General features: G+C 40.6%; 2 protein-coding genes across 8 annotated transcripts; one reads left to right on the top strand and one right to left on the bottom strand.

Moving 5' to 3' along the window:
• Positions 1 to 42,094: 42,094 nt before the first annotated feature.
• NECAB1 (N-terminal EF-hand calcium binding protein 1) lies at positions 42,095 to 104,690 on the top strand. 3 transcript variants are annotated; one of them, XM_068933072.1, is made up of 14 exons: positions 42,110 to 42,178; positions 46,888 to 46,912; positions 47,397 to 47,507; positions 58,129 to 58,237; positions 71,217 to 71,242; positions 74,379 to 74,476; positions 87,234 to 87,370; positions 88,656 to 88,768; positions 91,973 to 92,049; positions 96,195 to 96,248; positions 97,865 to 97,977; positions 100,141 to 100,218; positions 101,282 to 101,373; positions 104,365 to 104,690. In XM_068933072.1, exons 1-14 carry the CDS (start codon positions 42,137 to 42,139, stop codon positions 104,391 to 104,393), a joined length of 1,104 nt encoding a protein of 367 aa, XP_068789173.1. In that variant the 5' UTR covers positions 42,110 to 42,136; the 3' UTR covers positions 104,394 to 104,690. The 3 variants fall into 3 exon arrangements, with proteins under 3 accessions (XP_068789175.1, XP_068789174.1, XP_068789173.1); XM_068933074.1 differs by lacking the exon at positions 47,397 to 47,507 and having other exon boundaries at positions 42,095 to 42,178; XM_068933073.1 differs by lacking the exons at positions 47,397 to 47,507; positions 104,365 to 104,690 and having other exon boundaries at positions 42,095 to 42,178; positions 101,282 to 103,203.
• Positions 104,691 to 107,596: 2,906 nt separating this feature from the next.
• On the bottom strand, positions 107,597 to 124,769 carry C2H8orf88 (chromosome 2 C8orf88 homolog). Of its 5 annotated transcripts, none has more exons than XM_068933076.1 (9): positions 124,719 to 124,764; positions 122,993 to 123,118; positions 121,830 to 121,922; positions 120,901 to 120,977; positions 113,271 to 113,355; positions 112,211 to 112,283; positions 111,275 to 111,307; positions 110,455 to 110,561; positions 107,597 to 107,869 (listed from the first exon to the last, which is right to left on the bottom strand). In XM_068933076.1, exons 3-8 carry the CDS (start codon positions 121,906 to 121,908, stop codon positions 110,480 to 110,482), a joined length of 429 nt encoding a protein of 142 aa, XP_068789177.1. In that variant the 5' UTR covers positions 121,909 to 121,922; positions 122,993 to 123,118; positions 124,719 to 124,764; the 3' UTR covers positions 107,597 to 107,869; positions 110,455 to 110,479. The 5 variants fall into 5 exon arrangements, with proteins under 5 accessions (XP_068789177.1, XP_068789178.1, XP_068789179.1 ...); XM_068933077.1 differs by having other exon boundaries at positions 111,275 to 111,304; XM_068933078.1 differs by lacking the exon at positions 111,275 to 111,307 and having other exon boundaries at positions 124,719 to 124,769.
• Positions 124,770 to 128,526: the final 3,757 nt, after the last annotated feature.

The raw sequence follows: 128,526 nt of genomic DNA, 5'->3' as shown, positions 1-128,526 counted from the left end.
CGCCGCCCGGCAGCGGCGTTAGGCGGCGGCGCCGCGCCGGCTGTCCCGGCAGTGGCAGCAGCGGCCCTGGCGGAGCGCGAGTCCCGGGGGGCGGCGGCGGCGGCAGAAGCAGCAGCAGCAGCAACCGCGGCAGCGGGGCTCCATGTCCCGGCGCGCTGGGCTCGGGCTCCGGCTGCGGCGCGGCGGGGGCGCTCCGCTCCGCTCCGCTCCGGGCAGCGCCTCTCGGGGCGGCGCGGCGGTGCCGATGTGGCAGCCCGGGCGCCGCTCGCAGCGCAGGGGGAGGAGGCTCGGCTCGGGCGGCGGCAGCGCCCTGCTCCCCGGCGGCGGCGGCGGTAGCGGCGGCGGCACGGCCCGCCCCGGCCCGGCCCCTCCTCGGCCCGGCCCGGCCCGGCCCCGCGCGGGGTTTCCCGCCGCCGCTGCCCGCTCGCAGCTGCGTCAGGCGGCCCCTGCCGGTGCCGGCGCCGGGCGGGGCGGGCGGCGGCGTTGCCGCGCTGCCTGCCTTGAAGCGAGGGTGCCGTTTTCCACCCGTTTCTTCATCCCTGGAAGCGCCTTCAGTGTAGGGCTTCAAACGTTACCGCCTTTAAAATTCAGCTGTTCCTGCCAGAGAAGGGTGTAGGCGCGGCATCTCCGATTAGGCAGTGACCATCAGGCTTCTCTGGCCTTTAAGCCACGTTTCGTGCCTTATGTGAACCCTTTGCTCTACAAAACCATCTGGTTTTCGCTTCCTCACAAGGGAGCTAAAACTCGGCTCGCCCAGACGCCCGGCCGGGCTGCGCTGGCGGCGACAGGCCTGGGCTTCGGCGGACCCCGGCCGTGGCGCCGGGCGACCCGCTGCGCCCCAGCCCCTCGCGCCCCTCCGCCAGGCCGCCTGCCGCGTCCGAAAATCGGGACCGCTCGGCTCCTCGGTGTGCCTGCCCGCTTGGGCACGCTGTGTGCTACTTCGTGCTTGATTTTTGCGCCATTGCTCTGAAGACTAAAAACCTGAATAAGGGGTGAGGGCCTGTTTTAGCGGGGCGTTGCTCAGAAGCCGTGGCTCCGCTCGCGGCCTCCCTAAGGCGCTCTTGATGCGGCGTTGCTCATGACAGCCGCGGGGGAAGACACAGGGGTCTGTTTTCTTTACGTCGCGTAGGAGCGCGGCGCGCGACAGCCGCGTTACGTGCTTCTGCGGGGGAATTTGCAAGTGTATATAAAGCGAGAATGCGTGTGGGAGTTGTAAAGGTTAAAGGATGATTAAGAAAAAAAACCCAAGTCTCCAAGTGAGGAACGTCTCTAGCAAAATGTACCACAAATATGTTCCCTTGCAAAATATACCATTAGAAGTCATATAACCAGGGTGATCCAAGAAAATGACAGATGTCTTTGAGCAAAGCAGTAGAATGAAGCAATCCGGGCAGACTCTACCACAGGAAAGCTGTAAATAGCTTCCACATAATCTGCTTTTTTGCTGTTATCTGTGTCTGAATGTGATCATTTGATTTGGTGTGTGCTCTTTACTTATGATGCAAACAGGCAGGGCGTATATACAGAATAACAATGGCGAGAAAGCCCTGCGATACTGCTTATAAAGGATGATGGGCATACTTACACGTTCAGTAAGGCATTTCAGCAAACTGGGAAGAGGTTTAAGATAAGTTCAGTAGAAAAGAACCAAGACAAAATATTAACTTAATTTCTATATTTGTAGTAAAAGCATATGTGGCTTTCGTGTGGATTCAGCTTGTGGGTTTTTTTGTTGTGTGGTTACTTTCACAGAATATGAAAAAGCTTGAGCTGAAGTGCCCATCAGAGCAGCCTCCTCTATGCTGTCTCTACATTTCTTCATTCACAGTGCATTACTTTGTTCTCCTTAAAACTGTAGAGCTGGAATGAATCTCCTACTGCCACTTTTAAATGTTACAGGGGTCTATACTCACAGAAAACAGAACTGAAAAGGGACCATGAAAGGGTATGAGGAACATAATGGTCTGTGTAAATGACAGCCCTGACATTAGACTCCAACCTATGAAAATAATTTATCTAGTTTATAAGTGGAGCGGCTTCTATCCCTGCCTGTACATGACCCCAGCTGCGTGCATATAGTCCCTGGGAATAAAAAGGCTGGAAGTCCTTCATCTCATCCATGACCTGTCGCCCCTAAAGTGGCTAATCCTGTCTTCGTACAGATCTGTGGATCAAGGAAGAACAGACACACAAGGAAGCAAAGACAACATACAGTCAGATTCTGAGTGACACAGAGCGTGATCTTGGGATAGGAGCTGCAGCATCTTCGGATAAGTGCCCTGGAGCGGCAGCAGGTCCTCCGGAATTCAGCAGGAATCCGGCAGAGCTGGGAGCCTCTCCCTCGCACAAGCCAGATCCTACACATAGCTGAGAGGCAGCGTCAGCTGCTTCCAACAAGCTTTCTCCAGCATGCTTACCCTCTTATCTGGAGGGGGGAAAAAACAACCTCACGTACCCTTGAAAATTTACCAGCTGCTAGACTAAATGATCTGCCCTGTAGACTATTTCGGTGAATAATATTCCCATACTAAGGATGATGTTGCAGTTGCAGCGGTGTGATGATATAAGCAAGGCAAGATTTGCAGGGTCACGCAATATCTTTTAATAGACCAGTCCTTACCTAGACAAGGACTTGGTGCTCCAAAAGACAGACCATTTTTTTCCAAGCTAGTTAGTTGATTTAGTGAATATTTCCAGTAAATGTTGCCTCTCCTAGTCTTTAAAAAAGTACTTACGGTGTTTGTTTCAGAAGTAGGGATAAAAATACAGGTTTAGTACATATGAGTTTAAATAATTATGTTACATCAACTAAAACTAAAACTGCTCTCATACTTCCTCTGACTGAATTACTTAAATTCGCTTTAAACTCACCTGTCATTTGAGTTAATGTCTTTCTTGTCTCAATATTTTAGTTTGACGCTTGTTAACAAATCAATCTAAAACCTGAGGGGCACAGAGTAACAAACAGCAGACTGCTCTGCTTCAAGAAAAGGTGCTTGTTTCTACAGAAGGATGCTCTCATGATACAGATTGTACCGGATTTTGAAGACTTTTTGCCACAGAGACTGAAAACATCCATCTTTTTCCAGGCCCATGTTGTAGGAAAAAGATATTTCCTTGATCCTGCATGACGAACTGAGGAAGGCTATTTTGAATTTTGGAACTCTGCTTCTCCCGTCTCATTTTTTGTTTCAAGTAATATTCGTATGCAAACACACCCAACTAAGCATGTGAGTCATCTTATTGACATGAAAGACATGACTCATTTAGTCCCACGCTTCTGTTCCATGCTGAAGGGGGTCTTGAAGCCAGAAATAGTAGTATACTTTAAGGCACAAATCAAGAACCAAAATAATTCTGAGTTGCCAGCTCCTGAAAGCTTGCCATAGTTATGTCTGAATTGCTCTTTGGGAGTGAGAAGCAGAACTTCTTTGAGGGCGTCGTATTAAGGACCTAACTCCAGTTTACTTCTAAATGCCTATGCTATTTAACTCTGTGGACAGTAATCTGAATGCCCTTTTGAGGGAACTGCAACCGAATGCTTTATGTCAGGAATGCCCATTCTTTTGGCAGCAGCAGGCCCATTCTGTCACCAGAAGAGCCTCCGTCTATATGGAATGTTCCTTGTCATTCCTTAATGTCCCTATGAAGGAAAGTGCGTACACTTTGCTCATGCAGGCAATACACCAACAGGGGATGAGCTGCAAGGATTTGGGGGAAGAGATTAGCCAGGAGCAAGCCATGACCAGAGGAGTTATTCTGTTAGACCAAATTAGGTCTACAGACTATAGATTAAGCACCACATATTTAGGCTGTTATATACATATGGATTCACAGATTTTTGTTAGAGAATGACGTGATCCTGTGCAACCTCCTCTAGGTGACCCTGCTTGAGCAGAGGGATTGGATTAGATGATCTCCAGAGGTCCCTTCCAACCTCAGCCATTCTGTGATTCTGTGATTCTGTAATGAGAAGTTTACTAAAGGAAAAAGAGCCATCATGTAGCTTTATATGAGATTTGTTAGCTTTCAAATGACATGTGAAAGTTGTGATGTCGCTCCATCAGGAGCAGGAAGTGCAAGAAGAGGAACGGCCCTGTTGCCAGCAAAAGCAGTAAATCAGCCAGCAGGTCACACGAGTTATGATCAATGTTTTCATTTTGGGGGCAAAAATTGATCGAGATGTAACAAAGCCCATATCCGTTTTATCTGAGTTATCTAGATCAGAAAATGTTTTTTTAAATAGACACATTTTTCCAAAGGGGAAAAACAATATCCATAAACTCAGGAAATGTATCTGTAAAGACTACTTTTTTTTATATTTAGGGTGAGAATCCGGTCTATGTTATTTTGCAGTTGGATTGATTAGATGCCTGCATATGAGACTAAAAACTTTATTAATAGTTCCAGCCTCCCTGCTAAGTACACTAACATCATGTTAAAACTTTTTTTTATACTTAGGGTGAGAATCCGGTCTATGTTGTTTTGCAGTTGGATTGATTAGATGCCTGCATATGGGACTAAAAATTTTATAAGCAGTTCCAGCCTCCCTGCTAAGTACACTAACATCATGTTAAAACTTTCAATAATTTGATATCATACATTCTGTAATTCTGAAAATGAAATGTTTATCTTCATACATGTTATATAGAAAATATATATGACAATTTTACAAGAAACATTTCAAACAGTTTTTTTAGAACTGTATATTTTAAGGTACCTAAAACCATTATGTAAGGCATGTAAGAAAATCAAATACATAAAGCAAAGTGCTGAAATATTTAAATTCAAGGGAAGATATTGAGAGATCACTCTGGTATTAGATCGGTAGTGACACACCTTAAAAAAGTCCATTTCACTAGAACTATGGGAATTTCACAGAATCACAGAGTCATTTAGGTTGGAAGGGACCTCTGGAGATCATCTAGTCCAACCTCCCTGCTCAAGCAGGGTCCTCTAGAGCATATTGCCCAGGATCACATCCAGACGGGTTTTGAATATCTCCAGCGAAGGAGACTCCACCACCTCTCTGGGCAACCTGTTCCAGGGCTCAGTCACCCTCACAGGGAAGAAGTTTTTTCTCAGGTTCAGATGGAACTGCCTGTGCTTCAGTTTCTGCCCGTTACCTCTTGTCCTGTTGCTGGGCACCACGGAGAAGAGACTGGCCTCATCCTCTTGACACTCCCCCTTCAGATACTTGTACACGTTGATGAGATCGCCTCTCAATCTTCTCTTCTCCAGGCTCAACAGGCCCAGCTCTTGCAGTCTTTCTTCATAGGAGAGGTGCTCCAGTCCCCTCATCATCTTTGTAGCCCTCTGCTGGACTCTCTCCAATAGTGCCATGTCTCTCTTGTACTGGGGAGCCCAGAACTGGACCCAGAACTCCAGGTGAGGCCTCCCCAGGGCTGAGGAGAGGGGCAGGATCACCTCCCTCCACCTGCTGGCAACACTCTGCCTCATGCAGCCCCAGGATACCATTGGCCTTCTTGGCCACAAGGGGAAACTGCTGGCTCATGCTTAACTTGTCCAGCAGGACTCCCAGGTCCTTCTCGGCAGAGCTACTTTCCAGCAGGTCAACCCCCAATTTGTGATGAATTGCATCATATTCATTACAGCATCCTAGCCCAGAAAGAGTAAATTTAAGAAGTTAAACATCCTTATATATAAAGCCAAAATGCAACTGTTTCCTCAGTCCATCTGCAACTGCTTTCCATTGTTACAGTAATGGAAAATTTAAGCTTATTCATCTTAAGAAATTCACATGGGTCTTCCTTGCAAAAGGATATTCTTAAGTTAATTCAGAGGAAACTTCTGCCAATTTTTCATTGCGTGACATGACTGAGATTTGCTGTTGCTTTGTTGCCAAAAGACCCCATTAGCCAGGGGCAATTGCTAGCCTACAGTTTGGAAGTTAGAAAGCTGATGCTGGGGACTGGACTAGCATTGGCAGCCCTAGGAAATGGCAGGGTATAGAAGAAAAGCCAGGTTATTATAGCCATACTCTCCTCCAGAACTGCACTGTGCACAAGTTGAATGCACCTCAAAATGTTAGCCATAGAATTACTTCTACAAGCGTCACAAATTTGGAATGTGCCTTTTTATGCAACAGAATAATTGATGAAGTTCTTGAGAGCACTGTTTTGTTTAGGAGTTGTGCTTTCCAAATGAATTTTGGATATTATGAAATAAAGTACACTGAGCAAAGCATATTTAATGAATTTAATTGTCACAGTAAAATAGTGAGATAGCTTACATACAAACTGCTCTCTATTTAAAAATAACTAAAAGAAGAAGCATGTATAAATGTATGCCATGCTCAGGGCACTTTTAATGGGAGGAATTTAGCAAAATAAAAATGTTAACATACCCTTAGTATCACATTTTCATCAGTTCCATATCTCCATGGCTTTCTAGCAGTATAGTTGGTACACCTCAACAAGCTATCGCATTCATTCTGATGCATTTGCAACATTTACAATCCAATCCCGTACATAAAAGAAGTGTATCTATCTCCTTTTAAAGTGTACTAAACTAAAGTTGCAAAGCAAAGAAAAATAGACTATATTTTTACTTACTTCTGTGCTCGCGGTGAGGTCTAGCAGGGTTATAGATTAGAGATCAGTTTCTCCTACTATTTTTGGATCAGTGATTTTTATAAAAATATTTAACTTTAAAAGTTAACTGAAGATCCAAAGATTCTATTTTAACAGCACAGTAATGTTTAACAGAGTTATAATGTTAAGCTTTGTCAAACAGCTTTAAAGTTAGCTTCAACTCACCAGTGAAGTAGAACATTGTATTTGAGTTTGCGAGCTGGATAAACAAACGCATATTAAAAAGTTCGCTGGTATAAAGCAGGCCATTGATCTCAGCTACAGCAATCTAAGATCAGAAAGAAGCTCAAAGCATTTTTTTTTATATGTTATCTTGATTTTTAGTTAGCTTTTTGCTTAGCCAAGTTTGAGGAGCCCTTTCCCATCTTTGCAGTTACTCCTTATCTGAGAAACCCCAATGTGATAAATGCTGGCAGGCTTTGAACATGGTAGGTTTTTATGCCATTGTAGAAAGACCAGGACTGGAAAAATCCCAGCTTCTCAAACCAATGGCAGAACTCTTGTCTAAGTATTATGCTGTATCAGGTACTGTTACTGCAGCAAAGCAAAATTACATCAGGCTACCTGTTTATAATCTTTGTTGTAAGATATATATAGAATTTTTTTTAATAGTTTCCAGCCAGACTAACGGAGGAGTTACAAACCTCCTCTGCAAAAACATTCGTATTTTACATTAAACACCAGCCAAAACATGATTTGAAGCCTAATTTGCTTCCCGTTCAAATTATTATAGCTCCAACTCCATGCAAAAGAGCACCTAAATTAGAAGCCCCGAAAGTCAGAGTTCAGCAGGTAGGCTGATGCTCCCCTACCGTGTAGTTTAAACAGGCGGCAGATTACGGTTAAGTGTGGAAAATGGTTCCCAGTCTCTTCTAAGTGGTCTTACCTATTAAGTACTGATACTGAGGAATGGAAAGTGTGGAAAACTCCACTTTTTCCTTTACTTTTTCTTCGCTCTGGTGGCTGCACCACTACTCCAGCAGCTGAGATCTGGGACACCAGGTAGCTGCAAGAGCAGCAATCCATTAGGCACGCAATAAGGACTTTGCCAAGGGCTTTGAGTGTCCTCTCTTTCTTTTGAAAGAGTTCAATAGTCCTCAGCAAGCTTAGTGAACACTCAGTAACTTCTAAGAGGTGCTTCACATCCAGCAGCTTAGGAGATAAACACAGAACACAAGCAGCCGAGTGATGAGATGAGAGAGGGCTGACAGGACTTAAAGAAAATATGTTGATAGGAAACCACATGAAAGAGAGCTGTGTGTTCTTTTCGGTTTTCTTCCCCCCCTCCATCAAGTCGCAAGAGGTGCTGTAAACATAGAAAAGCCCTTTAGTACTACGTAAATGGAGTTATACAGGAGAGACTACAAGAAACAGGGTAGAGGGACATACATAAAAGAGCCTGATCTCTGTAGCCTCCAGACCACTCCACCCGCGCCAACCTTCAAGAAACCTTTTTTGCATTTGACGGCAGCTTTTCCATGACAAGAAGGAAGAACTTCTAACACTCTAGGAGACAATCTTGCACACATTAAATAAGATTAGTGAGTTTGCTAAATGTTTGCCTATGTTCAGAGCAGATCTATATGGACTATAGCTTACACAAAGAGGATTCCAAGTGCGTGGCAATTTGGACTTTTGAAAACAAACATTCCCAAATAGCACCTTTTACCAGGTTCAACAAAGCCAGACTAACTGTGTTGAAAAAACTTAGGACATGTTGAAATTACTTACTGACTTTGAGACTGATATCAACTGCTCTTTCTTTAATACCCCAAAGCGTATATTTAAACTAAAGTTATTTAGTAAACCTGGTTTAAATTATATTGTTAGATAAAATCAGAAAAGGCTTCCGAAGACCTAACAACATATTGATTTTAGTCTTATCGGGAGGCAATTTGGTCTGCCCTCTTTTAACTGTATCCTGGGCAAAGTTATACTTTCTGCAGCCACTAAAATCCAGAGGACTATTGTAGACAAGAGAATACAGCATTATTAAGCAAGCAGAGGAATCATCCGTGCCTCTAATAGACATGCTCAGGCAAAGACATCCAGAAACCTGAAAGCCGCCAGAGGTCTCCATTTTTATACTTCACAGCTTGTCTCTCCTTTAGCTCGGATGTCTACCTGGTTACAGAGTTTGCATGTGAAGGCTGCCTAGCTCTTTTAAAGCCATCTGTACCATTGCTGCTCAGTCTTTTTTTAACTGTTTCAAAGTTGTGTAGCCTTCACTGGGCTACAACAAATCTTTCAACTGTCTTTCCTAACTTACTAATACAATACTTTGCAACTTCAAAATGCTATATAAGCATTTTGTGTTGGATTTATTGCCTCCGTCTGTCCCTTGAAGCACTTAAAATTGCCTTTATAAAATATGCATATATTAAATCAAACACATTATACACTTGAATGAATCTGCTCCAAAGTGTTTTCCAAGTCATCAGCCAAAACTGGCAGTCTGCACAGCCAGCCATCCCCCTCAGAAAATAAACACGTCTGCAGCATATCAGAGATATCCCAGGAAGATGTTATCAGCCATAAAATATGGTCTTTCCCCAATGTTCCTCCCAAAATAGCACGAATGATTATGTATGTGAACCGCTGTAGCAAGTCCTAACTTAGGTAGAACATTTCATCATCATTGAAAGAGCATCTTAAAAACTTTCCCCAATGCTGAAGTGGCTATATTCATGCAGGAGGAAGTAGGTTGTTTGCTTATTTGTTTAGTACTTAAGATCAGAAATAAAGCAGAGGGTTAAATTAGATGCAGAGGGTTAAATTAGACACAGAGGTAATCAGTACCAAATCTGGGATTTGAAATCAGAAGTTGTTTACTTCTGCTATACAAATTTCAATTTTTGTGAGTTCTCATTCTCTCTTAATAGGTCAGAGAGGATTGTGTTTTTCTTTAAAAGCTATTTTGTGCAACAGGAAAACTTCCCCTAAACGTCTTCATATTTCTTCAGACTCCCCCCAATCTCTTTAAAATATTCTGAAACCACTGCATTCCTTCATAAAATAACATGCTTTATTAATTTACTGACATCTCATACTTTTCCATCTTGAGGAAAATATTAGCTCTCATCATTGTCTATGGTCCTAGTGGTAACACTTATTGTGATCCTTTATTTCCTGCTTCCAGCAGTAGCTGTGGGAAGCTCACCTGTATTTTCCTTCCTCCCGTGTCTCCTTTCTGGCACTCTGCCCATGGCTGTGGGGTGGGAGCCATATAGCTTATTTCTTCAAGCAGCAGTTACTTCAGGCATGCATATCTCCTCAAATGAACTTCTCCATGCCCCTTTGCAGCTGTTGCTGCTTTATCACTTTACTGCCAGATGGGAAGCAGGCACCAGCCTTGGGCCAGGACCAAGGCCATAGATGCCGTTCGCATAGTATAGCAGAGGCGCCGCTAAATTCCCCACTGGAAGCCTGGTGTTTGATTTGGACAGGACATTGTCTCTCATTTGGTCTTCATCCTCACTGAGCTCCATAATTAAAATATTTAGCTCTCCACACGTGCCCTGGTGTAGATAGCTGTGCCAGGAAATTAAGGCGTTGTCACGCGACCGCTGTGTGCTAGAAGCACACGTATGATGCTCTCCCTGTCTCCCCGAGGAGTCTCAGCATGAACATTGTTACTAGTCAACCTGCAGGTGCGAGGGATGTTCAGTGAGCTCAGTTAAAGTGCAGGACAAGGGGAAAAAAAAAGGAGGCTGAAATTAGGATAAAAGGGCTTGTAACCACATGATAAAGAAATGTAAGAATCTCCAGCACCTAGCTTCATGTGGATCATCATTTTCAAAATTTACTAAGCTACTTAAAAAGTAGGCTCTGTTCCAAGATTCCTAAAAGCTCCCTCAAAGAGAGGCAGATGTCTTGATTAAACAGAAAATCTAGGCACTGATTTACTATATGTATATATACCTTGCTTAATCTAACTGACTTCACTAGACTTTCTCTGATTTTACAGGCCTGTAATACTGAAAAATATATTCTTAACTTTTCCCTCTGTTCACATAGCTTTCTACAAAATTAAAACACGTTTTTATAGCACATGATTCTTTGTGCCCCAAGCACCCGTATGAGACATGGGGTTGATCATGCTGGTTCCTGGATTTCTTCACTTAGGCTGTGCATCTCTGTGCCTTATTTAAGATCCAAACGAGCCTTTCGTGGGAAATATGACTATTTAATGGTGTGGAAATGTTTTGTATTTAACATTTACCATTCACTCTGTCTGGCTGTAACAGATAAAGCTGGCATTGCTTAACTGTTTTGCTACCCGGAATCCTCTCTTGCTCCAGACAAACTGACAACCACAATTTCCAATTTCTATACACTGTTTTAACACCTTGCAGGTAGTCCAGCAATAGTGGTATGTCAAACTCCTGAGACCGGTTTTATAATCTTAATCCTTGCTGTACTGTTTCCTGTCTTGCTTGCAGGTAAACTGTAACTGCTTGTCATTTGTTTTGCCAGATATCCGTATGTTTTACTGCCATTATAATGTAAGACAATTTCCTTCTTAGGCGCAAGTTCTGATTTGGTGGAAGCATTTCAGAGCCTGCATATTTTGTTTCTGAAAGCAATTTTTATGAAACATAAACTCTTCACAAGAATATGATCTTGCTTTTTCTTACTGCTGACTCATATCAAAGATTTATCTGATTTCTGAAGTAGGTGTGTAGATTCTAGGCTTTAATTTTTAAATGTCTTTAATCATAATGGGAAGGAAATCTACCTAGGCACAGAAGCAGTGTCAGAAAGTGACAAATCATTCCACTATGCCGCCTCAAGATAAACTTCTATTATAAGATTATTTTTTCACTGAATTTCAGTTCATATCTCTTAGAGGTATACTTACAGCATGTGGTAAGTAGAAAATTAAACATGATAATCCATGAACGGGGTAAAATCAAGTATGGAAATCTCTTATCTCCTACGATTAAAAAATCCATGAACTGAAACCCTAGATCAAGAAACATATTTAATTTTGAGTTTTTCCATGGATATCTTGATATCTCCCTTTATTCAATTTTGATTTAGATAACCTGATCGGCTATATTTTCCATGGAAATACAGTTTTAGGTGTGTTTAGGTGTGTTGTCAGTCTGAAACAAGGCTAATTTTGCACGAAAGCAAGTGCTGAGGTGCTATTGTGTAGACATCTACATACGATTCTTTAATGGGCACTGAATGCATCTCCACACCACTTCAGCAAAGAATTTGCCTCAATATGAAGTATTCCTGAAGTTAGTTCTCTTCTTTATGGCATTAAGGCCTTCTAGATTCATTTTGCATCTAGCAGGTTTTACACAAATATTGAAAATTATTTGCAATGAAATAATTACATTTGAAAACATACAATCTACCTCATCTCCTATAAAATGCACAAAAAATTCCATTAAATAATTATTTGACAGAAAAATTAAGCTGAAAATCACTGGAAGATATTTGGAGTTGGCTTCAAAAGGTAACAACCCGAGCGAACAGTAACAGTGTGTGATACCACAGTTATCCTTTAGTATGAAAAGCAGACCAAGTTAGACAACTAAATCCAATATACATACTCTCATTTTATTCTGAAATATACTATATGATACGAAGGAATTAATAAGCAATTTGCTAATTATGGCTGGAGTAGTTCGGGATGGGTCAGCCCATGGCATGCCCCATTGTGAGTTCTGCATTGCACCGTAACTCACTGCAATGATAAGAGGCTGCTGGGCCTTTTTCATGACTCCAGTTGCAGATTTTTCCTGAAAGGTATACTTTCATCCAAGATGCCAAACAAAAATTGCTAGATCGCTGCAAAAGCCTTACTTCCTCACAAAGCAGATGATGTAAACTATTTCTTCCTCAATCATCTTTGTCAATTGTATTATAGAAGCACGCTTGAGCAATGGCACAACAATCAAATAAATTGCATCTAGTCTGAATTCATGGGCAAACTGTATATTCTGTCCACTATGCTCAGAAGCACTGACGTTATATGTGCAGATAACCCAAACTGTCAATTAAAAACCCAATTAAATAGTGGCAGTATTGTTTATTTTGCTAATTCCAAGGAAATTTACATTACAAATGCAAACTGCTTGTCTGGCTTATGTGTTATTAATTTGCTAATAGAGACTGACAAGTATAGAGGAAGATCATGCATTCCTTATATACATGCACAGCAGTAAAAAAGGACTTTGGACACAAGCTGTTATTATTTTTCTGTTTCTTCATTTTGTTTTTTATGTTTTTTTTTTTTCTTGCACGGCTGTGGAACTGAAGGTGGCATGAAGGAGTTCCTTGGAGAAATCAGGAAACTGGCAGGTAACCTGGATGAGAGGTGTTGAGCTCCTGCTAAGAGCGGAGATCAAGTATCTTGGGTCTGTGCAAGACCTTCATTCTTTTATGATTTCTCCTTCTTGTTTCCCTAGGTGCCCCTTTACATCTCTGATGCACTTTAACCTTTCAAACTTTCATGTGCTTCATGTTATTTTAGCGTTCACTACTTCTCTGCTTGCCCATTTGACTTGCCCGTTTGGCCAAATGTTGCTGGGCAGAAAGCTGACTACGTTTTTTAGGCAATGTCTTTGGAGGTGGCTTCAGAATTATGACAACTAATCATAAAATAAGTGTGTAGTGATAAAATCAGTGCCAATACCTTCCCAGGAGATATAGGGAGCTTTCTGCAAAATTGTCCTTAGCAGACGTGCTAAATACAGGAACAGACCTTTGCACTGACCTTTGGACTCCATGTAAATATAGAGTAAAAAACCTTATATTTCGTAGAATTATAGAATAATTCAGGTGGGAAGGATGGTAGGTCAAGGTAAAAGGCATCCACTGCTCTCCTCTTATCCACAAATCATTTTATCATCAAAGGCAAGCAGGTTGGTCAGGTGAGCTTTACTCTCGGTAAATCCATGCTGACTGCTCCCAATCACCTTCTTCTCCTTCATGTTCCCTGAGGGCTTTATTTGCATTATATACCTTTTACACAAAGTATTTACTCAGAGTAATTTTTTTATTGCTGCTCCACCCTTGTCACCACATATTTTATGATATGGTACATATAATAGAAATATTCAATATCATCAACTCATAACAAACACAAGCAGGGCTAGATCCGACACTGCTCCAGACTTGGGGCTCTGCTGTGCATGAGCCCTCACCCTGCATGAAAATGTGTGTGCCACACTGGGTAAGGCGACTGAGGGATGGACCTGGAGAAGGCAAAGGACGACAGCCACCGTACCTGCCCCCCTCTCTCTGCACCATCCTGCTGCTCCCAGTAGACACTACCTGAGGGTATTGTCTTCTAATTAAAAACTATTTCTGTAAACAGATAACAACATGAAGGAGGGAGAATAATAAAAAGGCTATGCAACAAGTAGTTACATCGCTGAAGATTAGATCTGATTCAGCAGAGCATTACATTTGCTTCAGGACAGTTTAGCTTCCTTGACGTCAGTGGCTTTGCATGAGCAGAAAAGCCAGGAAGTACACAAGCAGTCAGGCTCACCTAGTTTTCAATTTAACAGAAGGCTGCTTCAACAACAGATACGACAAAGAAGTATTTTTAACTCTACTGCGACCAATTATAAAGTTTCTAATTATGAAGAATTATGTAGAACTTCTCCCAAAGGGTTTTTTAAGGAGCGCTGGAGAAGATCATCTCTGAAGACCTCTTCTAACCTGTCACACTTGAAAGCATTCCAGCTTTTCAGATGCATTGCTCAACAGAGCTCCTTTTATTTCATTCATATCCACAAGAGAAAAATAAGCAAAAACCAACTAGTAAATGGGTGTTTTTTCATTATTTAATATTATAGCAATTTGCTGCTGCTAACCTGGTTGGAAAACTGCAGGGAGCTGAAGAAGAGTGGATGAGATGATTCACTGAGGAGGACGATTGATTAATAGTGGGAAAATAATGAGAGGTCCCAAGGAAGCACACAGCTGAGAGAAACTTCAACAAAAGGCAAGTTTTAAAGAGAAGGTTTTGATTTTCCCTCTCCCCCCGTCATAGGACCCAACACCTTCATAATGTACTTTGATCTGCACAGTTTTGACTAGGTCATTTTCAGAGCGTAGAAGGCCCTTCTTTCCCTGTAAAAGTGAAAAGGTTGTACTTACCACCTCTGGAAACAAGTGTGGGGTTCATATTTCACCCAAAATTCCTAAGCAAGTAGTTTCACATATGCAGCCAGTATTTCCATCTATCAACTTAAAAAACAGCTGTTTTAAAGCTGTTAGGAGTAGTCCACTGTAGGTCACCTCTGCTTAAAGTGGATGTGTGCCATATATGACCGGACAATAAACTGCTCCTCCACATGCCAGCATTTTGATCAGTGCAAAACAAGTGTACAAAGCCACAAAATATTTCCCCACCTGTTTCCTGCGCTTTCACAGACTATAATTGTCACTGTGGTTTGGAAACAAAACCAAAGAGGGAAGCTATGATTTCAAAGCAGCGCAACATGAGGGAAACATTCACTGTGATAACAGGGGTCTGTTTTGCCTGCTGTGCTACAGAAGAACGAAAATGTTGCTCTGCCATTGTAAGACACCTGTAGATTCAACATATCTGTGACAAAGCTCACCGCTTTGTGGTCTGGAACAGGATATCTGCTTTATCAAGAGGAGAAAAGAAGGAAAATTTGATCAACGGAAGGGACAAACCATGGGGTGAAGAAGTTCCTGCTTTCTCAGTGCTCAAAAGGACAAACATGTGGCAAGGGGTGATAAAGACACTTGATATCAAGATCTGACAGAGGAGAGGACAAGCACCCTTGAACATTAGAAGATGCACATGCCTGGAAGGAGACTAACCAGCGTGTCTGTAATAGGTTTTTGCTTCCACCTGAACTCAGGAAACAGATCACCTTTCTTGTTCCTGCTCACTGCTGCAGTATATAGATTGCAATAGTACAAATCCCATTGAAGTCCATTTAAAATACAGATTACCACAGAAACATGATTCTTCATCTTCTATGATTTTTTTAATGTTAATGTAAATTTAAATTTAAGTTTACCCATTACTGGTACAACTAGTCTTACTACCGCAGCAGTAGTTGCAGTAGTCTTATTACTGCAACATGCTCTCCTGCATTTCCACAACTGGGAAATTAAAGCTTAGAGAGAAGTGCTCAAACTTATTGTGAATTTTTTAATTCGTGGAGATTAAATCTGAATACATTATTACATGTTGCAGCTCTGCTGCACCTTTAATTCTTTCATGAACCTGATTTTAAGACAAGAACGCCTTCTATACAGGAAGTAATCTCCTCCTCAGTGCAGAGCAGACCAAAATTACTACTATACCAAGGTAATTTAAACTTGCAGTTGACCCTTATGCCTCCTCAAGGGAGAGCCAAACAGAGCTGCTCCTGGAGAGGTTTTCTGAAGCCCTGGATCTTGAATGCCGTAGTTCCTTGGTAAACCCCTGCTGTTAATAAGTACATAGAAAAAATCACCTAATCATATAAACAAAGGTGTCTACTATTGCAGCATGACCTAACACTGAAATATACACCCCAAGATATGAGGATAACTTTTCTTGGGAATTTGGCTGTAGGTTGCAGGCTGCAAGCTGGTTTAGCAGTTGTACAAGACATCCTGCATCGCTTGTACATCTCTAGAAAGGGGTAGCAATTTTAAAGGTCTCACTGCAGACATCACTCTTCAGCCCAAATGAAAATGCAACCAGATGTCAAGAAAACAAGGATTATGTTGTGACATATTAAAACATCAATAAAGTAGTGACACAGATTAAAAATTATTATTTTATTTTCACTTCCTAAGCTATTATTAGCTGGCTAATGCAGGCTAGCTTCCTGCACAAAACACTTCTTTAACAACTGCAGAACAATCAAGATATACATCTGGAGGCCATCTATCTTGTGCTTCTCAAGATACATTCTCTTCCGCATGCGGTAGGAAGCCTTCAAAAAAGTCAGTCTAAAGAAGCCACAGACCTTTTAGGAGACTCTAAGTGAAAGCAATCTGCTAGAGCTGTTGTGTCCCATAGTACTTCTATTCCGGCTCCCCTCATCTAATTCTGAAAATATTAGCATGCCAATTAGATTTTCTCAGAGAGCACATTATTAATCTTTGTCCTTCAAGAAATCTCGGTTTTAGCAGTATTGTATCATGCTAAATGACTATATGAGCCCAGGATCTTATGAAGGACTCTTTGTCCCCCATGGATCACCAACAGCCCAGCAACTTGGTGTCTTCAGAGACTGACAAAATGGTCGTTGGGATTCCTTTTACCATGTAGAAGGGAGGAGAAGGGGAAGTAACAAATAACTGTCCACAGAGAGAAGAGTAGATCACAAACATTGCAGTCCCCTCCTTGTGAAAAACTCTGAGGCAATTTCAGACACGAAATTTGGGTCCAAGCATTGCAGTGGGTGTAGACACACTCTCAGTTCTCTCTGTGGATCTCAGTTTCTCCTGCATGATACCAGGTACACTGGTGCAAAGCATCCAGGAGTTAGCAGCTCACATTCCATCACTGGGAGAGATTTTGGCTGCTGCATGCAGACTGAACTATGAACCAAACCTTGATACAAGCCCTTAGTCCCTTGCCCATCTCTAGACCCTTTTTAGGAAATTTACCCTAGTCACTAACTATAGTTCAGCAGACTTGTAGCTTTCGTGCTGCAGACTGAAGAAAAAGAAAATAGGAACGCTCAAAGGTGGAGTCTGAGAGAAATAGCAGTGCAAATATAGCACAACCATTAAAAGATATATTTATGTTCAATTTAGATTTTTTTTGTCATTTATGTTTAAAGGAATTTCATTAGTTCAGGTTGTTCAGCGCCTGGAAGACTCTCTTTGCTGTTGGCTGAAAATAAATTATTACGCTTTTTTCTTTCTAATAGAGACTGGGAAAGGAAGCCACAGAGAAAAAAATAAGGAAATTAAAAATAGTTATACTCTTACCGAATGCATTTAGCAAAACGTAAGCAACATGCACTCTCCTAATGCCCTGTACTCAGGTAAGGACTGTACCAGCAGTTCTTGGAAGAGGGAGTCATCACTCCACGTTGAGTACCAAAGCTAGAAGCCAACTTGGTGCGGGAGGGTTGAACAAAAAGTTTAGGGACGCCAGTTTATACTGAAGTCCTTTCCTCATTTTTTGCTGAAGAACAACATCTGTTTCCTTAGTAATACCTTTAGTCAGTTTACCTATATGAAGAACTACAAAGGGTATTTTGCCATGGCTCTGTTTTATGATTTATGGAACTGCTCAGCTGAGTGTGACTGGCAGAACAGGTCTCACAGGAAGTGCTGAATGGTCGGGAAGCCTGAATCCTTACAGTCTCCCTAGCAAGTGAGAAAATGGTTAATTTCGTAATTTTGCCACTGATTAAGCATAAAATTCTAAGTGAAACAGACTCTCCTGCTGTTGTTTCCTTGCTCACAGATGTTTCTATGCGTAGCTTTGTTCATATTTACTGCTGTGCCAATGATGTGCATCAAATGCTTTTCCACTGCTGCCTTTTTCTCAGAACCTCTGCCAAACCATACACTATGTTCTTCTTCCAGTGTTTACAGACAGTTTAAGAGTCTAAGAAAATCTAGTTCCTGTAATATGCATACAAAAGCAAAGAGAAGGAGAGGAATAGCGATCTCTTGACTGCTTTGATGGCAAAATTGTTTGTACAACAAGGAAGTATGATTTCTTTTTTTATTTTCGTTTTTTGCTTTTTCATTTCCACAGCTGCCAAACTCATGCGCTCTTTAATTCCTGTATTTCAAAAATGTGATGACTTAACCGCAAGGTTTTGCCATCAATTGGAGTCCTATCTCTCTAGTTCTGGAGCTGGCTTTACATACAAGCTATACAAACAATTCACCTAGTATCTGGGAGTAGGGAATCTTTCAGGCCCTTACATGTAGATGTAATGATCCTTCCCCATATTTTTTTTTCCTTTTGTCATCAGAACCGCTTAAATAAAGATTGAGATACTTATTGCATTAGTATTAATGCAATAGTTACACAAAGGACTTGACAGTGGGACCCTAGGAAGGAAGAGGGAAGGAGGAGGAGGAAGGGGAAAAGGGCGTTTATCTGTGGAAAGTACTTCATTACTCCAAGGACACTTCTCTGGTTGCTATTTCTGGACAAAGAAACCAAAGCAAAGACTTATATTTGGGCTGAAAGCAGTACAGCTGCCAAAAAATTAGACCATGCTGGGAAACCCTTTTACAAAGCAGTACCCTCCATACACAACTCTTTTCTTGTTGGAGTTACTCAGTATGTTCGTCAGAAGGAAATGGGCACTGACTGAAAGAGAGAGAAAAGTAAATACAAGGGAGAAGCAGCAAAATAGCCTTTATTCAAAGGCTACACATTTTTGTAGCCACAAATTATACACATTTTTGCCCAGGTGCAAAAGCCCCTCCTGCTGGAAAGAGAACACAAAACTCATTTGTTTCTTTCCAAAGAGCTATGTTGGTCTAGGTGGATATTAAAAGGAATAACAGCAGCGAAGTTGGGTGGGCAGGGGGTGGGATGCAAAGCCATAGAAACAAAAGCAACTTGAAACTTATGCAGAGAAGAGGAGAGGCCCGCGTTGCCATGAATTTAAATAAGGATGATGAAGTAATGTGATCAAAGCAGTAGAAAAACATCATCCCAACAACTGCAATTCCCACTAACACTAGTAAATGCTATATGATGTATAGAATAGTCACTCTCTGGGAAATTAAAAGGTTATTGTTTAGCCCCATGAGTGTAATATCATTGGAGATGTGCTGACTAGATTTAGATTTCTTTAAGTACCATCAGAGAGTAATCATACCCTTTTCCTGCATGGCTTTACTGGAATTTGCTTTTCCGTGGAAACAAAGCAAAGCTTTAACTTTATTTGTCAGAACTGTAGAGGCAGCAGAACCAGCCAGCATCTCCGCCACTCCGTCTCATGAATTATTAGTAACTTATCAGCGGATTTGTGACCGTGGAAGTTTAACTGGTGATGATCCAAGGGACAGAAGGAGTGCCTGTAGATTGTAAGATTTACAATGAAATAAGAAGCTCTGGTATCTGTCCCAGTGGTGTATTACATTGGCTCTGCTGTATATTTGCCATTTTACACTAGTACCTTTCAGTGAGGTGTTGTGAGGGTCCCCATCCCTAATTTCTTAGTTAGAATTAAGAAAACATAGTCGAGTTCAATCATCACTTACAACAGTACAGAACTTGATTAAAATCAGTATTAAATTTACATCAACAGGAGAATGAGTGGCCAAGAGCATATGGTCTTTCTTAGAAAGTCACTGCCCTTATAGGTGACATTTTGCTGATAAAATGAACATTTTCAAGGTGAAATTTTCCAACAGTGCAATTTTTTTCTGCAAAGTCTTTTTGTTTTTTTTCAGAACATAGCAATATCTTTTCATGAGGTTAATTCATTCCTGAATTTCATGATTTACTAACTTGATAAGTTGGGTCATTGTGCTTCTTGAGCAATGAACAAATTAATTCCGCAAATATATTTCAAATGCCCATATTTCAAATATCTCTCTGAAATATGGGCATCCGCAACTGTTCACATTAATACATTTGCATTCAATGATCAGACCCAGAACAAAAATTCTAAAATTATCCTTCCCACAAGATTTGCCATTGCCAGAAGGAGTGGAAGAATGTGGCACCTAACTTACCAGCCTTAGAATTAATTTCTAAACGTTATCGTCTCCACTGAAACTCTCAAAATAGTTGGTAAATACTTCTGCTGTTGCACCACTCAAATTATTTTCAGTTGCTCACAAATCAGAATTCTTAGGGAAATTTTGACTTTTTGGAAGTTGTTCTGATTCCAAGTAGGGGGAGGGGAAAGAACATTTCAAAGTTCCTTAAAACACAAGATTCTGGAGGAGGTGCTGTTTCAGGAAAATTGAAATGTATTACCCTAAAAGAATTGACTAAGAAAGAGCTTTAAGTTTCAAACTCTCACAATTTATTCTGAAAAGGATAATAATAAGGATAAATTAATCATACTGACATTATTAAAATGCTTTTTCAATTCCTTCATCATTAAATTTCATAAAAATCAATTCCCTTTTTTTTCAGCATGCTGTTTTTAACAAAACCTCATTTCCCAAAGGAAAAAATTTCCTACAGAAAATTTCTGACCTTCTTTAATATTATTCTGTGTTTTCTATACTGTATTCATCTGAAACTCAATTATACAAGTGCTGAACACAGAAGCCTCTACCACCACCACTACCAGTTTTTCTAGGTATGATTCTCTAACTCCATCTGCCAGTACAGTAGTATATTACAGCACAGACATTACAGCTCCATATATGTGGCACTTTTTATATTAAAGATTGTCTAAAGGTTAAAAAATGATATGAAAAGTTACCAGTAAATACTGTAAATCTATTATACACCCTAGCTTTAAATCTAGTTGCGTATCTATGGAAGTGAGTGCTAACTAAATGAGGCCCTTCTGCTGAGATGGTCGGAGAGAAATGGGTAGATTTTGAAAAGAAGCTTAACTGAAAAATTAGGAAGGAGGGCTAGGAGTGGTAAAACAAGCACACGGTATCTTAATTAACAGAAAAAGCTTCCCAAATAATTGAAATGGAATTATTTGGGAATTAGAAAGAAGATGAAATAGTACTAGAGCTGTTGCGTAATTTCACTGTCTTGCTCTTACAAATGAAGTGGGTGGATATTTCTTTTCACTGGACATTCATTTTCCTGAAGACAATGAAAAGAAGCAATGTTCAGATATAGATATATATAGATGCATATGTATATAAATAGCTGTAGATCGACTGGACCCAACAGAGTCAAAGGAAGTCAAAGCAAAAGTTCTGCAGGTAGAAAACTAAGGTCCCCACTGACAAGTATTTTGCAGGCTCTTCTGGACAAGTTCTGTCACAGCATCTGTTGTTCCTGAAGGACAGGAAAAAAATAACAGTGACAGAAACACCAGTACAAGAATCAAGGCTCAGTTGCCAGAGATTACAGGCATTTATTACCAAACACACACACGAAAATCTGCCCTTTGGCACAAAGATGCGATTAAGCAGAGTACACCCACTACAAAGAGCACTGCTTGCCCTGCCGAAGGGTGAGGCTACAGCAAACGCTGGCTGAATGACACCCTGATTATAAAAGGGAGACTAGCGCACATGACACCTGGTAATAAATAGTGTGCGTTGTCCCAGAGCGGAGGAGAAGATGCACGCCGTCTTTGCAGCACCAGCGCTGCGCAGATTCAGCAAGATGGGTAAGATCTGGCCATAGCCAGAGAGCCCAAGCTCTTAATCTCCTGCAGACACATCTTCACCCTTAATTTAGATAGTCCAGAATTAGCAGAGGGAGCAAAGGGCATAAATTTATTTTGAGGCTTCCGCTGAAAGTGGTGATGTTCTTCTGCTAAGAGCTGCTTTAGTAACTTAAAATGATTTAGATATAACTTGCTTCCCTTTCAGTTGCCTGTACATCCCTCCTTGTCAACAGCATACAGCAAGAAAAGACAGTAAATCTACGCTGTTAATTAAAACTGCTCTGCGTATTAAGGACTGTGCCTCAAATGGCCACCCATTTTATTGCTACATGCAAGAACCGAGGAGCACAGCATGGATACTTTTAACGTAAGCTACAAAACCTGAAAAGGTAGCTTACATTACTTGTCTGCCAACGATCCTTAAATTGAGGGTAGATGTTGCTCTGATGTGTGCCACTTTCCAGGCAGACTGCTGTCCTTCGCACACGACGGCTGAGCAGGCAGGCAGCGTGATCAGCACAAGGGTGGCTCCAGCTGTGCTGTGGACTGTGAAGCAAGCAGGTTGGTGGGAAGGAAGCTGGAGCAGGGTGGTGTGCCTGCAGACACAGCTGATAGGAGAGACTCCTCGCGACCAAGGTCCTGGGGCTGTGAGGATTTTACCTGTTATAAACGAAGCAAACATCAGCTCTGGTCCTGCAAATGTAGAAACAAAAAGTAAGCACATATACAGGTGCCTCCACAAACCTCCACAAACTTTCTCACCCATACCACGGCGTTCAGACATTGAATCCCCTCTCAGCCAAGAAACTGGAATTGTCTAAGAATGTTCACACTGGCAAATCAAGTGGTTGCTAAAGATAGATAGGTAAAAGATTAAATCTGGCACTTCCTCACTTTTCTTTGCATTGTATCCATCCTTCACTTTCTTATTACATTCAGCAGAATTAAAGTTCTTAATCTTTCATGATAATTCAATCACCTTCTACCTTGAGAGACAGAATCGGGACCCAACAGCTTCTGAATTATTAAAGATGACCAGGTCAACCACACAGTGTTACTGAAAAGAAAGAAGCATCTAAGAGCACGTGCCAGCTTTTATAAACATCGCACGTGCTTGTCCTCAAACAGCCGGAGCAGAGAGTATTCTTAATGTAAGCTCTTTCCTTACTTTAGTCTGTGGTTTGTATAATGCCGAAGAAATTGTTTGATGGTCCATTAATAGGTATCTTGGGTCACCACCCTGTCCCTTGCTTTGATAGTTTAGTCAAACATACCACAAACACATCTAACCTGCGTTCACTCTAGAGTTCTTATCTGTGAGAAAGGCTTAATGGGGGCAAAGCTTATTGTGCAGATGGAGTTTGTAAATGTATGCATTTTATTTCCTCCCCTCTGATCTAAGCTTTTGATATGCTTCCAGTTGCAGAAATTTAAATGCAAAACGGAGAGAAAGAAAACAAGGATATAAGATGGGAACCAGATGTGACTGGTAAACCACTTTCCATGCACTACAACCTTTTAAAGAGTAAACAAAATTGCTGAACATGTCATGCAGATGGGAATAGGAGACTAGCTTTGCACAGCTTTAAATTTCTTGTTTTAATGACGTGGTAGATATGAATCAGAATTTCTAAAGTGTTCAGTTCCAGACACACGCTGGTAATGAGGAAGTCAATAAAAACAAAGAACAATTATATGGTTCAAACCACCTTCGTGTTACTAAACGATTACAATTCTGAATGATTTTTGTTTAACTGTAGTTATCTCAAAATTAATTAAAATGAATGCAGACTTGTAAGATATAATATAGATTTATAAACTCTGTTTTCTAAAAAAGTGAAATAAAAATCTCGTATCTTACATTTTAAGGGACAGTGGTCTAGAATATTCATCAATGTAATTTTAATTTGTTACAAATGTTGTCAAATGCATTATTCACTAGCATGTTTGATGATATATTAGTGTAGTTCTGAGCAAATGCTTCAATGTCAAGGGCTGGAAAGATTATTTTAACTTTATTACTCCATTCAGCCACCTCTGGTTAAGAGCTGGAAGAGGGCACATTTGCTGAATATATGCTGTTCTAGCACTTTAATTAGGAGAGACTGGAGAAAATTCCCTAAAGCTTTTGGTTAGAAAGTATAAGGCTGTAAAAAATAAAATCTAAATTAAAAGAGGAACACTTTCCATAGAGGATTGGAATTCAGGTGGAATGCCAGAGTGCTCCTGCAGTCTGGATCATTGGCTCCTAGGTTGAAAACAGTTTAATTTTCTGTGTTTTTTTACAGCAAATTTGCAATAGATGAGAAGAGAAAAATAACTGATCTCAGAGTCAGGTCAAAAATAGAATACCCCCCCCCCCAAAAAAAAAGTCAAAATCTGAAAGTCAGCTGATGTTCAGAGATGTGCTAACATGGCCATTAAAGGAACATAGTGTTTGTCTGGGTGGTCAGACGCCAGCCTGTAGACGGGCCCAGCCAGCCCAGCCCAGGTGCAGAGAGCTCTGCCTGCGCGGCACCCTGGGGTGCTCCCGCGGGAGCCCAGGCTGCCCCAGCTCCATGGCCGTTGCTTTGCAAGTGAGGAGGTTCAACACAACACCCACGTAAGCTGCAGTGGGACCCATGACAGCAGGACAGACGTAGCCTGAACCTCAGTAAATGTGTGTGAACAATTTGGTGCGTGGCTGCTGAGAGCAAACTACAAGCAGTCTAGATTCTTAGTGCTACAAACGTTCTGTTCTAGACTCTTTGCATATAATATTTCTGTCTAGACTTTCCTAGCACAGTCTGAGACAGATGAGCACAGCATTAGGAACCTACTATAGCTTGTGCTCTACCTGATCTGCAGATTAATGGAGTTCAGCAGCCCAGCTATTAATTTTCTGCCTTTCAGGAACACTTTTTATAGGTGTATAGGTGTGTGTGTGTGCGTGTGCGCGTGTGTGTGTGTGCGTGTGCGCACGTGTGTGTGCGTGTGCGTGTGCGTGTGTGTGTGTGTGTGTGTGTGTATTTTATGCTTGTCTTTATACTTATGAATGTAAAAGCAAGTGTGACGGGAACAAAAGGAAATCATTGAAATAGAAATAAAAATGAGACTGGCAAGAACTTTGATTCCTAATTAGAAACACTGCACATCTTCTATTACTATTTTAGCTCACAGAGGTTAATAAAAAATGAGATCAAAGGCAGCATGTATTTATCAATGGTGGATCATGCCAGAGTAAGCTGCTTTGATGTGCTAATGGATCTGCACAGGAAATGCAGATGTCATCTATCTGAACTTCAGAAAAACAAGTAACACACTGCCCCATGGGACCATAGCTGTTAGATGAGAAAGGAACTCATAGAAGAACTATAAAAATGAAGAAGGTTTGGCAGAAGGAAAGATAACAATCTGATTCAGTTGAAAGGGAACTGACCATGGTGGAAGGAGGTTACTGGTAGAGATCCTCAAGGATTTGCACTTCCCCAAGCCCACAGGTGCCTGGGTTGCAGTTCGCCAGATACTTCCAGCGGCTGCTCAAGAAACAAATGCGATGCTGCCCTGGATCCCGAGCTGCGTGGCCCCACAAGTGAGAGCTGTGTAGGTGCCTTTGTTGGATTGAAACAGGTAAATATTTGAATGGAGAGGTAGCTTTCATTGGTAAGCATAAAACTTTAGTTTTAATTAAAATTAAAGATGTGACAAAGGAGAAGACCGCAATATCATTCAGGAAGAAGTGGAGGACCTTAGGGCCTGGAGCCACAGCAGTGGGATGAGATTCTACCAAACATACTGTAAGATCATGTCCTTCTGACCTACAAAAAAGCTATGTTACAGGCTGAGGGTTCATCATTTGGGGAGATGATAGACCAGGATGGCTATAAGCTGACAATATGATGCATTTTTCAAAGAAGCAGAGGTACCTAGAAAGTATTATTTGAGACAGTTCTAGCAAAGAGCATGAAATATTTCATGACATTGTCCTGAGCTCTTTTTGGAAGATAACATAAAATACTTATCCCTTGCTTTGAAAAAGATGAGCAAACTGGAACTAGTGCAGAGAAGGCAGGTATTATGAGGGAACAGACAGCTTCTCCTTCGTGAGAAGAAAGCTAAAGAGTTTAGCTTAGTCTTGAAAGATCAACACTGAAAGAGGATGCAATTATTCTTTGCAAAACTATGAAGAGTAAACATGAGGGAGGAAAAAGGACTTTTTAGCTGGCATAGTAATAAATGGGTATAAACTGCCCATGACTATGTTTAGGCTAGCAATTAGGAAAAGATTTCTAACTATCAGGGGAGCAGGGTTGCAAAATGGTCTCCCAGTAGAGGCAAATAAAAGCTTGTGTAGTTTTAGGACACTGTTTGATCAACATATGAAAGGGCCACCTTGAAAGCTGCCATGCTAGGGCAACAAAAAGAAGCATGAAGGCGTTTCTAACTTGCCACTGGAGATACAGAAGCCCAAGTGACACGGAATTGCATGGCAGTTACTAAAACCACCTCTTCTCCTCTCAAGGGCAGAGGCTCCTCTCCGAGCACAGGTCGTTAAGGCTCAGGTTAAAAGGCCAGTCCTAAACCAGAACAAGCATGTTTACTTCTTTGCGCTGGATATACATAGTTTTAAGTGAAACTCTAATCAGATCTTCTATTTAGTCTCTGGAGAGCCATCTACTGCTGATACTGAAAACAAAAGGTGGCCTGAAGAGCAAAGAGCCTGTAATCAAGTAATTTCAACCGTCGTTCGGATCCATAGCCTAAGTTGAACTTTAGTAGCACAGGATTTTCGGGAAATCCTCCATTTCAGAAAAAATGCTGAACCTTGTGAGAAAGCTTATGCCAACCCTTCTCATGAATTATTGAGGATCCAATTCAGAGATATATATGCATTTTGAAGGTGAAAAGACCGCTGGGCATTGTCACAATGACAGTGCTTGCTCTCCCTGCCCATCAAGTCTGAAACCTGCTGACCTGAAATTTTGGTTGGGGCATGAATCTATCTATGAAGGATTCTCTAATTAATAGTTTGTTTGCACTGTTGCTTAGGGATGTATCATTTGATTTTGCATTTTTGGCTGCGGTTGATGACAAGTTGCTACACCTCTGATTACTTTTCAAGCTACGAAATCTTACAAGGTTTGTGTAGACCACAAGATGGCACAGCTGTAGTAGCAATATAGACCCAGAGAGAGCAGCCCAGCATGAACAGATTAAAAAATAAAAATTAACATAGTATTTGGCAGCTATTAGAAATGGGGGGGGGGCAGATTAAAGGAAGAAAGAAAAAATTTCCTGTTCTCATGAAAAATAGATCAATTTCCAATTGAAAGGCAATGTTCCTTCTGCCCATAAACTTCAGAGAATAGCCAATTTGTGAAGAGAGACTGAGGGGGCTGGGACTCTAGCGTGGAGAAGAGAAGGCTGAAGGGGGCATCTTATCAATGTATATAAATATCTGGTGGGAGGATGTAAAGAAGACTAGCTAGACTCTTCTCAGTGGTGCCTAGTGACAGGGCAAGAGGCACCTTGGGCACAAGCTCAAACACAGGAAATTCCGTTTAAACATAAGAAAAAAATATTTTTACTGTTAGGGCAACTGAGCACTGGAACAGGTTATCCAGAGAGGTTATGGAGTCTCCATCCTCAGAGATAGTTCAAACCCAACCGGACAGTGTCCTGGGCAACCTGCTGGAGGTGACCTTACCTGAGCAGGAGTTTGGACGCAGTGATCTCCAGAGGCCCCTCTTCCAACCCCAGCTATTCTGTGAATTCTGAGATCTTTTCAACAGTCCACTGCTTATATATTTACAAAAAATAACATTTTGAAACAGAAGGGACTTCTCAACAAGGAAACCAGTTTTATCCGAGATGTAGTAGAATGCCCCAACATTGGACTATTTTCAGTAGAATGTTACAATGATTACAGAATAACTTTTTACCAATATATTTTTGAGCTGGAAAATTCTTTAAGACCAATACTCTCTATCCCACAGACAGTTCCATTTACAACTATTTCCATTTTTTCATAGCGAAAGAGTTTGAGAGCAATCCCTAATTAGATCTCAGGCCTCAACGAACTTCTGAAAGTAGTCTTTTATAATAAAATTCACAATACAATGAGTACACTTTATGAGACAATAAGATTACTAATATGAATTTATGGGATTCAGATCTGTATGAGTGTATACTGTCCTGCATAGCCCGGGAAATATTACGGAAATGTGACCCAGTCTTTACTCCAGCAGTGTATCACAGGGAATATAGGTTTATTTTCTCTAGGATATATATTTTCATTATCTCCCTAACTACTGAGGCCGTAAGGAGAAGCAGAAGTATATTGAGGACTGTGCAAGGAGGTTGACTTTCATTGTATTTTTGTTATTCTTTTTAACACTTAATCGTGTGTGATTTGTATCATTCACCAGCTAGTTTTGCATTTTTTCCTGAAGCTGTCCAACAGCTAGCATAATAAGGTGATGATATGTGATTAAGCTTTCTAGGAGTGACTGCAATGAAAATATTAACTTGTGATCCATTTATTTAATGCCGTATTTGTCACTAACTGTCACAAATCCTAGTGATTTGGACATGTCCCATTAGGGCAGAATAATCAAAATTTAAATAGAAGCTCATATAAATATAGATATATGTCCATTGGACACATCCATATCTAGTCATCTAATCTATATCCAAAGGGGAAAAACCTTATTAGTCAGGTCCTCCTCTAGAAAATCAGACTTCCTGATTAGCATCCAGATGAAAAACTAACCTTTTTCAAATTTGGTACATTTCAACAAGGCAAACTGTTTTCTGACTTGTAAAGTGAGATGATTCACAAAATGCTGCATTTTTTAAAATTATATATGGAACTCTTAATTAGCAGGTTTTGCATCTGGGTTGTCAGTCTTGTTTAGTCTAACTGGAAAATGACTGTGCCTATGCCTGTAACCTGCTAAGATTAGTAAAATATTTATAAGGAACGTACTAGTAAGTAAAAAGATGTGTTATTTACATTCACGGATAATCATGGACAGGATTTTCAAAACAATCTGAGCGATCTGAACAGATAATGTTCTCCCTCCTGTAAGTCTTCTATCACTTCTGTCATTGTCATCCACTGTAGTATTGTATCTACTTCAGGGCTTAATTCTCTAAAGACAAAATGAAGTTCCCGGAAGTCCATAATGAAATGGGAGTTTGAGTCATCCCATTAAAATCCTTCCCAAGGAAGGAACGCACACTTAGAGCTCTGTAATTGAAAGTAAAAAAAAAAAAAAAGAAGAAGATGAAGAAAAGAAGAAGAGAAGAAATGTTGATTCCAACAATCCTTATGCTAATTCAAATGAAGCAGTCTACTTCCACTAGGTCCTCCACTCATATCAGCAACATTGCTTCAGGGGACTCTCGAGAGCTTAACAGATTGAAACCAAAGAATACAATTATTCTATGCTTAAATTAATGTAACTCAGCACAGAAGCAGATCAAAGAAGTTTGAACTTCTATTCATTTTTTTACTGAAGGTAATAAAGAGCCTTTAAAATTTCACAGAAAGGATAAGTATTCCTTATAGAAAACTCAGTTTGGCAATTCCCTTTAATTTTAATGGAGCTGTACAATCAATCCCCCAATGCTAAAATGTCTCTCTCAGTGAAACACATAAAATATCACTGTTTATTGCATCCTTTAATGATCAGGCTTGTGTATTTTGGCCTCTGCAGAGAATACACATCCTTGCTTAAAGTTCTCTGCTGGTTTCACAGTGAGTGAGCACAACTTTTTGAGATCATTTGCATATCTGTAGAATTTATTTCCCTGCCCCTATCTATCAGTGGATTTCCTATAAAAAGAAAAGATAAAAAGTATAATTTTATTCTGAGTAGTGTAGGAACAGCTGCTGGTTACAGGCAACAGAAGGAGACAGACACTGGGCATGGGATGCTACCACCGTCCTTTGCCATCAATTCTAGCTGGATGCATGTTTGAAAGAACACAATCACAGACTAGCCGAGGCTGGAAAGAACCTCTGGAGATCATCTAGTCCAAATCCCTCTTGTTTAAAGCAGGATCAACTAGAGCAGGTTGCCTAGGGCATTGTCCAGATAGGTTTTGAATACCTCCAAGGATAGAGGCTCCATAATTCCCTTGGGGAGCCTGTTCCAGTGCTCTGTCACCCTCACGGTAAAGAAATTTTTCTTTATGCTTAAAGGAAATTTCTTGTATTTCAGTTTGTGCCCATTGCCTCTTGTCCTGTCACTGGGCACCACTGAGAATAGTCTGGCTCTGCCTTCTTTACTGGCATCAAGTATTCATATAGATTGATAAGATACCCCCTTCACCCTTCTCTCCTCTAGGCTGAGCGCTTCTATCTCTGTCAGCCTCTCCCTATATGTCAGATGATCCAATTCCTTAATCATCTTTGTGGCCCTTCCTTGGACTCACTGCAGTAGGTCCATGTCTTTGTTGTATTGGGGAGCCCAGAATTGGACCTAGCACTCCAGACGTGTCTCACCAGGGCTTAGCAGAGGGGAAGGATCACCTCCCTTGACCTGCTGGCAATGCTCTGTCTTATGCAGAAGTTTGGCCAGGATGCCATTGGCCTTCTTTGCCACAAAGGCACATTACTGGTTCGTGTCCAACTTGCTGTCCACCAGGACACCCAGGTCCCTCTCAGCAAAGCTGCTTTCCAGCCAGTCAGCCCCCAGCCTGTACTGGTGCATGGAGTTATTCCTCCCCAGGTGCAGGACTTTACATTTCCCCTTGTTAAACTTCATGAGGTTCCTGTCAGCCTATTTCTCCACCCTGTTGAGGTCCCTCTGGATGTCAGTACACCCACCTGGTCTATCAAACACTCCTCTCAGTTTTGTATCATCTGCAAACTTGCTGAGGATGCTCTCTGTCCAATCATTTAGACTGTTAATGAAGACATTAAACAGTACTGGAACCCGTATTGACTCCTAGGACACACCACTCCTGACTGGCCTCCAGCTGGATGTCACGCCACTGATCACAACCCTTTGAGTCTAGCAGTTCAGGTCATTTTCAGTACACTTCACTGTCCACTTATCTATCCCCTGCTTCATCAGTTTGTATCAGGTGTATCCCATGGACTTATGTATGACCAGTCTGTCTAAAAGTTCTCTCACCTGATACTTCTCCATTGAGGGTAAGTCTCGATTGCTTGGACTTTCCCACAGGTCTCAGGGTCCTGGAATTCCTGAAGGCCAGTATTACCAATAAAGACTGAGGCAAAGAAGGCACTGAGTGCCCTAGCCTTCGCTATGTCCTTTGTCACCAGATCCCCTGCCCCGTTCAGCAGCAGGCCCACCTATTCCCTGATCTTCCTTTTGCTTCTGATAAACCTGTAAAGCCCTTCCTGTTGCCCTTCACCTTCCTCGCCATATTCAACCGCAGATACTCTCTGGCTTTCCTAACCCCATCCCTGCATGCTCAGAAAGTGTTATATATATTCTTCCCAGGTCACATGACCCTTCTATTCCCTCTTCTACACTTCCTTTTTATGTTTGAGTTTAGTCAGGAGCTCCTTGTTCATCCATTCAGGTCTCCTGCCGCCTTTGCTTGACTTCCTGCATACTGGGATGGACTATTCTTGAGCTTAGAGGAGGCAATCGTTAAAAATCACTCTCTCCTAGACCCTTCTTCTCTCTGGGACCACGTCCCATGGGATTCTTCCAAGCAGATACCTGAAAAGGCCAAGGTCTGCTCTCCTGAAATCCAGGGTTATAATCTTGATTTTTTGCCCCGCTCTCTCCTCTCAGGATCCTGATCTCCACCATCTCAAGGTCACTGCAGCCAAGACTGCCCCCAGCCTTCACATCTCTGACCACTTCTTCCTTTGTTTGTAAATATGAGGTCCAGCAGAGCATCTCCCCTCATTGGTTCCTCGATTGCCTGCATCAGGAAGTTGTCACCAATGCACTCCAGAAATCCCATGGACTGCTTGTGCTCTGCTGTGTTATCCCTCCAGCAGATATTGGGGTGGTTAAAGTCCCTCGTGAGGACCAGGGCCTGCAAATGTGAGGCTTCTTCCAGTTGTCTGAAGAAAGTCTCACCTACTTCTTCTTGATCAGGTGGTCTACAGCAGACACCTACCACAATGTGACCCATGTTGGTCTGTCTGCTTAGCTGACTTATTGTCCATCTCCAGTCAAAGCTCCGTGCATTCCTGCTGCTCTCTCAAGTAAAGGGCAATTCTCCCTCCTCGCCTTCCCCATCTGTCCTTCCGAAAGAGCCTTTATCCATCCACCACAGCGCTTCAGTCATGTGAGCTACCACACCATGTCTCCATCATCCAAACGAGACTGTAGCCCTGCAACTGCACACAAACCTCTATTTCCTCCTGTTTGTTCCCATGCTGTGTGCATTGGTGCACAGCCATCTACCTCAGAGAGGCACCCACTCATGCTGAGTTCCCAGAAAAATAGGAGAGCTTTCTTCAAAACTCTGTTCTTTACGTACTTCCTTATTTATCTGCATATGCTTGAAGTAGGCTCCTTTCAGCCCTGTTTTGTTTATTATGAGGTCAAGCAGAATGGCTATATATTACTAATCTGTAGTTTGAAAAGAAAGACCTTACGTGCAATGGAATAACAAGTTGGTAAGTGCTACTGCACTTGGGTGCTTTAGTTACAACAATTAAATCATCCAGATCCATAGACATTAGAAATGGAACTAGCTGAGACTATAGAGAATAATCAGGTGCTTTGAAAATGCAGCTACTTAAAAGACCACATATGGTATGTTTATCTGTAGCTTCCATTTTATATTTTTAAATTTGGGGCTTTAAGTTTGGTCTTACCAGGTAGCATGGGCAAGGTAAAATATTCTGGGGAAATTATTTAATTTACTTGATCAATTATTTAAGGTGTAGCTAAAGCTAGTGAAAAGTTTTATTTGAGGCAATGGGAAGTATGCATTGAAACTATAACTATATTCTAGAGCTATTGCTCTAAAAAGTGAGAAATCATTCCCCCAAGTTGTGCACAGAAGGAGAGGGTGCATTTAACTCAAGTGTCATAATAAGCACATCTCGCTATCAGTTTACAACTATCAAAACCAATGTAAGAACTAATCTTTCCAAGGCAAGCATAACCGGGAATAGAGGAGAGAACCAATAAAGAACATACACCTGCTAGAGCTGGCTCCTACAAGGCCTCCTAAGCAAAAGATAGAGGCCTGAGCGAATTTTTTAGGTTTTCCAGGAGAGGGAGGCTGGTACTTCCAAATGAGACAAAAAATGTCGCTGTCTGAAGCTTCTGCTACCTCCTGACAGCTCAGCAGGACCCACTAAGCCGAGGAGGGACACAAAAATGCCTGAAAAACACCTTACATGAGACATTCACTGAATAAAAGGCTCCCAGGAGTAAGGAAGTCCACTTTTTCCTGCTTTTCTGCACCCACAGCCAAGGTAAGCAGGGCCTAAGCACTGGCCACAGGAGTCACATCGCTCACGCTTTCCTTTTGCCACCGCTTCTCATGAACTCTCTGTGAGAATGGTCTTCCTCTAAGCCCTGGGAGAGGAATGCAGAGGTAGGTAAGGTCAGCCTTATTCTGACAGAAACCCAGGTTGAACCCTCAGAAAGAGAAGAATGACAAACCTGCATCTCCTTTATCTCCTCTATGCCTGGCTGACTGGTATGAAAGGTGGCAGTGCCATAATCCCAGATTATGGTTTAAGCAAGAGGCCAAACTGCACCGTGTACAGAGCCTGCATTCCTGGTTTGCTCTTACACAGCTTGGAAAACACCCAGCAAACCATAACATTTACTAATAAGGCAGCAGAGCAGTCTGTACGGTACCACTCATGAATACAGTGCACTTTTAGAATAATTCCCTAATAACCGCAGTGCTTTTACAGATCAGTCTTCCACCAGAGCCAATTAAGATACTGAATCACATCCTCATCCCATGACCACATCCTCAGTTTTATACAGTTAAAGTTTGGTACTCAGCTCAGGCCTGACATCTCTCAGCACACAAATACACTATTTGCAGTCTGTTGGTTTTGTTAAAGATCCACCTTCCGAAGACATGAAACCATGTGAAAATTTCGGCCTTCAATAAAAAAATAAAAAAACAGAGAAAAGTACTTCATAACAACCTGGCCATGACCTAAAACCTTTGGAGCTGGAAGACAAATCAGAAGAAAGGACAGTACGAGCAGGCACCAGTACCTGTTGGGATCATGACCTGAGAGCAGACAGAGCTGGAGTGCCCTTCCCAACCTGTGGGCTCCTAGGAACACCCATGCCACTGAACTATTTGCCGAGGTCCATACAGAAAATCTGAAATATGGCCAGGAATTTAATTCCCCTGGGGTTGAGCAAGCATCTTGAACCACTCTTTGCAGGCCTAGCTCTGGGATAATTACAGCATTAGTGAGATGTGCTTCTCCCAGATCACTTATTGCTGTTCTCAATCTCAAATCCCATCTGTAAGTAGAATTTCTCTGGGAATATTTTATGTAGAATTTCTCCAAAGAGGCACAATATTCAGAAGCAGCACAAAACTTTGACTTTAGGCCTTTCAATACTGGAAATTATCTTGATATGTGAACCAGAGTTGTATTTGAATAGAAATTTCTCCTCTCATTGAGTTGTAGGTTTTGGTTCTGTTATTTAGCTGGTGGAACTTATTTTGTTAATAGATACCTAATAATTGTATCAATTATTATTAAAATCAGTAATATAGAAAATCACATCCTAATCCCTCCGGCTCCTTTTTGCATTTTGTTGTGTTACTCTCTTTAGCCTCGAATTTAACATGATAGCCTAGAGTTTAACATGATGACAGCTGGAGAGCAGAGAGTACTTGTCACTGAATGCTCTGGCAATACAAAGTTGCTAGAGATTTTCTGAAGCAAGATGGTCCCATATTCGGTTTTAGTTTGCTTTTCTTTTATTTTCTTTGTTTGGCAAGAATTCAATCCTTGAAAGAGGCTCTCTGAAAGCAAAGCAGAATATCAGCTACAACTGTAACAGTACAATCTCAAACATCAGTCAAAAATACGTTGAAGGTGCCTTGGCTTTCCTTCAAATAAGATCTATCATCAGATGTGCTACCTGGCTGTGAGTGTTGCCCGCCTGGGATAGAAGTAATAGAGGGGGTTGCCAGCAGACTTTTAGCTCTAAGCATGGTTCTCCATGATGAAATCACTGAACTGGAATAAGTCAGGTTCCTGTTTATGGGAGCAGAATTTCAACAACTGCCTGAGTTTTTCAAACTAGAAAGCAAGGAAAAGAGTTGACATAATCCCATCCGGTTCTACTTCACGGAACATGTGTACTTCAGCAGAAGAGGAAGCCTGAGAAAGGCCGAGAGAAAATTCTTCATTTCAGAAAATTATCTGAGTAATGAGATTTTTCTAAAAAGTACTTCCAATTTGCTCAAATCCCTCTGCAGAAATGAAATTGAGATACTCCTCTCAGAGGCATGACCCTTTTATTGGATTCACGTGATTAAAGCGCTGTTGCACATGAAGGATGTTGCACATGAAGGTCTTCATTTATTAAAATATTCAAGCACCTAAAGCAGAACTGAGCTGCCTACACTTTGCCAAAGTCCAAAACCATGATTTAGAAGACCTACTCTGTGCCTCACCTTTTCCATATTTGCTGCATAACACCTATGGTGTCTTTTTACATTAGATTCCCATTGCTACATTGAATCTGCCCCTACGCATGTCTGAAATTGCCCCAGGCCGATCAGTTCTGGCCTTAGCTCATAGGTATGTCCAGAGGCAAATTAATCTTTGCCTGTCTCACACAACAGCGTGGTAATCTCAGAGCACACCAGCTGCAAGCTGACGGGGTGAGAGGTTCAAACATGCACCTCGTAAAACCCTGGCTAAGTTCCTCCTAACCCTAGGGAGACTCACCTCTCATTCACCTCGAAGAAATATGCCCTTTTAGGTTAAATAATACTCTGAACTCAAGGTACCGTTCCTTTGAAAGTGTTCAGCATAAGCAGTAATAAATAAATAAATACAAAATGTACTGGGCCTCAGAGAGCAAGCATACAAACGTGACTCAGTGTCCTAGTGCTTAGACTCTCCCCTAGCGTGAGGAGATTGCTGTATTGCGTATTAAACGGCTTCAATAGAAGGAGTGGACATTTATCATGAGGAGTGTGCAATACTGATCCAGTTGCATGACTCTAATTTTTATCGCTTCCATGCCAAAATTTAAAATCCAAAAAAGGCATGGTTGCCAGTGCTTCTGGTTTTCCGTGTCATCTACTGCCTTACCACTTCTCTGTTTTCTTCCCTGCTCGAAGAAGCCCGGCAGCAGCATATCTCCAATGCCACGGCTGCCAGGACATTGAGCAGAAAGGTTGATGTGGCCAGCTGAGGTCACCTCATACACCAACAGAGCCTGCTGTGCCCTTGTTCTGCAAGGGCTGGACTTAGTTTGTGGATATAGGTCAGTCAGGCACTGTGCCAGGCAGGTTGATGTCTGAGCACTGCTCCAACCCCACACATCCACACAGATGCATCCAGAGTAGTCTCTGGAGGATGGACTCCTCTTTTCTTTGTTGCTCAGTAAGCGACTTGCAAGTCCTCTTTTAAAGATCCTGCTGCTTCAGCCTGGTTGGAGCTTTATAAGCAAGCTCATAATAGCAAATCTTTTTATATTAATGGTCTTGCATAACACTGAAATGAAGACCTAGCTGAACTGCCTGCTCAGACCTCTTTTAGCTACTGTGGTTTACATCTTTGTTTGTATATATGCACTTACTTCTGGACCACTGATGAGACAGAAAGCCTTTGGCATTTTTCTCAGTGGCAATCCTCAAGCTCTTTTCCATTAAAAACTTGTTACTCATACGTCTGGATTGATGGGAGGCTGCATAGGCATGGAGGAAGAGGACAGTTTATACAGCCCAGCAAACCTCAGGCATCTGAATGAATAAGCCAGGGTCCTAAAATTGCCCGTTCAGAGCAGTCTACAGCAGGACCCTCAGGGCTGAGCTTAGCCCTTTGGGGAAGCCTCACACCTTTCTTTAGCTGTATTTGCAAACTGTCCTCCCAGGACACCAATAATTAGTGATTAAAGCTTTGCAGCATAAATAACCCTTTGTCCCCATTCTGACAGAAAGAAGCTAGAGTTTATGGACTGCTCAGGACCATTGCTTATATCTCAGTCTGACTTGTACTGTGAATTAGACCGCTTCAGGTTTGGATTAGATGGATATGGAACTGTTGTCAGCCACAGACTCACAATAGCCATTTCCCTCCACCTTTTTTTCTGGAAATATTGGAAACATAAAGAATGCTTATTCTGTGAAAAGCACTGTTATGCTTCTGTGTCATGTTTTGATCTTTTCCTTTGTTCATTTTCTTATATCTTACAATATCTGACTACGCCATCCAGTCACACAGCAGGCTTTTTCTCAACACGATCCATAATCTCTGTGGGATGCCCTATTACAGTCATTTTTATTATACTGCTTGCTCCCAAAATGCTCCTGCAGGGCGCTCCTGCAGGGTTGGTCATAAACTCAAAGTACGTAGACGAGTCAAGGCGGTAAATTAATTAACATCACACATTTCATGCATTTCAGAAGTATGTCCCTAAAAAGTTGTGCTAAAAACTACTGAGTTACCCAGCTCAACATGAAAGACAGTATAAGAAACATATGTTAAATCTTGCAAGGAGCACCACGTTTTCCATGTACAATGATGTGCATTTAGTTTACTTAGGCACTTTTAATGCACTGCTGTGCATTACTGGCCCAGAAAAATACAGTATTTGCTCTGTTTACCTTTATAATGCTTATTTTCTATCCTAGGAGTATTATGTGGCTCCTGCAGATGGAAAGGAGGGGTAAAGACAGACTAAGGCTCATAGATGCTAATTTAAAGTCTATCTAAGATGCCAGATCTCTCATTTCCTACTGGTTGGCAAAGATCTGTCAAACACATCTAGCTATTAACTTGAAAAACCTATGTAGAAATTAGATTGAATGAATAGCCCTTTAGTCATTTTCCCAAACACGTATAGGAAGACCATGCAAATAAACAGAGAGAAGAAAATAATGTTCTAATGCAAGGGACTTATCTTCCTCCTGCAGAAGCAACACAGAAACCAGCATCTCTCTTTTAATCCTCATGCGCAGTTACGGGTTTACATTACATCTCTTTTTCTTGGTGAATTAGAAAAGAGCTCCAACACACATAGATTGCATCCAGGTTTACCAGCGGATGTAGGTGCTGGACTTACGGTATCCTAGCTGTCTGCACCGGATTGCTGTTGGGGCACACTATAGCTCCTTTCTGCCAAAAAGTGGCTGTGGGAGCTGAGGGGAGGAAGGGTAGGTTGGGGCAGGCTCAGGCTTTGCCTCAAGAGGGGTTAGGATGAGAGTAAAGTGAGCTCCTGGACCTTTGAAGCACTTTTCATCTGGTGAACTAGCCATATACACCCTTTATAGGTGGTTAAGCCAGTCTTTTTCTTGGCATATCATCACGTCTTTCGGATTTTAGCACATCTATCCTTGCTCTCGCTGGCACAGACCCCCCTATGGAAAGAAAATCACTTTTCCATCTTCACCATCCCAGTCACAGAAAACCTGGGGTGACAGAGATATCACCTCGTCAGTCAGGTTGAATCAGCCTGTGCAGAGACACAAGGTCATGGAACAGAAAGGTGGCCGCTGGCATCCTCTTACTGCTGGCATCCTCCCGCTGCTTATAACCAGCCATGGCTGCACACGTACTGCCTCTGCAATTTTTCTGTTATTGTAGCTTACCATCAAGAAAAGTTATGAGGTAACTACTGTGCAAGGCAGCGCTTGAGTAACCCAGCCAACAGCTGTTTCCAGGTGGGCCTACAGGACACCACACCAGACATTCAAACCATGGAGAAACAATATGTTTTGAGAGGTAAAGGGAAACATCATATTATGCAGAGTAACCCAGCTGTTTTGATATGTACCACACCACTTCTGAGGTCGAAAAGGACCATAAAGCAGATCCGTTTCCTTAACCTAGAGCAGGGAATACTATTTCTTACAGACCCAAGGGTACCCTAGCATGCAAGCTCTCCTTCTCTCTGAACGGTTATATTTTGACATAAGCATTGCATAATGTTTTTCTTATCACTTGCAAGCAAGGCACATAGCTAACCATCACGGAGTGATGGAGAACCCTTACCAGAGAACAAGGCAGTTTGCGTTTCCTCAGCAAAAAGGAAGCTTTATTAATCTCCATGCTGATGGCTGTTGTTGCATAGCCCCAAATACGAGGAAGCTGTTGTGGCGGGTTTTCATTTGTTTGCTTTTCCAGACAGAAGGGCAAAATCATTAAATCCTGGCTGGCCGCTTCTTTTTATTTCACGTGACTAAAAACATTGATACAGTAGGCTGGGTTCTAAATGAAGGTTGAATGATGTGACACACGGCAAGAGAAAGAGCAGGCAGTTTCACGTTTTAGCCTCATACACACAATAAACCGCTCTGTTTGCTGGTTACGTTACCAGCTTTGTGACTGTGGAAGCGAGCATATTTTCAGCTGATTTCAACTAACCTCACATAGACGTTTCACAAAATCATTATATCCCTATTAGTGCAGCTAGTGCAATATTTATATTCACCACATGATTGTATTCCCTTTCCCACCGCCCTGATATCGTCTTGTTCAGAAATTATTTCCCTGTTCGTCTGCAGAGTGAAATAATTGAACGCAATGGGAAAGCTGCCTAAAATTTGGAACGTTCATCCTGCCTGTGACATTTAGAAATGTTGGTTCATCAAAATGTTGTTAAAATTGAGATATTAATTCAGAAAATGTTAAAGTGGTAGAAAAATGTATCGTCAGTAAGTTATTGATCTACTTTACTGTATAATCTGTTTGTTCATCTAAACCTTAAAATTAAATATCCTGTAAAAATGATTACTTAAATAATACCGTTGAGTTTTTTATTCATGGGAAGGGGATTTGCAATTAAGGCTTTTAATACTTGAGATCACATTTCCTTAGGTAATAAAGGACCTGGAAGTTATTTTTCTTTCTTATTGTTTTAAATATCTGTTTTTTACCTGCAAATATCAGGATTTCACATGTTTTTCTCATTGATTTTAAGGAAATTTTTTCTCTAAACAGACTTAGGATATTCACACTGATTGTTAAGACTAATAGAAGGGGAAAGATGTTGGTTCTTTAAAAAAGTCTCTTCATTCCAAGATAATAATTAGTCATTAAAGCTAAATAGGTATTATTATCATTATAACAGTTAACACACACAAGCCCCAAATACAATGTAAAGAAGTCTTTCCTTTTCTCTTTTCACCCTCCTGGCTCTTGAAACAACCTTTGTATTTTTTCTTCTTTTCTCTGTCTGGAAAGAAGTACAGTCCTGTATTTCTATTAAAAAAAGCAGATTAAATAAAAGCCTTTCAGTATTATTAAAAACTAAAAATAGCCCAAGATGATTTTCCATTTCTTTCAAGTACTCTTTAGTAAGTGGGTTAATTATTCTTGCCCCATGAAAAGTCTTCTGTTTCTTTTTGGACAATTCTCTCTGTCCTCTCTCATATTTTCTTTTGAAACTTGAAAACAGAAGTGGAAGATGTAGAAACATCCCCACAGAGCAAGCTCCGATGACCCAAAGCCGGCCACGGCAGAGGCTTTCAGCATGGGAAGTTGTTTTAAAATAAAAACTTCCCTTTAGCATTTATTATGAACTCTAATACCATCTACCAGTTGTAATACATTATATGTAATTGCAATACCATCTACCAGGGGTTCATGGTGGGAGGACAAGAGACAAAGGACATAAACTGAAACAAGAGAGGTTCAGACTGGAAAAAGGAAAACTTCTCCCCCAGGGGACAGTCGGGCGGTGGGACGGGTTGTTCAGAGGTTGTGCTGGCTCCATCCTCGGAGGCTTTTGGGACCCGACTGAACAAAGCCCCAAGCAACCTGCTCTGAGTACAGAGAGACCCTGCTTGAGCAGGAGTGTGCACTGGAGCTGTGCAAGCGCTTTTCTTACGGTGCAGCTAATTAAAGCTACAAAGGCCTCGAATCACTTTGGGGAACAGGACTGACATTCACAATGATCTCAAAAAAGTGGAAACATCATCAGAAATGAAGAGGATGACGTTCAAACAACAAGGTAGAAACAACCTGCTGGCGGATGAGGGGATGCGTGCCCTGCCCTGCGTGGGGAAGCAGTGGGCTGCACCGCTCTCAGGTGTATAACCCCCAGGTAACTGGGGAGCAAAGGAGACTTCACAGCACAGCACGTCCGGGTAGCAACAGTGAGGAGTTTCCTGGGGCGCTGCGTTCCCCCTCGCCCCAGCAGCTGCCGCAGCACCTGCCGTTGGGCTCCCGCTGGCTGCCTTTGGGCTTGCAGTGCCTGCTCGTGTCCCTGCTCCCTTGCTTCCCACGCTTGCTCCCCTCCTCGCCTCAGCCCCTGGCACCTTGCAGAAACCCCATCACCTTCCAATGCCTCTCAGCCCTTGACTTCAGCCAGGCCATCCAAAGGGTATATTTTAGTCAAGGACCTTATTTTCAAAAATGAGTGCCTTTACAGAGGTGCAGGTTATCATGATGGCCGTGTCAGACAAATGAAAATACGATTAGTCCCTGTAGCCTATCAGTGCTGCTAAGACTTCAAAGCCTGTTCAGTTTGGGTCGTGCACTTCAAGAAAGATGCCCCCCCAGCTGAAGTGCTCAAAGGGGAAAGCAGCAAAAATGATGAGAAAACGGGAAGGCAACAAAAACGGTCAGAGATCTGGAAACTGTGACCAGGCAGACTGAAAGAACCAGAGGAAGCGAGACTAGCCAGTCTTTAAATATGCAGAAAGGCCGCTGGGGCAGACTGCTCCTGTGCCGGCAATGGTGAGAAGAAGCGAGAGCGGGCTGCGAGCGCAGCGAGGAAAGCCTGGGCAGGCAGAACCTGCTCGCCCTCCCGCCGGAGCGGTGTACGCAGGGGGAGCGCGGCGCTGCTCTCCGAGTGATGGCTTTCAAACCAGGGCGCACCGACAGCTGGCAGGAGGTTACCGGAGCCCTCAAGCTCCAGCCTTTCGTAATTTTTTTTTTTTTTTTAATGATTAATGCGGTGGAGGGAGGACGCTGTGAGCGCGCCGAGCCACCAGCAGGCGCCGGCGGAGGCGCCAGGCGAGGCAAAGCGGCGCCTGCCGCCCGCAGCGCAGCGCAGCGCAGCGCAGCCCTGCCGGGGGCGGCGGTGGCGGCGGCGGCAGCGGGACCGCCCCGGACCCCCCCGACCCCCCCCGACCCCCTCCCCCGGCTCCGGCGCCCCGGGCAGCGGCGGGCGGATGGCGGCGGAGCGCGGCGCGGGGCTGCGCATCTTCCGCGACGTGAGTACGCGGCACCCTACCTCCAGCAATTGCGAGGGGATTTTCTGTTTGTTTTTATTTGGGGGGGGGGCGGTGTTATTTATTTATTTTTTACTATTATCATTTTTTTTAAGGGGCCGTGCCGGGCTGGGGAAGCGGGGAAGCCGCGCGGGGCGCGGGCAGGGCGGGGGTGCGCAGCGAGGCACGGCGCCCGCCGCGGGGCTTGGCGGGCACCTGGAGAAAACTGATCAGCCCTGCCTCTGCCAGGTCTGCCGCCCAGCCCTGGCGGGTTTTATTTATTCCTTCAGTTTTTTGTTATCTTCCGCGATTGTGCTAGGGGCTGAGTCTCTCTCTCTCTCTCTCTCTCTCTCTCTCTCTCTCGCGGCGGACACGCGTGGGGGCAGCGGGCTGCAGCTTGCAGCGGGGTGAAGACGCTGTCACTTTGCAAAACGTGTTGCATGCTGCTTTTTTCATTTCTGGACTTTTAGTCGGGGAGTTTCTCGCCCCTGCCAAAGTAGGGGGTTGCTCCCAAGCTGTGCTTCCCTTTAGGGTCCTGCTGGGGGTGAGGGTGCCCAGGGTGGATGTGCTGAGAGGCCCCAAGCCCCTGCGGCCCCTACGAGGAGCCCCCTCCTACGTTCATCAGCCCTCCGCCAGCTCCCTGCACCCCTCTCTGCCCTCCCTCAGCACTGAGGACCCCGTCGAGGCACCGGAAAAGCACCCAACCCTCCTGCCCCTCAGGGGACCGTGAAGTCCGGTGCTGTCACTGAGGGAGTCTCAGAGATGGAGTTTTGTCTAAACTGGCCTGGCAATAGCAAAGAGCATTTCTTTGTTTCAAGTGTAGAGATAAGTCCTGGAAAAGGGCAAACTCCAGCCCAAAGATATCCAAAGTATCCTGTGTCCTTGATGAGACCTGCAGACCTGCAGACCTACAGACCAACTCTGTTCCCAGCTTTGACTTCAGAGCAACTCATGCCTGAGGCAGTCCACAGTATCAGCTAGAAATGGCATGTTACATAACAGATCTTGTCTTAAGGACTCTCTATCCAGGTGCTTTCTCTAATGTGGCCACATTAAATTCTTCACGCTTTTCCCTGAATTATTTCAAACAGCCTGTCATAAAAGCCGTGCCTGCTCATCTCCTGATCTCTGTACGCTCTATAAGAAGTTGTTTGAACTAGACTCTTAATGGACTTTTATTATTTCTATGTGGATGCATAATGAACGTGCAACTTTTTGGTCTTATAAAAAGCTCTTGTAAAAGAAACAGGAAAATTATAAGCATGCATTGAGAAAACAGAAGAGAAACCCAAGTTTTCAGGAAGGAGGAGGGCCCGGTCACATGGAGCCTACTCCCCAGTTCAACTCAGCACAGAGTCAGGAACCTGCAGATGGCCAGAATCCATGAGAAACTGACAACGTCTCATTACAGCCCAAGTGAAAAATGCCTTTCAGATCGAAGTGATTGTTTAATTTTCAGCAATTTTAAAGCCACTGTCAGGATAATACTTATAGAGAAGCAGATGCAAGTCACGAAACTGGCAAAGAGGAGGGAGAGTGGTTACTGCCACCTATGCGTCCCATACATCTGCTCTTACCTGCAGAGGAGAAGCTTGGATTCAAATCTAGGCTCTGGCTGCTTCAGAGCAGGGTTTCGTACCCGGAGGGCCTTACTGCTGCAGCAGTATACGCTTGTGTCACCGGTATTCTGGGGTGTGTGGCTCTCTTATCAGCCCTCGCTGAAGTGCCTCCATCTCTATGAACACTTGCCTGTGTATTCGAGCGGGCAGCAGGAGATTGCAGAAGAAAGGCAGGACACTGTGGTCCCAGTCGCACTGTGAGCTAGGCAGAGATCTTGTGAGAATGAGGCTTGATTTCTAACACAACCCCCCCTGCTATACGCACGTAGAGGTCCAGATGTGTGTGTTTTGCACCTGCTGCGGAACAGGAATCTTTCTTGAGAGTTAGGCTCTCCTCATTCACACAACCTGGATTAGCCAGTATGGACTGAGCCTTATTTTTTTTGTGTTATTCCCGCATCCAAAGCAATACTCTAGCGGTTCCCTGCGTAACACTTACCCAAGACTTAGCACTGCTCGGACTTCTGGGGCAGTTTAGCAGCTCTCGACCAGCGCAGCCCTGGCTGCAGGTGCCTCTGAGAGTCTCCGGCACGACTGTCTGTCCCTGCGGGGCCCAGGGGCGCAGCGGTGCCTGGCTCCAGGGCACGTAATGTCTCGCTCAGGCTATGAGCTGTGTCACACTGTGTGGCAGTATCACCTGGTGTGGCTCTGCATGCAACTCATGGCACGAGTCACTTGTAATCTGTTACTGCTTGGGCCCATGCTGGGCGTATTTATCTCCTCTCTGAAGCATGACTTGCTTTTTCCCGTGGGACAAGCTTGCATACGCGGCCCCACAGGCAGCTCAGCCCAGGCACCTCTGAGTCAAGGAGCAGGATTTCAGTGCTAGCTCTTTTGTCTGGGGGCACGCACGGCTTCTTTCATCCGGGTGTAACTGTGCAGACCAAAGTCCAGTTCTTTACTTTAGATCTCAGAACATTATTCTTCTCTGCCCTCCCAAAATTTCACAGATTTCTCCACTTCCAGCTGAAAAATGGCAAAATCTTCCTGCTGCCTGCCTGTCTTTGCCATCTGTATTAACTAACAGTCCCCAGTTCCAGACCCGCACGTTGTCCTGCACGCATCACCGTGCCTGGTATCTCGGCAAGCACACGGACGTTTGCTTCAGATGACACGAGAAGCAAGACTGCTTGCCAGTTAGATAGGAAAAAGATCAACAACAGCCCCACAAAATATCCAGCCAAATCTGCCAGGAATGTATTTTACCTGCTAGAGATTGTAAACAGAGATTTTATGTTGTTCTAAAAATGTTTCAGAGACTCTTTCTTTTGCTCTGGATTTGATCTTTTGGCCAAATGGTTTTAGTTAATGTTGGGAGAAAGTCTCTAGTTTAGAGTAAAAATTTCAAACTCTAAACATTCTTGCCCTTATACTGGAAACCGAATTGCAATATATCATTTATTTGGAAAAAAAGGGAGGGCATACGTCCTCTTACTAAGTTTATTGCATACTGCATATACTCTAAGCTTGGCCCATCAAAAAATTCAACTCAGAAGCTGCAAATGAAATCCTGGATCTTGGTCACAATTATGTTATTTTCCCCCCTACTGCTACACAATAGCAAAAGATGATCTGACAAAGCTTGGGGGCACTTGAATTGAAGTTTTTCATGTGGCTTCTGCTCTAACAGCAGACCATACCCCTGCTACTTATCAAACTAGAGAACATTTGCATTGCCTTCAACTCTAAAAAATGTATGGGCCCATTTTGAAACTCTTGCCTGTTACTGATGTTCCTAGCAGTAAAGGAAGTTGCATTCTGAAGGTTTGCTTTCCTCCTTTTTGTGAGCTTGTTTATAGTATTGCCCAGACAACTTTCCGTTGCTGCTCAGGGTGAAATCCCAAGGCTGAAGGAGTGATAGGGACTACAGATGGGAACGTAGCAGTGTCACAGCAGAGTGGCAGTCCTTCATAGCTGAAGTGTCACGTGGTCCCAAAGGGTTAGGTGCCAACACCGGCATGGTGTCTGCAGAATTAGTCTAGAGTCCTGCCAGGGCGGCTCAGACTGCACTGCTCTGGGCCGGATAGCCCTGCTGTGCCTCAGTTTCCCTGTTCCTGCCCTTTTGTCCCAGCTGGGTTGGTGCAGTGTGTCCCCCCTCCTGGTGGCAGGGCTGTTTCTGGTGCTCTGTTACTCTTTCCTCACAGGAAATGCTGATCCTTTTCTCAGGATTTGCACAGGGGCTTAGAGAAAAATTTACATACTTAAACAGCTCCTCAAACATGCACTGTTTACAGTGGGGAGAAAAGACAGACGTACGCGCTCCGTGGATAAGCTCAGATCTCAACATTTCTGTGGCAGAAGAGTTATGGCAAAGCAAGCACCGGGGCAAAACGTTTCCACTTGCTGACAATAAAAGAGATTGTTAGCTTTCTTCTTAGGTTATTTCAGTTGTGTTTCCACTCTTGTCAAGACCACCACAAGCCTTTTTTTCCCCCTGATTTCCCTCTTTATCTAGCTCGTGTTTGCTAACATACTTTCTTATTTCATTTCCCTGGCCTTTCATTCCCTGCTTATATACCTCTGTACTTTCCCCCTCCACTTCCCTCTCTATGTTTTCCACTTGCTTCCAGAGCCATCCTCAGATTTGTTCCCACCCATCTCATCTTGCTGCCTCCCACACCCAGTCTGATCCTGTCGCTTCACCCCGGCTCCTCTCCTGACTTCTCCCTTTATTTCCTTCCCCCACGCAAATCCTGAGTCTTTCTCACCATCTCCAAAGTTTAGAGCATCCTCCCGGCTATCACCCCTGCTCTGCTTCTTTAAACCTCTTCTATCAGCCCTGTAAGCCCTATAGCATCACAGTAGCTATATGCTGTCCGAGTTTTGGGCCTGGCTGCCATCCTTTAAGCCATATACAAACTAGAAAATAAAGCTTATTGTTGTTATGGCCTTGGTTTTATGTGCACACAGCACGGAAGGAGTTAGAACAAGCAATATGAGAGAAGGATGGAGACACATACAACTTTCCAATTGTGTGTAGCCTTGTGAAAATGTGATACAGAGCTCAAATTATAAATGCTCATTAAATACATGGTTTGTGCCATTAACCCCTACAAAAAAGAGTGATTCATTACTTTCTCTCTTTTTATTTAGATATTAAGAAGAGCAGACAAGAATGGTAAGACCCATCACGTCTCTTCCCCCCGTCTTTGCAAAAAAAAATCCGTCACTCTCATACAGCGTTGCCCTGAACATCCTACCATGAAAACCAGCTATTTGTCCTGTCGTTTGATGTTTTGTACAGGTCCAGTGCAATGCATATTGTTGCGCACTGATCCGTCCAACAAGCACTTTGTGCTGTTGCATATGTGTGTTTTCTTAGCAGGATTATATTCACAGGAAGTTTTGAAATACTTAATAGCTCCATCTTACTACTTTTTTAAAAACACGATAGGCTATATCCGTCAAACTTGTTTTTCATCTACATTTTGGAGATATATATTTGTTCTGCGCAGCAATAAGCAGAATGGGACCTTAGATTCGATTTGCATATTTTTAGTACAAAAGCCATGAGATTTTAATGTGTTCCTAATAGAAAGTCTGGTGCTTGTACTACAAACTGATTTTCCTTTCACATATATTTTTCCTTTATTTAAAAACAGAAAGTTGGAACACAATACTGGAAGTCTGCACCCACACACACGCTCCCGTTTCAGCTACAGTAAGGGAACGACCTAACCTTACGGGCCGCAAAGGCAATCACTACCTTGCAGGTACACATAGTCATAGTCTTGAACCTGACTTCAGCTCCTTTTCCCATCTCATAATTACTGGGCAATTTTGGATGAGTTACATTATCTTTTTGTGCCACATACCACCATCAGAAAAATGAAGCCAATATCCCTTTCACCTTACGTCGCAGAACGTGTAGGATTCAGTATGGCCAAGGTTATGAAGAGCTTCTGCAGTGCTGCAATTACCATAATGATATTTACACTTAATTCAGATACCAGAGTTAAATCTTACAGGATGGGAAGGAAATACAAGCTCATGGTTGTTTAGCACTGTGCAAACAAAGTACAGGACAGAGAGACGGGCCAGCCCACCTCTGGCTGTAGATTCCTGCCCCAGCTTGGGGCTGCACCTGACACGAGTCATGGCAGCCTATTCCGGAGAGCTAACTGGGCAGTCACCATGAGGATTTTTTGGTAGTATTTTTTATTACCTCACTCAGTCAGCTCACCAGTGGCTCGCAAGGCCAGCGGTGGTACAAGCAGAGCCCCATGGTCAGGGCAAGGAGGAGGAGGAGAAGGACCTTCCCCCTCAGCAATGCTTTGGCAGCTTAGCTGTACGGAAACCACAGCCAAACTCTGCTGGTGTTCCCCTAGGCGTCCTCGCGATTTTTGGAAAAAATGCTTATGTGTCTACACTGAAGACAGATGCAAGACTGTGTGTGGTGCAGAATGGTAGGGTCCTCATCCCTCCGAGACCCTGAACGTGACTGAACATTAACCAGGCTGCCTGCTCTGTCACAGGTCTCCTGTCTCTCCTCCTTGTCACCATGGTAGCTCTCATCTATGGTCAGACCCCACTGGATGCCACTGAAGTCAAAAAGACTCCCTGCTACTTAATCTTGAGTGCCTGTGTCATGATCTTTGACATCATGCCCTGTCCCAGCCTGGTGGAAACATGGCACTTCTGTGGCCCACAAGACTTTCAGTCTTCCTTCTGGTTACCCCCAAATTTGTTACTTTTACTTTGCTATTAAAGTAGGGAAACCAGTTCGTGCAATCAATGACAAGCCTGCTTCCCTTTCCAGAACAATACGATGCCACATCAGCCCTGGAGACTTTGTTCACTGGAGTTCATATATATGGATGCGGTATAACATATTATCAGGAGAAATGTGGCTAAGATCAACCACTTTAATTCTATTAATTTGAGTCCATAAGCTTGAAATGATTTCAGCTCTTCTGTGCTTAATGTGTTTGCTCAGCCATCAGTTGCCTGTGGGACTTCCACTCTGCTAGTCCAGCACTGCACAGTCTTATACCACATTAATAGGAAGCAAATTTGGTTTCAGGCTGGATACTTTCTCAGAAAGATTACTGGATATTTGAACACATATCTAACATGTTTACACTGTTGTCAACTCAGCTTATTTAACAATTTGTAATGACTAGGATACTTTAAACTTTCAGTGTCACCTTTTCCAAGATACAGGAACCAAGTATCGCTTTGCAGTAACAAATATGTGACATAATCTGTAAAGTTCTTCCATACACTCTTAACAGAGCTCTTTCAAAGTTGCCATATTTTTTCTCTCTGTGAGATTAAATATTCAAAAAAAACAATTTATCATCAAAACCTAATTAGATACTTGCTTGACAGTGAGAAAAAAAGATACATCCAAAAAAAAAGTGGATCAAGCTGGAAAATAGAAGTAGTATAGGAGATAACATTGCAAATAAAAATTCTTTATTCACAGCCAAAGCTCTAGAGCATTCCAGCTGCAGTTAGGAGAGAAAAGTACAGGGAATTCATCTAGGAATTTCTCAAGAGCCACGTGTTTGCATGCCCATGAGCACCTCCTTGCTGTAAGGCCTGCCCTGTCCTGATGCTGGAGAGCACGAAGAAGCAGAGCATCTTCTTTTCCTCCTTTCAGCAAAGCAACAGGAGACACTCTCCTTTAACTCCCACAGGAGTTTTGGAAGGAAGACGGCATGGTTGGTAGCCTGGTCCATGCCCCACATTCACTGCACACTTGGCCTACTGTGCCCTCCTTTGCATGAGCCAACCAGGAGGACACAGTGCTTCTGATCGAAGTAGAAGGGAAGCTTATCTTTTCTTGAAAGAATTACACAATGTCAAACCCCACAGCCCAGACAGATTCAACCATGCTATGTAGTTCCCAGTCATTTCTCAAGGAATGGGTGTTGTGCAGTTTCAATAAAATTTATTCTCAGGTATTTGAAGTCATAACAAATACCACTGAGAATAGTAGGGAGCATAACTTTCAAGGAGGAGCTATTGGGCGATAAGTGGCTACTGCACTGCACTTGCCTGCCTCAAGCCACCCAAGGACAAGGTGGACATGAGGTGGTGCACTGGGCTGCCACTGCTCAACACCCTTTTCCACCCTCACCCTTCCTAGGACAGCTCACCAAAGTCAGGACTGACCTTGGCTCATGTAGTGCACAGATCAAGTCGTGTTTGAATAGGTGCTGAAGTAACCCAGCAGGATTACTATGAATTTCAGGACTGTGGGACTCCAGTTTAGCCCTCCACAACAAGGAAAGACAACTATTCTTGCAAAGATAATGTAAAATAAGAGGTCAAAAGAGCTCAGAAATCCAGCTGAATTGGCATTACTCAGAAATGCTACACATGTTTGTGACACAGCTGACCTGGGTTTAAATGAGAAAGTTTATCAAACAGTCAAACCCCCATTTAAGCCATACAAATTTTATTTCTTTTGCGGCAGTGGTTTCTTTCTTTGCCTGTCCAGATACATATATTATCCTGCTACCATGCCATTTCTGGAAGTATAAGCTATGCCCAGCTTCCACAAGATCAGCTTCATAAGCTCTATCTGTAGCACTTATTTCATGGCTGAACAGCTCCACTCTACATGGATTATATCAGCACTTCTCCAGTAACTGAAAATGTCATGTGAATTACTTAGACCCTAAGGCATAGGCAAGGAATATCGTAGTTCTCAGAAATGTACATAATCTTCACAAAAGCCACAGAAAGCTCTGGGGGCAAAACAGCAGTTTCATAAAGATGAGATGTTGTATATTGACCTTTTTAGAAAGGAAAAGTTTCAGTTTTGCATGTCAAAATGATGCTTTTGTTTAGTTTTACTTTGTAAAACTCCACATATTCAAAGGAAAACAAGGATTTGACACAAAACTAATTTGGCAGAACACCAGCTAGGAAAGGAAAAAACAAAAAGTTGCACTGCTTTTGCTATTTAAAAGAAAATCAAACTCAGTACATTCCTCTCAGAAAGTAAAATCCTGTCCGCAGTTGCCAGGGCAGGTAAGTATAGAAATATAAAAGATTGGAACTGCCAAATGCAGTCTTTCCCAACCCAGAAAGTTCTTTGCCCCCTTGTCCTACAGCCAACAGTGGCTGCCACGTATGTGTGTAATTGCAGCACCTATATGTGCTTATCCTCTCTTACTTGTCTGCATGAGGGGTTTCATTTACCTTCTGATATACTAAGAGAGACATGGGGCACCCCATGAGCCTTGCAGTCATTTGCAATAAAGTGAAATGGTATCAGGCGTTGGGAAAACTCACCGTGGAGCCCCTCCTGACCTTGCAGCTCTGACATGCACCCTGGAGCCCCTCCTGACCTTACAGCTCTGACATGCACCCTGTTAGGAGATTCTCCTACTTGAATTCCCTCCAGTTAGCCCAGGAATGGAAACTCAAATACAGACAGTCTTGCAAAAATCCAATAGCAAACAATCTGACTGTCTTAATACAGAAGGAAAAAGGTAATAATCTGTCAAGAGTACAACTCTTGACCTTACAAGAGTAACAGTCTTCCTTCATATGGAACGTGCTTTGATGCCGACCGGAGTCACCGAGTACCGCAAAATAATGACAGAGCACTGCCCTTTCCTGCACCGTGAGGGGTTTCATTTCCCTCCCTCACCGAGCAGGGCAGGAGAAGAGGCACTTCTTCCCTTTTTGTGGAGTCTTTCAACTTTATCATTTGTAGCTTTTTCTTGAGGAGAGCCTGGCTTCTTCTCATATATTCTCTTATGAAGGGAACCTGGGCTTGCCAAGTGTACCCTGGGCTTTAAAACCTCCCGCAGCACTCTTTGGTGTGGAAATAGCCATCCAGTCTAGTTTGGAGGGAGGAGAGAGCTCCCCCCAGGCACATCCTCCAAAAAGACAGTCATTTTGCTGTCTCTCTCCTCCACAGGAGGAGATTTTCAAGCTGATATTTCGTTGTGTTTTTGTTCCAGACTCACAGCTCCCATCCCCAAACCCTTAGATCAGCTCCAACCAGAGGTTAGTTGAAAAGGGCAGTTCTAATATGACAGATTTAGGAAAGATGGCTTTTGTATAGATGTTGTCATTGATTTGGAAGTAGGATCTGCCATTGTGGAAAAGCACTGAATAAAAGTTGTATTTCAGACCTTCTTAAAGTTCCAAAAAGGAAGATACTTGAAAACACCAGAGGTCAGATCTGCTATAGAAGAAGAAACTTTACAAAAAAAAGCCATAACTGTAAGGAGCACAGCAAACAGTACGCTGCGGGCAGTCAAGAATGACTGAAACCAAATGATGGAAAATGAAAAAATAAACAGACCAAGACTAAGGCTCCAGAGACAGTGCAACCAGAATATCAAACAGCCAGCACAGATCAGCCACGAACTCTTCTCCTGCTGAGACTAACATGCTTATGTTTGGTTTCATTTACTCTCTGACATTTCAAACAAATGCACACTGAAAGCTTTTGTTCCCTAAAAATATATATTTTTTAATCATTTCACTAGACTATATTCTTTTAAATAAAAAGTACAGTTAGATGAGGCTAATCTTCTCACTCTATGAGATGTCTGCATTCAGCATGCCCTAATGTCCATGATACAGAACAGAGGAAAAAAACCCTTAAATGTAGAATTCTGCAACTATATAAAATAGCATGGTAGTGTCACCTGGCTTTAGCATATGAAATTATAGATGGAATGTCTCCTGTGCCCACTATAAAACACATAGCACTCCAGCAGTAGCCAAATTCCTGGCTGCAGTGGTTTGAGGATTTCATCTCAGCTCTAAAACCATTCAGACATTAGCCTAACAGGAGACTGTAGGCATTAAATAAAAGAGTTCTTTCAAATAAGGCAGCAGTGTTCAGCAGTAGCATCCTAAGGCTTCCAGTGATGCCAGTGAGAAAAGGGACGGATTCAGCATTTCCATCACCTGACAAGAGTTATACCGAATAAACAAAAAGCAGAGCTCAACCTGTACTGCAGTCAGGAGGAAATCTCACAACACTTGGTCTAGAATCCACTTTGTAGAGATTTGATAGGTGTATTCATTCTTTATTGACAGCCCCGCGGCAGAACAAAAACTGATTTTGGCAGTGAATCTTCAACAAACTGAGTTTGCTAGTGTGCCTCCAGGTGAGCGCTGGTATCGTAACAGCTTACTGCTCACATCTTCTGGTCTGCTGGCCTTGCAGAGTCCTCAGAAGCTACTTTCTCAGCTATTCGAGCTTGTAGCGCACAGTGCTTAATTTAAGCCATCCCTGAAGACAGAGCTACTATGACAGGAAGATACAAGTGAAGCATCTAAGGAAGAAGATCTCTTAAATCACCCTAGTGTGAACCGTCAGAGTTGATCTGGTGGCTCTCGGAAGATTATAAACTTTTTTCAAAGTCAATTTTACCCCAGAGCAAAGCATGCCAAGTCCCCAATTCAGCCTTTTTTCTAGGTCAGCATCTTCTAATACGGGGCCACAAATTCTTGGCATCTCATGAGATCTTCAGCTAGCCCACAGACTGTCCTCAGCACAAAGCTCAAAGCAGTCCAGCTCAGTGACAGCTGCACCAGCGCTGCAGGCTCTCCCCACCGTGCACATCAGTTTACCAGATAAGACCATCATGACGTGACAGAGTAGTATCTGGCCCTGCCTTTATGGGATCTTCCTTGAACAAAACACCTACATGCAGCAATCCCTTTGTGAGGCTCTGTGCATCTGAGCCAGAAGGGCCAGATGTTAGTATCAAAATGGTCCCATATGAGTTATACCTCTATTGACTCCTTTAGGGAAAACACATTTTAAATGGGTGTCAGAGAAATGAATTTCTCTGAACCTTGCTGATTTGAGCTCTCATATTGTTTGCTCAGTAGCAGCAAAATGGACTTGTAACGCACAGCCCTGGTAGCACAGCCTCTGGTGACTCTTTACCACCCTGCTGTTTGCTTCTTCACCTTCTGGATCTGCTCACTTCTCCAGGGCTGCAGGCACCCCCTGCCTCCCGCTTCAGAGCACGGGCTGTGCCGCTTCACTCCCACAGCAGTGGGATTCCCATCCCAGCCCCCTGGGTCCTGTGAAGGCTTTGGGGCCAGACCCTGAGCTCCAGTATCAGTGAACTCCCACTGGGCTCCCGCTGGGATATGCCATTTAGCACACAGACACAGACCTCACCTGGAACTCTAATACAGTTTACTGAGGCCACCATGTGCTGCAGCTAGTCTTCATAGGTATGTTGTGAGGTTTTAGAGCAGTTTTGTAATGCTTATTGTTAGGAACAGAATTAGGCCAACACTATAAGGTTGAATATCCACACTTAATCATTGTGAAACACAATAGAGAGAGACACAGTCAAGCCCTGTTGAAGTCAAAGAGGTTTTGGCATAATAATAAATTTCACATTCCTATGGCACAGTCCGTGAAAACTTTTAAAGTCCAATTCCAGTGGATTTCAAGATTGGAAACTTTCCTATTTCTGTAAAGATAAAATACCTATTTTTAAGCTTAAGACCTCTTCCTGTTGGCCCAATCCCCTTTGGACCAATTGATTACATGCGCTAAGCTTTTCCAGCCTACAGATTCTCTCCACATTAACATGGGTCGGTCATTATTTCTGGTTATATCAACACTTGATACAGATCAGAGTCAATGGAAGCTTAGTGCATTTGCCGAGAACGTCTAAGGCTTCAGCCTTTGTCTGTGTTTTTTTCTTACGCAAGTGCCTGGGACCTAGTGAATATTCTCTATATACTCTTTAGCACACTGAAGTTTATTGTTTTGGCAGCCCTTTCTTGGTCTAATCCCAGCCTATGTATCATATTCCAATGAATCAAATTTGTCTTCTCCTTTTTGCTTCTGGTTCAGTTTTCTTCCCCACAGTTTTCTCTGTATGTGGGGCTGAGAAATGGCAATATCATTTAGCGTGCTCTGATCTGAACCTCCTGCAGCAGGCATGCATGATCTGCTGCTTCCAAAAAGGCAAATCACACAGCAGATCCCTGGGGGTGGGCGAGCTGGGAATGATGACCTGTGCTTATGCTGCCTATGTACCATATTCCAGTGAATCACACTTTTCTTTTCCCCGCTCCATTGCCTTCACTGCCATCCTGCTCAGCTGCATCCCTCTAGCATCCTTAGTGGCTGGAGGGTCACCATTTACCATCTTCTTTAGGGACAGAGACTCCAAATATAAAAGGCCTTGTTCATTATTTACTGATGTCTTTTTGCTCCCGGAGGTCATCTTTCAACTCAAAAAGAGGATTTGTAAGAGATGCTGTTGTCTATTAAAATAATAAACGGTTCAAAGTGTCTCCTGGAGTCTGCTAGTGTTTCTGGTGCCGCTGTCTAACTGGGGGAAAGCATTTGTGCTTATTTTGCACATAAAACCGTCTGTAAATTTTATTTACGCATATTTCAGAAGTCAAATGTAACCTGAAAGAAAGCTCTTCTATAAAACATGTTGAAAACATATCTCTAAATTTACCAGTGCTAGCTAAGGAGACACATTTTATTGTCTATATTTCTGTCTGCCAGTCAGGAATGTTTTGGCTCCAAGAAGGACAGGCAATTGTGCCTGTTTTTGAAGAAATCATGTTTCTGAAAGACATTAGAGAAGATACGCAAAAGCAAGCAAGCAAGTTCTGCAACACAACTGCTACGAGATTGCCAAAGCAAATGCTGCTAAAATTTGATTTTTCTGAGGAATGCATGACTTCAGAGAAGTCTATCTTTCATGAATCATCATCCTCTGTGTTTTTGTCTGCGACAAAGTTCAGAGAGTCTGCACTAGGCATTTCAGCCCAGCTGCTCTGAAGCACTTGGACCAGACTGTGTTTGCCTCTGAGGAAGGGAAGTGTTCACCGAAGAGGCAGAGCTGAGGATATGTAACACATCCTTAAAGATAACAGCCATTCTGGAAAAAAGCTCTGGTTAGGCAAAAGTGTCTTTTATTAAATAGGTCAAGGAAAGGTTGTTAGAGTCTGAGCTTCCTCCGGGCAACGAGGATGCATATGGGTGGCCTGACTCATCAGTGGCCAGTTACACGAGCAAAGCAGTTTCCCTCATACAAAATGAGAGAAATACCCTGAATAATCAGAGTTTTTTCAGGAAATGTAATTGTATGAAGTCTGTGGGAACCTGAATAGGTTCAAATCTCCTTAGCTTTTTCCAGCAACAAGCTTTGTGATGTGTTAGGGATAGGCTTTTCAAAATGTTATTGAGAATAAATAGCGATAAAGCTAAAGGCAATGTCTGCTCTTGTATGATAAAATATAAAGAAAATAGTTATAATGCCCAATCTGGCTGCACTGGCAGAACATTGATTTTCTGGATTGCTGTAAAGCCAACGAATCTGAAAGATACAGATAAATAGAGAGATGTTTCAAGTTTTGTATCATACTGAGGCGGTTCTTCTATGAGTAAACTCATATGTTTACCTCAGGAAAGTTGCCAGAAATCACTAGTTCCTTGGATATTTGTATAAATCATGTGAATCACCCTTTTCAGCCAAGGCTAAAGCTGCAGAGGCAGTTTGATTAAATTATTGATTGTATCTGTAAAAGCCAAAGAAAGCATATCTATGGAAAGAAGCTTGTTTTATCATGCTCAATATTTAGTAGTCATTTTCTGCATCCAGTGCCAAATGGCAGATGTATTTATATTCTTAATTAGGTAATCATGGCAGCTTGTTGAAGGAAATGGTCTACCTTAAATGCAATATTGTGCCATCTCAGATTTTAGCTCTTGTAGATCTTGACATTTCATTTTGATCATAATGATGATTATCTCCAGCTACAATCTCTCTTTTCATATTAAACATTTCAAAATGTTTTTGTTGAAATAGACATTCAGTTTGTCCACTCTTGAATTTTCTGGAAGATTACAGATTTGAAGCTGTATATTCAAGTCAGAGAAATCAAGAAATAAGTGCAAGTAAAAGAGTGAAGAACTCCTCAGCTCTACTCATCATGCCTATAGTGCATGCCTATAGTGAAACAGTGTAGTGATGACACAGACTTTAGAAAACATTTGTCGTCATTGTGCAGAGTTTAATCTGACAGGCAGAGAGATGAGTCTCAATATGAATTGGTAACATCCTGAAAATAACAGAAGAATTATTAATCTCTGCTTAACACATCTCAGCTCAAGGATTTTATCTCATGTAGTCAAGGACTTGCTATAATTAAAGCTAAATTAAGAAACAGATGAAACAGACTCCACTAAATAATGCCAAAGAGCTTGTAACAGGGAGTCTTTGCACTTAAATTAAGGCACATCTAATTACTGTTCTTCTAAATGTCATCCTATGGTACTTCCTCTGCCTCAAAGTCCCATTAGTCTGTAGACACTTCCTAAATGCGATAACACATTATTGACGTGTTAAGACCCATGGGGTGATGACTTTTCTTCATCTCAAATGATAACAGCTGATACTTAGACAATAAAAAGTCAACTGCTTTGTACTTGAATTTCATTATATATTACACAGCCAATCCAGATTCCATCTGAAAAACCATCTGAAGGTCTTGATGTCCCAACCAGTTTTCACAGGTCTAAATTTGTATTTAATCTTCAGAAAAATTGCATATTGAAATATATTGTTTTCTATGCTGATCAAGAAAATGAGTTGAATTTTTTTCTTGTCGTTGTGGCACGAAAGTGCCCTCCTATTCCATGAAACCAAACATTTTTTTATTTGGTAGTTCCACACCAAGCATAGAGCTTTTCAAGAAAGAGACATTCTATGAAAAAAGAGAGATTGAAAACACTGCAAATCAGTGCAGTATATTGATTGGCATCCTTAACTAGACAGGAGACCCAGGGTCAAATCCCTGCTGTTATTGAATTTCACACTTGAGTTTCACTCTCCCAAAAGGGAGGCAAGGGAGGAGAGGAAAAAAAAGGGGATGAGAAGGAATGGGAAATAAATTCTCTAGACAGCTGAAGAAATTTTCATTGAGCCAACATGTTCCTTCAATAAACGGGGTTTCTCTGGCCCTTGCAGTCTCAGAGGGTCACCAATGTTCATGCAGAGGCAGGGAGCAGGGAGGGACAGTGTGGGGCACGCTGGGGAGAAGCAAGAGTGAATGGGATAAGGGGAATGACAGGATGATACTAGTGTGTCTGTCAGTAGACATTTACCAAATCCAAACTATCTTTGTTTGAAAGTTGAGAAGGATGAAGAGTAACAGAGTTAGCAGGTAAACTGAGAGTTCTGCTACAAAAGTAGAAGTATTTAACATCATAATCTTTAAGTGTCTTGATCAGAGTATGCTTCTACATATAAATTAGTCCAAAGAGTTAGTTTTTTAATAGCTTCCTCTTCAACTGCATGAATAAAAAGAAAAACTATAAATGAAACTAAGGCATTTTCCATTTCTTCATTGTTTCAGATGATGGAAAACTGTCCTTTGATGAATTCAGAGCTTACTTTGCTGATGGAGTTCTGAGTGGAGAAGAACTGCATGAACTTTTTCATGCTGTCGATACTCACAACACTGAGTAAGTGTCCCCTTCTGCAAAGTGCTACATTCTTTATTTGAGAATGGAAACAATACATCAGTCTGTTTTTAGAAAACAAGTTTAAGAAGGCGGCTGCTTCAGGGAAGCTAAACTGTGTCATACTGCTCTGCACTGTATGATTGCAGTGCTTCTAAGCCTTGTAGAAATATGTGCGTGTTCTGATGAATGTGATTTTGGCATTGAAAACATGGGGTGGAAACTAGATGCCTTCTGCATTCCCCTCTCATTACAGTAAGGAAGAGGGGCTGTGGCCTCCTCCAGCCCTCAAATATGAATTCTTCCTCCTGATTCTTCACTGATTCATTACCTAAGCTGAGTATCTGGATCAGATGTAGGGCATGCAAAAAAAAAAATAGCTGAAGCAATCAGGGATAGCAAAGAGCAGAAAAGGTCATCCTGTCTGATGCTGGCATGGGATCCGAGTTGCTGTTGTCACTTTTGCGATTTGGATGACCCCGTTACTGTTGGGCTTAATGAGGCCACAGGATGTGGGTACAAAGGAGCCTGCTTGTTGTTTTCAGCGCTGCATCCTCTGTTAAGCTATACTTTTCCCTATCTACCATGATTGAAGAAGATAATGAGTTGCCTTTTATTTGCTTTCTGGCCATCAACAATTATTCACAGCAGGTCTTCCACTTACTACTAATTAGGAGAGTGTTACTAATCCAGTGCCTTTTAAACTGGGCCATTTCCATGGTACAAAAACTCCCAAGGAGATGTCATTTATTGCCTTTCCTAAGAAGTCATGAAGATGTTATGTAGTGATCAGGGTTGTAGTTCTGTTTAAAAGCAGTGAATACACTGTAAATCCATTTTGCTTTTCTCAGCTGCATACAGCAGAGCAACGCATGTTAAAATGCTATTACAGTCCTGCTTTCTGTGTTTACTATGCAGAAAAGCTAGGAGTAGTGTAACAGGACCTGGCTTTACTTTGTCCAGTGCCAGCCTCCACTGCATCCTTGCAGTTTTTTTCCTCTTCCACAGGAAAATAAAACCAGCACTCTCATATTTTGCCATTACATGTACATTTACATGTACATAAACATCCAGACACTAACACAAAGTGAGAAATTACTAGCCTTCTTCCTAAATTCATTAATTTAGCAATCAATCACCTTAATTCCTTGAGGCTTGCACATTGGTTCAGGTAACTCCAGATAAGCCTTTCTCCTTGGCCATTTCTTCCTAACTGTGAATCTCCTATGGCTTTTTCTCCTTTTGATGTCTGAGTCACAACATCACACCTTACCTCATTCCTCTCTCCCTCAGCCTCTGCCACTCCTCTTACTGCTGATGAAGCAAACTCCCTCTGACTGGCGTCCCAGTTCCCAAGTGACTGTTGTGCGTCTTCTGCCCTAAATGCCAACCCAAACCCAAGCCCATGATCCTGGAAGCACACTGATGACCAGATGTTGAGGCTAACTAACTGTTGAAATGCCAAATCCCCCAGTGGCAGAAGGTCTGAAAGTCCAGCTGATGGCTTTTGCGGGAAATATCTCAAAGTTCGTTCTTCCAAATGAGCCTCGCTTAAGGCCTTGTGTGCTTGGAAACTTGTCAATTTTGTCCACCTTCATCAGTTAGTCTAATGAAATATAGTCTCTCTCTTTACAAATCTGGCCTCCCTTCAGTCTGGACGGAATTATTAAACCACTACAGCTTTTCATAAAAGCATCTTATTTAGCAAAGAAATCAAATAAAATCTGATTAATATTGTACAAATAAATTCTAGAAAAAAATATATCTCACTTTTTGATCTTTTACAAACAGCTTTCACTGTGCTTCTGTAAAACAGGCAAAACCTCAGCAGGATCGCTAGATTCAAGCCAGAACAAAGTGGAAGTAAAGAATAGATGTCCTTATCCCAAGGCCATCCTAAAGCATCCACTACACCATCCCGTACTGAAGAGTATCTCAGTACTAAGACACTGTGAAGACGGAGGATCAGCTTTCCCTGATATATCATTTCTATTAGCAGACAACAAAGGAGAAAAAGCAATATGAACGAGTTGCGCTTTAATGTAAGAAAAGAAGAAAGAGAGTGTCATATTTCCCTAATTTGTCAAAAGTACTTGATACTCTTATTCAGAATGGGAAGCTGTCAGAGAGCTGTGGACTTTCTCTTGTTACCACATAGGTGCACCAGGGCAGTTTCATTTTACTGTGATTCCATTTGTCTGCATTTGCCAGGGAGCATCCTGACGGCGGCAGATGTCCGTGATGATTGTGTAGGTTTTCTAAGAAAAAAGATAGCTGTTATAACTCTATTTTTCATTTATTTCTATTTGTAACAAAACAAACAAGCATTTTCTCTTTACCAGAGAGTGTGTTAACCTGAAGAATATGTAGAAAAGTGAGAATAGCATTATGGTTTTCCTACTGGGAGGGAGACAGGCATAACATGAGAACAGAAGGGACTTTGTCAAATGCTACAGTTAATAGCTGAGAACAGGCAATGAATCTGGCACAGCAGCCATCTGAGAGAGAGAGATTTCTCACCGTCCAGCTAAAGCCTGTCAGAAAGCAAAGCACAAAAGGTTGCAGAGAATATATACTGTGAATGAATGCAAAGTATTAAACTTTGATATACTGCGGGGAGTTGAACAGGTCGAAGTCTGAGAAAACCTACTTAATTACGTTGTTCAACCAGAAGAAAGGGCCCTTTCTTTTGACTGGTGAACATTTATTACAGAGCAGAGCCTAGCTGTAGCTAGTAAGAAAATAAGCTTACATTTAAAAAAAAAAACAATAAGAAGCTTTCTGAATGTTTTTTTCATGATGTCTTTAATGGATAAAAGGCTTAATGCCTGACTTTTTGCAACTGAAAAGCGTTCTACACCATTTGATCTTTCCTTTTAACACAAGTGCCGCAAATAATACATTTTGAAGGCTTTCCTTAGACCCTTTTGCCTTTGAAAACGTTGTCCTCAAGCAGGCAGCAAGATGGAGCAAGCCAAATATCAGATGGATATAGCAAAGAGAGACAGCTTGGACAGTATAATGTAAATTCTTTGTTAGTATAACTTTCCAGCAAAAATCACATGAAGCAGATATAATAAGGAGGCCAAAACTTTACTCACTGGCACTTGCTGAAAAGGGCAGGTTACATAAAATGTCTCAAATCGACTAGCTGACTAAGAAAAGGAGTAAAGCATTCATTGAACCTTAGGAAGCTTTGTAATGCAAGCATCAGAAGAACCATGTGCATATCAAACAGTCCTAAAACCATCTATTATGTGATGCTTTCACTTACAGATTGCCCAAGGGAATGAAATGAAAATCCTGATTTGCGATTGTAATTTCTAAGTCGCTTATGGCTGTTTGCTAGTAGGGAAGGATGAGAAATTCTACTTAGTTGTGTAGAGCAGGAGAAAATTTGCGCAGGTTATTCTGTCTTTTATATCCAGCTAAACAGACTCTGACAAACTGTGGGGGAATCATGATTCTTTTCTGTGCTTGAGTTCCCTATTTACAAAATGAAGGCTATGGTTCCCTATCCCACAAATGTGTTGCAAGCATTGAGATTACTCAGTGTCCGTACACCACAGTGATTTACACTGCATGTGAGTGTCTAGGGTAGATAGGTAAGGACGTATGTCATGATCAGCCGGATCGCTCTGGAGTATCTCAAGCTTTCATAGCCAGTTTGTCACAAGAGCAGACTTTGGGTTGTTTCCATTTGCAGTACATGTTTTAACTCTGCCAGCTTTCAAAACCCCACTCTCTGTGTATGTGAGTCTTTGTACTTCAAAGCCTGAAGACAAAAAAAGAGTGGTGGCCTCAGGTGATCTCCATGGACTGCAAGCTTGGGAAATCTGTATTCCATTCTCAGCTCTGCTACAGCAAGCTTTCAAAAAAGGATTGGAAGCATAAAATACTGCCACTGGCTTAATACTTTTAAGTGAGCTAAATTAACCAAGTATGAAAAAACCCCTGTTACTCAGGTCCTAATGTCAGACTTGTGGAAGAAGAGGATTAGAAGATTTTTAAATTTTAAAAAGATCAAGCCAAGCCCATTTAACATATCTGTTACAAAGCATACAGGCTATGACACACTGTTAAAATGAGTAATTGCCTTTTGCAATAGTGAGGCAAATAATAGGAGATTTAACTTTCCAGTAACTGAGGTCTCGTCTGCCTAACTGACTATGTTCTCTGCACCTTCTTATCTCTTTACAAAGTAAAAGAAGAGTCAATTGCTACTGCAGTGGCCATAATTACCAGGAAAAAAAGTTGTGTAGGAATTAGATATTACTGCACAAAGCTTCGAAAATGGCAAGTGGCAATCAAGGTCATTATAGTGGGAAAAATTGATTGATACTTACCCATGTAACATATTCATACAGGATGAATTTAGATTTACCACTCATCTAGACCCTGAAATACAGGTCATTCAGCCTGAGCAGATCATTGCTTTTACCTGCAATTTATATTAGTTAACGATCTTTCTGTAGTACATCATTTGGGCATATATCTTTCAATTTATGAATGTGCTTATATATAGACTGGATAATTTTCTCTCTCTCTCTTTCTCTCTCTGCTTCATAAAATCAACATTACATTTTAATAAAGTTTTAAAAATTAAATAAATCTCAATAGAGGCACAATATACAAGACAATTGCTTGATGATTTTAACCTCCATTATTTTTTTCCTTTTGATAGAACCAGAAAAAAATGTATAAGCAAATATATACCAGATACAAATCAGATTAATAATGGTGCTATTACTATACAGGCAATCAGATTAGGTGAAGTAGCATGTCCGTTTAAAAAAGAGTAATTTTTCCCCATGTTTTAGCACTACTACAAATTTTTACTTGTCTTGGCAATATTTTAATATAATGATTATACTGTTAAGAGCTGACTATCAAAAAGATAAATTGTAAACAATTTGAATTACTGAAGGGACCTCTGTCCACTGAACGATAACACTTTATAATAATTAGTTTGTAGGCCAACTGTTACATGGAAATTTGCCCCCCCCCCCCCCCCGGCAAACAGGCAAACTAACTTATTTGTTTGCAACAGCTTAACATAGTTTTTTTTTTTTCAAAAACCCTCCTAGGACCACAGAGAAACAAGAGGAGGCTGTCCACGTGGTCTGTCTGGTGACCACGCAAATAGTCTCCTGTTTGGTAATCAAGGCAGGAGAGACAAAACAGAGAATTGTTATGTATGAATTTAATTTGAACACTCTCCAGTAAAACAGGCAACTTTTTGATTATTCAGATGACTGCGTTTCAGAAGGAATTAAAGGTGCATAAAGAGACAGTAAATGGCTTTGATCAGACCGTGTAACTAGCATGCGTGATGTGTAATCAGCCCAAGATGCCTGCTTTGGGGTGTAGCAGTTAATTATTCTTCTTTCTTGGATGCTGCTTCCAATGTTATCATTAGTTCAGATTAAAGCTGAAAGCCACTTAGGCATCTGACTTCTCCTGAAGATCATTTCTATTTGTGCCTTGCACAATCTCATGAAATTTTTGGGGTGTTCCCTGTTCAATCAGTGGTCAGTAAATAGTGTGAAGGAGTCGCTATGGAAGGTCCCCAAGCTGGTGCTCTCACTTTGCCACTGTAAGAAAAAGCTTGTCTCCTGCGCAGCAGTGATTAACTCTGGGCCGCTCCAGCTCGGGCTCTAAGCCAGGCAGACACCTGCTCCCGCCGCCCCGAAAGCACAGTTCAGCCAGCCACGAGGATGAGTGCTACGGATGTACGCCTCAGCTTGTTGCTTTTTTTTCCCTAGTGTGGAATATTCAGCACTTGCATCAACTACAAAGCACTATCTTGTACGTAAAGTCTCTTAAAAAGAAAACAAAGTGAAAACACAGGAAAGAAAGCAAGAGCAGTGATTATGAAAAAGTCCAGCTTCAGCCTGGAGTTGTACAATGATTGTTCTCCCCTTCCTCCATAGTATTTCAAACGTTTTGCAGATGCCCAAGAAGTAAGCACACTGTAAGCCTCCGGGCTGCACCTTAAGCAATACTTAAGCAATATCAGGAAGCAAAGGCAGGTCCCCTCAGCCTGGCCGGCAGGAGCCAACTCACCGCAGCCCAGACAGGAGACCAGCAGGAGAGTATGGCTCTGGGCAGGGAAGGCGCAAGACAAAGAGCTAGCTTTGCCTCCTGATTTGACACATATTTGACATGGCATAAATATACCTATAATGTCACGACTGGGTGTTTCTCATCCCTTGTTCTGAGCCCTTGAAATGTGAATGTGGAATTAATTTTTTTGGAGGAGTTTGGCGAGGGCGAAGGAAGCGCAGCGTAGTTGCTCCCCGCGGCCTCAGCTCTGCTCTGGGCGTTGCTGGGGAGCTCCGCGAGGCCCCGCAGGGCCAGTGGGAGCCACAGGGAAGGCAAGTGCAAGGTCTGCAGAGGCACCGGAAGCTCTTCCCAGGGCTGACGAGGCGGGCGACACAAGGCAGCTAATGGAGGACGTGGTCTGCAGGGCATCACTGAAGTAACTTTGAAATTGAAGACTCACATGCTCTGCTGTCTTGGAGCATCCTGATTATTAACTCCTCTAACAAAAAAAATGTCAAACACTCTCCTTTCGTTTGGGGACACTGGCACAAATGTAAATGACTGCACACTGCTCAAGGCAAGGGCTATCCATTACCAATGTTCAGGACTGTCTGGAAGAAGCGACCTTACTTCTCCTGGTGATATTAGCTGCAAGAAACATCTTATGATTTCAAAAATCTTGCACTTTTACAAAGGCAAAATCTGAGAAGTTTAAAGCCAGGGAGAGAAAGACAAAGTGGAGTTGTCTTGCACCCTTTAACAGTTTCTTACACATATTTCTCCACTTAAGTACTATTTTCAGGAGCAGACTGAAGCACAAAAGTATTCTAGGAGTTAAAAAGGGAGAATCATTGAACATGAGTCGCTTTTCCTGAATTTCCACTTTGGCAACATTAAAGAATGTTTTAGGTATTATTTATTTCAGTTGGTCTTTCAGTTCCCGGCCCTTGTGAATCAGTAAATCAAAGTGTGTACCAGCCCCAAGTCTCAAGATCTCCTTCTTCCCAAATTTACAGTAGCATTTTTTGTAATCGTAACATTTTGAGTACTTTTGTAATGTGAGCATCATTCTTACTACCTAGTTTATATCCTAATATTTCTATGACCTCTCATTTACTTTCTAAATCCAATGTGTGCGTATGTTCAGTGCAGCTGCCTGGGGGTTGTAATACTATTGAAGAAGCTCATTAAATTCACAGTTATCCCAATTCAGAAAAGCACTAACTTCTGAGTATATGGTGCTCTAAACAATTAATAGATTGCATTACCTGGACTTCATCTGCCTTTACTGAACGCTAAACAGTATTGCAGCACAGTTCAGCTTTAGAGAGAGCAGTTCTGCAGAAATATAGTTTTATTTACCTATGTTATTGCCTGAATAATTGTATTGAAAAGTAGAAAAAAGTTTTAGCAACATAGGTCTCTTTATACATGGATACATTGTTAGAACTATGCAGGATAAGTCTGAAATTAGTGGTTTATGGAGTGAATCCTTTTACCTCTAATTTCCTTGGTAAATCTTCTCCAGCTTCATTTTAATGTCAGCTGTGATGAGCCTATGGTTCAGCGGGGTAAGGACCCTTGAATAGGGTTCAGTGAATAGGTTTTAGCAGGCATTACAAATGTAAATCTCCCTTTTTCTCTTACTCTTCTCCCTTCCCTCCCTGCAACTCGTAACTCTCATAGAAATTGTTTTTCCATAATGGCATCTCCAGGGAAAAGGTGTCAGAAAATAATGCGAATATTTGGCAAAGTTACAAACTAAGAGATATGCTGAGCATCTCGAGGGGATTCAGTCTGCAGCACTGTTTGAGAGAGAGTGCGATAAATGCAGCATTGATTACTGACTCTCCTGAGTCAGTGGGAAGGCAGACTTGTTTTTCTCACTTTTCATTTTGGTAAAATGAAATCCTCATCCAGGACTTCAGTTACAAGGTAAGAAGGATGCTAGCAGTGTTAAGGCAGACCTGGGGTGCAGACAAGCTCCCAAAGGCAGGTATCTGACTAGACCTTTCTGTGAGGCATAAGTTAAAGATGATAAACTATGCAGAAAGCAGAGAGGAGTCTGGTGGAGCCCTGCCAGCTTGGCAACTCACAGCATCTGCGGCTCTGAGTAGAGGTTGGGCATTTGGGGGAATCTGTCACCCTGAGTGCAATGTCCGTGTTGAGAGGGCTTGACTCTACAGAGAAACATCTATGCTTCTCTACGTGCCATTTTGGTGTCCAAGTCCCCATTATATCCACAAAGTCACTGGCACCTAGGAAGCAATTCTACTCACAGAGGCATTGGCTTAGTTGTCCGGTCATAAGACATTTACGATGTTCCCACCTGAGACGCCTGCACAAGGTGGACAGGTACGACACAGGAGAAGCAGTTGGACATGGCTTAGGGGAAAGACCCTGCAGCACCTGAAACAGCGCTAGATGCTGCCTGTGTTACATCAGACGAATCAGGTGCCTGCTAGCTGGTCCCACTATTGAGGCTCCACCAGGTGCACTAAATAACACAGGCCTCCTGTGCCCAGATGGGGCACTTAGGACATCTGCATTTAAGACTCTGGGGCCCAAAGTGAATGTTCCTCCCTCCCTCCCACCTGCCCAGGTCTTCATTAGCAGAGCTCTAGATCCTCCCTTGGGTCACAAGAGAAAGGTTGAGATCATCTGCTATGATAGTAAACTCCAAAACATGCCAATTTGACGTTACCTAAGAGTAAAGCGATGGTTGTTAGCATTAACCTTGCAATCCTGGGAACCCATCAGTCTGCATTAGCCTGGAACCCAGTGCCCTGTGCTGCAACTGAAGTGCAATGCGTGTTATACGGGCTCACAGTGTTTCCTTCAGGATTGCCATGGAAAAGATAATAATGACAAATCTTCAGTAGTTTAACAGTAGTCTAAGCATAGGATTTGTTTGTCCCTTGGCTGGTTTGCTTTTGTTTCAGTCAGAGGGCACATTTTAGTCTCATGCTGTTCCTGATTTATCACTGTCCAATACAATGAGAAAAAAAGAATGAACTTCCAAGTACACTGAAGAAACAAGAAATATTTCTTAAAAAACAGCCTGAGACACAGGCAAAGTCTGTAATGAAGTGAACTGCAGGTGAGTGGAAAGAATTTTTCCGTGAAGGGATTATTCAGTGGCAAAAAAATTCAGGAGGGAAATAATACACTAGATTTTAATCACCTTCTAAGACTAGATTTTTAGGATTCAGTGACAAGCTCAGGTGGTACAGCATTGACATCAGAAAGGGGTGTTTATTGCTATTTAAGATAGGCAATTGAAATATTCTCTCTAGCTGTCCCACTTTTTAGGACAGTAGCTGCAGAAATTAGTCTGGGAATGAAGTGCAGAGGAAGAGGCAAGTTGCCAGCCAGAATGAGGTGACTGTAAGGTTTAGTACTTCGTGACTGAACAAAACAAGTTTACTGAGACTGATTTACACAGTTTGGATGCTAACGCAGATCCTCTGCTCAGACAAACCGCAAATAGAGTTGCTTGGAAATTTTCCATATGAACAATTATTTTAATGGGAAATTCAGTTTCCTTCAGAAAAAATGAGAATCACTCATACTGGGAAAATCAAAATGAGCCGTTTCAATTGCATTGACCTAAATGGAGCTGACCTCGAATGCTTTGTTTCAGATCAGTCCTTCAGAAAATTGCATTAGTTTCTCAGCAGTGAGCTCATTGCTTAAAGGCAGATGTAGGTTGAAGTTCTCTTCCATACACCGGGTTTCCCAGAGAACTACAGTGTAGTCATTGCATCCTCGTGAAACATTGCCTAATGCAAGGAAATAGATTATTTTTTGGTGAGTCAGGAAAAAACCTTTAGTCTCTTCTCTGTCCCTGCCACGTGTAGAGCAGTAAGTGACCGTTCTGAAGTTATCACTTGGCCTAGAGTTAAGCGTAAGCAACTAGGCAATTACTTAGGGCATCAACATTTGAGACAGTAAAACCGCGATGACCCCACTGCCTGTGTCAGAGCTGGACAGCCAAGCTGCCTGCCTACAGCTTCCAGCAGAGCTTCGCACTTTGCGGAAGGCAGAGAGATTGGGAGAAGTAAGCATTATCCTTCGCCAACTCCATGTCATGGCAGTGAAATTCATAAATGAAGTTAGTTCCTAAATTCTTTCCAATTCTACAATAAAACAACTTGGTTGCTTTAGATGACTGAAGCTGCACATTTTTTAATTCCTAGACTGATAACATGTAAATTGTCTCTTCTTGTGGTCCAGGGAAAATGTGTAGATCTTCTGCTGGTAGATCTTCCTTCTGCCTTCCTTTCATACCAGAAAAGCATATGTAAGGCTGGCTGGTGGTGCTGTGGGTTGGTGGATTCATGCCAGCAGATTAGTGCAGTAGCTTTAACCTTGCCTCTGTCCTGGCTAGTCCCAGTCTCATTTAGTTGCAGTAGGCAGAACCAACCCACTGAAGTGGTGAACAGATACCCACTATAAACCTGAGCAGTGTTGCAGAAACAGCCCCTAGTGTACGTCTCGTCCTCGTACAATTAAATACAAATCTTCTTTAATTGCATCTGTAACATTTAGCAGGTAGCTCCAAAATTTCTAGGTTTATTCATGACTGTGTTGTTTGAAGAAGTATGTTATTATTTCTGAGACAATGATGTAATCAGTGGCACACAAAATTACAGTGTCCCTGCCTAGAACAGCAAAGAAAATGCCAAGGACAGTGGATCCTTAGAGGGAAGTTGTAATAGAAAAGGCTATAGAGTGAAATCCATGTTCTTTATGTCAGCTCTATGTCCTGGCACAGGCTATGGTGCAAATCACCCTGGACAATAGTTTTCTAATTTTTCTAATTATTCAGGTGCCCAATTCTAACTGAAAATGAGTTTGGCACCTAAATACATTTTTACTCATAGTCTATTTGCACTGTATCACTAATGGTGATCGTCTGATGACCATCAGCTCCGAAAGCCTCTGCACTGAGCCGCTCAGTTACCACACTGCTGAGGATACTGCAGAGCAGGGAGCCGAGGGGAGGAAATGGATTTTAAGATAGAATTTGAAAATAGATAGCAAATCTGACTAGCTGACAATGTTTAAGGCTATTTTAAACATAATTTCAAGATGCGCATTAAGAAATATAGAAATATCTTCCACAAAGAGAAAGAATTAGGGCAGATGATGTGCAGTGGCAAGAAATGTGGGAACAATGAATGAAGAGAAGGGATCATAATAGCAAACTCCTGTCATTTATTATCAGAGTAGTCTGTTACCGAGGTTCAGCCTGAATTTGAGGAAAGCCTGAACTGTCTGAAAATTTACCAGAGGTGATTGCTGAGAGATCAGAAAGGTTTGATCGTTGATGCCATAGTGATCCAGGCTGAACAGCCTTAAGGATTCTCAGACGCTATTTTTCCTATCAGATGGCTTGCTGACCTATGAGTTAAGTTTCTCAGCTTCAGCATTGAATCCTATAGTCTATGGATTTCACTATACCTACCACGAAGGTCATTGGAAAAATCAGATGCAAGACTGATTTGGGGCCATCCACCTTGGTCCATTCAAATGCAAATCAGGTTACCTTTAGTTAATAAAGGTTTGGGGAAAATCTCATTTACATCATCGATTTAAAATATTCAGAAGTTTTTATACCTCTGAGAATGCAAGTTTGTGACTACCCAGGATCCTGCAATTTCTGTCTGTTTTTCTCTCTCTCTCCCTCTCACACACACGGATGTACACAAAACAAAAGCCAGATATATGAAAGTTAGCTCTGTGCTATTGGTGAGTGGCATTAAGATAGTAATGTTTTCTAAAAGGTAAATACAAAAATCCCATAAAAAAGATAAATGAAAAAAATCCTAAACACAATCAGACACTCAATATTCACCTAGTAGCAAAATTCAAAAAGGATACACAAGCTTTAATTTTCTTTCATCATCAGTTTCTTCTCTTTCTTGGAAAAAAGTCAGTATACTAACTTTTAGAACTGAGCTGTAGGTCAAATTGTTTATCTTTTGACTATTAAAGCCTTAAGAGAAAAATATTACTTGGAAAGTTGATCAAGCTGAAGCCTGTTTGAAACAAACATTTTTGAATTTTATATAACACTTATATAAGTATTTGTATAATGTTGGCATGGCAATAAGAACTATTCTTCTCATATCACCAATTCTGCTGTTACTTTCTGCTAAAGCTGGTGCTGGTGAAACTGCTCCACATGGTCAGAAAGACTTTAAAATTGCAAGAGAAGATGGTGCTGAGAAACCTGGTTCACTTATATGTCGCGTTACTGTGCATTTTCTGATGTGTTCGGAGAAGCTATGCCTGGTTTTATCCTCCTGCTTTATTGCTAAGCCTGTGCAGCACTCTTGTGCGGTGAGGAGTCCAAATGGGAAAAAGACATTGGGTTTTTCCCTGTCTTAAAATGAAAGGCTGAGCTGCTTGAGCGGTGCTGTCGGCCGTGAAAGCCACAGGAGAGTGCAGGCAGTGCTGGGGGGGAGAATTTCCTGCCTCAGCCTGAATGGAGCAGCTTGCCAGCGCTGGCAGGTACGGCACGGAGCAGCAGCGCAGGGACGTGATCCCCCTGCGTGCATGCCGTGTGCCACGCAGCCGGATCCTGGCCGCTTTGGTCTGTGACTGCAAAATGGGCGCAATTCCTCCTCGTTGGAAGACTGTGAGACTGTCTAACCTTTTTTGTCACTTGTTAAGAATTTGGTGGTCCAGGAATGAATCTCATTCTCTAGAGCCTGAATCTCTCACCGTCAGGCAGCCCCCCATTACTTGGTTCCTGCTAGGTAAGAGGTACGAGAACTCCCCTCCTTAATCTTTTTTTTTTTTTTCTAACTGACCATTCTGTCTCCAAGTAGTCCTCCTAATTTTCTGGAGGACTACTTTTGGTTGTGTTTACCAGTCCAACACAAATTATTACTAAACTCACTAACCTTCTGCCCTCTTATCTTTCCAGCAATCTGGACACAGAAGAGCTCTGTGGTAAGTTCCTTTTCGAACAAGACCATAACCTGTGCCTGCAGTAGGCCTACGCAAGTGAACATACCATGTGCTATGATATTTTTTTCTGTTTAACTTGAATGTTTGAAAGAGAAAAAATGCAACTTAGACGTGGAAAGAACTCCTAGGAGAATGCAGATGCAGGCTCATAATCCTTCTGATTCCGGTGTCCATTAGAGGCAGAAATTACTGTGCAAATATTTCCCTCTAATATATACTTCTCACTGTTTGAGCTTTAAGATATATTTTTCTCTCAGGACATTTTTTCTACTTAGTACGTTATTTTCAAAGGTATAAATGTTTTGGCAATTTTGAAAAAAAGACTGTTATATTAGTATTTTACTGGCATTCATTACTTCCTCCAACTTGCTTCAGTAAGAACAGCCGTCTGACAATTTCTGTTATCCTTCATCAAGAAAAACTCCTGCTAGGCCTAGAAATTGGCCAGTGACCTATTTCTGTGCCCCATTCTAGGCTGTGAATCATGGAATAGCTTCCCTGAAATCCTTCTTTGCTCCCTAGCTAATTTTACCACACTAGATTTAGGAATGCTGCTTGCAATGGAAAAGAATTTACAGAAAACTTCTGCAAGTCTTCCCAAAAAAGGTCAAAAAGCAGTTATACTTGTCAAATACAGCATATTTCCTGGGAAAAGATGCCAGCAAATAATGGCCTGTTGAATGAGCCAACTCATTTACTTGTCCACAAGGTGGACTCTGTTCATAGTCAGGAATCCATCGAAGCATCTCAGCGTGTGGCTTAGAAATATATGATGATGCAGCTCAAGTTAATTGAGTTGTGATGACTTGTACTAGCTGAGAATTTGGCCCAAATTACGTAAATGTGGCAAAGAAAGAAAGTGGCTTTGTCCCACAAATGATTTACTGCTATTGATGTATTTTTTACACCAGAGGCTAACATGTCTCCTTAGGACCCACTCTGCAATGTAAGCCAAGCAAGCAAACTCAAGCCGACTGAAGGTGCTACATGGAGTCTGAATCTCACTTTTCCTGCCCGTTTTGATTAAATACAGGCTGGTTTAGCAGTCCTCATTATATCTGAGATCTCCAACTTCTTTGTAAATCTTTCATAAATTGCCCCTAGGATATTTCTTATTTATGAATCTGGTAGTGAATCCACCTGAGCCAGTTGCCCTGAAGACCAGAACTCAGAGAGACACATTTAATCTAGTGATTATACAGCTCTTTCTTATTTTCATTCTCCCCAGAAAAATGAAGCTTCATTTCCAGGATATTAATTCAGAATACACTTTATTTCTAAATCATCTCATTCAAGCTCTCAGGAATATCAGGTTTTGTAACTAAAGCTCCTGATACCGTATGCTTTCCTGATTCGCCTGAGAAACTCACTCTGACCACTTAGAAGCCTCAAAGTATTGCGATGTATTATCTCAGAAGGCTCCTTTCTAATCTTGTTCTGTCTGTCATTTAGATGTTATTTTTCACATTCTTCTAGAAAATCTGACTTCTAAATGCCTTTTCTAACACAGTTTCTAGCTTTAACACTGTTGTCTGTCTTATTTAACAGTTCTCTATCCCTGTGCCTCACTCTGCTTTGTTTCACTCCCTGAGCTCCATATTCACGTAATCTACATTTGCATCATAATTTCCCGCACTTGCCTCCTCTGACCCTACCCCGTTAACCGTAACGATGGGACAGCCCTGTTTCCCCGACGAGCCAACTCAGCGCCACTCGTTCACTCGTTTGTTCCTTGGTTCACTGAGTTAGTCCCTCTTTGTGGGGACTTGCGGGAGCGAAGCCTTCTGGTTGATACAGACATTGTCATGTAGCAGGTCTGTCATATCGGAAAGAGAGCAATTGCAAAGGAAAAATATGTGGATCATTTTGGCACTACTTTGTCAATAGAGCCTACTTTATCTGAAATATGTCTACAGCTACTCATCCCTCTTGATCTTATGCAGCATTTTGATACTTAGCCTCTGAGCTATCTTCCTAACTTGAACACTCCCAAAATGCCTCACTGATCCTATTCCAGCCTTCTTCCTCTCTTAGGCTTTGTTGATTTAGTATCTGCTGTGTTTACAGACCATGCTACTCTTCTCACCTGATTAGTAGATTCCCTTTATTAATACATATGTTTTTTTCATACAATATTAACCTTCTGACAGTGTGTATCATTGGCTTTGTACATGTGATCCACTCCATAAGCATCTCTCAGATATGCTTTGTATTTATGTTTCTTTTTAAGAACTTTCAGCATTTACATAGAGGAATCCCTAATGTCTGCAGATGTAATACTAATCGTATTTGCTTTTATGCTATTCTAGTCCGACACAAATATAACTAGGATTTGAGTAAATACAGTTTTCACACAAAGGCTTAATTCCCTTTTATTCTTGAAGTATCTTGAAGTATGCTTTTGACTTTCATATCAGCTCTTTCTGTTTAAATGTCCTTTATTTAAACGGCACCTGTCTTCTGCAACTTATGTGATTTCCCTGTTTTTTATAAAAATTATATTAATCATAGTTACTGAAAATAGAATCACAGGAGAGCTGATTAGAAGCTTAACCGGCCAGCTCATGGTCCATCTCACTTCTCAGAGGCCCTGGGAGAAACAGCTGGTCTCAGCTGATCCCAGCTCACAGAAGCCCCCTCTTGATCTTTTCTCTTCCAACTGTAAATAAAGGCTTTAGTAATGTTGTTCATTTTTCTATCAATATAAATATTATCAGATTTAGTACATATCCATGGAAAAATTATTTCCTGCCAACAACTGTGAAGTAGATTGTTAAAGTGAAAATCAATTTTGGAGATGAAATGCAGACATTTTGAAAATAGGTCTGTTTCAGCTGTCAACCTGATATTTTAATTTTGTCATTTTGGCAGCTCATTTAATGGAAAAAGTTTCAAAACAACGATTTTAGTTATTTAAGGTATTCCCATGTTTTTGAATGAAATGGTAATAAAATTTAAGAATAAAATAGTCCTTTTATTGTATATCTCGTTCACTTTATACATTCAGATAATTAATAATAATAATACCATAACCGAATTCAGACTCAATTAAATTGATATTTAATACAATATCATTTTGACAGGTCATAAATAAGTGACTTGGGTTTTCTTCTTTTAGAATATTTTTCCCAGCACTTAGGAGAGTATGGAAATGTTCTGTCAGTGTTGGAAGACTTAAACATTACTATACTGAAGGCAATGGACAAAACAAAGAAAGTAAGTAAAAGTTGTGAGATTTTCTTTACACATTATTTTATTCATTTGAACATGCATCCAGTATTTTGTTATCTACAGATAGTTGCTAATTCATGTTTAAATTCTTCCACATATATATGGTTTTATAGCAAAGGTGCAGGAGGAAAAGACTTGACAAAATGGTCAAGTATCACAGTGGTAAAGCGCTATGTGCAAAGTATTACAGTTTAGAGATAATCAAAATTACCTTTGTGAAGGATCAAAAAGATGTTCTTCACATTGTAGTAGCCCAGAGAGGCTTCCATGTCCCAGTCTGAACGCAGGTAAGTATTATCAACATTTGAAAACAGTCCAAAGTTGAAAAAATAATCCAAAGTTTTTGAGGTAGTAAACACGTCAGCAAAAAGCTACGTAAATGACTTCAACTATATTAATGACTAGCATTAAATTAGGTAAGGGAGAGTCATTTGGAGACATATTGGGGAGTCACATTTATGATATTGTTAAATGTAGATGCCAGGATATTTTGAAAAGATGAGAAAGGACTGTCTCCCCTCATAGTCCCTAAAGCCCACTAAATCCCAGTACTGTCATGATTATAATATGATCCTGGCAGCAGCTATGTAAATGCTGGGGAGTTGCTCCCAAATAACTCTAGAAATATAATTGGTCGGTGTAAATCACATGAAAGTATCTCTGACAACAACAAAACCCAGCAATTTGGGTTGAGTTGGAGAACAAAATTTCATTTCCATTTCAGATGTTTTTAACAAAAAGAAAAACAGTGCTCACAAAGCCAGGAAAGAGGAGATGTTCGGTCTGTTATTCACCAGCGCAGTGGGGGACAGTCGTCCCAGAAAGAGAAGATGTAGGTTCGGTTTCTCTGTCCTCTCAAGGCAGACGTAGCCAAGCTCCAGTCGGTGTTGTGGGACAGACTGGGCTGCCGATCCACTTCGCATGAGCTGAGTGTTCATGGACGCAGTCATGTCCACTACACACTCATATCCGCTCGTGCCCCCATCTCAGCTAGGTGTCTGCCCGCAAGTACATCAGGACGTTGAGGGACACACCTTTTCTCCCTGGCTGGATCGTTATATTCTGTCCAAGGTGGAGGAGCTTCAAAAGGTGAGGTTAAGAGCCTACCAGGCTAATAAATGAACCTAGCTTGTCCTCACCTGGCCACAGATCCTAATCACTAGGCTGTCACTGAAAGGCAAATCATCAGCGCTGGCTTTTTTTTTTATTCTAGTCCTGAAAATAAATTTGAGCCAGAACTATTCAGTGAGATCCTGTGCAGGCAATAAAAATTGCATTCTTCAGTCAATCAGTGATCAACGGGGAGAAAACTGTGCTTCTCTAGTGAAGTTATCATCCCTGGCATACAGCACCCATACGTTTTTCATGAGCTGCCAAAATAAAATCCTGAAACTGTATCAGCAAGTGAGCCAGCAAGTTGAATGTCTCTCCGTTCATGCTGTGCCTCTTCCATTCCTAATGAAGTGAATGTGAGCTGACTCACTGCCTCATTGGCCTGGACACTGCAAAGGAACAGATTAGTTTATTCTCACTACACATAACTCAAAAAAATTAACTGCTTAATTAGGCACACGTATAAAATACAGCTAAAGGGCAGAACATGTCATCTGAAGACTACTGAAAGCAAATAGAATGAGGCATTTAAGAATAACTTTAGAAGTTAATTATAGAGGAGGAGTCTCAGTAGAATAATCAGAATTATAAGAAGCAAGCGTTGAACTGACTACACAATGAATCAGAAAATCGGAATACTGCTAAGTTGCATTTATCTGCTTGAGGATCCAATCTAAAAAGAGAAAAACTCACTTAAATTTTATCTTCATGTCTAAAGATTCAAACCTAATAGTTTTCCTTTCTGATGGGACTATCCCAACGGACAAAGTTCTTTCAAGGTGGTAAGACTAGAGCAAAGCTAACGCTGCAAGAAATTTTTTCAATTCCGGTTAGTAGACAAAGTATGTAGATACAGTCAATCAGACAAAATATGCACCTACAAAGTTCCTAAAATAGTTTTCCATCAAGGATATGCCCAGCAACTCTGGCTTTGTACAGAAATTAAATTCTAAATTCAACCTTTAGAGCACTCTCAACATGAACTCAGTTCTCAGGAAACAGATATTTATTATGTGACCTGGCTACCTGATCAAATCATTGGAGTGCAAATATCAAATACTCTCATCTTAAATAGTCCAAGCTGTTATTGATGTTGATGGTCTAAAAGCTAAAATCAGAGCTGGAAGTGCAGCCAGACCTGGTTAGCATGCTGAGATAGCACAGTTAAGTGGTTTTCGTGGCCAGTCCCATCACCATCACTCCCAAGTGATGCAGCTAGCATTGGTCCCAGCTGAAGTTGGCGTCCCAGCGCAAGCATGCAGCTACTCAGGCCTGAGTGAGCTGAATCTGTTTCAGTGAGCTGAATGTGTTTGTATCCAGAGCAAGGCTTGGACCCCCTCTGAACGTGAACGAACACACTGGCATTGCTCTGCCATTGCACCAGCCTAGTCCCATAGCAGTCCCTGAATACGATCAGCTTTATTACAATCACATAAGCCATAACCTATTTAGAGAATTCATATATAGAAAGAAAAAACCCTAAAACTGAGGACCTACACTTTGATAGCTACAAAGACACAGGGTATCTACAGTGGCTGGGCCAGTTTCCAGTAAGCTGATTCAAATTCTTCTCCTATTAAAATAAAAAAAAAAAGAGAGAGAGAGAGAGAGAAAGAGAGAGAGAGAAGACAGGATATTGTCCTTCCAATAGCAATAAATGGTATATAAATGATTCAGTACTACATCTGATTATCAACAACAGAACGAAAAGGTAATGTATGCTGTCAGACACAGTCAAAGCTGAATATTTTAACAGAATGCTGCCTGTGTTTGGAATACATTTTCGTTTATACATGTCAGGGTCCTTTGGCTGGCGGCAGGAATTCGTCAGACTGAACCTGAACCGCGCTCTGCGGGGCTTGGGGCTAACTACAGACCCGGTCCTCAGGGTTGCCATGGCTTTCTAGCCCCTCTGACTTTTCATGGATTTGAGAAAGCTCAGCACCTCTAACAGTCTCTGCAAAACTCTTCCAGATTGTGTGTCCTTTCAGAGAGGCAGCTCAGTCTGTCTAAGTATTTGAGGGAAAAGGGAGCAATGTGGCACTCCATTTATTTTATTTATCTACCACAGAGTCGTATAAACAATCACCAGTGTGTCCCTCACATAGAAAAGCCCTACTTTCCTACCAAGTCATATTGTCCTTTCCTGGTAGATACCTTACATGAGAGGCAACTGCAGAGTCGGACTCTGAGCTAAATTGTTCATGTCTGGTTTCCAGGGAAACCCAGAAGTGTCGGGCTTTAGCGGAAAATACAGCTCAGCATGTGATCCGCAAAACAGTGGATCAGCATGTCTGAAATTCTAAAAAACGAACCTGTAAACCTTCCTTATTCCAGATATAAACAGACCTAAAAGTTAAAAAAAAAGTAAAGTTTAATATACTTTTATTTGCTTCCTACCATATATGTTAAACCGAATTTGATAACACCAAAATGAATGATATTATTTGACTCATATCTATAAAGCTAGTACAAAAGTATATATCAAATAGCTTTTCTACATGAAGAGATTTGACTCTTTATGTTGTCTTGTTTTTTTCATGTTGTTTTTAATTCACCATAAGTTTTGGAAATCACAGACATTATTGAATAAATATCGTAGTTTACACATACTCTCTACCTATGAGCTGCTTCAGCCTTTAGTCAGAAAGAGCTCTCGCCAAGGGCAATCAGAGTTTGGCTTGGCTATGGATTCCTAGATTTAAACCAGGATTTAAAATCTAATCGCCCATATCATTCCAAACGATTTTCATGTGATTTTTTTGTTTGTTTGTTTTTTTCCTAACAGATTAGCAGATAACTGACTCCTGCAAAGTAGTTACAGTATAATTTCAATGTACTTTATCTGTCTCCACAGGATTTACAAACAGACATTTTCTTACACAAAATACTGTCTTAAAAAACGCACACTGCATTGCCCACTGTGAACGGACCTGAGAGGCATGAGACAATTAGGAAGGAAAAAAACCCTGGCCAGTGCAAATAGGAGGGTTAAAAAAACTGTGAGAAGAAACTAAGATGGCATAAAATGTTATCCATAATGAAATGCAATGATTAAGTGCAGGTAAAATAAGTTCTGTAAGAGAAAGCAGGTGTCATTCATCCCCATGCATTTAAAATACTTGCAGAAATAAAGATGTTAAAGCAAAAGGCTAGAGGAGCTAATGTGCCTTCCCTCCAAAGCTTATGTGATTTTTTTGGCCTGCTTGAGGAATTTCTTTGCTTTATGTTAGTTTGCTTGCTTTTGTGGTTGCCTTTCTGGGGATACTCACATGTATTAAAACTGATAAGAGCAAGATTCCTTCCTTGCAAGCCACTCTCAAATGAATGACTTAAAACCAGAGCAGAAGGATGTAGTAGTGTTTGCTGTGGTTTGAAAAGGTCATGAGTGCAGCTTTCCTGAACTGAGCTTTTCTCCTTGCTACCATTCTTATACTCTGAAAATGAAAAAAAACTGAGTCATCTAAGGGAGAAAATGTTCCAGATTTTTTAGCAGTTTTAAGGGACTTTGGATCCAGACTCCTTTCTTTTACTATTTTGGAGCCAGATCCTTCCAGTCTAAGCAAACTGACTAGCAGCTTACTCTTTCAGCGGTCTCATTCAAATGAGTACGGGTGTTTGCAGATTTTGATGCTGCACAGTGAGCACGAGCTCACTGATCCCAGTTTCAGACTTTTTTCCTAATATGAACAGTTCCGGGGCCGTGTCTGAGATGGGAACACAGGAAGCCCTCACTAGCGGAGGAGTGGCACGGGTCTTGCGGTCCTTGTCTGACGGGAAAGTGCTAGCCTAAAGAACGCAGAGAAATAGATATAAAAAGGAACGTTTTTCAGCAAGGGAAATGTTTAATTACAGTTGCAATCAACATGCTTTAAATGCAAAAGACATCTTACCAGAGGATACGGGGGGAGCCCTTCTGTGTGGTCCTGATCTCCGTGTGATTTATCCTTACACAAGGAAGGGAAATATATATCTGAGGATTTATAGGGAGACTTCTGGCATTTGATATTTGATTGTTTCTCTCCTCAGGATGGAGAGACTGTATGAGTTGGCTTTGTTGCTCGGGACAGCGGTGGAAAAGGACAGATTAGTCATTGGTGTCAGTTATATTTCTTGTAGCTGGCAGGTTGCAGTTTTCCTGATCAAAGAACAAGCTGGGATAGTTGTGTTTACCTCGTTCTTTCTTCACCTTATAAATAGGAAGCATCAAAAATTAAAGACTGAGCAAACCCTTATGGAGGCACTGGGAAGCTTGTTCTTTAAGCCTTTTTTCCTGACATGCTTTGTAACAAGATGCAGAAACCTATTAATTAAAATATTTAATATTAACTTTTTTATTAATGAAATATACATGATGCTTTCGGAAAGCTACATTTTTATTCCATGCCATAGCTTACAGTCACATACAAACACAGTGAAGAGAAACTTTGCAACCCACAGCACATGAAAAGAAGTTTATCACTGAATAATTAGGTATGTCGATAAAAATGGACTATTTTTTTATTCTAGGGTGTTTGGCACCTCAGTTCTATTAACCTTAATAGTCAACTTGTGAATACTGAAAACAGGAAACTTACAGACCAAGGAACATGTCCTCTTTAAGTTATCAGCCTGTACAATTGTTTCTATTTGTCAGTTATTCAGTAAGAACAGGTTTTGTCCTATCATTTTTATTCTGATAAAAATCAGATATCACTATAATTTATTGCACATGCAACCTGCTCTTGGTGGTAAGCTATTCGACTAGTCAGTAAAGTAGGAAAAAGAATTTCAGGGAATCATTTAATCACCAAAAATATCATATTCTTAGGAAATAAGGACAATATACACAACATGGGTGTCTAGTGATATTGTAGAGAGCCTGGGGTATCTGAGGATGTCTAAGACATCTGTAGAAGGCTGGCAAAGAGGACACAGGTCCCACTAGCACCGGCAGTGAAGACTGGCAGCTGAGGCTGGAAGGGGAGGCAAGGGCTGTTTCAGATGATTTAAAACCACCTTCTAAAGAGCCTCCATAGTCTGGTCTCCTTGTGCCTTCTTTTCATCACCCTTATTTTGTTTTTCCATTTCTTACATCTCTTTTTTTCCTGAAACGTACTGCAAGATCGTACTTCCACAGAAGGGAGAAGGCTCTCCGGCTAGAATAGCTGCAGTACGCTTTTTCAAAACTGAATCAGGAGCGAGGTGACCTCTGAGTGCACACACCTCGTGTTAATAGAAATGCATTGTTTTTCTTCCAGAGACAAAAGCACTGCAGACTTAAATGGGAAAGTAAGGGCAGACAAACATAGGAAATAAGGGGTGAGAGTCTGAACAATTTCTTTTTCAGACTCTGATATAACCTCACATTCTTTGCTTTGGATTCTTTTTTTCCTTCCTTTTCAACTATTTTATCAAAGAGATGACAAGATCGGTCTCTGATAGCTGGGAAGTAGGCTCAGCAAACTACCAGACACCATTTAGGCAGCATTAACCATGGCTGGTTTATAGCCAGTATTTAAATATGCAAAACATAAATTATCGTTGAATAAGTTTGGGATTGAAATGAAACATAATTCCTATTCACTAAAGCAAACAAGTTCAGGAACAGCCTCCCAACTCAAGCATTTGGGGCAAAAAAAAAAGTAACTGCCTTTTACCTGTTGCTTGCAAAAATTTAGGAAGGAGAGGGCATGCTGTGCAACAGTGAGATATCGGCCTTGGTCACCAGCCCAGCACCTCTAATTCTCCACTCCTAGGGAAATCATTCAGTTTCTCTGCTTCGCCCAGAAAAACTAAGTGAAGTCAACGCAGCCTTGTTGTTACAGAAAATTTCTTGAATACTCTATAAATAGGAGCCAGCTAAAGTAGAGAAAAGATCATGGGAGATGGGAGAAAAGATCATGGGAGCTGAAAGAATAACACGGGGGCATGCAATATAGTTATTGATGGTACGTTTATAGTAATTATGTAGAACACTGCACTCTGGTGGCCTGATACCCATTATAAACCAGAATATCTAGATTTTTAAATCATATTTTTAATCATACATTTTAATCATATATATTTTTAATGATTATGTAAAGTATATCTCAAAACAAAATAACCGAGAAAAAGCTAGAAAAATATGTCAGTAATACACAACTAACATTCTGTGTGAGAAAAATGAAGTTTCAAATTGTTTTTTGTTTTGTCAAAATCCATGTTAAATTGGCTAGTACCAGTTTTTACATATGACTAGAGTTTATTAACAATTTTCACAGAATCGTCGTCTTGGTCTCCGTGAAACTGCATTTTTTACAAATGCTCCTTCTGCAGCAAAATGTGCCCTAGTGTAATGCATAACTGTACTATAGCCCTGCTGCCTGAGAACAGTGATAGGAAGGCTTTACTGAGGTTAACCAAACTATCATTTTACATGCATTGATTTTGAATGCAGGTCATTTGTTCCCATCTGCAGACACAGTTGTTTCTCATATTCTCCTTTGTCCATTGTTATAAAACTGATTAAACTGCCATCTGCAAATTCCTAAAAATGAACCATCAAAAAGTATTTTCTTTTGGCCTTGAATGTCTTGACTGAATTTCCCTGATATTTTTTCTTTCCCTGATTTTTAATGAGACATAACTGCCAATAGTTAGAATTGGAGTCTGGAGCTTTTTGCATAAATCCACGTACACAACTGCTCATCAGCTGTCTGCTGGAAATTCATGTGAAGAGAGGATTGCTGGTGACAGTGCTGAATACACCACCTGCGGTACACTCTGCTACAAAGCAGAGAGAGTCCTATGACTGAATAGCTATTTTTATCTAGGGACATTATTAATGCTATGAGAAATTCTGGAATTTCATTGCATAGGATTTTCTATCTATTTCCTATATAATTTAAGATCATGGCTGTTATTGCAAGTCAAGTCAAATGCAGAAAAAATCAAAGAGCTGCAAGTAATGAATTCTGAGCAGTTGTGCAAGGATATTTTAGATATTCACCCCCTTCCCCTCCTCCTACCTCTTTATCAGACTAATAATAACTCTTGGGAACTTCTTTGATCCTTTTGTGGGATTCTTAGATCTAGCGGGTCAGAAGAAGCCCATGCTCAAATTTTTCTGGTAGCAGAAGAAGCTGTGTTAAGTTGTCAGAACTTTCAAAAAAACCCACAACCTTAATTAAGTTGATATCCATGCCTTTAAATACAAAAGGGCATAGAAATCACTTCACAGCAAAAAAAAAAAAAAAAAGCATTTAATATATCCATTCCCCTGCCAATATCTATTGAAACACTCCACCTACAACTTTGATGTTTTACTTGTTTACTTTACTACAGTGTAGCCCCAGGAGCAATTGAATTACACGTATTGCTACCACCTGCTGATATAAAAAAAAAAAAAAAAGCCAAAATACAGTTACTTATCTCTAAGCTTTTTGGTGCACTTAATAAGAGTTAACCAACTACTTTTGATTTATGCATGAATTTTATACATACTATTATTACAATAATAGTACTCCTATAATAATTACTCCTTCAATAATCCCAGTAAAAGAGAGTGACAAAATATGCTGCTGCTCTGATGGACACTCTTAAAAATGTGCCTCAGTATTCTCCTATAATGACACATTGCTGTGGATTTTATTTGACTGTTCTTGAATGTCAGCACTGCAAGTGGTTACTCTAGATTGTCACGGCTCCAGTTCTGTAGCCAGAATTTAAACATGTAGTTTATTCTAAATGAAATACTTGCTACGTTTGTGCCAAATTTTTAAATTGAAATTGGATCTATTTTTAGTGATCCTTCATAATAGTTTGGCCTATTATGCATCCGTTGCCTCTTACAAAGAGGATATTGGTAAAGTTGCATTTGTGTGAAATCACAAGACAACACAATGAGCATCTCTCAGTCTGGCTTCCCTTTAATCTAAGATCTAAATGTTCAGAACGAGAAACATTCCATGATCAAGGGCAATTTAAGCAGATTAAGGACAGTCTAACTTGCTGAGTTAGACTTGATGGTAACTAATTTTCAGTTGCTTCCGGTTTTTTCTGCAAAGATAAGCATAAATATTTTTTACGAAAATATTTTGATATAATATAAAATAGGAAACAGAAAATTACAAAGTAATATAATAGTAATAAGTAATGATTATAAAGTGTTATTATAAACACTTATAAATAAAGAATAAATAAAAATATAAACTGTTATATAAACTAATATTTAATACAACAGCAATATAGTAAGACCAAGAGGACTAGGTCTGTTCAGTCTGGAGAAGAGACTATGGGAAGATCTAATTCTCTTACCTGACAGTGGGTTATAGCTGAGATGGAATAACGTTCTTTTTTTAGAGGTGCACAGCAAAAGGACAAGGGGCAATCGCTACAACTTGCAGAAGGAGAAGTTGACTGGACAGAAGAAAAATACTTTACAAGGTGAGGGTAGTGAAGCACTGGACGGGGTTGCTGAGAAGCGATGGAATCTCCATCCTTGGGGATGTTCAAAACTCAACCGGACACAGTCCCGAGCAACCCAAGCTGGCTCTGAAGTTGGCTCTGCTTTGAACAGGGGGATGGACCAGATGACTTCCAGATGTCCTTTTCAACCTAAATTATTCTATGATTGATTAAATGGAATTTGTTATACATTGCTAATAAGCTTTTTCCTGCTTCAACTGACAAATGCAGCTTGTCAGTTCTAGATGCTGAGAATGAGATGTTTTTCACTGAGAAGAGAGGATCAGACTTTGCTGCATCAGTTCCCTAGTAAGATCAAAAGATATCAGGGCGTAAAGACTCTTACACCATCTAGGCCACTCAATTGCATTGCAAAGAGAACAAAATACAATCTCCAGCCCTCTAGCCTAACGATTTGGGGCTTAGTTTTTTTGTATTTTTGTATAAACTTCCTAAGTTGAATCCTATCACACTCTAACAGCCTTTCCACATCCTGAAAAGGATCTTGGCGATAGGCAGCTTAGGCATACACAGTGCTTTCTCTCTCTCTTTCTCTCTTTTTTTTTTTTAATTAAAAAAAATAGTAATTATAAATTAGTTTTATGTCATGCATTATTATGCTCCTTGTAGATATGAAACGATATAACTAAATTATGTAAAATGGACCTTGAGAGATGTGCTTTCTTCGTAACTAAGGCTACTAGTCCAGACACAAAATACTCGCACAGTCACAAAGACGTAAGTGACACAGGCGCCAACAGATCAGCCTTTGGCTTGGACCACAGTTACTCAGTTCTGTCTCTAAAACCACCAGCTCGGACACTCTGCAAGTTCTGATACACACACCTGAAGTAATCTGTTCAGGATTTGCCTTTTCTACCATCAAATAAATTGGTTCTCCCTATTAAACACAGATGTTTGCCTCTTTTTCTCCTGATCTTGCTCCCTGCTATTGCATGAATTTTGGACCATTCCCTTTGATGCCTTAATTGACTATCCATCCATCACTCTTAGGGTTCTTCCTCCTCCTTCTGGAGAGGTTTCACCCTTGCAGTTAGCAGGGCTCTTGCCTCAGCCCTTCTGAAAACATTCAGTTACCTGTTTGTGCCAAGTAGGTTTAGTTTGCTTGCCCCAAAGAAACGAACACAGCTATCTTTATCCTTCACTATCTCAAGGAGCTTCTTTTCCAAAAAATGGATCAGCACTGTGTCAGGTCACCTAAGGGGGAGAGAACTGGAGCGGGAACCAGGGCTCAAGGGGATCAAAAGAGTCACTAAATCTGAAATGCGGACTCCCTTAGAAGATACCTGAACCCTTCCTACTCCACCTTTATAAAAGGTGAGCCTCTTCTGCAGCTTTTAAGGCAGCTGCAAGCAAGCTTTAAAAATCACTGTGACCTTTTTCATAGGAAAATCTGTAATTATATCTATTTTCAGTTGCATAACGGAAATTCAAATCTTAGCTGCTCACAAAGGTCGCACTTGTCTCTTGATGAGGGATGTGGAAAATTACCCTCTTTCACCCACAATCAGTAAAAGTAACAATAGGTGTGATATGTTAACACAGACTTATTTTATTCAGACTGCCCAAACTGCTGCGCAGCATAATATATATGCTAATACACTGCAATTCATGGTTATAAAATTGACAAAATAGGCCATTTTTCCAGTTCACTTACAGACGCCGTCCCATTATTAATGCTGATGCACACCAGTTAATCTAATTCTAACACAGTATACGCTTAATAAATTGATACACATTTTTCTTAACTAAGAATTAACATTTTCTCTCTTCTAGTGGAATCTCGTACCAGTGTCTCCTTAGTAAAAGGAAGGTGAGGCCTTTTTCTCTGGGAAATAAACAGCGGTGTAATGATAACAAAGCATGGCTGGTAACTCCTCACTGCTAAAGAACTGGAGTTGAGGTTTCATTTGGATTCTTGTGGACAATTTTTTTCCTCCAAGACTTAAATTATAGTAATGCTGACAATTTATATATTCTAAGTACCTTCCATAGTCTTCAAAGAATCTTACAAGGATGAGTAAGTTATCTTTCAACAGGCAGGAACTGTGACACTCAGCAAGTTGGTCAAAGTTGCCCAATGTCATCGTAAGTTCAGAATTGTCAGCCTTAGAGCCAAATTCCTCCTTCGCAATCCATCCTGCAGGTCACTGAGCCACATTAACACTGTACAGAAGGGATGTGGCCTGCTTAACCCTTTGATTAGGAAGTATAGAGAGACCTCATTTAATGTCAATTACAATCAATGGAAATAATCCCACTAATTTCAGTGCATAGATAAACATCATTCGCAAATATAGTAAAAAGTTACACTGAAATTTAAGTGATATCTGTGCAGATAATATAGTTGGAGAATTCAATAAAAATTAAGAAAAATATTGAATAGCCACTTGCCCTATTGGGTGCAATAAGTAAGTTTTCTGCATAGAAGAGTTGTAAACACCAATACTTGGGCAAAAATCATCTCTGTCAGGTGCAACAGAGCTCTAAGTCAGTTAGAATGCAGAGGTCAGCAAATTTAGGATAAATTAGCCTTCTTCTTGCATGATAGGATGTGCATCCCATAAAGAGATCGCCACAAATGTTACTTACAGGGCTGATGTTAGCCTCAGGTATTTGCTCAAAAAGTAGACAGACAATGTATCCCACAAGTACCTCTCTTCTATAGACTTAAAAATAAATTATTTACCTCACACTCGATTAATCTGAAGACAGAAGAAATAAACATAAAGCTCCTGGCTTGATATCAGATTCATGTGTGGTTTAAAATTTCTATAGCAGAAGTCTTCCAACAAGAACCGGTTTAGTAGCATATATTGTGAGTAGATATTAGACTTGCAGCGCACTGTATGACCGTATGGCTTTTTCATACTTAAGAATTACTGTGGTACTGCCATCACTTGGAGTTGAGAAATGTATGTAAAAGCTTTCTTTGAGCAGAAACTATGCTGTAAAGCAGCGTAAGTATGCACCTGGGCCTCCCTTAGCACGTATGGAAAAAGTGTGCATACGTGGAAATTCAGAGGTCTTTTTGTCCAGAAACACGAAACACAGTTATGTGGTTTGCATGCACAAGCACCAGAACTTTCATGCTGCTTCTCTTCTGGATGAAGTCTGAATCTCCTCTCATATATTTCTAATATATTGTGCAAATTGTCACCAATTTTTAATGTATTTTTAGGACTATCAGGAATCTTCTAGCTTGGAGCAGTTTGTGACTCGCTTTCTTTTGAAAGAAACACTGAATCAGCTTCAGTCCCTCCAGACCTCTCTGGAGTGTGCCATGGAAGCCACAGAGGAACAAACTCGGCAAGAAAGGTGAGCCAGCTTTCTGCCCAGTGTGGAGGAATTGGATGAGGAGCTGAGGTTCGAGAACAGTGTTAGAAATGCGTAAGCTGTATAAGGATGCAAAATATATCAGGAAGCTGCACTTGGACCAAGACTGTTTTATACTTCATCTAGTGCCCCAGTGCAAGGAGAATCCCTTTTGTGGCTAGCTTTCTCTTCTGGTAGGGCATTACAGCGATTTCTTTTTCTGGGTTTGTCAGTATAGCTGTTCAAAAATATCCTCTTGGATTGTCAGCATGGTTTATGGCAAATAAAATGAGAAGGAGGAGTTGAGATACTGTTGATGCAAATACCACCTCCCCCATTTTCTAAGGTAGCAGCGCAAGAAACATAAGCCAGGTCAACTCAGCACTTTAACTACAGCTATTTTGGAGGAAATGGGGTGAGTTCTTAGTGTAGATGCCCCAGTAAACAGGTGTCCTATGTAAAGTTATCTTAATTTGCCTCTAACTTAACTGAGGAGCAAACAGACTGAAGCAAAACCCCATTGAGGCCTAAGAGTTCTTACACTGGGGAGGTGCTACAGTTTGGCTCACTGTTATAGGATTTTATCCTGTTCATACACTGCAATAAATAACATCACAAAATATCTAAAGGGAGATTTCAGGAGGTTTTGATGAGGTTTAGCTTCATTCTGTGCTTCAGGAGACAGCACAGTCTTCTAAAGTAGTGATCTGTGAATTATTTACTGAGCTGTTTAGATTCCTGTCTAATATTCTTTGCAACTAACAGTTTGACCAAACATTCAAAATGTAGTCCTGGTCCTTCAGTATTCCTCACCTCAATCATGAAAGAGAAACCACTAGATACAAACTCTCAAGCGTCAAGGACTCTGCCTTCACAGTATAAATAAAAGTAATTTCTTAATCTGGTATGTGTCAGCTGTTTGTGTGACCCCAGTTCTGTCACACGGATGCTACGAAATGCTTAGCAAACCGTGAGAAGAAGCTGTGTGAATGATTCCCTGGGTTAGGTCAAAACCACATCACTGACATACCTCCAGCTTTATGACTCTAAAAGATAGGCATAAGTTACCAACTTAACTCTTCTCCCCCCCCACCCCATGCTCTTTAATGACTAGCAATCTAAAGACACCTGATTATTAATAATGAAAAATCTATAAAATAATTCAGTAGTCTTAAGAGGTATTTCTCCTAATTCTAAAAGGAACATACTAACACATTTTGTGAAAACAGAAAGAAAAGAGAAGCTCGCTCACGTGTTACCTTATGAACTGTCCTCTGTTTCTACATAGACAAGGCCCAACAAAACCAGAAGTGCTCTCAATTAAACGGCCAGGAAAACGTTCAGCTCGAAGGCTTCAAAGAAACAACAGCCTATCACCAAACAGCCCTCATTTCGACACAGGTATGGTATTTCATATTTTAAATACACTTAAAACACATGCACATACACAAACAAAGAAAAATATACATGTATCACCCTCCCACCCCCCAGTTTTTAAGCTAGAAATGCTAATCAATTCAGGTACTTTACTGACAGAAACGTACCTTCAATATGACATACTGGGTAAGGAAAACAAATACATAGCCATAGTTTTGAACTGATAAAAAATAAATACATAACTTTGGGCCAAATTCTCCTCTGCACTGACTCCACTTGGACAGTGCACCACAGGGATATTATTTTGAGGCTGTGGGTTCACTCAGCACTTCTTAGAGCCTACAGATGAATGAAAAGTTGGGATTATAGTTTATAGAGAACCAGGTTGTCTATCATGACTTACATTACAGCTGAGGGAAACAAGCAAGAAACTGAAAGGGGAAATACAAAACCTGAAGAGAGAAAAGATTTAATTTAACATGACTTCTACTCTGGAAAAAGTGAGAGGGTAAAAAGTGGATTCTTTGGAAGCAGTGATATTAAACCTAAGGTGGCAGTGAAGGCATCTTCACGCTTAGTCATGTCTCTCAGAGTCAAGGCACACACATGATTGAGACACCAAACAACACGATGGGTCAAGCTCATTTCTTGACTAGTCACGTAGATCTCGCTGTTGGCGGCCACGTGCTTACCTCTTCCTTTTTAATCCTCTTTTGAAGACCCTTCTGTCAGGCACTTTCATGACTCGCTTTCTGCCGCTCAGTGAAATGATACTGTTCATTCAACATAATGCTATACTACATGCTGATGTTTGGCCCCTTGCTGTGACCCACTGGTGTCTGTAACAAGGAAGGTCTCGTAGCATCGTTATTGCATTCTTAATTCCAGAGTACAGAGGGACCCAAACAAATCCATACCACACCACATCCAGCTACTGTGTTAATGTAATCTTAATGAGCTAGCTACTTTCTCAACAGCTATTCTCATGCACTTTGCTACATAAGCCTCTTCCATCTCTTGATGTGTATTTGACTTGGCATTTTGTCTTCCTGCTTCCTGATGGCTGTCCACGCACACAGTTATACCATAGGTGTGCATACCCTCTCAGCATGCAAGCCAGCATGTCTTTAGCCCTTGCACCTGTTGGGAAAAGGCCATACTCTGTCTCCCCTGTGAATCACACCTGTGGTATGCCCTCAGCATCAGGATTTGTTTAATGAAAATATATTCCAAATGTCACGAGAGGTCTGAGCTGGAAAAGAAGTGGGTTATGAACGTATGTTTCAAGAACGCCCACTGAAAAATCTTCAGTTTGGAAAAACAACCTTTGAGCAATCACTTATGTAAACAGTCGTACCATGGGTGACTGCAGAAAGTGCTCTAATAACACACATCTGCTTTCTGGAGTATTACCCTTTCCATCTAAAAGCCTCAGATATGGCAGAACAACAAACTTCCTAGAGACTTTAGGGAGACTCTGAGATACTTGCGCATTTGTGGAACTACATTTACTAGCTTCATCTTTGCTATATGATAGCAGGTGATAATACAGCAGCAGTGTCACTACAGGAGAGGTGGAGAGCTCAGAAGTCTTCTGAAAAGGTCATATCCTATCCAAAGGAAGAGACAAAACAAAACTAACGTCCAGTGTCTTTAGCCTTTCCTCTGCTGCTGACTTCTGTGACTTAAAGGAACAAAAAAATTAGGAAAGCTATTATGATGAAATGTAATCACTCTTAAGTTGGTCAAAATTTGCAGTCACCACAGGCAAAAATTGCACATCTCAAAAGCATCTCAAATCTCAAAATCAAAATCTCAAAAGCAAAAACCTAGTGTAGGAAGGAACAGTCCTAATGGTCCTATTTCTCCACCTCACCAAGCTTACGTAATAGCACCTAGGAGCACTGCTTGGTTGGAAAAGTAAAGAAAGATCATTAGCTGAAGGAAACACCCAGTTAGTGTTAGCAAATCAACTACAGAGTCCACCACAAGATTATACGCAAAATTAGTGGAAGAAAACCTGCAAGATGCCATGTTGCAGATGAACATAGCTGAAGACCCCCTGCAGAGTAAGTGAAAAAAAGCAGCTATTGCAGGTAAATGAGCCTTTTTGGAACTAATAGAAAGCTCCATATTCTTAATACAAAGGAGACACTCTAGGGGATCATGTTAACAGCCTCCTTCAGCAACTACAGACCCCCCAACAAACCATGCCAGAAACCTAGACCATTACACATGTACACCTGATTAACTCTTTTTCTGCAGTCCACGAGGATGGTTTTCAATGGGAAGGAACCCATACATTCTTAACCCTTGAGTACTCCTGGACTCAAGGCTGAGAAAAGCACTGTGTCAGGACGTTAAGAACACCAACAAAACCGATCACAGCAACGTTGTTGTGGTCAGGGCCCTAACAGCAGGTCTGATATCTGCAAGCGTAAGAAAGATTCGGTAGCCTAAGATGTATTGGCCATGCTGGAATAATTAAGACAGACTGGACTGCACTTCTTTCTTTAGCGCTCTCAGGAAAAAGAGGGATTGCAGAGAAGACATATTACACGATCCGCTCATGGGGTGTATTTGGAAGGAATCCCAGAGACAGGCTTGCTATGGAACAGGAGAGCTGACTCTTATAGAAACTGCTTTACATAAAGAAGATTAAGAAATGAGGAACAGGAAGAGTAATAGTCTCCTTTCCCAAACTATCAGTCGCTATAAAGGCTAGTCCGAACAGAGCTCGTCTCTAATTCTTCAAGATATCCAGAGTCATGTTTTCTCCCCACTCCACACTCTCATTTTATTTTGATCCACTCAAAGCAGCAGAGATACTAACAAAGAGAAAGCTTTAACCCCCTAAAAAGGGGATCTTTTATTTTGAGTAGCATGTGCTCAGGTTACAAGCTGGTTCCATCTGCAGAGAAGAGCATTCCTTTCTTCAGGTATCGCAACAATTTCAAACACACTGGAGTTAACATAGAATGTAATTTTGTATTGGATTTGCATTTTCTCTTGGATTTCTGCTGGTGATAAGAAAGAAAATCATTGCTACAGTTAAAATCATGCTTCCTCCTAGTTACACCTAAATGAACATTGAATTAATTGCATCACAATCTTTTGTAATTAATTGTATTTCTCAACAAGATTTTTTTTTTTTTTACACAGTAAATGAATATACTATGTTCTAGCATTTAGTAGCATTATATTCTTCATTATTTAAATTTTCCAAAGGTTGGACTGAGGAAGACAATCAGTGGATAACCCAGATAAACAGACTCCAAAAGCTGATTGACAGACTAGAAAAGAAGGTGTGCATTTTTTTTTTTTTAATCTGTTCTTTCTCTCATTTTCAGTAAAGATTTCTGAAGCAATCCTTAAACCACAAATGCCCATCAATGTCCTAGTCATACTGTCTTTCCAACAGGTAATGGCTCAAACTTCAGCATCAGCTACATGAGCTAAAACTCATTAAACGCCTACATTTTCTGTTCACTTTGCTTATTCCTGTTTCATGAGAGCACGATCCAATCAGTATCTACAGAGCTGGTTTCTGGAGTTGACAGACAAATGAGCATGTTTAATGCTATACATGCACATGCTGTATATATACAAAGCACACTCCTTGCATATATGAATAACATAAAACATTACCGTGGGACTCTGACGGTTGCTGTATATGCAATGTACTGTGCACAACATTCTAAAATATGTAAGTTTCAGGCTTCAGGCAAAGATGTGTGGCTAACAGATTTTTTGATTTTCTGGAAAAAACAAAAAGGATTGATTTTGACAAAACAAAATGGCAAATCCAAAAATAAAGATACTTATTTTATTTTGAGATATTTTAACCCTTTCTAGGAAACAACTAACAATTTGGAGATGGAAGGATAACTTCAAATAAAAAAAAAAAAATCAGAAATTTAACAATGGACCCGAAGTTTGGGGTTTTCCATCCCTTCCCTCTCCCACATCAATCCCCACAGGCCAGGCTGTTGGGTTGAATTTGATCAAAATTCTCAAAACGTTAGGAAAAAGTTGCTGGTCCTTTTTAAAATTACCTGTTCCCAAGTCACAAATCCCATCATTAGAAACTACGGCCATTCCCCAAAGATAACGCACCACGATCTTCCTGCTACCAGCTATCCAACAGTTTTCCACACTCCCCTTTGACATCTCCACAGATACAACTTTTCATGGAGATCTGAAAAGCCACATTAATGTATGACTGGAAGATATTGCTGCATTTACTTATGCTTGTCCTGGGGAACATGGTCCAAGCCTCCCCTTTAGGGTGTGATCTTTTTTTTCCCCTCTTGTCCTGTCCAAACTTTCCTACTAGAATTTGACAGAAAGATTTATTTCTGATATTTAAAAATTCAAACACTTAGCTAATAAATACAGTCTCAGCAAGCACCGATGCAGTTCGCACCCTCCTGCCAGGGGAGTTTCCGGGCGCCTGGAAGCCACGGGAGCTGCCCTGGCTCCTTGGCTGCACGGGCCCCCACACAGCAGTTCCTGAGCTGGAGCTCAGCCCTCCAAGGGTCTCTAACTCTGGGGAAGTTTGGCAAATGACCCATCTGATTCAAAGACACCAAGGCTTCCTAGGGCTTCTAAGGAGCTGAGTAACATTCCTCTGTCTACTTTTCCAGTTTTCATTCAGGCCTAGTGCTACTTCATACTTCAAACCTAGTGCTACTTCATACTTCAAAAGATGTTTTCTGTCTGTGTGTGGTGGCTTTTTCTTCTTTTGTAGAAGGAAAGGAGGGCAGAAGAAAAAGTGAGGTATCAATTCCTGTATAGTGCCCTATATGAAGTGCCTCTACTGACAGACAGTTTCAGATAGCTGCTAAAGGAGAAGCTGAATTCAGTGAATTTTGGGACCTGGGAGATTTCCTTCTTCCTGGCCTATGAGAGCCAAGAGTGGTGCACTCACCTGCCCAGGAGGTTTCTCCTGTCTGTCTAATAGACGCTGCTGCTGCTGTTCCTCTCTGTAGGTCCAGCCAGTGGCAAGGCTGAGCACGCGCAACCGTGAGGCAGAGACACACATACCCACACTCAGCTGGTCACGCAGACCAACACAGGCGCCTTAACCAGCACCCATGTAAACACAGGCAGCCCTCACACGGGAGCATCCATGCCGATCCTGTGGAGGATGTCTTAGTGAAACACATACACACCCTCACTGTCTCTAGAGGGATAAAACACACCACATTCACAGATCCCTCAAATATTAGCAGGGGCTTTAAGTCCATCTAATATTCATGCCTGGATCCCAGGCCCCTTCCCAGTCATTGGCTCAGACCTTGGGCCTTTGCAGATGTGGGTCTCCCCCTACTCGCCTGCTAGTCCAACTTGAAGTTCACTAAAAAATTATACACGTACATGCACACAGAAAACACTTTGGAATTGGATTTAGTAAGTAGATACAATAATTAGGCGTGATCAGGCACAAGGCTCGGCCCGACAAGTGTACTCGCCAGCAATTTGTTTACATGCACCTGGCTTCGCTCATGTTCCCTCTTCTCCATTTTCCCGCACTCGTCCTTCCCATACCCATCTTGACCCATCCCGTTCTCTGCCATTGTCCCCTGCCAAATAAATGAGCTGTCCATAATTACCTCTTCTCCATTGATCTGAATTTTGCTGCATCTGTACCAAAATTTGCTAATTCTGTTACCTAGGCCATCCCAGCTTTATGTGGTATTACCTACCGATAGTTACCCTAGGTACTGCTGGCCTTGCATGATTCCACTCCCCCAAAGGTCCTCGATATTCCCTTCAATTATCTATGAAATCTGATGGTCTCTTCTCTAACTTCCCTTTAACCGTCTGTGAAATTCTGCCATTCCTCCCGGCACTCTGTAACCTTCGCCAGCTTCTCACTCAGTTTAGCAGCTTCTCATTCACATCCAGCCATTCCTCATGATCAGTCAGTTAGCTAAGCCTCGGGCCAGGGGATAGCCATCTGCCTGCATACAATAGCTTCCTCCTTAGAGTTTATTTCTGCATGAGCAAAGTAATTACACAGCAGTTGCCACATTAATGACATTTCAGTAGCAACTTAATTTTTCTGAATAGATATAAATTAGATTTTGAATTTTTGAAATTCAACCATCTCTTTTGGTCCAGCTGTACTTCCAACTCTGCTTTGGAAGTAGCAGCTTGCTAGCCTGCCAGTGACCTCCTGAAACGCAAAAGGAGTTTAAGGAAATTTAAAATTTAAAAGGATTTTACTGAAAAAAAAAAATGAAGCTTGGTATATGGCAATAATGCAATAGAAATGTTACAAAAAAACAACCCTCTTCTCTATCTGAAGTCTCTACACTGAGGAATAAGCTATTAAAGATTTTTTCCCCACACACATTTCATGTTTTTCTACACAAATTCCGCATGAGAGGTACAGTTACAAGCAGTTAATGTGTGACTACTATTTGATTGCTGACTTGCTCTGCCATGTGCTGTTGGTGGGGTTTCCACGTTCATTTGGATTCTAGCTGCACACGTCTTACCAGCTTTTCAGTGAGTATAGTATCTGTGCTGGCAAAATGCCTGCTGCCTGAGGCTGATCAATCCTTACCCAACTGCATGTAGAAAAATTCATTTATCTCCATGACACAAGAATCGTTTGTAGTAAGTGAAGCACCACTAACAAACAGTGAATTTTGCTCTGCCTGCTTATTGCAAATAATTCTGCTTTTTTCAGGTGCTAAAATAGCTGTGAATCACTGGGTATCACATGGATCGACCATGTAAATTATAATTTTGTATGCATTACTAGATGATGCTTGCCTAAATCACAAAATCATGAAGCACACATCTAGCTTCCATATGGAGCAAGCATACCATTTCCTTACAAATTTATCTGTTTGCTGCTGCCTAGTCTGCCTTCAGAAGCAAGAGCAGCAGAAGTGTGCTGAAACCTACTGTGAATCATTTGCACATTGTTTTACAAGCCTAGAAAGCAGTCACTTGTGGCTGCAACCATTTCTGGAAAAGTTGCTTTTGTATAAAGTTTTCATTATGACATAAGAGTAGTTAACATTCAGCTAATTCCAAATGACCGTGCTTGCTCACCTCCATACGCCACATGACAATTCAAGCAGATAGCCATCTTTTCTGAATAAAGTCCAACGTATGCTTGCAACATGTGCTTGCAAACAAACAGATTTGTTGCAAATGAAGAACTACCCACTTGTGGTTTAAGTTACTTGATTTGAAAAAGCAAAAACATTAAAGTATACAAAAGAGCCTAGGTTGAATTTAACCATTGAAGTGTGCAACATTCTGCACACAATGCTTATATTTGACTTGCAGCTAATAAGCAAGGGGTTTAATTAAAATGTCTGGAGATAAAACATAATCTAGCTATTGGAATAGTTTACTGAAAAAGTAAGTCTAGAATACATCTGTAGTATTACCTCTTATATTTCCATTTTTTCCAATTGCCTGAAAGGACCTAAAGCTTGAGCCATTTGAAGAAGAAGTTTTAGAAGAAAATGCAAGATCTGTAAGTGTTTTTCAAGATAATGACTTTTGACATTTGATTTTCAATTCTAGGTATTGAGACAACAATCTCACCTGATCTCAGTTTGTTAAAAGGGGGGGGGGGGGGGGGGGGGAACAAGACCAAAAAAAAAATCCTCACTTTTCGAGTGATAAGAATCCATTTTAGTCAGCAAAATACACTGTGCAAGAAGCAACAAAGCAAAACTTGTAATACTTGGGCATAGCTTTTATAATTTTTGCATTATTTATTTTCAAAAGGTACAGTGAGCCAAAAACTCAGCTCACAAAAGGAGTAAAAGGTATCATTACCAAGATTTAGCAAAATTGACAGAAACATTTATGGGATTGTATCTTCTTTGTTCCTTTAACATCACTTAAAGCTGCCTGTGTGCTTCAAATTGGGTTGTACAGCCCCCTTCCCTCAAAAAACTGCTACAACAAACCTTAAGTAGTAAGATGAGAGAACATCTAGCATTAAGAGATAATGACCTTGCAAAACCAAAATCATACTCAGAAATAAACTTACTTATAATTGTGTTCATGTCTTGATTTAACTCAATATTTCAAATACCCTAGTATTCCTAAATTTCCAGACTTTGATCCTAAGAAAATGAACATCAAATATAGAAAAAAACCCAAAATACGTATTTATCACATTGCTTATTTCAAAGATTTACATTAGATTTTTTTTCTTAAATGAGATCAAACAAGATTACTAGCCTGGCTGCTTTATGAGGGGGTAAACCATGACACAGCAGCATCAATAATCAAGACAGAAGAGAGTCAAAACCCGTGCTATAGATGAAATTGTATTAGTCAGGAAGCACACGGTGTTTCTTTAAATATTTAATCAGTGAAATTGGAACGTTTCAATGGATGAGTCAATATGTAAGCTACTAAAAGTGATGATATTGAATGATAAGCATAGAAACTAAGATCTAAGGTCTTCTCTGATGCTAAGTGTTTCTACAGTTTTCTCTATTTATCAAGATTACTTCTTTTTTTTTTTTTTAAAAAAAACGAAAGGTGGAGGAAAAAACTCCCTATTCATTATCTAACATGGGCTGCCTTAGGCATCTCACTCAGATATGAGTCAGACCTCTGAAAGGTAGAAGACTGCATTTCCTCAACAGTCAGAAAAGGAGATAAGCACCTCAATGAAATGCAGTATTGCATCTAATTCAGATTATGTGAATAGCCTCTTACCTCAGACTTCACTCTTGCTTGCATATAGATTCACCCAAGGAAATGTGTTGACTTCATTATTAAGTATTTCAAAGTTCAATGTTTGCTTCACGCTTTTCCAGAGAGACTCTTCCATCCAGGGTTTGGACAACTCTCATCATTTTTCGGAGGTGGACACCCATTTGGGGCATTCTCCTTCTTAGAATTTCCTTCTGTCCATCAGCCTACGTAGATGTAAAAGCCACGTTCATCCGCTATTCTAGTTATCCATTTCAGAGCACTGAAACAGGCACTGCAAACTTTTAAGGGAATTTGTGGCTTTTCTTCAGTGATTAAATCTTTTTTGTTGTTTTATAACAGATTTTCTTACCTTAAAGTACAAGGAATTCATAGCATCATATGGCAATAATACTGTACTGTTATTTGTATCAGCACATAATGATTGTTCAACGTCAAATGTCTGTGATAGAAGAAGATATAGAGGCGTTCCGGCTTGCTCTGAAACAGTACGTGGAATCCGCTTCTGCTCAGGATAGCTGCTTCCAGTAAGTACAGTGTTATTACTTGGGCTGAAGGAAGGAATGTAACGTATTTCCTTGAATAACCTCTAGGTTGCGGTATACTATTTATGAGGAGAGAATCGGCAACATCTTCCTTCCTGGCTGGATAATGCATGTGTATTAATATAGAACAATTAAAAGACAACTAAAACTAGAAAGGGCTGTCAAAAGTATATGTGAGTACTTTCAGTAATACCACAAAGTCTAACAAACTAAAGAAAAATTGAAACTTACTGTGAAAAATCTGCATCCTATCACTCCCCCCCTTTTTTTTTTTTTTTAAGAAAAAAAAAAACACCACACACCATCACCCACAGAGGATATCCCAAAGATAGCCCACCCTCTGTTAAGGCTTCTCAGCTGTGCAGGTCACCAGTTCACAACTTCCCAAGGCTCTTAGGCTGACAGCCTCCTTTGGCATACTCATTTGCCATCCTCTACTAGTGATCACCCAGGTAAGCGAGCAACTATCAGCTTGGTTGCCAGCTTTCTGCTTGGAATTTTTCCAAATCATCCATTTCCGTTACCTTTTTAAAATTTCCAGTCATAATGAAGAATACAAAATTTTTTTTGAAAAGCACAATTTCCATGACACAGAAAGTGTGGTTCTGCTTTGCTCCTTTTAGAATGAAATAAAGGATTAGACCAGGGGCCAAGAATTGGCTTCGAGTCACCACCATACTGAATTTAACTGAACATACTTGAGAAAGCTACTAACATATACACCAGAGATCATTATGAAACAAGTATTTTTATGTGTACAAACACAGAATCTTCTCATACATTCGAAGGTTGCACTACATGTCCTTAATTTCTGAGCTTTGCCACTATGAGATCATCACGCTTATGAAGATCTTATCAGTAGGCTTTATACAAACAAGAAAAATAAAAGTTAAACTGGAAGGAAAAAAATGACCATTCACTGGTTCACTTGTAATGGTGGACCTACTGGGAAAATAAAATTCTTGCGTTGAGTAAAGAGATGGAAAAAAACAAAGAGGAGAAACCCCTTCTCCTTCCGAAAACGAACATCCATCGAAACGCTTCGGTGACTACAAACTTGTCTGTGGAGAGAGCCTACGCTACTGCAGAACACAACTTAAGGAAACGATGACAAGAAAAACCTTTTCTTTCCCAAGTTTGCAGGCATTTGGTATGTCAGTGGTGCCACCTGCCGATGGTTTCTGAGTTTATCCGTTTTTCAGCATAGCCACATTTACAGTTCTTGATCATTTGTAGTATTTTACAATATACTTTTTCACACAGCTGGAGACAGTACCACTGACAAATCACATGAATTCATTATATTATCACTATTTCATTTCAGCATGAAATATAATCTGAGACCAGTTTTCAAGCATATTAGTACTAAGATTAGCCATCTCATGCTTGGGCACTCAAGAGAAATAGATGGCTATACTTTTTGCGCTATACATTTTACCACCTATCTGAGTACCTAAATGCAGAAGTACCCAATCCTGAGCTTTCTAGCACATAATAAGCAGGATGATTTTTGTGTGAAGGATCAGATATTCTGTGGGTCACCTTTTACTCATGATGAATTGATAGGAAATGGCGTCTAAAGGTATTCTTTAGAAAGCGTATCTGCAGCAGGCATCAACTTAGCTATCCTTATACTCCATTGCTATTTGCTTCCAAAGCACTTAAGCTCTATGCCATTTTGATGCATTTCTCACATAGACTTTTCACAGAGTAATTCTTCAATGAAACAGCGTGATTTACCCTACAACTTACTTGATCTGTTCTTTGCGTGCAATATGCTGTATGAGCTGCTTTGCCCTGAACCACACTTGAATTTTCCGTATTACTGATTGACATTTTAATATAAATTATCCTAATTATTGGAATAATATGAAAAATGAGTTTCATAAGAGTCTATAACTGTACAAATATTAATCAATGCTAATAAAAAGGCATAGGCAAAAATTTAAAAAAGTTTTATTTTGCAATGAATTGCACCAAATTGCAAATTATTCACTTGCAACATATGTCTCAAAATCTACTTATTTTTTAAGTTTTTTTTTTTTTTAATCACTATTTTATTCACACTCTTAGGCAAACTGGAAAAAACATGCACATCTAGCTTTGCCATGTTTGATTAAATCAGTTCTATCCTACAATTCTTAGCATTTCCATACAGAAGCCTTCAAATGACTCCCGCTTCATCATTTATGAGTTCTGGGAGAATAGCAGTGCCTGGAATAGGTAAGTATTATCTTTTGTATTTCAGAAAGTTTTGAAGGTTAGAAAGCAATTATGTAGAAGTGCTGAATATAAGTTACTTCAAATACTACTAACTGATCTCTTGCTAAATGCATCGTCACCATTAATACTTCAGAATAGTAGTTCAATTGCTTAAGATTAAAATATATAGAAACTTTTAGTTAAAAACATCAGGAAGACACAGCAAGTCTGAATCGTGCAGAAAAAGACAAAGTGAAGAAAAAGATATGGCATCAGATGGACGGCAGTTGACTGCAGACTAAAGAACAAGGAAACAACAATATTAGCATAGTTCAGTGATGAGAATGAAGGATAAAAAAAAAAGGAGTCAATGAATGAGACAGAAAGTATATCATCCAGCAACACACTTAAGCATGCTACGAGTAACAAGGAGTGCTCTCAGAGTTTCCCAAATCCATATTGCAAACCTCCATCAGAGAGATTCCCAAAGTGTCTCTTTGGGCCCAAAAGAAAAGTTACAGTGATCAGAAGTCCTAACAGCTAAGTTCTAGCCTGCAGTTTCAGCCTGCATGCCTGAAAAAAAAAAAAAAAAATAGTAGAGACAGAAAGATTTCCCTTAACGATTTTACTGTTTTTAAAAACTGTAAGATACTAAAGCTAGAATCTAGACAGAGACTGTTCTAAAGCAGGATGGAGAACTCTCCTGAAGCTTAGTATCATTGCTTTTGACTAGAGCCCAGTTCAAAGCAGGTGAGTTTACTTTCAAAAAGACTAAAGAAAACTGGTTAACACACATCAACACATTTAGAACACAAAGAACTGCTATACTGGGTCACAACCAAGAGATGAGTATCAGGATGAGAGAGAGTCAACTGTACCCAATAAAAAATGTATTTTTATAAAGAACTTAACAGCTAATCTTCTATCATTATCATGGTCTGTTTTGAAGTACAAAAATCTCTCTTATGGTATTTGTTATTAACGATAACAAATCTGGATACTCCTGATATACGTAAGAATATTTAGTGCCTTTAAAATGTCATTTTTTATTTTCATTCAAATCTCATTTTTTATAATTATCTAGCCACCTTCAAATGAATTACAGCAAGACATTCCAAAGATATAACGTGGACTTCTTGGAAACTCCAGAACTCACTACAACAATGCTAGTCCCTGGTAAATATCAACTTTCCACAAAATTGTATTTGTTCCATGTGAAGAGTGCCACTATATTAGTGTGTTATCTGCACAGAGCAAGTACATATCATTGCCCTTACTCAGATCTTCTTTTGTAAAGCATGGAGGGGAAAGGAAGTCTAATATTTGCATTTTAAGTACAAGAACTTATCAGCTAGAGTAAGACCCACAGTGCTTTATTTTATGTGGTACAGCGCCTTATGCCAGCATATACTATTCACAAAAATGTCTAGAATATACAATACCTTTTTGTGAACAGTAAAATGGATCCAATTAAAGATCTGTAGGCAAAAAAATTACTTTCTGATGAAGATTTCAATTTAATTATATTTGCATTGACTGAATGGAGCCTTAAATTACCAATAACTGATATTTACCAACCAATTAATTGTACATGCTTCCTGCTACGTAAAAGCAAAACAGGAAAAAAACCCTACTCTGGAAAAGAAAAATGTTAAAAGATTCCAAATTGTTAGTTCTCATACAAGCCAATTGCACACATCTTGCAAAAAACATCTTCTCTCTCAAAGAAACAGCAGTTAGAGCAGATAGTTAAGGATGAAGCAAAACAAGCATCAGTCCTATGTTTGCAGAGAGAGGACAGAAAAAAATAAGTATTTTATCTTCAGACAGCACAAATCTGTTGCAGTGAAACCCTGGTTTCCTAGATCTCCATTGTCTACAGGGAAAAAAAAAAAAATCCACCTAGCAAAAGAAATCACCTAGTCCTAGGTGACCTGAGGTCTCGCCTTAAAATAAACCAGACAAGAAACTTTCAGACTTGTTGATGAGCCCGATATAAACATAAAAATATACGTCAGAGATTCCTGCAGTACCAGGAGATTATCATTAATGAACTCAGAATCACTTCAAATCATGCGTCTTACTGGAAAATTGCTAGTGTTAGGGCAAAACTTGTCTCTAGGAAACAACGCAGCCTTTCCCCAAACCTTGGGTCCAAGGGCTAGACTGGGCACGAGCCAGGAGTGTTCCATGGGTGGCTTATTCATGGCTAGAGAAAGGCCAACCAGCAAAATAAAATGCAAACAACATTTTAAAGTGCCTAAATATAAATGACTGAAATTGGATTTAAAATGATCATTACAGCATCCATTCTGACTGCTAAACAGGGTTTTAGCCTATAGCATTCTATCCTGACAGATCGTTGCCATAGAAACAACATTTCTCACCATGCATTCCCTACTGAGTGGGGGGAAGGTGAAGCGATGCATGCAGTTATTTTTATAGTTTTATAGATTACCTGAATTTTAGAAATCTGGGTGTAGATATCTGAACTATTTTAATGGGAAGTATTTCCTAAACTATACAGGTCATATATGCATTTGAAAGACAAAAACATTCATGCTCATCAGAAAAAAAAAAAAAAAACCCACAATGGCTACAATGCTACCAGTATATTTTATGAAAGAATTTTAGACAGTGTAAAGGGATATTCCGGTAAAATCCAGGAAACCCTCACAACCCGTTTACAATTAATACATAGGCTGTATTTTAAAAACAAGTTTACCTCAGCTCAAATGCAACTACTCCTTTTTACGCATCCAGATAACTAAGAAATGAAACAATTCTAAGTCATATTCTCAATCTACCTCAATAAAAATTACAACCTAAGAGTCAGATGAATATTTAAAATGAAGAACTTACCTGGCTAACAACGATTCAGGAAGACATGGGTTTTCAGGACTGTTAGATCCAATATTATCCTTAAGCAATAACCACTGGAGATAGCAAATTCATTTACTATAATATATTGTGGTTCCTGTTAACTGATAATCACTTGCACATCTGACCAAGCTGCTTTAGGTCAATCTACCAGGGCGGCACGAATCATTCGGTTCCATCTTTAATTGAAGGCCTAATCTTTATATAAAGACCTGAACTCTGAGGACACTAAAGAACCTTTTGGCGAAGAAAACGAAAGATGGAGGAAAAATGTTTTAACATCTCTGGCACTGTGTTTAACATTAACTATTAAATTTACATTCATTTGACCAAAGTTTACTAATCCACTGATGTGTCAGAGACTAATAGACTTTCATAGCCCAGAGTCAGCTAGGATGCTTAATCATCTTCTTTAAGATTCTTCAAGAAGGAATTTTTTCAGAAAAATGCCAAGAACTGAAGGATTTATGGACGCATCCAGAGAGACAAATCCTATTAATGAATCTAACCTCTGAAACATACAGGACAAAAAGCACAGTCCCTGAGCCCGGAACATCCCTCCGCTAAAGGGACTTAGCATCTACATTTCCTCGCCTTGCCTCCCTCCACTGAATCTTGCATAAGGTTCAATTTCAAAAGGCCAAAGAGGAAGGACTGCAGGAAAGAAGTACCAATGTGTTTTACTCTGGCCTCACCTATAATCATTACAGCTTTCCTTTTCGATGAATGACCTTCAATAAGCCCATCAGTTCTCTTGCTTTTGCACGAGAGAACTGAGTTGCAAAGCACTCAATTCCTAGAATTGAGAAAAAGGATAAGAGCAGGTTTGAATGATGTAGCAGGAATGACAGTCACTAAAGGCAGCACGATCACTCAGGGGACACTGCTCTGCTAAAATACTGACACTTGCAGTAGGATTTTATCCTCACTCTGAGAGACTTTATGTAGTTTGTCCTCTGGGATTTGGGTAATGAATTCCATGCAACTCTAAGTCACATTAAGAGACTATCCATAACAGCACTGAGGAGGAAACGTAAAGTCTTTTGTTAAAAGTCTTCCCCTACCAATTACGCTCAGCTCTCCCATCATTTGAAGTATTTTCCCCCTGCATGGAGTGATTTTGTCCTTGAAAGTGCACAGCTTTCATAATAAAATAGCATTAGCTGCTCATACAAGTGACCGTTTCTTCATACTAGTTGTGACATATGTATTAAAGCTGTTTCATTTACAGTTTTACAAGAGGCAGAAAAAGTTAAAAATAAACAAACAAATTCTCTTCTCTTTCAGCATCATGGTGGGTCCTCAGTAACAACTAGAAGCTGTGGTTCCAACTAATGTTAATGGCACATCATTATGTTTTTCATTACAGCAACGTGCCTACGGCAGTATATAGGTATCCTGGGTTAAGAGATTATGATGTGATAGTTTGTCATTCTAGGTGACTAGTTCAGTGAAACAATGCATTCTAAAAGCCAAAACAGGACAACCGCGCTTAAATTGTTTGCCATGTACATTCAATCCAGGACAAGTTATGACAGAAACATGTTTTGGTTGATGTGACTAAGTATTTGTGAATAGGTTTAGCCTCATATTAATAAAGAGTTGTTACTTCATGCTGTTTTCTCCTTTTTCAGAAGAAACAGGTATGAACTTGAACACATCTATTGTCATAAACTTCTTGTCTTCTATCTTAAAGAAAGTCATCATTAGGAGAATAAACACGGGGACAACTTGTTGTGCTAACAAAGACCTTCACCTAGAGAGGAGATAATCTGCCCAAGAGAAGATAAGGCAGTACCATTTTCTCTTCCCAGCCTCTGCCTTCCCTTCCCCCAGCCTCCCTCTCCCCTGCCGAAACACGCCTGTCAGACTGCTTGGATCCCTCACAACCAACGTGTTTTGAGCGCCACGTCCTGAATACTCAAGAAATAATTTCCATTATACCAGATCCTAAAACCGTCAGTTCACTGTTAGTTCTCATAAAAGGAACTACTGTTAGATCATAAACAGCCATAAACCTAGAAGCAGAAGTGCCACCTTCCCCAAGAAGTCATGCTGTTGCCCCATGGCATCTAAGCAGCAAGCATGCCCTTCAGCCCAGAAATAAATCCAGACAGCTCTATCACATCTATGACTCCTCCCAATCCAAATAACCCACTGAGATGTTGTGCTTGCAATTATGCTCATAGCTCACATAAGAAGCAGGAAAAGACTAGTGTAACCTCTATGACAGGTTGACAAGCTGTACATACTAAGTGACCACTTTCTCTGCTCCTTTAGCGCTCCCAGGGAAGATCAATACGAAATAAACACCCCCTTGAGAAATATGAAACAGGACACGGAGAGAAGCAGCTTACTATCTGGTTATGGAGTTGGGGAGACCAACCCACCTATCAAGAAAGCCCCAGCTGTTAGGAAGTCAATGTCTCCAATAAATCCTTTATCATCACCCCTATCTTCTGGGCACAGGAATGCCTCGGGTAATGCAGAGTCTTCTACAGAAGTTTGATCCACCCATCAACTGCCTGCAGTCTGCAAAGATAGCAGGGTCACCAGATTGACCCCACATCTTCAATAAACCATTTGCTTCTAAAGACAGAAGCAGGTTATGTTCAACCGGTCAGGAAAGAAGTGACAGTCAGCATATTTCCTGACATGCCAAAAGGTATCTTAAAGCGGCAGTACTCATTATGTAAAATCCAAAATAAGCCCGTTCCAGAAAAGGCTGCAAAAGGTAACGCCACAGTATCCACACTGAACTGCCCTCTAAATGGAGAATAAACACAATTTTCAGAGTTGAGGCGTGTAAGCTATCTTCCCCAGGCACACTTGCAGAGGTTTTAGCACTGTGTTGCAATAATGTCAGAACGAATGATTCAAATGTTCTCCAGATACCTCCCCCTGCCCTGCACACATCCAGGGTAGACGGTGATCTGACCAAGATTTCAAATAAAGGGCTTTTTGCAGTCTGGGATGTCCAGGAAATAGGAGCTCATTGGGCACACATTAGACCATCTTACTTCTCATGGGTCAGTATGTTATGCATAAATGAGAAACAGAAACATCAACTAACTGAAGGCTAAGAGCAAGCATGAATGGTAGAGAACATGAAATCTTAGCTAAGAAGAGGTCTCACCATACATAATTTTTTTAAACTAGCATTCATTAAACAAAGAAGAAAGTCTAAAATAGAAATTGTTTTATAACATATAAAACCATAAGCAAACATGAACAAACATATCTTTGAAGGTCTTTCTGGGAGAGGAACTTCACGGAAAGACACTGGAAAAAAAAAAAATTCTACTAGGTCATACATCTCCCAACAGTTTTTCTCCTTTATATATTTCCTAGTAAACAAGTTTAATGAATCACAGACAAGAACATATTTGAGGAGGTTCCACGTAAGAGTTTTGAGATAGCTTCATATAGGAATAACCTTCAACACATACTGGGGAAATGATCCGTATTATTCACTCTAAAACACTCCTAGTGACAAAAAACTGAGCAGATTTCAGTTCTTTGTAACATGACTTGTAAACATACAAATAGAATACACTTGCAACATAATTTTCATTCACATTACCAGGATTTAAAGCGATTATCAAATTGCTGCTCAATATAAAAGAAACAGAATCTGTAGCACAAGCTTATTTGCATCGTTTCAGGGAGGAAAAAAAAAATCTACTATTTATCAAGTGCAACTTGCAAGTTTTTAGTGCTACTGCAATTCTATCCAATATACTCCAATTTAGTTTCCACTATCATTTGCTAGAAAGGTTAAAAAATTGCCTTTGGCATCAAAAGGTTGTTATGGCAGGTCTGAATTCAGAAAATTTTGAAGACAATTATATTCATAAAAAACAACTACTATTGAAGGCTGCCAACTGAAAACATGTTTTCAAAAAACACACAATAAACTACTGCTCTCCACTTTTTTTTAAACACTATTCTAAGTTAAGAAAAAAGTTACACCATCCACTATGTATTAGTATACACCTTCTCCCTATGAGACAAGTGATTAAGCGGTAAGTGATGTATTGTTCTTGAGTATTTCCCATTATTCCTACTTTGAAAAGTCATAAATAATATTGTCTGCTGTTTCTGAAGAACTTTAAGAAATTCTCTAAAGAGAACTTGGACGGTTCTCTTGTACTGACCATCAGTGAAGGGTTTTTAGTTTCAGGGAACATGTTAGTAACAAGATATTTCATAGCTTGAAAGAAGGCATGTATACATAGAAGATTAAGGCATCTCTCGTGTCAACAGGGAGATAACAAGCAAAGAGAAAACCCAAGTGAAGTTTTGACCTCCCCAAAAATTAAGCTAGAGAAGTACGTACCCCTAAGTCATTTGAAGTTTGATACAGCTGGTAATTATTGTTCCATTACTACTGCCAAGGAAGGGAGAGGGAACAAGCACCAAAAAAACTCAAGTACTGGTTTAAAGTTTACAGTCAAATAAACTATAAGGTTAGATATAGATAACACAGCTGATTGAAGGAAAAAAGTCTGCCACAGAGAAATGTAAAATTATTTACTTTCACTATAATTGTATTACTATCACAGGCATTGCAAATTAAGGGTTTGACTTTCAAAGCATTCAGGCTATTACAGACAGAAATAGGCATTTCCGTAGATTTCATAAGGTCCTGTTTTCATCTGTAGGCACTCAAGTACCTTTAAAAATCTTCTGTAAAGATCTACTTCACATGTAGGTCCTTCGCTGATGGATCTCTCACCTTCCAAACAACCTATCACTTCTTGCATAAATCAACAGAAGTGTTGCTGTTCTCCTGTAAGACAAACAAATCCCAAAATTACTTCAGTTGCGTGAAGTTATTTAAACCAAGTTTCCATGCGTCTCCTTAGAAACCTTTTCTACTCCACGTATATTTAATGATTTGGCATATTTCAAGTTAATCCAAATAGTTATACCTTCATTAATCATCAATATTTATTAACCTCAAATCTTTCTGGCAGACTGTGTCAGCACAACGGCATCAGCTTAGTTCAAATACTGAGCTTAGTACAAGTACAGCTGCTCCCCCCATTTCCTCCCAAAAATAAAATGTTTTATGGGATGAATGCAACGCACAGGCCACTAACTGTAACAGCATCTCTCTTTTTAAAGGCATTCGATACTCCCAGAAACTTTCTCCATCTGAAAATACACAATCAGAAAATGCACCTATTTTTAACTGTATAATAAATTAGCGTTTGGGTGCGGGGGTTTATACAAATACTACTAACACAAAGGAGAGTAAAGATTTTAAAAGCAGCCCTCACACATTAGATACAGTAAGATGTCTTACGTCTAAAGACAACAGGACTGTATATAACCAGAGACGCTTACATCATTGTAGATAAAAACAGACCCTCCTGTACCAAAACAGGCTCTTAAGACACATGCAAACTATCTTGGCTTGTACCAGGTTTTACTGTCCTCCTTTCCCTCTACCCTAATTATCTGCAATTTAGTTATGGCATGAGCAATTTTAAGAGTCCAGTCTTTCACTAATCCCATTTGTGGGTGGATCCTCATATATCTATGAACATAGCCACGTGAAAGCATACTCGAGAACAGAATTTTTTTTATTCCATGTAAGCAAGATTTTTTTTTCAGCATCTACACGCCTTAAGAGCCTCATTTCCACTGAATTTAACAGGAACAAGGTGCGTTACTTCCTTTATGAATCTGATGCTTCAAAACACTAAAACCAAATTAGTGCAAGAACCAGCACAAATCACTTTTGGAGTATGTTATTCCTCAGCCTTATTTTCTAAGAACTCATTGAGTTTTGGAATTGTGCTGTGCGTATGCATATGTGCGCAAGTGTACAGACCTCCTTCCCTGCCATCTCCCAACAGTCCACCCAAGTAGTGAGCAGTCCTGGAGTGCTATTTACATGAAAGTGACTGTCTCAACTAAAAATGAATTTCCTCAAGATTAAAGATTCAGGACAGACTATTAATGGGATACAGCTGAATGAAGACAGATTTACCAATGACACCATTGGAAACTTAGGGGGAAAGTTTCGTCTTGAAACTTTTTGCAAGACTAAGATGTTTCATTAATTCCACTACTATTAAAAAGCATCAAGTTGTGTTTCCAGTTTTGCTAAGTTTTTTACTAGTCACTATAGTTACTTTCCAAACTGTAAGACTCTTTCCTTATTTGGGGGCGGGGGGACAAAAACCAAACCAAAATAAACCCCACTAAGGACAACAACCACTACACACAAAAAAATCCCAGACCACTCACTTAACTAATAAGATACAAAAACCTTTCAAACAATCAAATTAAATCCACACATACATATGCATTCCATTAGGAAACTCAAGATACAGGAGAAGAGGAAGGAGGGGAAAAAAAAAAAAAAATCACCACCACAAAAAACAAGTGCTGAACCTTCCCTCCCTGGGAGCAGGTTTTCAAAAAGTAAAGCTTGATATCATCTTGAGGATAAAAATACCAGAAAGATGATGTAAGAAATGAGATTATGGAAGGGTGACAGCTGTCATATACTAGTTTAACTTGACTTCTAGATAACAGAAATTTAAAAATTTAAAAACTGCCTCAAATTGAAGCTAACACAGTACCTATTCGGGAAAAGGTTCTCCTTGATAAGGATCCTGTTTCAAGAAGGAATACACCCTGACCTCAATAGCAGCCTGGTATGCAGCCTGATTTGATACTGTAACATTTATAGACCAGAGTTATTCCTCATATGTGATCTATGGAATATGAACCATAATAATTTTCCTCTTAGTACATGAAGTATTTAAGGATTATTTCATCTCCATGTTTAAGGCATCACTCCTGAATATCCTGCACAATCATCATCCATTTCTCCCTAACAACTACAGAAAATGCCTTCTGCAGAAAAACTGACTACAGACAACAGTAACACAAAATTGCATTAAGTTCATTAACATCTCCTTTGCAGTGGACATTGATCTTAGGTAACAAACACATACCACCCAACCACACTAGGATTAAGCTTTCACCAAACCAGAATTTTATCAAGTTTTTTTTGGTTGGTTTTTGTTTTTTTATTTTAAAGAAACAGAGCTGGAATTAACGTAGAATGCTACAATGTACTATCATTTCATATGGACCCCAGTTTGGGAACACATATCTCATTGTTTTCTTGAAGATAAACCTCCTTCTTCCATTGTATAATTCTTGTCATGATAAGATGCTGAATACTTTTTCAGGAACTTAACGTACAACAGCATCAGAGCTATAACTGCACAGTAAGTCTTTTAAAGGTTTTATCAGCTTGGCAGACTGGTTTGAAGAAATATTTTTCTTATCAAATGAGTAGTCAAAATCTCCACGTGCACTTTTATAATTTAATATGCAAAATGCACTTACTGGTTTTTCAAGTACAATTGGATGATCAGGAAGAAACTTTGGCTTCTTCTGAGAGAGTGAAACACTTGAAAGTTTTAAAAGGAAGTCTCTGCTGTATTTGATTCTTTCTGTAAATACACAAAATTGTCCAGTTATTTCAACATCGATGCTTAAGACACTCAAGCCAGGAATACGAGAACTGACTTTGATTTCTTGCAAAAGGGTAGAACTGCGTGTGAAAAGAACAGGTATTAAAGTCTCAGCTTGAAACAGGGTGCTTGCAGTCAACTAAAGAGCATTTCAATTCACTCTATCAAACTGGCTCAGTAAATATAGAGCATTATTTCTAACCTAATAGGAGTTCTGTTGTTTTAGTACAAAGGACACAACCAAAAATGAATCCAACCATGCACCACAGATAGAGCAGGGTACAGAGAGTCTAACTAACAGAGAAATATCACAAGTTGGTTGTGAAATCCTAGAAGGAAATTTCTCTGAAATAGTAATAATTCACACCATCAAGGTGGCACGTGTTTATGGGAAAGGTAACATGAAAACAAACTGTCTCTCTTTTCTTGGAGCTATTAAGTTGATATCTTTCAACCACTAAAAATAAGCTGCACGTAAACTGGCAAACGTTAATACCAATGAACTAGTTTGAAGGGTTTATATGTATTTAAGAAGAGTTGAGGGCTATGCTTGGAACATGCATGTTAAAATATTTGACTTGTTCCACTACCTTTAGTCTACCATAGCCTCAGATTAAACCATATCTGACCCAATACCGGGTGGACATTTTTATTGAAAAAAAAGGGGGGGGGGGGGGCAAGAAGGGACAAACCTTATTTCATGTCCTTGGTGTTGAAGTTTGCTGCTTAGAAATAAAGGAACACCTTTAAGACTGTAATTTAGACACTAGTTTCCTTCTCAGGCTGTATTCTGTTGACAGGAAAGGCCTTGCAATCAAGTATGAATGGGATTTTTCCTGCCTTTGACCACAAGTGACTGTAATAAATGTTGACACTAAGTGAGTAAAAGGGTTAACCTTAACAACAATTTAAAGAAAATGAACAAACTCGAGAACTCATGGATTGGTGGTTTTCCCCTTGTTTGAAGAGATGTGAACAGGAGCAACAAAATGCAAGGAAGTGACTGAGGCAGCAACAGAAAGCCCTCAAGAAAAACTACAGAGACAGGCAGCTGGAGGCATATGTAAGTTATAACTGAATTGACATCAAATGGAAATTATTAGCTAGCATGAGAGGTACAGCTGCGGATAAAATGAAGTTTGAAAGGAAATTTCACAATATGACAGAAGAGAAAAAAGATGATGATAATACGATTTACAGGCAGCTGAACAACAGGACCTCTGAAGTTGTTTCACTTTGAGGTAAATAGCTATGATAATTGGCAAACAAACAAAAACTCTTTGTAAACAAGCATAGGAACAAGTTTGCCATTAAAAAAACATAGAGGAGACTCAGGAAGAAGTCACAGAGCGGTTAGCCATGACAGAAGATCCAAAGTGATAACTAATACAAGAGATCACAACCTGATGAAAAGAAGAAAGTTAACATTTTATAAAATAGAATAGGTTCTACACAGCAAAAGCAGAGTAGATGAGAAAGGATCGGATAGCCATCACCAACAGAAATAGCCAGAAATGGACAAGCCTGCCATAAACTACAGCCAAACAAGAGAAGGCTAGTCTGTCCACCAGGATCAAGAATAAGAGATAGGAACCTGACCCTAAAAGGGAATACAAAAAAACACTCACCTTCCAAGTCTGTAATGAACGACAACGTAGAATGACAACATCCTCGAAAACCTGGGGATGGTAACCTCCCCGGCTGAGGAAAAATACGGAAGGCTCAAATAAAATTTAACAGAATTCTTTCAATTATCAGGTGGTAAGAACAACAGAATAAAAACTCCAGAGATGACTTAAGGATTGCAGATAAATATCTGAGACACTTGATTACAGGGATAAATTAGAAGAAAAATCTGTCTCTGAATGAACAGATCAACTAATCCAGAGCACTGTCACAGTTCCTGTGATACAGTTAAGAATGAAGAATTAAACAGGAAGTGATGCAGAGAAGGATGTTGAAAATAATTTTGGAAATTGCGAACATCTACTCCTTTTTTCGTTAATGTATGTTTGACCTGTTTAATCTATCAACCTATCAAAGAACGATACGATTGTACTTTATGACTGAGCAATGAGCACTACATAAGTGATCCAAGAAGTGATACACGCTGAAAAGCACGAGGAACAAACCTTACGGATGATGTTGGCACAAGAACAACTGTCCTGCAATAATCTTACAAAAGATAAAGATCGTATACCATGGATGCTCCAATAGCAGGTGACTGACCTGTATAGGATCAGAGGATGCAACTCAGACCTGTATTCCCATAAACAGAAGCAACACGCGTATGTACACAAAACTAGGATTTGGTATGTGAAGGAAGCTTTCATGTTTGAGTTCTACCAGTAGAAGACAAGTACACCCAAAACACTGCCCAAATACATCCTTCTACACAAGCAAGTCTGCCAGTGGAAGTTTCCTACCTCAGTTAAGGCCAAGTTTTACACTTACTCTGGAGTGTTTACATGGAGTGGAAATCAAACAAACCAACCAACCAACCACACACACCACCCGCACACAGAGTGGTTTCATACCCCTCAAACTGTGGTGTAGAAGGAAACTACCTCTCAAAACAAGGTCTAATTAGGAGAAGGAAAAAAACAAAACAAAACATGTAGCCCACATGTCAACTGTCTTCCACCCAGAAAATACAATTCTGACACAGATCTGTATGTGACGCTTTACCTTTTTTTTCTTCTAATTCATGTTGCTTTGGTTGACTAGGTATCACAGTCTGAGTTAAGATCTTCATTCCTGTCATTTCGGACCACTAAAACAGGGAGGAAAAAGTTGTTGAAACAATATATTTCACAAAAATAAGTTATGAAACTTGCAATCTCCTTTAAATAAGGAGATATGTTTCTGCGGTTTTATTTGTGTTTTTTAATAAACAGCATTAGCAGAGCTTGAACAGTCAATTTTGTTTTCAAAGCCATCAAGACATTGGGCAACTTACACTTCTTGCATACAAACTGGATTCTGTTGATTTTTCTCCCCGCTCTTTTTAAATTAAATCACCACCTTCCTTACACTATAAAAAAAACCAGTCTGAAAAGAAACAGACTTGCACAAATTAAGCTATTGGTAGTCAAAACTATGGCTGTGTGTAACAGTCGATGCCTCTGTATCTTAGAAGATGAAGGTCCTGTCCATATACACAAAAGAACAGTTAAAATTATGAATATAAATACTGGTGAAATAAAATCCCTGAAAGGTTTAATTTGAACTTGTAAAACATTTGTTACTATTGATCAGGCACAGTAAGGGAATAACTCAACTAACCACAAAGCAGCCCAAGCATTAGAAGGAACAATCACATTTCAGATAACAATCTTTTAGATAAAAAGTAATAACAGCACCGTAAAATTCTAAAAAAAAAAAACTACAATTATCCTCCTCCTTTTCCCTTATCTCACACCAAAACACAGCCAGTAGCTGTTATACTCGGGAATAACAACAATAAAAATAAGCAAACGTTAAAAGACTTCCCTTACAATTCAACCTAGCAAAAGGTTGCATAAGCATCAAGATCCAGCATCTACAGTGCAAGGTTGAGCTCCTTCCAGATACAAAAACCTTCAAGTGAGCGTTTTGGAAAGGAGGCAAGCAGTTTCCCCTCAACAGTTTGTCTTGGCTCCTGAAAGGCTCTGCAAGTTTGGCTGAGGAATTTTAATCTCATTCTGAGGCAGGTGGGGGAATGGGAATGGGGCCAGCGTGAGTGAAGAGTCAGGAAAGCACAGATGCTACTTTTTTTTTTTTTTTTTTTTTAAATCTTTATTACCTAACGGGTTGTATGTCTGTCTTGTATCTTACTGCACTGGCTGTGCATCCTCAGCTAGAAAACCAATGACTCTTTGCTCATCTCTCAGACAATTGCAACTGTCAAAAGTAGAAGAGATCGTATTTCCTGGACAGAGATAGCAGTCAACCCTAACTGTAGTAGCTTTAGTAGTATGCTCAGCATACTGCAGTCAGAGATTAGGAACTGTGAAACTGTGGAATACATCTAGCGTATAACCCATCCCACTCATACTTCTATTTTCTGTGGTGGTAGTTATCTTTTTTTGATTTCTCTAAAGCCTCTAAGAAAAAAAATCTGATACATCTTGGGATTTCAGATGATTAAGTTAACAGGAAGCCACACTGCTAATTCTAACTGCTTTATGATGTTTGACTAGCCTTCACAAATCTTAACTATTCAAAGGCTCTTTCGAAAAAGGGACAAGGAAGAAAAGAGTTTTTTGAGCCCACAAGAAAAAGGCACACACAACAAAGCGGAACTCAGCACAGTGTGTCAGACAATGTCACAAGACTGTTGCATTTTTTTTCCTGCATCTCCCATCACACCATCCCATCAACTGCTTGATGATATCAAGAGCTCTCGTAGGTTTGGTTTTGATCCAAAACCCAACATTTGAGTACCACTGCTTACAGGGTTAATCTTATACATGTCCCAGTCTGAAACTCCCTTATAAAGAAAGTGGTAGTAGGACAGAGCAGGTATTTCTGAAGCTCAACATCATTTTAAAATGGTAATTAACTACTACTAAGTTAACACTGACACTGACTGATGGAAACTTTTCAAGTGAACTCCAGATCAAAAGATCTGAGGTAGTCGAGCCACTACTCTTCAGATATTTTCTCCAAAAAATTCATACAATCAAGGAACAGGAATTAAAGAATATTCCTTTCTTTAAACTAGTGACTGTGCAAAATCCAGTAGAACCCCCGATATGCATGTTTGGGAACTTTCACTCACTGAACTCCAATTGGGCTGATAAAACTAACCACGGAACAGGTACTTTTGCATCTAGTATTTTTTGCAAGCACTACCTACAGAGAAGGCCCAGATTTCCGTACTATGTGATTTTGACTCATGAACTCCTAGAAGTTTTCCACAGGAGATGTACATTTCTGAAAAACAATTTTATTGTTCTTAGATTTAAATCAACTTATTCATAGCTATTTGCTCTGGACTCCGCAAAAAATAGACTACAGAACACTGAGATCACAGGTTAAAAATCTGGGCCTACTACAGCCCAGCTACCTACCATAGTTTCACTCTCTTGCTCCTGGCAAAGCAGGAAGATTGCTCATTTCCTGTGAATAGAGATCCTCTAATGCTGAAAGAGTGACTGGAAATTGCCCAGAATCATGGCTAACATCTCCAGATACAACCACTACCACCATGCTCTTTATTATTACCAAATCTTTTCCACCTCCTCCAAAACATAAGACTAACTCTAGACCATAGTCTAAATTACAGTCTAAAACTTACAGCCTAAGGAACTTGCTACAAATTTACTGTTCTTTAATTTACTCAAGAGTTAAATTTAACATTCAACAGCACTCCTGAAGTGCCATAAGGATGATTCTTTCCCCCCTCCCCCTCCCAGAAGTCTTAAGCGGCTTTATGTACATGTATCTAGATATCCCAGGGTAAAGCAGTTTGGAGAATTGTGCTCAAGATTTCAGATTCTTCAATTCTTTTACTGCTTTAAGAACTTGGCGAGGTTCTTGGCAGTTGCCTTATACTAGAAGGCTCTGTAAGACCTGCTGCTATTCATCTTCACCATGTCATTCCCATACTTAAACATCACCTATAACATCTTTCTAATAAAGATATTTATATCCTTACAACATTATACCTGGAGCACTTAAGGTACTGAAAAACAAATTCCTTATGAAGATCTGCAAAATTACCTTTTTGGAGATTCTGTATTATCAGCTGTTGGTCAGCTATGCATAGACATGTCTCATCCACGATGAAGGGCTCAGGATGCACTTTCATGTTCCCTTCTCTCTACAACTAAAGCCTGCCTAGCAGATAACCCCTTTCCCATTACTGGGCTTCTTGTTCCAACCCCACATTTTTCACCTGTTTTAATAATGACAATTCAGTAATAGTAACATCTCACAAACTCGTACAGGTAGAGAGGAGGCAGCAGAGGTAACAAACACCCTGAGAAGGTGGCAGGAGAGGGATGAAGGAAGCAGGGCTCACTTAAGCAGACTTTGCGACCAAGAAGTACACAGAAATTTACCTCCAGATACACAAACCTACTCCATTCATATGCTCTTACGTGATCCATAGCAACTGCCTACAAAGATGCTTAGTCCACAGTAGAAAACCCAGATGTTTTTTATTACTTAGGAACTTTTTAACAGACAGCTACTACTGATGAGCTAATGCTCAGTATCTTACTCCTCTGTGAGAGCCTGTTCACATACAAGTATGTTTGCTCTTCATACACTGGGCTGAATGCAGCATTTTAGGTTGGTGACGGTTTTCACTGAATTAATACTTGCTACAGTTCTGATTCCACTTCCCAGTCTGAAAAGACAACTATGTCCAAATCAGGAATGAAAACTCTTATGAAACACACAAACTTCCATATATAACAGCAGCAAAGAATGCTATCTTCCGCCCCATCCTAAAATCCACTGTTCCTAAGAACTTGCTTGTGGTTGTCAGTGCAGGCTGGTGTGCGCACGCATAAATTGAGTTCACTTTTCTCACTCAACACAAGATACATAGAATGGATTACTGCATAGTTATTATTTCTAAAATCAGCTATGTTAAGTGCCGAATGACAGGTAAGAAATAAGTATTTCGATGCGTCTTTCTTTCTTTCATACACAATATCCCTTATTCCCTCACAACATAATATTATCCAGCTATTTTCTTTGCTAGAATAGCTTTTGCATTGTGTTGTTGGGCTCAAAAAGTGCTAATGAGTAGTCTACCGCTACTTCTACAGGATCACTTAAATGAGAGAAGTTCCAGTACCTACTATGAATGAGTATGAAACAATTCTGAAGTCAATTCACAACATACCTGCCATTGTTTTGTTATTTCCATGATTCTGAGTTACTCATCTCATTCAGTGAAATTTTGCTGGCACTTCCAACTTGAACTCCTGTTGGAAAATAGATTGAGACACAGGAAATGCATCTCAATTTAAGAGCCAGGGGAATGGAAATTCAGAGTTTATGTCATGTTTTGGTTGGGTTTTGCTGTTTTTGCCTTCTTTTTTTTAAATAATCTCTTTTTTTTTTTAATTTAATTTAGAAGTTAGTGGCAAATACAATCTGTTTTAGTTTTTTAAATTTTACTAAGCTTTCCGAAAAGCAACTTGCATTTCCTGTATCCTAACCTATATCAACTTAAATATTCTCTCTGTGATCTTTAATACATCATCACTACCTAAGACCATGATGGATAAAATTTGTAACGTGCCAGTTTTCTTTTAAGGATATCAAGTGTGATGTCAATAGCTATTTCTCTTCTTCATTTTCTGGTTTGCTTAGTATTGTGCTCATTTATCTTCCACAGAAGAAAAACGTATTGCAGAAGGAAGAAAGAGGGAGAGGACAACTACAGATTTATGATCGCACATACAGAGCACCATTACTGTCCTGCCAAAAAAGATGACGTAATTTAAAACGACTGAAATATAATTTTGAAGAACAGATTCTTGAAACAAAATACTTTTTTTTTTTCCTTCTAGGAACGGGGACCATATTTCACCATATCAGGGATCAAAGAGTAAAGGCATAACAACGTACAACTTTCTCAAATCACCACTGACACTTTATCATTAAAAATAGCTACTAAATGTTCCCGCTTAGAAAAACACTCTGTGAAGCTGCTATGCCAAAGTCAAGAAACTAAAACAGACAAGTTCACAGTGTACAAATCAGCCGATATTTGCAGGTACCCATGAAACACCTGACAATGAAAACATTAAATAGCCTCTTCACTATCCTACACCAAAGAAAGGGTCAAAAAAGACCAGCCATTCTAACACCAAAAAAATGCAATATGTAGCCACCCATAGCCAAATACTGATGAAATTCAAGAGTACTATAGGATTTCTGCCTATAGGACTATTCTAAAAAGGAATATAGTTTGTTCTCCTAAATTCACATTGTTCAGCTATTAATTCCCTTACATGTGAATTAAAATGAGTACGTTAGAGTAGTCATCATCTTACAGCTGGTAGAACAGGCTGCTGATAGCTGTACCTATTTAATCCCCCTCCTTGTCTCCCCCTGCCTTTTCTTTTTTTTTTTTTAAATAGTCAAAAGTGAGAAGAGTTTTCCGTAAGCTTCATACAAAAAATGAAGAGTTACAAGATTAGTAGACTCACACTGGAAGAAAGATGAAGGAATAGATACTTGTCCTAAAACGTCTATAAGCAGTAATTTCAGGCTTTTTTAATGGGTTTGGCTAAGGAAGCCAAGACAAGATTCTTTTTGGAACAGTCATGCCACAAGATGCAGTAGTTCACTCTCCTCTCTCCAAGGTGTGAGGAAAAGGCAAGAGTGCATTACTCATCCATACGCATAGAATTAATTCCTTATTGCTGCTGGCAACATTATCCAACCACACTTTTTACGACACTGCTTTAAAAAACAAACAAAAAAAACCAGTCATGAAATACTGTAATAAAGAACATTACCTAAAAGTACTCCTATATTTTCTTAATTTGTAGGTACATTCACCTGCGCACTTGAACAATGAGGTCTACTGCAAAGAAACTAATGCATCTCAACTACAGACTCTATCAAAAAAAAGGGGGGGGGGGATTAAATATTTTCTTTCTTGCTTCAGAACTGGCTGTAAATATGGATTTCTAGATATTACATTAAGACTTATTTTCTCAGCCGGAAAAAATGAAACGAGTGTAATTATTTAGTTCATGTTAAATAAAAAAAAAAGCAGAAGATGTAGAAATAAATATGGGATTCCTGAAGACGTGAAGGGAAAGTAAAGATTGTTGACCAATTTATCTTTAAAATACTCATAAACTGGGAATAACTGTCAACAACATCCAATACATATCATCAACAACACTTCTCCCTCCCACACACCTCCAATTTTGAACGTAATTTGCTTTAAGAGATAAGCTCACCAATGCTAAGAAGAGGTAGAGAAATAAAGAGAAATCCTCAAGACTCTTAAAAAAACATCTGTGGAAACAGAAGTCAAGCTTTCAGTCTCAAAAAAAAATGCATGTGCAAATTAAGGAACGGTTCATCTGAAAGCCTATCCAGCCTTAACTATTTAAAATACACCTCAAACTAGAAAACCCCATTTTGATCAAATTACAAACTCGGAATTCAGGTTCAACATAAGGAATCAAAATTATTTTCACTTGTGAGAAGCGCTTCAAACAACAGGAGCCTGCTTCCTTGAGTACATGACTAGAGGGACAGCTGACTTTGCAAGCCTTCTGAAAGGGACCGTTTTCTTTTCATAATCTAAGTCTTCCAATATGCTTTGAACCTTCCATGTTAGAGATAATACGAATACCATCACATACTACCAGGGACACGCAGGAGAAGACAAAGAAAACGTCCAGAGCCTTGATGATAATCACTGCTTACTGAAACCTAAAGGACACTCATACCAATATCAACAGAAAGATCAAATTCAGACTAGAAAAAATTAAGCATTCCAGCTGAAACACTACACTTAAATTTGCCGCAAACAGCTGCAACCAACTTCATGTTTAAAAGACATATTGTCATGTGTCTAAAACCAAGTATTTCTGGCAGTAAAGCCTGATACTGGAGTGCTTCTGTTTTTCAAACGTTAAGCCACATTTACTTCCTCCTCCAGCAGAGTCAACAAAACAGAGTTTCAGAATATAGGCATACAGAAGAGTAATAGGAAGCATTTTGGTGATATTCTATTTATATATGTAGATACATATATGTACACACATACACGCACACATATATACAGATACATACACTAGACATACATATTATATGTAGACATATGTATTTTACACATATACACAGACACATAACATCTAGAAAAGCTTAAAAAATCTAGTTTTGTGAAGTTTGCTGCCTCAAATGTATGTCTGTGTTAACAAAACTTAAAAAAAAAAAAAAGCTTCTAACATTCTTCACTAAATATAATAAGCAAAGACTGAATACCTATGTGTACTTTAAGATTAAAATAGCTAAATCGTAAACTCAGTGAAGACCAAGGAAAAGCCACACAGACTTAAGACTCCTTTTTACGTAACTCAAAAAAGGTGTTGCTCAGCTACCTGTGCACATAAATATCAGAAAAAGGCATCCTGAAGCTTAAGGATTATTTTTAACACTTCTAAAACTTCTCTGTTTTGCAACATACAAACTCAAGAGCACTGCTAATACTGGAAATACTACACACTTTTCACTTGGAAAGGTAAGGAGGTCAGCTGACTTCCAATTTATGACACTCTGGAACGCACTCCTTTGTCAGCTTAGTCATCTACTATCCTTGTCCTTATTGCATTTACCTAATACTCACCCAGCCAACCTCACTCTGCAAGCATACCGGAGTGTTGCTAGGTAATTCAGTCTGAAAGTTGAAAGCAATCACTGACTCTAGTGGGGAAAAAGAAAACATTAAGAAAAAACAGCACAGACTCTACCTTTTTGTTTTGTGAACGCTTGCTACCTGAGCAATGGAATCAGATTGCAAAGAGATGATCCAGCCACTTTTTAACTTCTTAAAAGCGCTAAATCACCATACGACAAATTTTCCATTTCTTTCATGAGTTCTAACACATAACATAAGTTTATGGTGTTACTTAATTTCTCTCCACATCAGCGCTGCCATCGCTGTTTCTCTGGCCATCAAAAATTTGTAACTTAACAATGACAACAGTAATAGCTATAATCTTGCAGTAGCTAGAAGATTTAAACAGGGATTAAAAACAAACAAAAATGAACAAAAAACTCCCAAGCACTCGATGTAAATACTGCATAATTTTCTGGAAGGCATTTCTTAACCTGTACCAAGACACAGTAAGAATGGTACAGTGCAGTATACTGTACTAACAATTAGACCTAAACAGTAAACCATTTCTTAAATTGTTTATGTTTTTAACAGCAACAGTCAACTAACAACTAACCCAGGATGCCCCAATTTAATAGAGATGACTGCATCAGCTTCCTAAAGCAAGCCATAATTTCAGATGCCAAACCAGAATAATAATACTTAAAAAGAATTCTGCGTGGACCCGATGTCGCTTAAATTCAGATTTTATCATAGAGGTGATATACTAAGATCAGCACGCAGCAAGATATCATATACCACTGTAGTTTTAACATAGGAATAAATAAATGAGTAAATAAAGCACAACCCAAACTGAGATACCATGCACAGTCTTGTTATTTCCCTTAAAGTAACTTAAGTTTCAGCTAAATTAATTGCATCTTAACCACGACACTCACCATTTTGTGACGACAAATGACGCACAGGCCGTGCCGGCTGAAGGGATTTACCAATCAGCTTTTTAGTTTCCTCTAACATTTTGAAGCGTCACACTTCAAAAAAGCAGCAGAAATCAATACAAAGCATTCAGCTTCACATAAATTAAGTGAGAAGACCAGTCTATCATTCATTAGTTGCATTTGACAAGGGAATATACTATTCATTAAATATTTGGGCAGAAAAAAGAAAAAAAACCCTAATACAGAAGCCTTCTTAGAAGAGAAATGGTACATCATGCCAAAAAAAAAATTTACAGGGAGAGACACAATCAGACACTTCTGTCATTTCTCCTTCCACTCAAGCGACATTAGCTTTTTTCAAAAACATTTTTGTCAGTATGTAGGTCTGTAAGCTTGGAGAAAGGGGACAGGACAGCTGATAGAAATTAAGGTATTTTCTAACAGAGTTAACCTAATTCAAACCAGGGCTAATTAACATCAGTCTACCCCTTATAACAATCTGCTGGCTGTATTAGAGCTCAGTATATATCCACACATACTTGCATAGTTGCTTTTTACTATCTCCTTTAGTGAAGTAAATAAGAGTTTTGCATCTTTCCCACTCTGTTTAGCTGCTAAAGAAACTGAAACACTGAAAACGGCTGAGGTGCTGCCAGGCTGAGAAGTCTCCCACTATCATAACTGAACTGCAAGCTGTAACTAGGACTTCACTCTTCTCCTTCCCCCATCCCCTTTGTCAAACTAGGCATTTCAGGGCTAGAAGGAACTTATGATTGTTTTGGAGAAAAAGAATATCAGAAACAAGAACAAAGACAACTAATTAATAGTAGTACTGAAATTCTGTTTTCTCCAAGAGACTTCATAACACAGAGCAAGTAACTGTTACAGTAAGAGAGTCAAAGGAAATCATCGTGAGTTCGAGAGTTGAGACTACAGAAATATTATCCAGTGCTGATATGGAACAAGAAAGAGAAAAAGTGACGCTACTTAAAATAGGATCCAGTGTCACTTGCCACTTGAACTCATGCATGGATTATAGAAAAAAAATCTGAAGATTTATTATGTTATATAATCTTTTGAATTTGAACATCTGCCATTCAAATAACTTCTTTCCTAAATTGCCCAATAAGCCTAAACTAGGAAAGAAAATCTATTTTGATTACCTTTTGCCTACCGTCTTGACTTGGAAAAATGAAAAAACTAGAAATTCTGCCTCAGAATTGAACTTATTTCTGTAGTCAGAGGCAACCAAGAAGGTTCTTGCAGGTGAATGAATTGACACTATCGACCTGAAAGACAAATTTCATTTTATTTAGATTAGGAAGGCTTGTTTAAACTATATTAAACACTTCAAAAAATTTAGGAGAAAGAATTTCTATTAAGCTTCTCCACCTGTCTTTGATAACCAGTCTAAAAACAAAGTATTTAATACACCATATTTTTTTGTATTTCTTAAAGGTATTTTTGTGACTACGTAATGTAGAAGAAAGCAAACAATGACATTACAATGGTACATGTAAGTCCTAGTTGAGTTGAGCTTTCTTATAATCACACTACAGTTATTTTTTTATAAGGAGACATTACCTACTACAAATTTAGCTTCTGACAACTAGGATCAGATAGGCCCAGGATAACCGAATGACGGATGGGGGAGCGAGGAGTCTTTGGATAAAGAAAGGGGGAAAAGGATAATAGTGTGTTTTCCCTTTTTAAATGACTCACACATAATTTCTACATAAAGCAATACAATAACGGTATCTGCTACATTAGAAGATCATAAAAGGCAAATTTTCCTCCATACCCTGATTGCAAATGACATTACACGCTTCTTTAAAAACATGCACCACTGTTTAAGAGGTTGGTTAGCCTCCAGAATCTAGCGCACCCTTATTCTTTAACTGTTTTCCTCTCCATCATGTTAGAAGCAGGTTATCTTTGCCTTTTTCCAGCCTTTCGATAAAAAGGCTAGTTTTCACAGAACTGACCGAAAACAAGACAGGCTGTGCTAATGGCAAAACAATGCATTTTTCTCCCCAGCTTTTCCAAGAGGAAGTTCTCCAAGAAATCACATACTCCCAAAGCAAGCAAAAAAGACAAGGCAGGAGAGGGGAGTTTGGGGAGGGGAAAAAATCAAGAGCAGTGGTACAACAGCTCTACTTCCCCCTTTACCAGTCCTTTACACATCAAGATGAAAACTAAAAGAGATCCCCACATGTCATCTGGCACTCTCTTCCAGATTACTGCAATGCACTGACTAGTATCAAACCCCATCTTCCTATACTTTTCTTAAAAGCTGAGAAATAAACTGCTTCCAGGCCTCAGAAAAAGGGGAGAACATCAGGGCTCGGGCTCCCGCTGCAGCCCCGAGCCCTCCTCCGCACAAGGCCACGCCACTGCTGCAGAGCTGCTCCCTGCTGTGGACCTGCCCCTGGCAGGGGCAGACAGGCCTCACAGGACTGCCCGACTCTCGAGCATCTCCAGAAACACCTTAAGCAACCTGTTGTGCATTCACAGCACTCCGCTTACAAGGACCCGTGAGAGGTGCTTTTCGGGAGTTTCAACGTTTTCCTGAACGCATCGACAAGATTAAATGCGGTTTTTAGTACAAAGATCTCCGAGGCCCAGTAAACCGCGAGGGCACCCGAGTAACCAGCAACACACCGTCTCCTGGGCCCAAAGAGGCAAAGCACTCGCTCCTTCCTGAGCCCCGCAAAGCCTACCATAACCCTCCCCTTCCCCCCCAAAAATAAAGCCGTTCCCTGCCGCCGTCCCCCCCCCCCCGCTTCGGCCGAGACATGGCGAAGGGGGCGCCAGGCCATCTCCAACTACCTCCCACGGCTGCTTCCCCCGCCCCGGACCCCTCCCTCTGCCCCATTAGCCTGAACGGGCCTCGGCGCCACCGGCCGCTCTCAGCCGCTCGCTCGCTCGGCGCGGCGGCGGCGGGCGGGGCGGGGAGGGGCCTGGCCACAGCCGCCGCCGCCGCCGCCGGCCGTTTAACGGTCGCGCCGCCGATAGGGCGGCGGGGTGGGCTGGAGCCTAAGCGGGGGCTTCGTGTCCTTCTGTGGGAAGGCGGCGTGGTTTCTTTTGCCTTTTAGGGGCGAGGGTGCGGGCAGCCAAAGCCCCGCGGGTTTTGGCGGCCCTGCGGAGGGGGCAGGAGAGGCGGGTGCTGTTGCCGCCTCCTTCTTGTGCCGGGACTTGTCCTGCCTGAGAGAGACTGGAAAGGAGGGCTGGGATCACTCGCATGTTTCAGTTGCTTCTTTTTTCCACTTGCCTTATAAATTTTGCCTTTTCAGGGTGGTGTGTGCGTGTGTATATTTTTTTGAAATGTGTTTACCTTGCAGTCCAGAAGCGACAGAGCTAATGGCCCACCTTTGTGGTGTGTTAGACCTGCTGTGCGTCGCGGGGGGAGGGCCTTCCTCGGCTCCTAGCCGTGACATACTGCCCGTACTGCCCATAGAAGTGCAGTCGTGAAGTCAGTTTGTGTCCGGGGGACTTACTCGCTGAACAGAAAGCGCTGCACGTCTGCTCTGAAAATCACGCGGAAAAGATTAACCGCCTTCTTTGGTAGTTAATCAGATTTGCCCGTTCTTTCAAAAAATCACTCTGTTTAGTCACTCATCCATTCTACAAAGTGTAGTCGCGTTTGTTCAGTACCTTACAGTAGAAAGCGGGAGAAAACGGGCAATTTTTGGACACAGCAGTGAGGCCTCCGCAATTAGACTCATCCAGAAAGAAGAGGAAAATCCCTCTGACTGAGAAAACTGTAAGGTGTGTTTTGCAAATCAAACAGCACTTAGCAACGTGAAAAACTAAATTATATGAGAACAGAGGTGCTTAATTACACAGGCATGAAGGACCAGGGAATGGCAAGGGCTTTTCATTTTTATAAGTTACACTGTCTTGCATGCTTTTGAAATTAAAATGTATTTTCGCTACAACATCTGATCAACAAAGCCATGGATAAGCCTTGCTAACTCCCAGGGAGGCAGACTAAAATATATTAATATGCTAGATTCAAGGCAGAGATCTTATGTGACTTAAGCATACAATTTTAGTGAAAAGTCCTTAGCTTTTTTTTTTTTTTGGTTATATTTCATAGCACTTAACTGCCTCCAGAGCTTAGCACGGATAAATGATGTAATTTAGTTATATAAATATCTTAATATGTAAATAATAGCTATTTAATTATTAATAGCCAGTGTTAAGATTTACAATCCTAATTTGTTTTATGTGAAGACATTTTTATTCCACCGCGCGTCCTGGTTTGTCTTTGCTGTAATTTCTTAATTTTAATTTTTCTTCAGCAAAGATATACGCAGGGCTGGACACTGTCCTTGAAACACAGGCGAGTACGTACATGTCATGCTCCTGGGGCCTTCCAGCTCCCATACCACCTCTCACTTCCCTGGTCGCTGCCTGAACGTACAGCTCACAGCGCATCATCGCGTTCTTTTGGAATACACTGATTTGGTACGTCTGCATACTAGCTAACCACTTGATGCCTTTTAAAGTATGCTTTGAAGTCTCACTTCTCCCAAGAGCTTTCATGTTTCTTCTGACCCATGCCATCTATTCTTGCCAGATTATCTTGCAAAACAGTTACTTCCATATTCATGTCAACCATTCCCCTTAGCTAAATCGGCACTAATTATCAATGATTAATATGTAAGTGAACATAAATATTAAATGTCTGCTGCTACTCCAGTACAGTTCCTGACAGAAAAGTCAGTGGGGCAACCAAGCTAAAGGTGCAGTTTACTACAAGGCTGTTTTGGTTTTGATGGAAGTGTCAGGTGTTGCAAACTAGATTTGCACAAGATGAATGCAACATTTTCTTCTGGTTAGCATATTGAAATAATATCATGGATCATGGTATAGTATCACATATCCTTCCAATATTTAGGCAGGTTTAGATATGCTAAGGCTCAATTAAACAGTAAGGACCTTACCTGTACGTCTCATAGGGGCAACAGACTGGCCTGCTGCTTTTAACATATAAGGGGAGGAGAAGCTAGGGGAGGAAGAAGAAAGAAATCGAGTGTGTCAGATAGGGAAGCTTGTTGCTTCTGGACCTGCTGGGAAGATGTGAATGTTAAGGCTGGTAATGACTCTTTTTGCGAGGCGCTGACCATCCCAGCAGGAATAGTTAGCACCTCACACGCTGCCACCCCTGACTTGGCAATACCAGCAATAGCAGCAAGGCTAGCTTTCCAGCATCCTGGCGGAGGCAGAAGAAGCGCTGGACCACAGCCATTTTGTAGATCCCAGCAAACCTGCTGTCTTAAGTAATTTCTTACTTCAGCTGTGCCTCGGGAAAATTCTGATGACTGCAGTAAATCAAAACAGTTAATATTTTTTTCCACATTATCAATTGCCTCCCATTTTTCATATATTGGAATGATCCTAGTGCTCTGATGGATATTTGCACTTCATTTAATGTGTTCTTACATAACATGATGATAATCTAATGTTCCCTTAAATAGCTGATACATGCCATAATTAGTTTTTAAGAGCCAATGATAGGTCTGGTCAAGAGAGATTGATCATATAAAGCATAACATTATGAATATTAAAGATTTTTTGGATGCATGAAAAAAATACATTTCTATGGAAGAAAAATACTGGCTTTTTCTACTTGGCAAACTAATCAGATTCTTTCTTTCTTTCTTTTTTAAATACTTGTTTGTGCAGCCAGAGTCTGTAGATTGGAGAGGGCCACACAGTTGCACTTAATGCCTGGACTAGATATGATTCAGCAAAGCATAGGGCATTTAGGAAAGAGGATGCCCATATTGCACGTGTAAAATGCGCAACTGCACATCTAAATGAGCATGTAATCATAATTGCACGTGATTTTAGTTTTCAAATGGGTGGATTAATAGCAAAGTAATGGCTTTGCGCTAAATGAAAGGACTCTTGGGTCAGCCTGGGGGCAGACTTGCCTTCTTATGCTTGCAACTACAATTTCAGTGTAATTTGTCATTCAGTTCTGCAGCCAAATCAGTCAATTTTCATATGCCATGTTGATGTATATAGCACTACTTTTTTTGGGAGAGGGGTCTTTTTTCTAAAATCTCTTTCAAAGTAATTTAACCGCGAAGTAAAAAAGTACTGTTTTTAATATATGCTTTATTATTCTGTCATTGGAACAAACACGGAGAGACAAAAACATGTGTATACATATGCATATGTATACAGAATATTTATTCTAGTTCTATGTCTGTGAAATGGCTACTTCAGCTGAACTAGTGACTTGAAGCCTTGCCAGTCTTGTGACAGCAGCACAGGGAAAGGATGCAAAAACTTTTTTACCCTCTGCCTGTTTCTAAAGTTCACCTATTTACTATACTGATGCCATTCTTCTGCTTTTCTGAGATTTGAGAGTTCAGCATATAAAACAGTAAGGGTTATTAATGTTGTGCTTACTGGCTAGAGAAACTGCTGAATTAAAAGGCGCAAAGCTATTGCAGTATTGTTTACAAAACATTCATGTAACTGGAAAGAGGTGTGAGTGTTAATAATCAGGAGATCAGCGTATAATATGTGCATTAATATATGCAAATATTCTTTCTTCACATTCAGAACTTCTGTCAGTCCCACGCTTCTGTTGGATTGCGATTTTGTATTTTTCTTTAAAATGAAGTTCCTAGGATCATATAATTATAAGAGAATCTCAGTAGTTTTCCCTTAAATTGCT

This window comes from Struthio camelus, chromosome 2 (genome assembly GCF_040807025.1).
Source record: "Struthio camelus isolate bStrCam1 chromosome 2, bStrCam1.hap1, whole genome shotgun sequence".
Classification (NCBI taxonomy): Eukaryota; Metazoa; Chordata; class Aves; order Struthioniformes; family Struthionidae; genus Struthio; species Struthio camelus.
The sequence above is the reverse complement of the archived record's forward strand: the minus strand, read 5'-3'. Positions and strand labels throughout refer to the sequence as shown.

What these genes read in the sequence shown, in the direction of transcription:
- C2H8orf88 (XM_068933076.1), bottom strand. Translation starts at nt 121,908, where the DNA reads ATGTTAGAGGAAACTAAAAAGCTGATTGGTAAATCCCTTCAGCCGGCA. An exon ending in TGCAGAGTGAGGTTGGCTGG is followed by an intron (nt 113,356 to 120,900) that starts GTGAGTATTAGG and finishes TCCCTGTTTTAG; the next exon opens with TGGTCCGAAATGACAGGAAT. An exon ending in TGAATTAGAAGAAAAAAAAG is followed by an intron (nt 112,284 to 113,270) that starts GTAAAGCGTCAC and finishes ATTTTTCCTCAG; the next exon opens with CCGGGGAGGTTACCATCCCC.
- NECAB1 (XM_068933072.1), top strand. Translation starts at nt 42,137, where the DNA reads ATGGCGGCGGAGCGCGGCGCGGGGCTGCGCATCTTCCGCGAC. An exon ending in AAGAAGAGCAGACAAGAATG is followed by an intron (nt 46,913 to 47,396) that starts GTAAGACCCATC and finishes ATTTAAAAACAG; the next exon opens with AAAGTTGGAACACAATACTG. An exon ending in TAGAAGAAAATGCAAGATCT is followed by an intron (nt 96,249 to 97,864) that starts GTAAGTGTTTTT and finishes TATTTGTATCAG; the next exon opens with CACATAATGATTGTTCAACG.